Source organism: Pan paniscus, chromosome 1 (genome assembly GCF_029289425.2).
Source record: "Pan paniscus chromosome 1, NHGRI_mPanPan1-v2.0_pri, whole genome shotgun sequence".
In the NCBI taxonomy this organism is placed as follows: Eukaryota; Metazoa; Chordata; class Mammalia; order Primates; family Hominidae; genus Pan; species Pan paniscus.
In genome coordinates, this window is record NC_073249.2 from 13526271 (window position 1) to 13642005 (window position 115735).

At 47.9% G+C, this 115735-nt stretch overlaps 1 protein-coding gene and 1 pseudogene across 2 annotated transcripts; both read left to right on the forward strand.

Annotated features, from left to right (window-relative positions):
- The first annotated feature begins 740 nt into the window (after positions 1 to 740).
- Positions 741 to 104226, forward strand: GNG4 (G protein subunit gamma 4). Of its 2 annotated transcripts, none has more exons than XM_055099608.2 (4): positions 741 to 943; positions 56747 to 56858; positions 68157 to 68265; positions 99673 to 104226. In XM_055099608.2, the coding sequence occupies exons 3-4, from the start codon at positions 68167 to 68169 to the stop codon at positions 99799 to 99801; spliced, it is 228 nt and encodes a 75-aa protein (XP_054955583.1). In that variant the 5' UTR covers positions 741 to 943; positions 56747 to 56858; positions 68157 to 68166; the 3' UTR covers positions 99802 to 104226. The 2 variants fall into 2 exon arrangements, with proteins under 2 accessions (XP_054955583.1, XP_034805277.1); XM_034949386.3 differs by lacking the exon at positions 741 to 943 and adding an exon at positions 1521 to 1899.
- Positions 104227 to 104510: 284 nt separating this feature from the next.
- Positions 104511 to 113869, forward strand: LOC112437904 (NADH-ubiquinone oxidoreductase chain 5-like; annotated as a pseudogene).
- Positions 113870 to 115735: the final 1866 nt, after the last annotated feature.

A 115735-nucleotide genomic window follows, 5' to 3' on the forward strand; every position in this document is an offset into this window, starting at 1 on the left:
TCCCTTGTGATTGATTAATTGAGATTGGGATTTGGGATCAAAGGAAACCTAGGATTCTGCCTTAGCCAACCAGTCGGGGGCGGGAGGTGGGCAGGAAATGCAGGAGAAATAAGATTTTGGGGTGAAAACAATGAGCTCGGGTTTGGATTTGCTTGAATTTTCAATGCAGTACTCATATATCTTTCTCACTTTTAAAAGTCTGTGAGGTGGACATGGACTGGCTTAGTCGTTTTGCCAAGGTTTAATTTTGTGCCTTAAATGGGCACTTGAGAGCTTTGTAAAAATCGATGTGTTTGCTGGCCCCGTGTTTACGGGCCTTTGTGATCTCCGCGTTCGCATCCAATCTGGCCCTTGGGCTCCGAGAAGGTACACGTGTGTGTAGGGCAAGGTCCAACCAGTGGGGCCAGGGATCTGAGCAACAAGCGCGCCCTGTGTCCTTTGTGGCAGGGACCGCTTGTGGACGGCGGATGAGGATGAGGCGCCCCGATCTTCCCGAAATATTTCCTAATCGTTCATCATGATGTTATGTTGTTGTTTTCAAAAAGGGAATTAATATTGGCCTCCTTTTCTACAAATCTTGCCAACACTACGTGAAATGTTTTCGTTGCTTCTCTATTCCCAAGGTTTCGTATTATTTTACCAAGTCGGAAAATGGACGGCGCTTAAACTGTTTTTTCCCTGAAAGGAAGAGGGCTGTAATCACTAAAGTGTTTTAAAATCTCCAGCGCAAAAGCCTGCGGTGCCACAGGGACGAGGCCTGGAGAGCAGTCGCTCCTAGAACCGGGGCGCGAAGGGCACCCCCGCCTCCAGCACGCGCCCTCCGCCCTCCCGGCCTCGCTCCCCCCGGAGTGGGGGCCTCGCCGGCCCCTGGGCCCCGTCACTCAGCAACGTCGGGTCAGCCTTCGCCGGGTTAGTGGCGACGCGGCCGCGCGAATTCGCACAGGTATTCCGCGTTTCTCCGCCGTTCCCCGCCTTGGCCGGAGGCTTCCGAGGCGTCCCTTGGTGCAGGGTGGGAAGCGGCCCGCGCCCCAACGGCCCAGGCGCTGGAGCTCACCCCGAGCGAGGGCGGTACCTGAGGCTTCGGGGAGCCCGCGCTGACCGCGGCCCCGTCCCCAGACCCCTCCAGCAACCCCGGCCCCGCCCCAGACCCCTCCAGTGATTCCCCCCCCCGGCCCCGCCCCGCAGATCCCTCCACTAATTTTCCCCCCCGGCCCCGCCCCGCAGATCCCCCCAGTGATCTCCCCCCGGCCGCGCCCCCCAGACCCCTCCAGTGATTCCCCCACGGCTCGGTCCCCCAGACCCCCCCAGTGATTTACCCCCCGGCCCCGCCCCACAGACCCCTCCAGTGGTCCCCCGGCCACGCGGGCTCCGGGGGGGCGGGGCGGGGGCGCGGCCCTTTGCTGGGACAGGGGGCGTGGGCCCGAGTAGCGGGCGGGGGGCGCGGGCCGGGGCTGGGGCGGGGGCGGGGAGCGCGGGAGCCCCGGTGACGCAGCAGTGACGTCGGTGGCAGCGGGCGGGATTTCCCGGGCGAGACCCCGCGGCGGAGTGGGCGCGGCCAGCGTGGAACGGGGGCGAGGGTCGCAGAGTCGCCGGCTCCCCCTTCCCCAGTCTGGGCCCCCACAGCACAGGGGGCCGAGCAGAAGCCCCCAGCGTCCAGGGCCGGGGGAGGGTCCGCCTGCGCCCCCAGGCCCGCGTGGTCGGGCCCTGCAGGGCGGGAGGCGCGGCGCGGGGCGGGGCCGGTGACGGGACGCGGAGACCCCGCGGGCGGCGGGAGGGGCACGAGGCGCGCGTTTGCACCCGAGCCCGGCCCGCGCCCCGATGCGGAGCGATGCCGCTCGGCCTGGCCGCCCCCCGCGAGCACCGCGCTGCAGACGAAGCCCGCGCGTGATCCCGCTCCGGGTAAGTGGGCGCCCGGCCGGAGCCCCGGGTGTCCGCGGGGAGAGCCCAGCCCGGTGCAGCCAGACGCGGAAGAGAAACTCGGGGTGAAAGTCTCCGGACCTAGGGAGACGGCTCTGGCGCCGGTGTGGTCCTCACGCCGCCAGCTGCTGCTGCACGCGACACAAAGACCTGTGGTTCCCTCGGCCTCCTCTCCCGGGACCTCCCGCCGGGCCCCGGGGAAGCCCGCGCGCGGGTGTGGACAGCCCCCTCGGAGCGCGTCCAGGGGCTTCCGGGGCTGGGGGCGCCCGGTCCCTCCGGCATGAGGCAGGCGGGGGCTCGGGGGTCCCCTCTTCCATTTGTAGGTCACAGAGCGTTTGCCGTTCTCCCGGCGGGGACGTCCCCCGTGGAAAAGGACCTCAGTGGCAGGAGATGGCGTGGCTGGTTGGGCGTTTTCTTTGGGGAAATGTTTCTGGCGAGTGCCTGAGGAAGCCCTCCTGGCTCCCCAGCAGCCCGGACGCCGCCTCGGGAGCACTCGGGGTGACGCTGGAGCCACCGCAGCTGAGGGTGGTTTTCCTCACCTCCTTGATGGCGTCTGTCCCCGAGGCTGGTGCTGAACTGAAATGTGCTTCGTTCGCCGCGCGCGCCCGGCAGCAACCGGGGAGCTTTGTTTGGCTTGATTTTTTAAATTGCCTTGGAAATAACGCGAAACGGCGGGAGGGTGAAGTGGGGAGGAGGACAGAGCGTGGTGGGGAAAGACTCCTTAATTTAAGATTTGCTTCATTTCGAGTGTTTGGGGCTAAGGTGTTAGGAAACCCGAAAATGTTAAAGTTTGATCAAGTAATAAAGTGGATGATGGACGCCGGGCCTCCCACCGTCTCCCCGGCCCCGCGGCTGCCGCGTCTCTCCTCTACCCGTCGCCTCCCAGGACTGTCAAATGCTGGCACCGGGCCCGTGCCTCTCAGCCGGAGCAAAAGGCCGCCTAGGCTGCGCCCGTGTGCTCCATTAAAACGTGCCAGTCCTGTCGTCTGCTCATGAGTGAGGTGTGCCGCTTCCCACAGTGGACAGGAAATTTGCAGCGGCGAATGCCTCACAGTAGCCATGGGGGGCCTGGGCTCTGCGGCCGGCTTCTCGATTCCTCCCGCAACTCCTTTTCCTGATTTTTGTATGAGGCGGGGGAGGGGAACCAGCCGCCATCTGATCTGGCCCTGTTCCCTGCAAGAGGCGACTGGGGGGACAACTAAGTTGATAAATGGAAAGCCTTTTCCAGCCCGGAGAAACAGACAGAGTACCTATAAACTGGATTGTTTTTGAAATGTAGGGTTTGCTCAGTGACCGGTCATGATAAGAGATGGCTGTGGCACTTAATAAATAGTAGGTGTAAGTGCAAATGCAAGGTTTACAGGGATGCCTTGCCTGTTAATGAGCAGCCTCACCATGGGGTTAGTTAGGCTGAAATGACTATTTAGGACAATGGACTTCCTGTTGGCCCCCACCTCCATGCACAACTCCAGTGCTCATAGGCCTTAAAATTCGCCCAAGGAAGCCAGTGGAGGATGTAGGGCTGGCTCAGAAACAGCACAGCTAAGGGGTCATTCCCAGCAGTCCTATGATTGGCATTTCTCATGCAAACTGATGGTGGAGAAACCAGAAAAAAAAAAAAAAAAAGCTTTTCCTAGATTCACTTTACAGTTTTTAAAGCAAAAGTGACAGCCCCTGAAGTCCCCCAATATTCAGTGCATTCTTTGAAATGGTAGAACATCAGGTGGGAACATCGCCTGTAATCCCAGCACTTTCAGAGGCCGAGGCAGGCAGATCACTTGAGGTCAGGAGTCCGATACCGGCCTGGCCAACATGATGAAACCCCATATCTACTAAAAATGCAAAAAATTAGGCGGGTGTGGTGGTGCACGCCTGTAATCCCAGCTACTTGGGAGGCTGAGGCACGAGAATCACTTGAACCTGGGAGGCAGAGGTTGCAGTGAGCTGAGATGGTGCCACTGCACTCTGGCCTCAAAATAAATAAACAACATGAGGTGGGAACATGGACCCTGACCCCTGGGGAAGCAAGAGCCACAGCTGTCTCAGGAGGGCAGGAACACTGTAAAATGTGTACAATGCTCCTTCCCCCCGGACCTACACGCCCAAACCCACGCCTACCACAAAACTACTGCTTATGCAGAAAGCAAAGACTAAGGTCTGTACCCAACAATTTCTTCTTTTATTTATAGCTGCATCTCACTATTTCACTATCACATTTTTCCTAGTTTGTCTCAGTTTCTGCTTGGAGAGGGGAGAATGCCTAATAATGTATGTCAGAAGATTGCCCCTTTCTTCATGGAATTTTGAAGTAGTAACTTTAAAATATTACCTGATTTTTGTTCTTGAAACACCTTTTAAGGATATACTGCTATCTAATCTTGCTGGTTTTCCTTTTTTAAAATTTGGTATTTTTATTCATTCTAGATATACTTAGGCATAGAGACTTGTATTATTCAGGTAGAGAGATTGTTTCTTTTTTAAAACCAGAAACCAAAATTTAACTCCTTTAATAGAGGTATAAGTACTACATAAATAGCCTATCAACAGTGGATAGCAAGGATATTTTAATTGAAAGTCAGAAAAGCTAAATGGTATCAGGAAAGAAAAGGAGATTGCAGGGTAATACTACCGAAAGACTGAAAGAAGCTGGTTAAAAACCTCTAAAGAATAAGCCAAAGACTGTTAATAAATGATCAAAAGTAAAAACACAAATGAAATTTTCATTTTAGGAAATGTTAAGAAATAGGGGCTAGAAAAGCTGCTGAAAGAAAAAAATTACTGCAGAGAAAACAATGGGTGCTTAAAAAGAGATCAGTTCAGTGAGCTTGCTGGAGCGCTCCAAATTCCTCTAATTGCCAAGGAGTTGTTGTTAGACTGAATGGTGGCTGGTGGGCAATCAGGTTCCCTGCTGGAAACTGGTAGACAGAGTGACAGGTGCCATGCAGATAAGGGAAAGCCGGCTGTGTGCAAGACGCTGTGCTCATTGGGGAAGGAGCCCTGGGTGCCCAGGAGTGAGGAAGTATAGGGAGCTATGGAGGAACTGTTCGTCTCCATGGCCGTGAGGTTTGTGGGTCACCAAAGGCCCAGTCTCCGAGGATCGGATAGGGCTAGGAGCCCAGGTTAGTGGGCAACAAGGGGAAAGAAGGGCAATGCTTGGGCTAGACGTGTCACGTGGATGATCTCCTTTGATACTCACAGGATACCTGCCAAGTTTCTAATTTGCAAAAAACAGCAGTGACTGCCTGTGTCCTCTCTGTCCAGGAGTGTTCTGGCAGCGGGTTTGGTGGGTGGTGGGAACCTTTTTTAACTGATGTAGGAAAAGTATACACAAATGTCAAGTGAAAGTGACAGAGACGTGTGGAAGAGAAAAAAGTGGAGAACTGTAGAGAGACCCACACTCAGGCACTGCACATGAGCTCCTTTCCCAGGAGGATTTGTTTCTCTTGCTTCTTAGATTTCTAAAACCATTTCTCTCTGAGTTGCTGGGTTGGCTTTCTGTGGTGTGACACATGTGCTCTGAGGCCATGGAAGGCCCTAGAGATAGAAGAAGCACTCTAAGTATCCCTCTGGGCCAGAGAGATTGTTTCTTCCCCAACAACCCCTGTGCATGAGGCGGGACAACAGCCACGATGGATCATATGAGCTGGCATTAACTGTGCCTTTATGCCTTTCTCATCAGTGCCTGGACCTCCTCCTGGTGCCCCTGCCTAATGTACAGCTGTAAGGCCTTGTCTTCTGTCCCCTCCATATGGGCTCCAACAAAGAAAGAGAGGCAGGGCGATAAAATAGGAAGAAGGAAAACATTTTTAACTCTTTTAAACATTCTTTTTTTTTTTTTTTTTTTTTTTTTTGAGACTGAGTTTCCCTCTTGTCTCCCAGGCTGGAGAGCAATGGCACGATCTTGGCTCACTGCAACCTCCGCCTCCTGGGCTCAAGCAATTCTCCTGCCTTGGCCTCCCAAGTAGCTGGGATTACAGGCATGTGCCACCGCGCCCAGCTAATTTTGTATTTTTAGTAGAGACGGGGTTTCTCCACGTTGGTCAGGCTGGTCTCGAACTCCTGACCTCAGGTGATCCACCCGACTCGGCCTCCCAGAGTGCTGGGATTACAGGTGTGAGCCACCATGCCCAGCCTGAACATTCTTATTCAAGCACCTCTACAACTACAGCAGAAAAAGTGTTTACATGTTCCTCCAAATTCCAGCACCCAAACTCAACCTTGTTTCTTCTGGTGTCCCACCACACAGAGAGGTAAAATTGAGAGATTTCTAGCAAAGCAGTACCCATGTATGAAGGCCCAAAGAGGAGAAATGAGCTTAGATGGCGGGAAGAAAACAGCAAGAGGCTGTTGAGATTGGGGTGGGAGGCAGGGCAGGGCAGGGAGGCTGCTGAGGGCTGAGAGCTGGTTCTTCTCCACAATGGCCCAGCAGGACTCTGTGGCTCAGGTCCAGACACTGATGAACAGGAAGAGCAGATGGGGTGGTCATGCCCCATGCTGGGACTCTGTCTTCCCAGAGGGTCAGGCTCTTGGAGGCCAGAGGCCAGAGGTCAGGCAGCAGTACAGGCAGCCTGGCTTTGCAGGCTGAGCCAAGTCATCAACACACCTTGGAAAGGGCTACGTGTTACCCTTCAACACCCACACGTCCACATGGGCCCTGGGGTCTCTGGCGGCCCGGGGCCCATGTGGACGGAGTGTCTGCTGCTGCATCTCCCCTTCCTCATCAGTGGTCTCTGTCTTCCCATGGCTCCCTGTCTATAGGAAGGTCCAGCTACACCCAACAACTGGCATCCTCCTCCTGGATGTCTCTCCAGCCCGATCTGAGGAGCCATCTGCCCTGCCCTGCGGCTCTGGGGTACCCGCCCTGCACAGACCCTGGATGGAAATTTCCAGCAGGGCCTTTCCGCTGCCCCTAGCCTGTGGCCGACTAAACAAGCATGAGTCAGTCCTTATTCGGTTTTAGTTTTCCTTCAGCAATCTTGGGAAAATTCTGTTTTCTCTGTGCCCCAGTTAACTTTGCGTATCACTCAGAAGCTGCTCTAGTCTGAAGGTGCTTGTTTATCCCCCCGGCAGCTGTGGGGCCGCATGGCAGGGTACTAGGGGACTGCAGCCTGGTTAAGGAGACCTGATGACTTCAGTCTACACCGTGCATGTGTTTGACGGTGTGTGCAGGGAAGAAGGTGTTACCAGGATGAGAGACAGCGTCAGGCTTGCTCATGCCCAAGGGCAGTGGTGGGCCTGGAGTGTGGGTGTGGAGGTGGCCGAGGAGGGTCGCTCGGTGGGTGTGAGTAGAAAATTCCAAAATGTTGATCTCAAGGGAAATAAAGGGGAACTGGCAGTGTTGCTGGCCACTGAATTCTCTCTGGAACAGGGTGAGGTGTAGGTCCAGGGCAAGGCCTTCGTGGGTCTCACATGCTCCCTCCCGCTGTGGCTGAATTTTATCTGATGGAGACAGAGTCACTGGCCTCTTTTGCTGATCTGGACCTCTGGGTGCCCGCGTTCCCGCCACCCACCCCTGTCTCTGGAAGGCTGTACCCATCAACCTTTCAGTAGGAGTTTGGCGTTTCACTGCCATTCCCCTCCACTTGGTTGACCTGGTAGAATTGTGCCTTTTGGGGACTCTCTCGGGCAGATCTTTCTGTGTGTGCTCCGTGAACACTGCAGCAAGTGTGCCCGCAGCCCAGGCTCTGCCGTGTCCCCGCCTTTTTGGGTTTGCTGTGCTCACTGATGGATGGGTCAGCATCCTCTGAACAAGTTTCTCGTTAGACCCTCTCCTTGTGCTAGGGTTTGTTGCAGTCAATAGTGTCTGAAAGAAGCCAATTGCTGGCCTGGACCCAGGCACGTTTTTATTCATCAGAAATTTTCTTTGTCATGGATTTGCCATTCTAGGGCTCTGCTGATCTCACTGTGATCTTCCTGGTGTTTTTAGTTTTACTGTCCATTACTGCTCCCCGCCACATTCCTTTTCATTACTGGGTGCTATGGAAGGACTTTTCCAATACAGATATATTGCTGGATGCGATCGATGTGTTCATCGAAGACTGCATGTGAACCTTGCATGTGTGATAAGCACCTGCAATAAATATATGCATCAGATAGTTTAGGCACTGGTGACAGGGAAACAAATAAGATATGGTCACGCACTCCAGAGGAGTCAGAACCTAGAGGGGGTGCATGTGTGAAAACAGCCCACCTACCCTGGGTTAGTGCACAGACAGGGAGAGTGTTAGTTCTTTCTGATAGCAGTGCAGAAAGCGTGTGACAACAGAGGGTGTCTTGAGCTGGCCCTGGTGAGCTGAGGCAGGTTTTTCAAGCCAGACAAATGAGAAAGGGCTTTCCAGGCAGGGCGGCCAGCAGGGGCCCAGGGTCATGAAAGAGGAGTGGAGAGAGCAGAAAGGTTGCTCAGAGCCAGGGTGTGAAGGTGAGACTGACCATGAAGAATGGGGAATCCAGGGCCATTGTCAGGCAGAAGCTGGAAGCAGCAGGCCCCACCTTGGCCCTCTGGCTGTGACTGCCATGTGGGGAAGGTCGGAGGCGTGGGGCAGGAGAGGGAGGACAGGGAGACTGGATAACGCCCAAGGGTGCCCTGGCCCCAGCGTCAGTCGGGGCGGCCGTCTGATTGGAAACAGAGGGCCAGGGAGAGGCTGGTGTCTGGGATCCCAGGGTTTCCAGACTGAGCATGGATGGACGACGGGTAATGTGACCTGGTTTTGTGAATGAAGCTGGGCAAGTAGAGAGAGGGTGTATGACTTGCCAAGTCAGGAGGTGACATCCAGGGGGCATGTACGTGCAGAGCTGAGCAGAGGTCTGGCTGGACCCAGGTGAAGCCACAGGGGCGAGATTGCCTGGGGTGATCCAAGGTGTGATGACAAAGCAGGGAGGCCCGTGCCTCAAAGAACACACAGCAAGTTTAGGACAAAACAAATATCCTTCTGTAAGAGGCACACCCTTTCTTACACAGACTTTCATGCATAGGATTCCCTTAAAAGAGACCCCTCCCCAACCCTGCCCTCTCCCTGGCCCCCTGCCCCTCCTGCCCGCCTCTGCAAAACCACAGCCAACCCGCCACCACCTTGCCTTCCTGGATGACTCATTCTTTCTGCGTTGAAGCAGTTGCATTCTGCCTTTTGTTTATGATTTCTTTGTCCCTCTGATGCTTACGGATTGGCTCGGACGCTGTTAGCACCCGTCTCTTGCTGCAGGCCCACGTCGGGGAATCACAGTGTATCATCCTTCCGTGCGTGGGTCTCTATTCGAGAGGGAGTTTCTGTTCTATGTTTTGCTCAGTTGCCCCCGGTCACTCTTTTCCCACCCCCAAGCACCAGTGGCCTCGAGGCGGAGGGCTGGCCTTGGCCCTGCTTCACAGTAACCGTGGCAGCTTACCCGCGACACCTGCACGGGAGCGGGGACAAGGCTCACCCCGCCCCTGCCGGGCCTCGCTCGGGTTCTTCCACCCTGCGTTCTCCTCGGACCGCTGTGGTTAGCTGTGAAATGCCCCTGCGGTCTGGTTTTCTCTCCTTTTCCGCACAGTTCTTAGTGTGTTTTGTTGCTTTTCCGCACTGTACTTTCGAAGCTCTAGGGCTACGAAAACGCAGGCAGTTGCGGGGGAAGCGAAAAATCCCCGCCCTCATAGAAGTTCTGTTACGGTGGAGGAATCAGACCAATGATAAGAAGTCAGAAAATCAAAAGTAGTTTAAACAAGTACATGAATAAATAAGCATTTAAGATCTAGTAAGTGCATGAGAGAAAAATAAAACAAGGCTGGGAGGTAGGGAATTCCGGGGAAGGGGGTGGCTCACATTTTAAATAGGCTGCTTGTGGGAGGACCTGCTGTGTTGATCCGAGGTTAAGGTGACCTCCCAAATGAGCTCATCTGATGCACGTGGAGCCAACAGGTGAAAGTGTTGATGGAGTCACAGATTATTTATTTATTTATATTTTTAGGTGGAGTCTTGCTCTGTCACCCAAGTTGGAGTGCAGTGGCACGATCTCGGCTCACTGCAACCTGCGCCTCCCAGGTTCAAGCCATTCTCCTGCCTCAGCCTCCCTAGCGGCTGGGATTACAGGCGCCCGCCACCACGCCAGCTAATTTTTTGTATTTTTAGTAGAGACAGGGTTTCACCTTGTTGGCCAGGCTGCTCTAGAACTCCTGACCTCAGGTGATCCGCCTGCCTCGGCCTCCTAAGTGCTGGGATTACGGGCGTGAGCCACTGTGCCCCGCCGATTATTTATTTAGTTTTAGAGGCAGGGTCTCGCTCTGCTGCCCAGGCTGGAGTGCAGTGATGTGATGTATTTCATTGCAATCTTGAGCTCCCCAGTTCAAGCGAGCCTTCCACTTCAGTCTCCTAAGTAGCTGGGGCTACAGTTGCCCACCACCATGCCCGGCTAAATTCTTTTAAAACTTTTTGTAGAGATGGGTTCTCACTATGTTGCCCAGGCTGGTCTGGAACTCCTGGCCTCAAGTGATCCTCCCACTTCGGCCTCCCAAAGTGCATAATTACAGGCATCAGCCACTGCACTTGGCCTACAGATTAATTTATGCCCAAGTGCCTTCCTGACAGAATAAGGTGGCTTTCCCCTCCTCTCACCCCTAGCATATAAGAAAGCTACATTAACCAAAAGGAGTATTTGGTAGTGTAACTCAAGGTAGAGGAAGAGACAGAGATTCTTTTTGCAAAATGACACGCAAGAAGCAGCCCCTTCTCACTCCAAAGTGGGCCTCTTCACAGCCTGGCTGTTTTGTGGGTGCTCCACCCATCCAGGGACTGGGGCTGCTGGGCCCAGTGACCTCTGACCTGCCAGGCGCCAAGCAGCAACAAAAGGGAGGGAGAGCTCTGGCCCACCGGGCAATTTGACTCTTCCTGGAGCCCTGCAGGGGGTGGTGGCCCCGACAGGCTGGATCAGAGACCCTCAGGTCCGAAGGTCTGGTGGGCTAAATGAAGTAGAGAGGCCGCCCTCAACTCCACCCTGCTGGGATTCAGGCGGGCTCAAGGACGCAGCTTGGCAAGGACTGTCTTATGTATTCGCCTTGATGTGTGGTCTGGCAGGTTCACTGTAGTCTGTTGAATGATGTGTGTATACTTCCTTCTGCTTTACACACCTGTTTTGAGAACCATTTACTTGTAGCACAGTCTGTGTATAAAGCCTAAGGTAGATGCAGCAGTGGTCCTCAAACCTGGCTGCATACATTTTGGGCAGTTTTAAAAATATCCCTTCTTGGGCCTCGTCCCCTGGACATTCTGACATAGTGGGTCTGGGCTAGGGTCCAGGAATTAGTCTTTGAGTTTTGCAGCCACCAGATTTGAGATGCATTGAACCAAATGATTTCTGTGGGTCCTTATTCCTGATATCTGATTCCCCCCAACCTGCCTAAGCATCCCCAGGCTCTTGTGTCCTATGCCAGCCTCTCCCGCTCCTCGTGGGGCTGTGAGGGTTTGACCACCGTAAGCATGATGTGCCTGCAACACCAGGTCTCCTCCCCAGGCTGAATGCATGGATCTGTCCTCTTCTGCCTGGGGTGAGAGACAGCCTTCTCTGTGGGGAAACCAGCTACCACCCTGAAGAGCTGCCTCTGTCAGAGCACAAGACCCCCACCTAGAGACCCCCTCACTGCTCCCCTCCCACAGCAGCAACGGCAGCTCTGAGGTTCTGGACACCCCAAAGGACACAGACCTACCTTCACCCATGAGCCGTCCAGGAGACATTTGACAGCTGCTGTGTGCCATATCCTAGGGGTAGGAATGCAAAATAAGTCAGAGGCCATCCCTGCTCCTGAGGCATTTACAATCCAGTGAGGGAGACAGACGATTATAACACAACACAGGGCGGGGCACGGTGGCTCACGCCTGATATCCCAGCACTTTGGGAGACCAAGGTGGGCAGATCACCTGAGATTGGGAGTTCAAGACCAGCCTGGCCAACATGGGTGAAACCCCGTCTCTACTGAAAATACAAAAATTAGCTGGTTGTGAGGCAGGAGAATCGCTTGAACCCAGGAGGCAGAGGTTGCAGTGAGCTAAGATAGTGCCACTGCACTCCAGCCTGGGCGACAGAGTAAGACGCTGTCTCAAAAAAAAAAGCATACAACACGGAATTAAGAAAAGCTCCCACCTCAACACAGAAGGACACCAAGCCCGGCCCAGAAGGACAGGGAAGGCATCTGGAAGGAGGTCTCATGATTTGGCCAGATGGAACTATTGGGGCACAGCCAGTGCAAGGCGAAAGCCTTCCAGGCTGGGGGCTCTGTTTCAGCAAGGGAGAATGATTATGGCTCACATTAATTAAGTGCTTCCTGCAGCCCAGGCTCTTAGTGGCTTATGTTGTATGAACTACTTATTCCTGATGACTACTGTGGTAGGTAGAATCATGGTCCCCAAAGATGGCCACTCTCTAATCCTTGGAACTTGTGAATCTGTGAATCTTACACAGCAAAAAAGATTTTGCAGATGTGATTAACGGAAAGATCCTGAGATGGGGAGGTGATCCTGGAATACCTGGCAGGCCCAGTGTCGTCACAAAGGTTCTCATAAGAGGAAGATAGGAGCATCTGAGAGAGAAGGTGGGGGATGCTGCTGGGCTGGCTTTAAAAATGCAGGAGGGCCCGTTACTGGGTATATACCCAAAGGATTATAAATAATTCTACTATAAAGACACATGCATATGTATGTTTATTGCAGCACTATTTACAATAGCAAAGACTTGGAACCAACCCAAATGCCCATCAATGATAGACTGGATAAAGAAAATGTGGCACATATACACCATGGATTACTATGCAGCCATAAAAAAGAATGAGTTCATGTCTTTGCAGGGACATGGATGAAGCTGGAAACCATCATTCTCAGCAAACTAACACAGGAACAGAAAACCAAACATCGCATGTTCTCACTCATAAATGGGAGTTGAACAATGAGAACACATGGACACAGGGAGGGGAACATCACACACCGAGCCCTGTTGGGGGGTGAGGGGCAAGGGCAGGGAGAGCATTAGGACAAATACCTAATGCAGGCAAGGCTTAAAACCTAGATGACGGGTTGATAGGTGCAGCAAACCACCATGGCACATGTATACCTATGTAACACACCTGCACGTTCTGCACATGTATCCCAGAACTTAAAGTAAAATGTTAAAAAAAAAAAAAAAAGATGCAGGAGGAGCCACAAGCTAAGGATTGCAGATGGCTGTAGACACTGGAAAAGGCAGAAATACGAACTCTCCCCAGAGCTTCCACCCACAGCCCTCCTGGCACCTTGATTTTAGTCCATCGAGACCCATTTCAGACTTTTGAACTCCAGAACTGTAAAATAATAAAACTGCATTGTTTTAAGCCATAAATATATGGTACTGTGTTGTAGCCACAATAGAAACCAATACAACCATTCCTCTATTTTGAAGGGAAGAAAGCAGGAGGTGAAGAGAATTGCCCAAATTTCCGGAGCTAGAAAGGAGCAGATTCAGGCTCCAGGGCCTGCACCTGCCCACTCACTTCTCTTCTGTTCCTCCTGCCTGGAAGGGATTTAAAAACAGCAGTCCGGCAGCTGGGGCTTATCGGAGACCAGGAGCATTGGAAGATGAAGCTGGCCAGATGCGCAGGCAGGAGCCAGGGTCCGGGAAGCTCTTCTTGGTCAAGTAGAGGGAAGTGGCTTTGCAGGCCATTGGCCTGGGCTCCTTTTCGGTGGTCTCCTCAAGTCTGTGCTGGACTGGGAGTGCCACAAGAGCAGAGGTCAGCTCCTTGGGCCCAGTGCACCCACATGTGGCTTCAGCCACAGAGTGAGCTGTGTGCCCATACAGACTGTGCCGCCTCTCTGCATTATCAGATGGTTTAAAAGTGCCACCCTGGCCAGGTAGTGAAGGGCAGACATCTGGTTAAGTGCCCGCAGCATCCTTATGCATCGAAAATTCTCCTATGTTCAAACATCTGTTTCCACCTCCTCATTGTTTTCCTCATTCTAATTTTTTTTTTTTTTTTTTTTTTTTTTTTTGAGACAAGGTCTTGCTCTGTCTCCCAGGCTGGAGTGCAGTTGGCGCAATCTCGGCTCACTGCAACCTCCACTTCCCAGGTTCAAGCGATTCTCATGCTTTAGCCTCCCCTAGTAGCTGGTATTGCAGGCACGCACCACCACGCCCAGCTAATTTTTGTATTTTTCGTAGAGAAGGGATTTCGCCATGTTGCCCAGGCTGGTCTTGAACTCCTGGCCTCAAGTGATCCCCCCACCTTGGCCTCCGAAAGTGCTGGGATTACAGGTGTGAGCCACCGCGCCCAGCCTCATTCTAATTCTTTAATATAAAGCATCCCCCATCTTCCAGCGTTTGACTGAAATAGGTGGTCAGAGGAATTTTTAGGTGGTGTTTTAAGCACTGTTTTTTTAAATAAAGAACACGTAAGCATAACCTGAAACTACTCCCGATATGTCTGCTCAATTTATATTCCAAGTATTTTGCAGGCTGTGCTTGGATTTTCAAAGGAGCAATCACTAGCATTTGATTAGCATTTTTCAGTTTGCTAAAAGCATTCATGTACCCTGTCCACTTGATCTTTACAGAAATGCCAGGAGGCAGGGATTTTTTTTTTTTTTTTGAGACGGAGTCTGGCTCTGTCGCCCAGGCTGGAGTGCAGTGGGGAGGCAGGGATCTTTATCCCCATTCTTGAAGGAGGAGACTGTGGTTCAAAGGAGAATCACCATCAGGACAAGGTGCCTAGAGGGGCAAGGACGGCACCCAGGGCTTCCGCTCGAACTCCACACTGTTCCTAGGGTATCCTCTTGCCCTAGGGGTAAGAGGTAGCAGCTGGGGTAGCAGGGAAAGACCTAGAATGCACTTACAAGGAAATAGGGTCCCAGAATCCAGTTCCGATGTGTCCCCCCCAGGTACAGAAGTACAACGCTGGGGCATCCGCATGCCATCGCCTGTCAGTATCGGGGATCCCACCCTGCTTTGGGGGTTCATCGGATCTCTGGTCTTAACATGAGATTGTTGTATGGAGGAATGTGATTGAGGCTCACCAACATCTCAGGGCACAGGCAATTGCCCTGCTGGAGGACCCATGGAGATACGCAGGTCTCTGATGGGAGGTCTCAGCGTGGGCGCCGTGCCCCTGCGTGGCCATGGCTTGCTGCAGGCACTGCTCCCCATGTGGCAAAGATGAGGGAATGCAGGCCTGCTGCTCAGTGCCAGCTGCTCTCCTCTGCACGGGGCTCCCCTAGACCTTGCCCCAGGCCTCACCGCAGGACCTGGTGCCTTTGGGGTTCCCCTTTTCTGAGACCCTCAAAGAGCCTTCCTCAAATAAATCAAAGGCTTTAGCGTCTAAAACTTGTTCCTGAGGAAGGCTTTCTGAACCCGCTTTGGAAGTAAAAAGCAAAATTCCTCTTTGCGCTTCTATGTAATCGTCCTCATTCTCCTTGAGGCAGTGCGGATAACTCTGGCTGGTCAGAGGAGGGGCAGGTATGAGGAAGCACGGTGAAAACAGCCCAGCCCTGTCTCTCAGGATATTCTCCCTCTACAACAGAGAGAGAGCCAGTTCCTCCCTACACTAGTCTGGGCTTACCTGTCTAGCAAGAGGAGGGTTCCTGGCCATTACCTGGGTGTCCCCTGGCAGTGCAGCAATACCAGGTTCTCAAACACTAACTGGTTGGTTAAGGAGGTTAAGTTACCTTCTGTCTTCTGCCCTTCAGCTTCCTCAAGGTGGAAGCTGGGGCTTCAGAGCCACTGCAAGGGGTCTCTGAATACAGGTGCACAACCCAGGAAACCTGTGTAGAGCAATTGCGACTGCCATGTGTTTGTATCCTGCTGATTAATTTGCAAGTATGCATAGATGCCTTTGGGATTAATAAAGATGAATTTAAGTATGTTACTGAATTAATCACAGCTTTGTCGTGTTGTATCTTCTGTGGCGACAGATACTGAAAATACCGCCATGTATTAGTCGGTTTTGTGTTGCTATAAAGAAATACTTGAGGCTCAGTGATTGACAAAGAAAAGAGGTTTATTTAGCTGACAGTTCTGCAAGTTGTACAAGCATGGCACCAGCATCTGCTTCTGGGGAGGCCTCAGGAAGGTTTTACTCATGGCAGAAGGTGAAGGGGGAGCAGTCATGTCACATGGCGAGAGGGAGCAAGAGAGATGGGAAGAGGCGCTGGGCTGATTTTAAACACCCAGCTCTCCTGTGAACGAATAAAGGGAAAACTCATTTGTTACTATGGGAGGGCACCAAGCCATTCATGGGGGCTCCACCCCCGTGACTCAAACGCCTCCCACCAGGCCCCACCTCCATACATCAGGAATCACATGTTTCCCCGCCGAGACAGAGTTTTGCTCTTGTTGCCCAGGCTGGAGTCCAGTGGTGCGATCTTGGCTCACTGCAACCTCCACTTCCTGGGCTTAAGCGATTCTCCTGCCTCAGCCTCCCAAGTAGCTGGGATTACAGGCGCATACCACCACACCTGAATAATTTTGTATTTTTAGTAGAGACAGGGTTTCTCCATGTTGGTCAGGCTGGTCTCGAACTCCTGACCTCAGGTGATCCACCCGCCTCAGCCTCCCAAAGGAATCACATTTTAATATGAGATTTGGATATCCAAATATCCAAACCATATGGGGCTGTAAGAGACTGCATTTGTCTGATTGACTTTAGAAGGGACCTAATTTATAAATGTTTGAACTTTGCGCTTTAAAACCATTGCAACCATGGTTTGCAAAATCCTTCCATTTCTGGTGCTCCATGGTTCATTAACAATGCCATGTTCTGGTACATTTTCTAAATTTATTCACTGTCTATACTCGGCTTTGTATTGCCTTCCTCTATCAGCTGCTGACTTCAGCAAAGGAAGTATTTCTTTTGTTTGTTTTGTTTTTTGTTTTTTGAGACAGAGTTTTGCTCTTGTCACCCAGGCTGGAGTGCAATGGCACCATCTTGGCTCACTGCAACCTCCGCCTCCTGGGATCAAGCTATTCTTCTGCCTCAGCCTCCCGAGTAGGAGGCATGCACCACCACGCCTGGCTAATTTTGTATTTTTTAGTAGAAACAGGGTTTCTCCATGTTGGTCAGGCTGATCTCAAACTCCCAACCTCAGGTGATCCACCCGCCTCAGCCTCCCAAAGTGCTGGGATTACAGGCGTAAGCCACTGCATCCAGCCAGCAAAGGAAGGCAGCCTTACTGTGGGGTCCTAATTAGGAACAAGGAGCCAGGCTGGTGGGAGCAAGGGAAAGCAGAAAGAAAATACAGATAAGCTATAAATCTGCGTTTCTTCATAGTCTAGGACACATAGCCCATCTGCGCAAATGACTCACGATCTTCCTGCACCCAGATATCACCAGACCCTCGGTTGATAGAAAAATGCAAGTTAGTTCACAGCCACCTTGACATTATCAATACTGCACTTAGCCTTCTCCAGCACGCAGAACAAGCTCCATCCTATAAAATCCCCAGCAAGCCTTTGTCTCCTCCAGTCAGCTCCTCTCTTGCTAACTGGCCTATTGCTTTCTTGCAACATATTTCCATGCTTTTGCTAATAAATCTGCATTTCTTTACCTATGACTGTCTTGGTAAATTCTTTTTACTGCCCGTGCCACTGGCCCCAGACAGTAACCACTCGTGACACAAGGGCATTGACTGGGAAGCTTTACAGAGAGTGAGTCTTCCTGGTGCAGGGGTGGAGGGTAATTTTGAGACTAGCTGATCCCTCACCCTCCCTGGAGGAGTGGGGACTAGTTAGTGACCAGTGGAACTAACTGTGCCATCCTGTAGGACCCCAATCTCAGCTCTCTCTGATTTCGAATCCTCCCATCTCCCACCATGAACCTTTCCTAGGACCAGAGCTTTATTTTTCTGCTTCTCACATTTGGATTCTCGTCTTTTTATCCTTCCCTATTTGCTTATAAAGACTGTCCATGAGCTGGGCCATGTGTACATTTTTCTTGCTTTTTATGGCCTTATCCTGGTTGGACTTCTCCCATCCAGGTGCTTCTTCACCCACCACCAGGTGACTTCTGGTTGAGAGGAGAAATAGGCTGAGCACAGTGGCTTATGCCTATAATCCCAGCACTTTGGGAGGCTGAGGTGGGAGGATTGCAAGAGGCCAAGGGTTTGAGGCCAGCCTGGGCAACAAAGTGAACTTCTGTCCCTACAAAAAATTTTAAAAATTAGCTGGGCACAGTGGCATGCACCTGTAGTCCCAGCAGCTTGAGAGGCTGAGGCAAGAGGATCACTTGAGCCCAGGAGTTCAAGGCTGCAGTGAGCTATGATTGCACCACTGCACTCCAGCGTGGGCAACGGAATGAGACCCTGTCTCAAAAATAAAATTTTTTTTAATTTTAAAATAATGTGGAAAGAGAAATAACCAGAGCCAGCCTCCCTGGCAGACTGTCTTGCTCGGAGGCTTCCCAGCACTGTCCCGCCATATGGTACATGAGAAGTTCTGTCATTTCAGGTGAAGGGGTGCTGGCACAGAGGGCAGATCTTGTCATCTGTGGCTTTTTTGGCTGCTGGGAAGAAGTGGAACTTATCCCTGCTTGTCTCCATCCCCAGCCTGCCATTCATTCCACCAGCTCTGCTGCTCAGGGACAAGTCTCCATGAACAACCATATCGCAGGGACCAGCAGCAGGCTGTCACTCATTAAAACAACAACAACTGCGTCAGACTCTACATCGTTTTTCCTGGAAAGTATCCAGATTATTTCCAGGCTTTTTAAATGAGTCCTATTTTGTTTTTCACTGCTGCCAATATACTCTCTTCCATGCATGGCGTACTTGAGCAACAGACATCAGCCTGTCTGCAAGGTCTGAATAACCACCGTAGAGAGATCCTTTGAATGTATGGAACAGATGATCAGCAGTGTCCGTGGGTGACAGCCTTCAAGATTAGTTCTTCCTTCTTCTTTTAAAAGCAATTTTCTTTGAATAGTCTTTCGGTTTCATCCATGCTTCTAATCTAGAATGAAAACTACGTGACTACGTTTTTTCTTTTTCTTTTTGCTTTTGTTTTTTCAGAATCGAGCCATTAAGTTGTTACTTAATCTCAACAAAGGCCGATGACAATGTCTAATATTCTAGGAATGTGCCAAGTCGTCATCTTGGTTTTGTTCCCAGCTGAGGCATTTTACTTAATTCTAATCGTTTTGGGGCAGGAAGACAACAGACAGTTACAAAAGGGAAGACTAAAAGAGAAAAAACCTTGTTCAAAGTCATACAAATAATTTTTAAAAATAGAAATAGGATTAAAAGCAAGTCTCCTGGCTCCTCATCCACTCCTCCTGTCTGAAAAATACTTTTTCCAGTTGGTTAAACCACATCTCCAGAACCACTTCTCTGTTTGTACTTGTAAGGCAGAATTTTCTAATTCATTTCTGGGAGCTCATTTTGCAGCCTAGGTATTCAGTCTTTGCACACAGATGAGAAACATGTTGGCCAGGTGCAGTGGCTCATGCCTGTAATCCCAGCACTTTGGGAGGCCAGGGTGGGAAGATCGCTTGAGCCCAGGAGTTGGAGACCAGCCTAAGCAATCTAGTGAGACCCTGTCTCTACAAAAAATAAAATAACTAGCTGGGCATGGTGGTGTGTGCCTGTAATCCCAGCTCCTCGGGAAGGAGGCAGGAGGATGACTTGAGCCCAGGAGGAGTTTAAGGCTGCAGGGAGCCATGATGGTGCCGCTGCACCCCAGCCTGGTTGACAGAGCAAGAACCTGTCTCTTAAAAAAAGAAAGAAAGAAAAACATGTCAACTAAGCCTTGCCCTGCATGAGGGGCTGTTCAGCTGGGAAGCAGCAAGCCTCCGCACACAGCCCTCTGCGGGTGACCTCCCAGGCCCTCCCAGGCTTCACTTAAACTCTGCTGTTTGAGGCGTGCACAGAAGGAAGTATTCTTGCTATCTTTTGGTTAACTGAGAACTCATCCACGTATTGCCACTCATAGGAATTAGAAAAAACTGGCCAGGCGCGGTGGCTCATGCCTGTAATCCCGGCACTTTGGGAGGCCAAGGCAGGTGGATCACCTGAGGTCAGGAGTTCAAGACCAGCCTGGCCAACATGGTGAAACCCCGTCTCTACTAAAAATACAAAAATTGGCTGGGCGTGGTGGCGCACACCTGTAATCCCAGCTACTTGGGAGGCCGAGGCAGGAGAATCGCTTGAACCCGGGAGGAGGTTGCAGTGAGCCAAGATAGCACCACTGCACTCTAGCCTGAGCAACAGAGCAAGACTCCATCTGAAAAAGAAAGAAAGAAAGAAAGAAAGAAAGAAAGAAAGAAAGAAAGAAAGAAAGAAAAGAAAACAGTAAGCTACGCTGGGCATGCAAACAGTGTTAATGCAGAAGCCACTTTAGGGTCCAGGCACCGAGCCTCCGCTCAGAGCATCAATGCCCACCAGCCCTCAGCGCTGCATGCTCCAGGACGGTGCTTCCCAGAGGTTCTCAGCTGATAGAGCAGCGTGTAACCAGTGTGGAAAGATCAACCTAGGCACATTACAATTTTAGAGAGTTTATCCGAGCAGAGGGTGATTCATTAATTGGACAGCACCAAACTGCAAGAGGTTCAGGGCTCCACTGAGGGGGCGTGAGGGGTAAACATTTATAAGGTGTTCTTGGAAGCAAGACAAAGAAAAAATACTTGATCAGTTAAAGTGGAGAGTCTCAGCTGGGCACAGTGGCTCACACCTGTAATCCCAGCACTTTGGGAGGCCGAGGAGGGCGGATCACCTGAGGTCAGGAGCTGGAGACCAGCCTGGCCAACCTGGTGAAACCCCATCTCTATTAAAAATACAAAAATTAGCTGGGTATGGCGGTGCGTGCCTGTAATTCCAGCTACTTAGGAGGCTGAGGCAGGAGAATCGCTTGAACCTGGGAGGCAGAGCTTGCAGTGAGCCGAGATCGTGCCACGGCACTCCAGCCGGGGTGACAGAGCAAGACTCTGTCTCAAAAAAAAAAAAGGAGAGTCTCTCATTAGAAATTAGCTGGTGATTGGTTAGGCTCATGTTTCATTTTACTGTTGACATTGAGTTGGGTTTAGTTTGCTTAGGTCAGAATCCTAGGCAAAACAGCCATCTCAGCCTCTGGCCACCCAATTAATTATTTTCTAACACCAGCTACAGTAGTATTTCAGAGTTCCTCTTCCAGAGCCCGTGTCCCTCGAGTCTACAGGCCATGCGTCTAGGTCATTCTGAGCTGCGTCCACACTCCCACGGTGACTTTCTGGTCATTCCTGGGGCAGCTTGAGCCATCAGACAGGACTTGCGTATGACAGGCGACCCTGCTCCAGAGGCCTTGAATTGCTGTCTCAGGCAGTGCTGGCTGGCACTTTGCAAACTGTGTGCTTTCATCAGAATTCCCGGGACAAACAAAACACCCGGCTGTTGCTGCTCAGCCTTGATGACGGCATCTGATAAGTGATGAGAGCGTGGCATCATCAGGCTGTTGGTCTTGATTATTCAAGTAGTTGAGTCACAGGCTGCTGTTTTCAGCAGCAAACATTCAAGTACTTACGGCATTTGAAGATGTGTATCCGGCAGCTTTAAGGTGCTGACAATGTGGGGACCTTTCTGAAATAGTCCCACAAGAGAATTCTTGAATGTCTTGAAGAAAGATGACCAGCCTCTTTTGTGAGTGTGTGTTTAGTGTATGTGAAGTTATGGGGAATGGAGGTTACTCATTCTATTTTAACAGACAGGGAAGTGTAAAAGTGAAGATGTGTGGCATCTCTACTCACCAACTCTAATCCTATTGTAGTATCTACCCTGGAAAAATTATCGTGCAAGAGACATGCTCATAACATCATTGTACAAAAGAAAATATTGGAAATAATTCATTGTCCACCAACATGAGAAAGGATAAGTAGAGGGGAACAATGTGATGAAGACAGTAAAAACCCAGAAGTGTCATAGAAATGAAGGGGAGTGCTCAGGTCCAGGGGCCAAGGTGGCTGCCCGGCTCAAGAAAGCTTTGAGCCAGGCACGGTGGCTCATGCCTGTAATCCCAGCACTTTGGGAGGCTGAGGCGGGCAGATTATCTGAGGTCAGGAGTTCGAGACCAGCCTAGCCAACATGGTAAAACCTCGTCTTTACTAAAAATACAAAACTTAGCTGGGCATGGTGGCATGCTAGTCCCAGCTACTCGGGAGGCTGAAGCAGAAGAATAGCTTGAACCCAGGAGGTGGAGCTTGCAGTGAGCCGAGATCGTGCCACTGCACTTCAGCCTGGGCAACAGAGCAAGACTCAATCTTAAAAAAAAAAAAGAAAGAAAGAAAGATAAAAGAAAGAAAGAAAAATTTGAGAGGCTGGTAGCCTCACAATGAACCCTTGAAGGAGGGCAGAGATGGCTTTTCACAAGAAGTGTTGGGTGCTGAGTCAAGGAGGGGTAAAGTAGATAAAATAGTGGAAGCAAAAGCATGTGAGTGGAAGAGGCCTAGGTCCCCGAGAGTAAAGGCAACTGCATTGAAATTCTTTAATTTTTCATACCATATGGGAGAAGTTGGGACCAATTTTTTTGCTTCTTGTAATTGCACTTGACATTTCAGAAGAGTTATCCCAACTTGGTATGGTGACTCACACCTGTAATCCCAGCACTTTGGGAGGCCAAGGTGGGAGGATGGCTTGAAGCCAGTTATTTAAGACCAGCCTGGGCAACAAAGCAAGCCCCTGTCTTAATTTTTTTTTTTTAATTGGCGGGGCATGGTGGCACGCGCCTAGGGTCTCAGCTACCCAGGAGGCTGAAGTGGGAGGATCTCTTGAGCCCAAGAGTTTGAGGCTGTAATGAGCTGTGATTGCACCATCGCACTCCAACCTAGGCAACAGAGTGAGACCCCATCTCTAAAAACAAACAAACAAAAAAGCAAAAAAAAAAAAAAAAAAAAAATTCAAGCAAATGTTTGACTTTATCGCTTCCAAGGAGAACAAGTGCCAGTTTTGTCAGAGAGGAAATGCATGTCCATCTCCTGGGTCCTGCTCAGAACCAAAGGAAGCTGAAGACTCTACAAATGCAAAAGTGAAGGGAATGGCAAACCCTGAGAGAAGCCATACAGAGAAAGGAGGCTGGGCTTCCTGCAGGGAAGCTGTCTTTAAAAAGGGCCACCGCCTAGCACCTGCGGATCAAAGTGAATAGGGCTGATGCGAGTCTCAATCCACATATTCAGATATGCGGGGAAAAGTGACTTTTCTAAATGTTTTAAAACTCAAATCGAAGCATGCATTCTGCCTGTTTGGCCTGCTTGGGGTTGCCTCAGTGTTTCCCCAGAACTTACACAGGACCAGGTATCTGTCCACTGGGTGACCCGTAGGACACCATCATCTGGGTGGGGACCCTTTAGGCTGGTTGCTGTTGGTGGTCTTGGGTCCTGCCTGGGGACACAAAACTCTCCACAAGACTGCCCATGACCTCCTCCGCTTCAGGGCACCCAATGGCCATTTTGTTCTAGGGTCTTGTAACCCCCCCGTCTCCTAACATGGCTTTGTGGCCCCCAACCACCCCAGCTTGCAGAGAGGGTCACTCTCCGGTCCTGCAGGCAACGCTCTTCTTCCTCCTGCTTCTGGCCAAGACATTTTCCTCCGATACTCTGAATTCTTTCTCACCTCTGGGGTTTAGGCTTTTGGAAACAAAAGCCAGAAAGACTCTTGGGCCATGTCTGGTTTTTTGTTGTTGTTGTTTTTGTTGTTGTTGTTGAGACAGAGTTTCGCTCTTGTTGCCCAGGCTGGAGTGCGATGGCACAATCTCAGCTCACTGCAACCTCCACCTCCCGGGTTCAAGCCATTCTCCTGCCTCAGCCTCCTGAGTAGCTGGGATTACAGGTGTGTGCCACCACGCCCAGCTAATTTTGTATTTGTAGTAGAGACGGGGTTTCTTCATGTTCGTCAGGCTGGTATTGAACTCCTGACCTCAGGTGATCCTCCCACCTCGGCCTCCCAAAGTGCTGAGATTACAGGCATGAGCCACCACGCCCGGCCCCATGTCTGTATTTTAACCCATCACACCCATCCCTTCCTTGAATGGGGAAGTATTGGTTGATATCACAAAATACTATCCAGTCTCATGGTTGAAACTAAGGATCCTGGTTTTCCTTTCAAAGAGTTCAGTATACTCCAGTCTTCCTCTCTGATGAAGTTAACATACCCGGAAGCCTTCCAGTTTCCAACAGTGTCCTGGGGAGAGGCCATTGTAAATGGTCTGCAGCACAAGTCTGAAGCACAGATTCACTGCCGCAGCTGGTTCCTGCGTGCATCCGTGGTGATCAGAGCTGCCACTTCCTCACAGCCCCCTGTGCCGTACCAGACAGTTTTCCAAACCCTTCACTCACATGATCTCATTTCATCTAAAACTATGTCGGCCGGGTGCGGTGGCTCATGCCTGTAATCCCAGCACTTTGGGAGGCCGAGGCGGGCAGATTACAAGGTCAGGAGTTTGAGGACCAGCCTGGCCAATATGGTGAAACCCCATCTCTACTAAAAATACAAAAATTAGCTGGGCATGGTGGCGGACACCTGTAGTCCCAGCTACTCGGGAGGCTGAGGCAGGAGAATTGCTTGAACCCGGGAGGCGGAGGTTGTCGTGAGCTGAGATTGGGCCACTGCACTCCAGCCTGGGAGACAGAGCGAGACTCTGTCTCAAAAAAACAAAGACAAACAAACAAACAAAAAACTATGTCATGGGGTAAGTACATTTTACCTATTCCACAGGTGTGAAAACCCCAGGCTAGGAGAGATAAGGCAGCTTTCAGAAAGTCATGCTGCCAAGTGACAGAGCCTCCCTCAGGTCTGTGAGTAGCGATGGTGCATTTCTCTTCCTCTTGTTTGTCATGAGAAAGTCTCCCAGTCCCAAAGACAGTGTCTAATTTGGGTTCTAAGTTCTTTTTTTTTTTTTTTTTTTTTGAGATAGTGTCTCACTCTGTCACCCAGGCTGGAGTGCAGTGATACAATCTCAGTTCACTGCAAACTCCACCTCCTGGGTTCAAGCCATTCTCCTGCCTCAGCCTCCCAAGTAGCTGGGATTACAGGCATGTGCCACCACGCCCAGCTAAGTTTTGTATTTTTAGTAGAGACAGGGTTTCACCATGTTGGCCAGGCTGGTCCCTAACTCCTGACCTCAGGTGATCCGACTGCCTTGGCCTCCCAAAGTGCTGGGATCACAAGCATCAGCCACCGTGCCCGGCCTGGTGTTCTTTATGAAGCTGCTGTCTTGGCAGCAATGGTCACGGAAAAGGTCCTATCAGAGAGTGATGAGTTTGCTCAGTAGACGGTGGGGCTGGACATTAGTGCAGCTGAGGTCTGACCACATCAGCAGGACCAGAATTAGGTGAGAATTTAAAGAGGCACTCGGCCGTGTCGCATCGCACTTGCAAGGCCCTGAGATAGATCACCTCTTTAAATTCTGTGTTCTAGGTCCCTCACTAGCCTCCCTCTAGTCCAGGCCCTCCCTATGAGCTTTGAAAAGCTTGGGAAAGTCAAGAGAATGAGCAGACAAGTCACAGATAGGGAGAAGACATTTGCAAGACATCTGATAAATGCTGTTACTCAGAATACAAAAGAACTCTTAAAACTCAATAGAAAACAAAACTAAACAAAATCCTATTAAAGATGAGCAAAAGTTTTGAAAAGGCATCTCACCAAAGATACAAAGATGGCATTTGAAGAGAAGCTCAACATCATATGTCATTAGGGAAATGCAAATGAAAAGGAGGAGAAACCACTACACACCATTTAGAATGGCCAAAATCCACAACCCTGAGAATACACAAAGCGGGCCAGGATCTGCAGAAGCAGACACTCTTGTTCATTGCTGTTGGGAATGCAAAATCCAACAGCCACTTTGGAAGACAGTTTGGCAGTTCCTTACAAAACGACACCTCCTCTTCCCATATGCTATAGCAATTGCACTCCTTGGAATTTTCCTGGGTTGAAAACTTATGTTCACACGAAAACCTGCACACAGATGTTTATAGCAGCTTTATTCATAATTGCCCAAACTCGGAAGCAACCAAGATGTTCTTCAGTAGGTGAATGGATAAATAAGCTGTGAAACATCCAGAAAATGGAATAGTCTTCAGTACTAAAAAAGAAATGAGCTATCAAGTCATGACACAACATAGAGGAGACTTACATACGTATTGCTGAGTGAAAGAAATCAGTCTGAAAAGGCTACATACTATGATTCCCACTATATGACATCCTGGAAAAGGCAGAATTATGGAATCAGTATAAAGATCAGTGGTTGCTGTGGTGGAGGCACCTCCTGCTCTGAATTTGGCGTTGGGGAGGGTTGAATAGGTGGAGCAGGAAACTCCTCTGTGTGACACCATAATAGTGAGCAGCTGTCATTAGACATCTGTCAAAGCCCATAGCATGTGCAGTGCCAAGAGTGAGCCCTATTGTAAACTGTGGACTTTAGGTGATATTGATGTGTCAGTGTTGGGTCATTGATGGTCACAAATGGACCACTCTGGTGCAGGATGTTCCTGGGGGAGGCTGCGCCTATTTGGGGACAGGAGTTATGTGGGAACTCTGTACTTTGTGCTCACCTTTGCTATGAACCTAAAACTGCTCTAAAAAATAAAGTTAATTTTTTTTAAATGCCGGGAAGTTTGCAGAAGAAGGCTAGGAAAATGGGGAAGAAAAGTACTGTCCCAGGGCAAGAGGAGAAAGCAAGGGAAAGGGATATCATTCTTGTGGCTTTGTGTGGGTCACAGGGTCGGCCTGCAAAAGACATCAATCTTCGTTCCCTCCCCCAGAGCCCCAGAGCCCTTTTGCCAGGCTGGGGCCCTGACCTGCTTCTTGTAAACCCTTCCTCATCAGCTTGGCAGCTGCCCGCATCCACCAGCACCTCAGTGTGGGTCCTCAGCAGGCTCTGGTTCCTCCTTGAACCTACGTTTGAGGTCAGCGGTTCCCCACGTTCCAGAAAGTCAGCTGTGTGTTGCAGACATTCCCACAAGCTGCAATTTACCAGCAACCATCTTCTCCCAGTGTTCAGGAGCCTGTTTGCAAATAGCACTACTGGCCAAGCAAATAACCAGTTAGCTGAGGAGCTGGGAGAGGAAATGGTAGTGGAGCCAAAGGCAACAAGGAAACCTTCTTTGATCTGTCTTAGCGCTAAAAAAATCTCATAGGAAGCAAATGAAATGAGAAGCAAAATTGCACACAATGTAAAGCAAAACCTTGATACTCTGGAACAAAGACATCCTGTTTTTTAACAAAGTTAATTCTTCAGGAATGTAAAAATGAATGGTTTGCCCAAGGAATGGTTATAGAAAATTCATTCTTCTTGAATAATGCTAGGAGCTGGAATATGACAGCTTTTGTCTTTTCTTCAGTTAAAAAATGAAATGGAAAACTCAAAATTATCATTTTCCTCTAACTGTCACTTTCTACTTTGTAAAAATAGCCTTTCTATTGAAACAATATCATGTCAAAATGGAATTGGCAGCCGGGCACGGGGGCTCACACTTGCAATCTCAACACTTTGGGAGGTTGAGGCGGGTGGGTCACTTGAGGTCAGGAGTTTGAGACCAGCCTGGGCACCATGGTGAAACCCCCATCTCTACTAAAAAAAAAATACAAAAATTAGCCGGGCGTGGTGGTGCATGGCTGTAATCCCAGCTACTCGGGAGGCTGAGGCAGGAGAATTGCTTGCACCCAGGAGGCAGAGGTTGCAGTGAGCCAAGATCACGCCACTGCACTCCAGCCTGGGTGATACAGCGAGACTCCGTCTCAAAAAAAAAAAAAAGGAATTGGCCACACAGACTGAAGATGATCTTTGAAGGGACTGTTAGAGCCACGCTCTTCAGGCATGTGCTTTTCACCTGTACTCTGGCCAGGCAAAGGCTCGGAGGACCCTCCGTCTTCGGCTCACAGCATTTAAACATTGTGGAGTTTTTGTGTTATTGTGATTTTTAGATGTCCATTTTGTCTCTTTAGTAGAGAATCAGATAGATAATAGAAATAACCATTCTTCCCTCAGCTTTTTGCAAGCTGGGAATACAGAGATGTGCATGAAAGAGAAGGTCTTTCTCCTACCCCAGCTGCTGGTTGCTGGGGAGACAGCATGATGAGGGGGGCTGCTGTGGCGGAGGCACCCCCCGCTCTGAATTTAAAAGGTGAAAGTGGTCAGGAAAGATCCTCTGGAGGTCAGGAAAGATTCCCTGGAGGTCAGGACAGCTGATGCAAGGTATGGGAGTGGAATAGGTGCTCACCAGACAAGAAAGGAAGAGCGTTCTCAGCAGAGGGAGTGGCATATGGAGAGCCCAGGATGGAGCAAGCCCGCTACAGCCCGTCTCTCCTGCAGACTGCAGCAAAAACGCTGGAAAAATATAAAAAGCAACTCCCTGAGGACTCACAAATCACACAAGAGCATGTGGATTGGGGAGGACAGGCAGAAGCCACGAAGTCACCTGTGTGAATGGGAGTGTCCTTTACATTTGTTTTCTCCTTATTCTTGTGGCTTTGACCTGAGTGGGCCCAAGAGCAGGGCTGCAGCGGTGGCCGTGCAGGTAGCAAATGTTCTGATGGAAACCCCACATGGCTGGCCAGAGGAACTGGGGAAAGGGAACCCTGTGATCCTTTTTTTTCTTTTTCTCCTTTCTCTCACAGCTTTGCCCCAAGAACGGGCCCCAGTTCAGAATTGCACAGTGGTGGCTGCATGCAGGCTAAATCTCCAAGATAAACCCTGTCTTTCTGGTCAGGGAAACAGGAAAAGGTGCCCTTTTGAACTGGAGGGTGTGGCAGAAACCCTGGAGAGGAGAGAGTGTGAGAAGTGGATCATCTCATTTTTTTTTTTTTCTTGAAACAGAGGCTCGCTCTGTTGCCCAGGGTGGAGTGCAGTGGCGCGATCTCAGCTCACTGCAACCTCTGCTTCCCGGGTTCAAGCGATTCTCCTGCCTCAGCCTCCCGAGTAGCTGGGATTACAAGCATGCACCATCATGCCTGGCTATTTTTTTTTTTTTTTTTTTTTGAGATGGAGTCTCACTCTGTCACCAGGCTAGAGTGCAATGGTGCAATCTCGGCTCACTGCAACCTCCACCTCTCAGCAGGTTCAAGCGATTCTTCTGCCTCAGCCTCCTGAGTAGCTGGGGTCCACCACCACACCTGACTAATTTTTGTATTTTTAGTAGAGACGGGGTTTCACCATGTTGGCCAGGCTGGTCTCGAACTCCTGACCTCAGGTGATCGAACTGCTGACCTCAGGTGATCCACCCGCCTCGGCCTCCCAAAGTGCTGGGTGAGCCACCTGACCTCAGGTGAGCCACCGTGCCTGGCCGAATTTTTGTATTTTTAGTAGAGATGGGGTTTCACCATGTTGGCCCAGCTGGTCTCAAACTCCTGGCCTCAAGTGATCTGCCCAACTCAGACTCCCAAAATGCTGGGATTACAGGCGTGAGCTACCGCGCCCAGCCTCATCTAACTCTTTTTATGAGCCACAAAAGTTCCAGCCTCACCCCTTAGCTACACATGCTTAGGACAGAACCAAAGTAACATAGCAAAAGCTTTGAGAACAGAATTAGGATTCATACCACTACTCACGTCTCTCGGAGTTGCAAAGACTAAAAATTAAGCTGAGATCAGAATCTAACCTCACCTAATCTAACAACACACTTCTAAATAGCCCATGGTTCAAAAAGGAAATCAAAAGAGAAATTAGAAAATATTTTGAATTGATATAAAATGTGTGGGACTCAGTGATTAAAGGGAAATTCATACCATTAAATGCTGATTTTATTTCGTTTCATTTTTATAGAATATAGCTTTATTTATAGAATCTTACAAATCATTTACAGTCCACATAAGTTAATTTTATTTTCTAATTTCTTTTCATAAGAGCTGAGTTATTTTTTAAAACAATGTGCCGGAGGCCAGGTGTGGTGGCTCATGCCTGTAATCCCAGCACTCTGGGAGGCCAAGGTGGGAGGATGGCTTGAACCTTGGAGTTCAAGACCAGCCTGAGCAACATGGCAAAACCCCATCTCTACTAAAAATACAAAAATTAGCCAGACGTGGTGGTGCACTCCTGTAGTCCCAGCTATTCAGGAGGCTGAGGCAGGAGGCTCACTTAAGCCCAGGAGGTCAAAGCTGCAGTGAGCCGTGATCATGCCACTGCACTCCAGCCTGGGTGACTGAGCAAGACACTGTCTCCAAAAAAAAAAAAAGGGTAAAATACTGCAGTGGAATTGCAGAACTGTAAAGGGAAATATGAACAATAAAATCCTCTCACACAAATATCGGACAACTTTTTTTTGCCAGGTGCAGTGGCTCACACCTGTAATCCCAGTATGCTGGGAGACTGAGGCGGGCAGATCACTTGAGGTCAGGAGTTTGAGACCAGCCTGGCCAAAATGGTGAAACCCCATCTCTACTAGAAATACAAAAATAATTAGCCAGGCATGGTGGCGCACACCTGTAGTCCCAGCTACTGAGGAGGCTGAGGTGGGAGGATCGCTTAAACCCAGGAGGCAGAGGCTGCAGTGAACCAAGATTGAGCCACTGCACTCCAGCCTGGGTGACAGAGCAAGACTCTGTCTCAAAAAAAAAAAAAAAAAAAGAAAAGAAAAGAAAAAGAAAAAAGAAAAATACAAAAAATTAGACTTTTTTTTTTTTTTTTTTTTTTTTTAAGCTAATCTCCAGCATATTACCATCTTGTCAGAAGAGGGCTAAGACCAGATTTTAGGCAACCCAAACAGAGCCTCCTTTTTTTTAAACCCAAGGTGACGGACCAATGAGGAATAGCCCCCAAAATTGACATTAGACACAAAATACCTGTAGGAGCAAGGACAGGGGCAGCCTGCCTGCCAGTGACTAGGTGAGAAGGAGCAGACACCTGGTGCTGGCTTACTGTTCCTGCATGTGACATGTACTTTCCTGGGTAACATTAATAGGGGCTGGTCCATCCAGAAAGAGGTTGAAGCTACTAATGCCAGGGGTGAAAAGTCTAGAACAACTGGCAACTCCTTAGACTTCTACATGTACAAATGCTTAAAACAGCACATTCGGCCGGGCGCGGTGGCTCACGCCTGTAATCCCAGCACTTTGGGAGGCCGAGTCAGGTGGATCACGAGGTCAGGAGATCTAGACCATCCTGGCTAACACGGTGAAACCCCGTCTCTACTAAAAATATAAAAACTTAGCTGGGCGTGGTGGTGGGCGCCTGTAGTCCCAGCTACATGGGAGGCTGAGGCAGGAGAATGGCATGAACCCGGGAGGCGGAGCTTGCAGTGAGCCGAGATCACGCCACTGCACTCCAGTCTGGGCAATAGAGCGAGACTCCGTCTCAAAAAAAAAAAAACTGCACATTCAACACCCAGAAGTCCAACTCACCAGGCAAAGCTGTTGCCAACGGCAACTTACAATCAGGAGATAATATGACTGTCTCCAGCCCCACTAAGTTCCGACTAGGACTGACCTCTGCACCCAAAGAGTTTTGTGTTCTTTTGTTTTGTTTTTTGAAATAGAGTTTCACTCTTGTCGCCCAGGCTGGAGTGCAATGGCGTGATCTCGGCTCACCGCAACCTCCACCTCCCCGGTTCAAGCAATTCTTCTGCCTCAGCCACCCACGTAGCTGGGATTACAGACGTGCACCACCATGCCCGCCTAATTTTTTATATTTTTAATAGAGACAGGGTTTCTCCATGTTGGTCAGGCTGGTCTCGAACTCCCGACCTCAGGTGATCCACCCACCTCAGCCTCCCAAAGTGTTGGGATTACAGGCGTGAGCCACCACGCCCAACCTCCAACGAAAGTTTTAAAAGGATTTCCCTTTGAGGTAGCTGTCTATGAAAGGAAATTTCTTAATATAGCTGTGCACAAAAGAGAAAGCACCCTATTATTTCATATTTTATTTTTCAATTTGTTAAAGGTTATATTTTTGAGCTCCTCTCCTAAACAAGAAACCTGCTAACTCTAACTTAGTACTCTCTTCTCCAAAACAAAGGCTATTATTTTTAAGGTCTAAGAAGATCTATAGGGAATGCTAAAATTATACATTTAAAACATCAATATGAGTTAGGGAAAGCAAAATCTTCCAGAGTCATAAACTTTGAGTGTTATTTTCTGGTAGCTCCTGAAAGCAGTTTTAGAAAAATAAAACAGAAAAGATGAAGAACTGTTTTTATAACAATAATAAAGATAATATAAAAAGTTAGATTTCAACATTCAAGGAATTGGTTTTTGGTTAACCTGGACCATAATCCTATCAGGAGTCAGTCCTGATATTTCATCTAGAATCTCAATCACTGAAGTTTTCCTCCCTCTTCAGCCTATTCTCAAATCTATTGAAGTCAACAGGCAAGATAAGGAGAGAAACTTGTAATATCACCAGCAGTTTCCTTGCTCATGCTCTTTTCAAGAATATCCCTGGTTTGAGGGATGTCTCCCAGGAAGGGAAAACAAAATTGATGCTTTTTAATTTTTTTTCCCTGAGTCAGTCTTGCTCTGTCACCCAGGCCGGAGTGCAGTGGCGCAATCTTGGCTCACTGCAGCCTCCACCTCCCAGGATCAAGTGATCCTCCCACCTCAGGCCTGCAAGTAGCTGGGACTACAGGCCCACACCACCACACCCAGCTAATTAATTTTTGTGTATATATATATATATATATATATATATATATATATATATATAATTTTTTTTTTTTTTTAGAGACAGCATTTGCAGTGTTGCCGAGGGTGGTCTTGAACTCCTCAGCCCAAGTGATCCTCCCACCTCAGCCTCCCAAAGTGCTGGGATTACAGGCGTGAACTCACCACACCCAGCTGATGCTGCCTTTAATGACTAAGAGTGGACAGTTTTCTGTCTAAGAAGATTAAAAACTCACTGGCGGTGTGCAGTGGCTCACGCCTATAATCCCAACACTTCGGGAAGCCAAGGTGGGAGGATCACTTAGACTCAGGAGTTCGAGACCAGCCCGGCCAACATGGTGAAACCCCGTCTCTACTAAAAATACAAAAATTAGCCAGGTGGGGTGGCACATGCCTGTAATCCCAGCTACTCAGGAGGCTGAGGCAGGAGAATTGCTTGAACCCAGGAGACAGAGGTTGCAGTGAGCCGAGATCACGCCACTGCACTCCAGCCTCAGTGACAGAGTGAGACTCTGTCTCAAAAAAAAAACAAAAAGATTAAAAATTTAGGCAATGGCAATGAAGCAGTACTCTTGTGAATCATGCACACGAATCAGTTTGTGAACACAGCCCCTGGGCTGCAACTGCAGGCACCACTGAGAAAGGCTTCTGGAGAGTCTGGCTTCCCAAATTGGCTAAAGAATCTCACGTTATCCATGTGATAGTAATAAATCGATTCACACAGTGAGCCCTGCAGATTAGCTTTCCTTGAAGCCTGAGTTCTGAGGCAAGGGATCCAGCGTGCCTGAGGCTGGCCCACGGTTTTACAGACAAGTATATCCGTCCATTTTCTGGGCAGAATCAGAGCAATTCATATTCATATTCAGTTCAACGAAGGATTCCACTTTTTTTGTGTGTGTGAGGGAGGAAGCGGTAACCTAGACAGGTGATTGAAAGCCCATCTGTAGCATAATCATTGGGCTGCCATTCTGCAAACATCTGCAGTGCCCCAAACTAAGTTTGTGACCTTACATTTCAGAGACCCCTGTTATTCATGCTTTTACTTATGGAAGTAGCAAATCCTAAATTTTGCTTGCACTGATTCCATTTCTGATTACCCTTGTTTAAGCAGAGCATAAACTGCATTCCAATTCTACCAGTCAGCTTGCCACTGTGCAGATATCTCCACTAGGGGAGGATAGTTTGTGCAGTCTGCCTTCTAACAGAGACGTCTGAAATATGCTCAGAATGTGCTTTTAGGGAGGCAGCTCCCAAGTCTTGTCTTTTCTTTTCTTTTCTTTCTTTTTTTTTTTTTTTTTTTTAGATAGAGGCAGAGTCTCACTCTGTCGCCCAGGGTGGAGTGCGGTGGCACAATCTCAGCTCACTGCAACCTCCGCCTCACAGATTCAAGCAATTCTCATGCCTCAGCCTCCCAAATAGCTGGAACTACAGGTGCACACCAACACACCTGGCTAGTTTTTGTATTTTTAGTAGAGATGGGGTTTCACTATGTTGGTCAGGCTGGTCTTGAACTCCTGGCCTCAGGTGATCCACCCACCTCAGCCTCCCAAAGTGCTGGGATTACAGGCGTGAGCCACCGCATCCAGCCTGCAAGTCTCTTAGAAGATAGGAGTGGGGAAGGGAAGTGGGAATCACAGCAAAACATTGTTTCCTTGTAGACTCTCTGACCTTCCATTCTGTCAGTGTTGACCTGAAAGAGGAGGTCCAGGAAGCTACATTACCTCCACATTAGCTCACCTGGACAGCCAGGAAATACCAGGTGCTGCCCCCAAATCAATACCCAGCATTCTGCTAGGAGCAGATGAGCAAAATGACAAGACACAGAGCATCCGTCCCACTTTTTCTCCCACTCCGGATGATCCCTGCCTCCCCTCTCACCCTGTCATCTGTTCTCACTTAGAATTCTCTCTGAGAGAAGTAATAGGCAACTAAGCAGACTTTGAAAAAATAGGAGGGATTCCTGCATCTTCTCTGTAAGAAGAGGTGAACCTGTTTCAAAACTGGCCAGCCGGAGGTCCAGGATGCCCAGCCAATGTCATGGGCCCCAAACTATGGATTCACCTCTTGATATTTCTAACCAAGTTAAAACCACTGGCTGTATTTTTGCATTGTCAGGTAAAGGATTCAAAATCTTTCGGCACTGGGCAGGGCACAGTGGCTCACGCCTGTAATGGCAGCACTTTGGGAGGCTGAGACAGATGGATCACCTGAGGTCAGGAGTTCGAGACCAGCCTGGCCAGCATGGCGAAAACCCGTCTCTACTAAAAAAAAAAAAAAAATTAGCCAGGTGTGTTTGTGGGTGCCTGTAATCCCAGCTACTGGGGAGGCTGAGGCAGGAGAATCGCTTGAACCTGGAAGGTGGAGGTTTCAGTGAGCTGACATCGTGCCACTGCACTCCGGCCTGGGTGACAGAGCAAATCTCCATCTCAAAGCACGCGCGCGCGCACACACACACACACACACACACACACACACACACACATACACATCTTTCAGCACTGGTTCCAAGGGAAAGAAGTGAGGGTAATCAGAGTAAAAGGCTTGTCTTGCAAGCTGCATTCAGGTTCCAGAGTCACAGAGAGAAAAGGAGGTGAGGAGAGGGTGAGAGGTACTACCCGGAGACTGGTTACTAGGGACGTTTCTTCCTAGGACAGAGCATTGTAAATACCGCTGACATCTGAAGGCAGGAATACAATCTGTGTAAGTTTTTAATGGAACAACCTCTTCCACGGTGCTTTGTGGATGGCGAGTCCTCAGGCCAGGGATCGGGCAGCCCAGGGCCTGACTTCCCATCCCACAGGCTCCTGGCAGGGCCCTACCCAATCTGCATCTGTCCTGAATATATCACGAGGACCAGCATGACGGTGAATCTGGCCAACAGACCCAGGTTCTGAATGACAAAGGGGATGGAGATGCTGCGCTTCCTCCCATCCTCTTGGCAGACCTCATTCGTCTCAGGGAACATATCAACCACAGCAATATTCAAGAACATTCCTCCAACCAGCACAAAAATCCAGTTGGCAGAGAAGTGGCTGCTGGCCAGGATGCCAAAGGCCAGACCCACATAGCAGCAGGCGGAAGGGGGTTGAAGAAGACAGTGCTGAATGGTCCTCCTAGCGCTAAGCAGGATGACAAAGTCATGTGGGCACTCCTCATGGAAGACGGCCACCAGGTGCCGAGGCCTTGGACCACACACACGGTGAAAGAGGCGCCAATGGCCAGGCTGCTGAGGACATTGTGGAGGCTGTTGCTTAGGGTGATCACCCAGGCCAGAGTGCTGATAAAGTAGTGGACACCTTTCAGCTCCAGCAGGCACTCTGGGGAGCCTGCAGAACCAGCACAGAGAGTGAGCCTACCATGACCTTCCCATCCATCATGGACCGCTTGCCATCCAGTTCACTGTGGCAGTGCTGAGGGCTCATGTGGTCCAGGTCCCCATTCTGCAGCTTCTCCATCACCCCCCTCCTCCTGGTGCTTCTTGGAAGGAAGCCTCTCAGAGGCATAACGGCTATGTCTACGTGATGTTCATTTTCCTGTTTGAGAAACATCTTCAAGATCTCTGAAAAATAAAAATAAAAGCCCCCAGACACCACTGCAGACTTGGACACATAATCATCTTCCAGAGGGTTGAAATCAAAAGCCCCAGGAATGAGCTAGGAGAGCACATTGGACTAGAGGATTCCAATCGCCAGAGCTATGACGTGGAGTAGCAGCCTCCTTCTGTAAAAGGCCTTCTTGAAGGCACCACGATGGTGCCCATGAGGGAGCAGAGGGAGATGACAGTCACATAGAGGAGATCGTATCCCCACACTTCAGTTGCACTAGATGGTCATCCCAGCATTGAACAGCATGACAGAGAATCCTTTTTCTTGCCTTTTCCAGCTTCTAGAGGCTGCACACTCCCCTTCGCTTGTGGCCGCCTTCCACCTTCAAAGCCAGCAGTGTAGCATCCTCAGATCTCTCTCTGACTCTGACACTGACTCTTCTGCTCGCCCTTTCACTTACAAGGTCCCTTGTGATAATCCATGGTAATTGGTTCCACCAGGATAATCCATGATAATGGTCACACAGAGGAGACTATATCCCCACACTTCAATTGTGCTCAACCTCCCCTCTTCGCTCTATGCATTCTCTCGTTCTCCTGGTCCACAGAGGTGCAGGCCAGGAATCTAGCTCCTGGAGAATGGCAGCAGAACTCCTGGAGCTCACTCCTTCCAATCCATGACTGCCACTGAAATTGTGGGCAGCAAAGCAGTCTCCAGAACTAAAGCATGTCGAGAGGTTCCTCTGTCCCTGCATGGGCTCAGTGACCTTATCCCACCTCACTCCCAATTCCAGGTAGTTGAGCAGGGTGAGGCTGCTCCCAGCCCACTGCCACATCCAGATTCAGCTGCTGAGTTTATCCCACAGGAAAGAGGTAGCACTGATAGCGTGCACGCCTGTGGGTGACGCATGATCCTCAGGAGCAGTTCACCATACGCTGAGCAGGGCCAGCAGGAGGCAGCTGTGGAAGGCCAGGTCACAATCTTATATGTGACATATAAGATTGCCAGCCTTATATGTCAGGACTGCTTGAAAGGTTCACACACCCTCTTCCTCTGCTGCATGAGAACCCAACCTTGGCAACCACCTAGCTCTGTTACCCTGTATTGCTGCCGTAGCAAGTTACCACATGCTTAGTGACTTAACACCAGTTTATTATATTACAGTTCTAGAGGTCAGAAGTCCAAAATGAATCTCAGTAGGCTAAAACCAAGCTGTTGGCAGAGCTGTGTTTCTTCAGGAAACACCAGGAGAAAATCCTTCTTGCCTTTTCCAGCTTCTAGAGGCTGGACACTTCCCTTCACTTGTGGCCCCCTTCCACCTTCAAAGCCAGCAGTGTAGCATCTTCATCTCTCTCTCTGACTGACACCGACTCTCCTGCCTCCCTCTTTCACTTACAAGGCCCCTTGTGATTGCATAGGGTCCACTAGGATAATCCATGATAACCTGCCTGTCTTAAGGTCAGCTAGTTAGCAACCTTAGTTAATTGCATCTGCAACCTAAAACCCCCATTATCATGTTCACAGGTTCTGGGGAGTAGGACACAGATAACTTTGGGAAGCCATTATTCTGCCTGCCTCACCCTGTAAACCAGTTAAGATGCTATATGTCAACTACATTGCCAGGCAACATTGCTTATGGTAAAAATGGCCCCTGACTGGTGAATTACATATGGACTGGGAGTAGCTAGGAATGGAATTTAAATATCTGATGTAGACGCCATGCTTTGAACTTCTCAGCATTTTGGTGACTGCTATGGTCTGAATGTTTGTGACCCCCCCCCCCACCCCTCCAAAAAAAATTCTGTGTTGAAATCTAATCCCCAGTGCAGTAGTACTGGGGCTTTAGGAGGTGATTAGATCACGGGGGCAGAGCCCTCATGAATTGGACTTGTGCCCTTATAAAAGAAGCCTGAGGAGCTTGTTTGCCCCTTCCCTCATGTGAGGACACAGTGAGAGGTGAACAGTCTGCCGCCCAGAAAAGGGCCCTTGTCACAACCTGACCATGCTGGCACCCTGAGCCTGAATTTCTAAGCTCAGGGAACTGTGAGAATAAATTTTTGTAGTTTAAAAGCTACCCAGGACGGGCATGATGGCTCATGCCTGTGATCCCAGTACTTTGGGAGGCCAAGGCGGGTGGATCACTTGAGCCCAGGGGTTCAAGACCAGCCTGGGTAACATAGCGAAACCCCATCTTTACTAAAAATACAAAACTTAGCCAGGCGTAGTGGTGTGCACCTGTAGTTCCAGATACTTGGGAGGCTGGGGCAGGAGGATCACTTGAGCCTGGGAGGTCAAGGCTGCAATGAGTCATGATCGTACCACTGCACTCCAGCCTGGGTGACAGTGAGACCCCGTCTCCAAAAAACCTACCCAATTTATGGTATTTTGTTATAGCAGCCCAGGTGAACCAAGACAGTGACGCTTGTGAAAGGCACATCCCCGAGATACTGCCCTGTGGTGCGCATCTTCCCACGCAGACCCTGCACCTCCCGGTGAAGGCCCCGTCTGCTTGCACCATGACCATCACATGGGGCTAAGATAACTCCTGGATGTTACATACTCTGCTGTGAGAAATTCTCCAGGATTCCTCACACAAGGCAGCCTGGCATTGTTCTGCTGGAAAGCCAGGGCCTCTGTCCCCGTCCTTCTGAATAGATCGGAGCACATTCTGTCATCGTCTTGTGAGTCTGAATATCTAGTCAATCTTCGACGTTGTCCTGGGCTAAAGAGGGGCTGTCTTCCATCTGATAACCAATGAGGAGCCAACCCTTATTTATTTTTTTTTTGGGGGGGGGCTTTTCCTGTTAAATTCCTCTAGCTTCTAGGATACATTTTTTTTTTTTTTACTTTTTATTTTTATTTTTTTATTTTTTTAAATTTTTTTATTGATCATTCTTGGGTGTTTCTCGCAGAGGGGGATTTGGCAGGGTCATAGGACAATAGTGGAGGGAAGGTCAGCAGATAAACAAGTGAACAAAGGTCTCTGGTTTTCCTAGGCAGAGGACCCTGCGGCCTTCCGCAGTGTTTGTGTCCCTGGGTACTTGAGATTAGGGAGTGGTGATGACTCTTAACGAGCATGCTGCCTTCAAGCATCTGTTTAACAAAGCACATCTTGCACCGCCCTTAATCCATTTAACCCTGAGTGGACACAGCACATGTTTCAGAGAGCACAGGGTTCGGGGTAAGGTCACCGATCAGCAGGATCCCAAGGCAGAAGAATTTTTCTTAGTACAGAACAAAATGAAAAGTCTCCCATGTCTACTTCTTTCTACACAGACACGGCAACCATCTGATTTCTCAACCTTTTCCCCACCTTTCCCCCCTTTCTATTCCACAAAACCGCCATTGTCATCGTGGCCCGTTCTCAATGAGCTGTTGGGTACACCTCCCAGACGGGGTGGTGGCCGGACAGAGGGGCTCCTCACTTCCCAGTAGGGGCGGCCAGGCAGAGGTGCCCCTCACCTCCCGGAAGGGGCGGCTGGCAGGGCAGGGGGCTGACCCCCCCACCTCCCTCCCGGACGGGGCGGCTGGCCGGGCGGGGGGCTGACCCCCCCACCTCCCTCCCGGATGGGGCGGCTGGCCGGGCAGAGGGGCTCCTCACTTCCCAGTAGGGGCGGCCGGGCAGAGGCGCCCCTCACCTCCCGGACGGGGCGGCTGGCCGGGCGGGGGCCGACCCCCCCACCTCCCCCCCGGACAGGGCGGCCGGCTGGGTGGGGGGCCGACCCCCCCACCTCCCTCCTGGACGGGGCGGCTGGCCTGGCGGGGGCTGACCCCCACCTCCCTCCCGGACGGGGTGGCTGCCGGGCAGAGACGCTCCTCACTTCCCAGACGGGGTGGCTGCCGGACGGAGGGGCTCCTCACTTCTCAGACGGGGCGGTTGCCAGGCAGAGGGTCTCCTCACTTCTCAGACGGGGCGGCTGGGCAGAGACGCTCCTCACCTCCCAGACGGGGCGGCAGGGCAGAGGCGCTCCTCACATCCCAGACGATGGGCGGCCGGGCAGAGGCTGCAATCTCGGCTCTTTGGGAGGCCAAGGCAGGCGGCTGGGAGGTGGAGGTTGTAGCGAGCCGAGATCACGCTACTGCACTCCAGCCTGGGCAACATTGAGCACTGAGTGAACGAGACTCCGTCCGCAATCCCGGCACCTCGGGAGGCCAAGGCTGGCGGATCACTCGCGGTTAGGAGCTGGAGACCAGCCCGGCCAACACAGCGAAACCCCGTTTCCACCAAAAAAATACGAAAACCAGTCAGGCGTGGCGGCGCGCGCCTGCAATCGCAGGCACTCGGCAGGCTGCGCCAACCCTTATATTTGTAAATAGTTCGTTTTCTTTTTCTTTCTCCTTTTTTTTTTTTTTTTTTTTTTTTTTGAGACAAAGTCTCACTCTGTCGCCCAGGCTGGAGTGCAGTGGCACAATCTCAGCTCATTGTAACCTCAACCTCCCAGGCTCAAGCAATTCTCATGCCTCAGCCTCCTGAGTATCTGGGACTACAAGCATGTGCCACCATACCTGGCCAATTTTATTTATTTTTTGTAGAGATGAGGTCGTACTATGTTGCCTAGGCTGCTCTTGAACTCCTGGACTCAAGCGATCCTCCCGCCTCGACCTCCCAAAGACTGGGATTACAGGCAAGAGCCACCACACCTGGCTAATACTTCATCATATATACTGGCAATGCTCAGGCAACCCTGTTAACAGTCGAAACTGAGACCCAGAATGGTTGGTAATTTGCCCAAATTTGCCCAGAAAGTTAGTGGGCTCTTTCCCCCTTCTCAAATATGCTAAAAAACAACCCACCTGCTTGGCAACATTGTCTAATGCGAAGTTGGGATTAGTGCCCAGTTCTTCAAAAGATCTTTATGGACCCTAAGTCACAGATATATATCCAACCAATGATCAAATCTACTCACTGACTTCCTGCTGGTGCTGGGCACTACATATTCAAGAATCTCTGTCCAGGGAGGACGCAATGGCCCACACATATAATCCCAGCACATTGGTAGGCAAAGTGGGAGGACTGCTTGAGCCCAGGAGTTCCAGACCATCCAGGGCAACAGGGAAAGACTCTGTCCTACAAAAAGTAAAAAATAATAAAAATTAGTCCAGCATGGTGGCACACACCTCTAGTCTCAGCTACTCAGGTGGCTGAGGTGGGAGGATCACTTAAGCCCAGGAAGTTGAGGCTGCAGTGAGTCATGATGGTGCCACTTCACTCCAGCCTGGGTGACAGAGTGAAACCCTGTTTCAAAAAAAAAAAAAAGAGAGAGAGAGAGAATCTCTGCCCTGTGGGTAACTGCATTTTATCTCTCTTGCAGTGCTTCTTTTTATTTTTTATTTTTTCTTTGAGATGAAGTCTCGCTCTGCCGCCCAGGCTGGAGTGCAGTGGCACTATTTCAGCTCACTGCAAACTCCACCTCCTGGGTTGAAGTGATTCTCCTGCCTCAGCCTCCTGCGTAGCTGGGACTACAGGCATGGGCCACCATGCCTGGCAAATTTTTGTATTTTTTTCAGTAGAGATGGGGTTTCACCATGTTAGCCAGGCTGGTCTTGAACTCCTGACCTCAGGTGATCCGCCCTCCTCAGCCTCCCAAAGTGTTGGGATTACAGGAGTGAGCCACCACACCCAGCCTCTTGCAGTGCTTTTTTTTATCTTGACAGAGACACATGGCCAGGGTGAGAGAAAGAGGAAATCAGCAGTTTGGTAGGAATTTGAAACAGGAGCCTTTTCCTAGCACCTTGAATAGGCAACAGTAGGAAAGTCAGAAATTAATCAAAAATGATAAAGACATTCGAGAAAGACACAGGAACCAGCTTGAAGGGGCTCCCACTGGCCAAATCCAGGACAATTTATACATCAAAATAAATACTGATAGTAATGAATTGTAGCCTACTGAATAAAACAGAAAACCCTGAGTGCCTCCTAATAGCAGCCAATAATTGAATATATTGAAAGTTTGATAAGGAACAAGTTTAGACAGTTTCAAGGTATCTTTCCACAAATTCTTATTCATTACAAAAATAAAAAGTAACTACAGTGAAGAAACTTGGCAGACACCACCTTAATCACGTGATGACAACGAACATCATTAATGGGACAGGGTGACATCTTGGGCTACTGGATAGGATGCAATGAGAAGAATGCAGTTTGTCTTCTGTGATGTTCCTGGCAAAGGATAACACCTGCATCTTATGAGGAGACAGAAAGGAAGCCCGAATTGAGGGGTGTTCTACAAAATAACGGCCGCCATCTTGGAAAGTGCTGTGGGTCGTCAAAGTCAAGGAAGGGCTGAGGGGGCTAAAGAGGCATGAGAACTCCATGTGGCGTGTGATTCTCAGCTGAATTCTACTACCGTGCAGGGCACTACTGGTGCATTTGATGAAATCTGAATAGCGTTAGAGGATTAGATGATGGTAACGTATCAATAATAGTTTCCTGTCTTTGATGGCTCTATCATGTCTTTCTGTGTAGGAAATAAGAAATATTCAGGGCTGACAGGCAGTTAGGTTGACATCTCCCATTCAAGTGGTTCAAGAAACTTTTTTTTTCTTTTTTTTTTTTGAGACAGGGTCTCGCTCTGTCATTCAGGCTGGTGTGCAATGACGTGATCTCAGCTCACTGTAGCCTCCGCCTCCTGGGTTCAAGCAATTCTCATGCCTCAGCCTCCCGAGTAGCTGGGACTACAAGTGTGTGCCACCACACCCGGCTAATTTTTTTTGTAGAGTTGGGGTTTCACTATGTTGTCCAGGCTAGTCTCGAACTCCTGAGCTCAAGTGATCTGCCTGCCTTGGCCTCTCAAAGTGCTAGGATTACAGGTGTGAGCCACTGCGCCCGGCCAGGAAAGTTTTCTTTATGCTATACTTGCAACCTTTCTGAAAACTTGAATTGTTACAAAATTCAAAATATTTAATGTTAAGACTTTTTTTTAAAGTAAATCATGCCAACAAGCATATTGAAAGATGCTCCCCATCATTAGTCATTAGGCAAATGCGAATCACAACCAAGTGAGGGTACCACTTCACACCCACGAGGATGGCTATAACCCAAAAAGTGGAAAATAACATATGTTGGCAAGGATGTGAAGAAATTGGAGCTATTGCTGATGAGAATGTAAAATGGTTCAAAATAGGTACTCAAATACATGTTCGTGGCAGCATTATTCACAATAGCCAAAAGATGGAAACAGCCCAAATGTCTATCAGCAGATGGGCCGATAAACTAAATGTGGTGCACCTGCATCATGGAATACTCTTCAGCCATAAAAGGGAATGAAATACTGATACATGCTACAACATGCATGAATCCTGAAAACATTACGCTAAGTGAAAAAAGCTGGCCAGGCACGGTGGCTCATGCCTACAATCCCAGCACTTTGGGAGGCCAAGGTAAGAAGATCGTTTGGAGCCAGGTGTTTGAGACAAGCCTAGACAGCAATGTGAGACCCCTGTCTCTATTTAACAACAACAACAACAAAATTGAGGAGCCAGACACAGTGGCTCATACCTGTAATCCCAGCACTTTAGGAGGTCAAGGCGGGTGGATCACCTCAGCTCAGGAGTTTGAGATCAGCCTGGCCAACATGGCAAAACCCCGTCTCTACTAAAAACACAAAAATTAGCTGGGTGTGGTGGCGGGCACCTGTAATCCCAGCTACTCAGGAGGCTGAGGCAGGAGAATTACTTGAACCCGGGAGGCGGAGGTTGCAGTGAGCCGAGATTGCACCACTGCACTTCAGCCTGGGTGACAGAGTGAGACTCTGTCTCAAAAAAATAAAAATAAAAATAAAAAACTAAGTAAAAAAGAAAACAAAGGAAGAATCCAGTCACAAAAGACTGCATATTTTGTGATTTTATTTATGTGAAATGTCCAGAGTGGGTAAATCTGTAGAGACAGAAAGCAGACTGTTGGTTGCTAGGATCTGGGAGGAGCGGGAAGGGAAGAGAACTGCTTGATGGAATGAGGTTTTCTTCTGAAGGTGTGGACGTGCTTTGGAACTAGTGTTGGTGGTTGCACAACACTGTGGATGTACTAAACGTCACTGAGTTGCTCATTTTAAAATGATTAATTTTATTGTAAGTGAATTGAACCTCAATACTTTTTTAATTCAAGCATTTCAATGTGAATTTGGTATTTTTTTTAAAAAGGAAATGGTAAGCGATAAAACATAGTTGGCAGCAGCTGGCAGCAGCCTTTAGAAACAGCATTTCCTGGCCAGGTGCAGTGGCTCACACCTGTAATCCCAGCACTTTGGGAGGCCGAGGTGGGTGGATCATGAGGTCAGGAGTTCGAGACCATCCTGGCCAACAAGGTCAAACCGTGTCTTTACTAAAAATACAAAAATTAGCTGGGCATGGTGGCGTGCGCCTGTAGTCCCAGCAACTCAGGAGGCTCAGGAAGGAGAGTGGCTTGAGCCTGGGAGGCAGAGGTTGCAGTGAGCCAAGATCATGCCACCGCACTCCAGCCTGGGTGACAGAGCGAGATTCCATCTCAAAAAAAAAAAAAAAAAATAGAACATTTCCTGTAGCTGGTCCCAGAGGATGGAGTCACCTCATCTTTCTTGGACAGCCTCAAAGTCCCACATCAGAATGGACTAAAGTGAGGGGAGGGGGCTGGGCCCTGTGCTGGGCAGGAGACACCCTCCCGGAGAGAGGCAGGGAGGCTGGCCTCATGACTTCTGCTCTTGTGGCTTTGCTCTGAAGTAGGGGGCTGCACCCTAACCCTAGCAAGAATACTGAAAAGCCGTGCCGATGGGATGGCATGAAAGAGAGTCAGGCTGGACGGCGTGGATGGATGAACTGCTGTGAACTCATTCTCCCTGATCAAAGCGCGTGACCCACTAAATTCACACTGGTGGTTTTCTACTACAGAGTCTGTGAAGTACAATGCATTTGCTTCAGATAATTCACAGAACCACTTGTCTGCATGGTTTCCACTGTAGGCGGCTGCCTCCCGAGAGTAGCCCCCACGGTGCACCCAGTGGCGATGGCCAGCAACCTCATTGAACAACACACTGTCCATCCGTGCTGTGTAATCTGATGTTGGTGGTGACACCATAGCTCATCTGTCACTTCTCCATTTAGCACCATTTCAATATTTGGTCTAGAAAGAATAATTAGTTTTATTGGCACTAAGTAATCTTTTACCTCCACAAATCTGAAAAGTACAGATTGAAGAACATAGAAAGAAACCTTCAGGGCTGGGCGCGGTGGTTCATGCCTGTCATCCCAGCACTGTGGGAGGCCGAGGCGGGGGGATCATTTGAGGTCAGGAGTTCAAGACCAGCCTGGCCAACAGTGAAACCCCATTTCTACTAAAAATAAAAATAAAAAAAAATTAGCTGGGTGTGGTGGTGCGCACCTGTAATCCCAGCTACTCATGAGGCTGAGGCAGGAGAATTGCTTCAACCCAGAAGGCGGAGGTTGCAGTGAGCTGAGATCACACGACTGCACTCCAGCCTGGGTGAGACTCTGTCTCAAAAAAAAAAAAAAAAAAAAAAAAAGAAGGAAAGAAAGGAAGGAGGGAGGGAGGGAGGGAGGGAGGGAAGGAAGGAAGGAAGCTAGCTACTGGAGAAGTGAGCATGCGGCTTCCTTCCTCTGCTCGCCCCCCCATGCTGCTTTGGGCCAAAGGCTCTGCACGCAGCCCAGCCTTCTGACCCATGCTCCCCCTGGCCCATGAGCCTCCCACAGCCAGGACTTCCCCTGCCCCTACAAGTCATGAGTTGCTCAGCTCCGTCTTCAGCCCAAACTCCCTGTGAATTCCATCTCTATCAGTCCTCCTGTCTGCTGGCCATGTGCTTCTCAGTTTCCCAAAGGCCTCCTAAGTTCAGCCTGGCCCTATGTGAACTCTGCACCCCATTCCACTTGCTCTTTTCCTAAGCATGCCGAACAGCACAGCACCATCTCCCTGGTGGTCAGCCCAGATATGCCTTCCTTTCCCACCTCCCCAGCATCCAGATCCTAACCACATCCCCTGGCTCTTCCACCCTCACCACCTGGCTCTCCACCCCGTCTCCCTACCAGAGCCAGTATCTAGACTCCCATGGTTTCCTCATTGGTCTGCTTGATTTTTCTTTTTTTTTTTTAAGACGGAGTCTTGCTCTGTCGCCCAGGCTGAAGTTCAGTGGCACGATCTCAGCTCACTGCAACCTCTGCCTCCCGGGTTCAAGCGATTCTCCTTCCTCAGCCTCCCAAGTAGCTGGGGTTACAGGTGCATGCCACCATGCCTGGCTAATTTTTTGTATTTTTAAATAGAGATGGGGTTTCACTATGTTCAGGCCAGGCTGGTCTCGAACTCCTGACTTCATGATCCGCCCACCTCGGTCTGCTTGTTTATCTTGTTCACCTCTGATCCATTCTCCACACTAGGTTGAAGTGACCTTTCTAGAATGTAACAGCAAAGCATGGTGGTACGCCTATAATCCCAGCTACTTGGGAGGCTGAGGCCAGAGGATCACTTAAGCCCAAGAGTGCAAGACCAGCCTGGGCAACACAGTGAGACCCCCCCCCAACTCTCAATCAAAAAAATAAAATGTAACAGCAATCTTTTTACTTCTCTGTTAAATAACCCTTCATTTGATGACACCTGCCTACATGATACCAGTCCCACACTCTTAGTGTGGCACTCAAGGCCCTTCCTGGTCTGCTCCCTGACCTCCTGGGCTTCAGGAATAAGGGACCACCCAGGGTTTCCTGAAAGTGCCAGGCTGCTTCTCAGTTGCTCCGTCTTTACCCATGCTGCAACACCACACTTGCATGGGACTTCTGCCTGGAACTCCCCCTCTCTGATCACAGTGCCTAGTGGGTCCCATTCATCTTCCTAGGCTCAAATTGAGTATAAAGCCCTTCCTAACCTTCTCCTTACCTGAATCGATCATCTCCTTCTTGGCCCCTCTACCCTTTACTGACCTCTGTGGTAGCACCTTGATTTGATTGTGGAGTTTGCTGCTGTTAGTTTTGTCTCCACATAAATAGAAGGCAGGAATCACGGGCCAGGCACGGTGGCTCACACCTGTAATCTCAGCACTTTGGGAGGCCAAGGCGGGCGGACCACCTGAGGTCCAGAGTTCGAGACCAGCCTAGCCATCTCGACTAAAAATACAAATATTAGCTGGGCGTGGTGGCGCATGCCTGTAATCCTAGCTACTTGGGAGGCTAAGGCAAGAGAATCGCTTGAACCTGGGAGGCGGAGGTTGTAGTGAGCCGGGATCGTGCCGCTGCACTCCAGCCTGGGCAACACAGTGAGACTCCATTTAAAAAAAAAAAAAAAGGCAGGAATCATATTCCACCTCTACCCACTTCCTCATTTCTTCAGTGAGATGCCTGACATAGTATGTGTTTAATGAATGAATGAATGATATGGGGTTCTCACCTTATTTTTGCTGCTTATTAGCTATTTAATGGCTTTGGACAAATGACTTAGCTGGCCGGATCTCAATTTTCTCATTTTACAAATGAAAAAAATTGAGGTGAGTATAGGTTATAAATTCTGCTTCTCAGTTCATGCTCCCATCACCCTGAGATACATTCCTCTCCCACAGCCACAAAACACCAGACAATTCTCAGAGAGGTGTTTCTTGTAGGTATTACAAAGAACAACAACAACAAAATCTGATTCTTTGTAGCAGTGAGCACAGACTTGTGGCCACATTTCTGGGTTCCTGACTATACTGAGTTCAGAGTTTACCCCCAGAATTCATATATACCCAGAACTTCAGAATCTGACTTTATTTGGAAAGTGGGTCTTTGCAAATATGATTAAGTTGAGGTCATACTGGATTAAAGTGGGACCTAAGACCAATGGCTGGTATCTTCATAAGGAGCGAAGATGACACGGTGAGACACAGAGAAGTAGGTTATGTGAAGATGGGGGCAGAGATTGCAGTGATGTCTACAAATCAAGGATTGAATGTCGAGTGTTATCAGAGGTCACCAGATGATAGGAAAAGATGAGGAAGAAGGATTTTCCCCTAGAGCCTTCAGAGGGAGTGTGACCCTGCCGACACCTTGATTTTGGACTTCCAGCCTCCGGAGCTGTGAGAGAATAAATTTTTGTTGCTTAGAACCACACGGTTTGTAGTAATTTGTTCCCGGAGCTCTAGGAAGCTGAGATGTGGCCCAGCCACGCCATCGCTCAACTACCTTTTCGTCCCCCGTGTGGTGATCTGCCCACTTCAGTAGAGCTGCGATAGACTCGAATGACAATGAATTCATTCTAGACTGTAAGGTTTATAGACTGTACAAACACGCCAGACACAGGTTTGTGTTCCTCCATACGTGCCGGTCAACACCGTGGTCCAGTTTGAGTAACTTGAATAACCCAGCAGTCAGAAAGAATTAACATCGCAGTCAGTGAGGGCTGATGTAAAAGCCTCAGGCCACGAGTAGACTTCTAACATCTTCTCCTGTTGATTAAGAGTTTTGATTTCTACCTGCAAGGCCGAAGCAATGGTCAGGGAGTGTCTGGGTGGCCAGTTAGGTGAGGGAGTGGATAGCGTGAAGGGTCCCACGGAAGGTGGATCTAGTTTCTCTTTCTGTTGTTTATTCTGCACTAATTTGTCAATTACATTACAACCCATGCCCTGCCCAAAGCTTCGAATCCCTGGACTTGTTTAGCATCTGTGTGATTAGGTGTTATTAGATCAGCTGGATGCTATCAGGCACTCAAGATGTAAGTTGAGTAATTGAGACCCATACTGTAAAATGTATCAAGCTTGCCTATCACAGTACTTAATTTGCAAAGTGGTTGAAGTCGGAGTGGGGAAGAGTCATCACCTTGCGAGGGGGACGGTGTTCCTACTGCAAACGTAGAGCCCTGGGTGTCTGGGTGGGAGGGCACCTCATTCCCTGCACTCCCTTCAGGGGTCAGGACATTCAGCTCCAGCCTAGGATGACTGAGAAACAGCAGAATTGGTCATGTGGTGCTAAAATGCCACCTTACACATCCATGTGTACAGATAGAAAGGCTGCGCCCTTTGCTGCCACAGCAATTATGACGTCCAGGTGAATTAGGACTTCCCCTGCCTTTTATTATTATTATTATTATTGCGATACAGTCTTGCTCTGTTGTCCAGGCTGGAGTGCAAGTGGCACGATCTCTGCTCACTGCAACCTCCACCTCCCAGACTCATGCGATTCTCCTGCCTTAGCCTCCCGAGTAGCTGGGACTTCAGGCACCTGCCACCACACCTGGCTAATTTTTGTATTTTTAGTAAAGACAGGGTTTCACTATGTTGGCCAGGCTGATCTGGAACTCCTGACTTCAATTGATTTGCCCACCTCCCAAAGTGCTGGGATTACAGGTGTGAGCAACCGCACCTGGCCCTCCCCTCCCTTTTAGATCCCTGTGTGGAAGCAAACGTGACCTCTATTCTTGAGGGAATGCCAAGATGTCAACTCAGTTAGTGAAATTCTTGTGACAATTCAAAGCCAATTTTTCTTACAGCTGAAAGGGGGGAATCTTAATGCTCACAATGAACGCTAGGAGAACCCAGCCTGAATGTTGGTGCAAAAGCAGTGCTATCTGGTGGGCCTAGCATCTAACAGAATTTTAGGGTAAAATGTTAGACCCTAGAAATAAACACAGTTTCACTAGGTGGAATCCTTGTTAGACCTGAGTGCCTCATTGTATTGAGTTTCCCAAATACAAGCTCTTAAATGAGTACTTTTGTCTCAGGTTTAAAAGCATTTTCAAGGCAGCCATCCAGTATACTAACCTCTGTTGAAATACTGTATCGGTTAGTGAGATGCAAAGCTGCTGTGACAAAGAGACACAGAAACACGGTGACTTAAAGAGTGTGGAAATGTATTTCACTTTCTCATATGAGCCCAGAAGTAAGAAGCCAGGCTAACGGGGCCTCTCAGCTCCAGGGGGAATTTGGGGACATGGGCTCTTTCCGTTTTGTTTCTCTCTCGTCCCCCAGGACTGTGCTTGTCAGATTCTCTTGAGCATCAGAACCACCTGGAGGCCTTGTTAAGCCCTTTCCCACGCCCAGAGCTGCTTTTTTGTTGTTGTTATTGAGATCGGGTCTCGCTCTGTGGACCAGGCTGGAGTGCAATGGCGCGATCTCAGCTCACTGCAACCTCCGCCTCCTGGGTTCAAGTGATTCTCCTGCCTCAGCCTCTTCAGTAGCTGGAATTATAGGCACCTGCCACCATGCCTGGCTAATTTTTGTATTTTTAGTAGAGACAGGGTTTCACTATGTTGGCCAGGCTGGTCTCAAACTTCTGACCTCAGGTGACCCACCCGCCTCGGCCTCCCAAAGTGCTGGGATTACAGGCGTGAGCCACCGTGCCTGGCCCCAGAGCTTCTATTTGGTAGGTCTGAGTGGGCCCAAGAATTTGCATTTCTGACACGTTCCCAGGGGACATTGATGCCTCCGGTCCAGGGACCACACCTGGAGGCACCACTCAGGCCACTGTCCTCGCCTGCCCTTGTTGAACTTAAGCTGTGGACACATCCACGTGTGATGGGAAAGAGCTCAGAGGTCCCCAAATGATATCTGAAAGCCCAGGCCTGGAAGCGGCACCCGTCATTTCCACTCATTCATCGTCGGCATCTCCATTGGCAAGACGTGAGTCATAAAGCCACATGTAGCTGCAAGCGACCCTGGGGAATATCTATCCAGGGGCCACCTGCCCTGTCACCATGACATTCCTGTGAGAGGAAGGGGAGCATGGATTCTGTGGACAGCCAGCCCACATACACTCATGACAATATGATCATTGCTTATTTATACATCTCTCCCTCAGCACCTGAGCTCTTTGAGGGCGGGCAAGTCTCATTCCATCTTACGGCTTCAGAATCTATCATAGAAAGCAATGTAGACGCTAAAGTCCAGGTCAAGTTCTTTGGTTATACACTGAGAGCCGGGCGCCTCCCTCATAAGAATATTCATCAATCAGCATGGTGATTCCAGCAGTCCATGGCGCCCCTCACCAGACAGTAAGCTCTGTGAGAGCAGAGACCTCACACCTGTGCCTCAAAGCCGAGCACCACTAGGGGGCTCCTCTTTTAGATGATTTAATTAATTCTAGTAGCCACATCTTTCATCCATTGCTTGGAATGTATTTCAGATGTCAGCCCACCAGCCTATCCCGTACCCTAACAAGGGGTTTTAGACACCTTCCCTGTATCATCACTATTTCTCAAAGTAAGGAAGTTGTTGGAGCCATCAGTACATCTGCATGACTCTGGGTCATTACCCTTCACAACCCAGAGTTAATTTAGCTCCATTTAAGAACTGAAACAGCATGGGGAATTAAAGTCTCTGTTGAAGCCTCAGTTTATTCTTTCATGCATACCAGAGTCACGTTCATAGGGACTGGCTACGGCGTGCCCGCCCTATCTTGGCAATGGGGGCACAGAAGCTAAAAAAAACAAGGCCTCTGCCCTTGAGGGGCTCCCAGTTAGCTCATGGCCAGCCAGTGGGCCTTCCCACTACCTCACAATGAAACACAGCAATTTGTTCAAAGATGAATATATTTTCTTCTTTTGAGAGGGAAGAAAAGCTTTTGAAAACATCATGGTAAAATTTAGTGCTATTAAAAAGCAGCTTTCAGCCAGGAGTGGTGGCTCATGCCTGTAATCCCAGTGCTTTGGGATGCCAAGGTGGGAGGATCCTTTGAGCCAGGAGTTCAAAACCAGCCTGGGCAATACAGTGAGATCCTGTCTGTACAAAAAGTTTAAAAATTAGCTGGGTGTAGTCCTAACTACTCCAGACGCTGAGGTTGGAGGATCACTTGAGACCAGGAGATTAAGGCTGCAGTGAGCTATGATTGCACCACTGCACTCCGGCCTGGGTGACAGAGCAAGACCCTCTCTCTTACACACACACACACACACAAAAGCCAGGCGCCATGGCTCACACCTGTAATCCCAACGCTTTGGGAGGCCAAGGTGGGCAGATCACTTGAGGTCAGGGGTTCAAGACCAGCCTGGCCAATATGTTGAAACTCCATATCTACTAAAAATATAAAAATTAGCTGGGCATGGTGGCACATGCCTGTAATCCCAGCTACTCGAGTGACTGAGGCAGGACAATTTCTTGAACCCAGGAGGTGGAGGTTGTGGTGTGCCAAGATCGTGCCACTGTACTCCAGCCTGGGCGACAGAGTGAGACTCTGCCTGTCTAAAAAAAAAAAAAAAAAAAAAAAAAAAAAAAGCTTTCTTCCGCAACCAGATAAAGGAATCCAGTCAAGATCTAAATTCCCATCAGCTGCAACAATCTGTGTTATTTTGAGAAATAGCAATGATACAGGGAAGGTGTCTAAAATCACTTCCTGGGGTAGGCTGGTGGGTTGACATCTGAAATACATTTCAAGCGTTGGATGGAAGATGCTATGCAAATGCCAGGAGGACAAGGAGAAATTGATAGTGTCTTTTCTGATGTGTGGCCTCTCAAAGAGCTTCTAGAGTTAGTAAGTTATCTAAAAGAGGAATCTAAAAAGCTGATGGGGCTGTGAATAACATTAAGGGTCAGGAGAACAGCAACTCTGCTGTCCACCACGGTTATGACTGACCCACGTGTCTTCAGCCAGGCTCTTCATCTTGGACCCTGCATAAGGCAGGACTGGGCCCTGCTGGTCTAGCTCAGAACTTTTCAAACTCTAACGTAAACCTGAATCACCTGGGTTAAAACGCAGATTCGGCTGGCTGCAATGCTTCACACATGTAACCCCAGCACTTTGGGAGGCCAAGGTGGGCGGATCACTTGAGGTCAGAGTTTGTTATCAGCCTGGCCAACATGGTGAAACCCCGTCTCTACTACAAACGCAAAAATTAGCCAGGCGTGTTGGCTCGCGCCTGTAATCCCAGCTACTCGGGAGGCTGAGGCAGGAGACTCACTTGAACGCGGGAGGCGGCGGTTGCAGTGAACCAAGATCGCGTCACTGCACTCCAGCCTAGGCAACAAAGCGAGACTCTGTCTCAAAAAAAAAAAAAAACAAAAACCAAAAAACAAACAACAACAACAAAAAAACCCGCAGATTTGACTTCGTAGGTTTGGGTAGGACCTGAGATTCTGCATTGCTAACGAGCTCCAGGGGATACTGAAGCTGATGTCTCCCACCAGGCTGTGAGTAGCAGCATGCAGCCTCCTCAAGGTCCCAGCCAGTCCTGTTGAGTGAGAGCCTGAGATACGGGTTTCATGACATACACACCAAAGTGTGGGACGCTCCAGCTAGATGCAGACTTGAGCAGTGTGTCTCAAACGCGGCTGCACATTAAAAGCACCTGGGAAGGCCGGGTGTGGTGGCTCACGCCTGTAATCCCAGCACTTTGGGAGGCCAAGGCAGGCGGATCACTTGAGGTCAGGGGTTCAAGACCCGCCTGACCAACATGGTGAAACCCCATCTCTACTAAAAATACAAAAATTAAGCTAGGCATGGTGGCATGCACCTGTAATCCCAGGTACTTGGGAGGCTGAGGCAGGAGAGTCACTTGAACCTGGGAGTCGAAGGTTGCAGTGAGCCGAGATCACACCACTGCACTCCAGCCTGGGCAACAGAGTGAGCCTGTCTCAAAAAAAAAAAAAAAAAATCACCTGGGAAGCTTCAACCTCCACTGATGCCTCAGTCCTCCCCCAGAGATTGTGGCTTAAAGGGCCTGGAGTTTGACTTGGGCATCAAGATCTTTATTTTTTTAATTTTATATTTTTGGGGTTTTTTGAGAAAGGGTCTCTGTTGCCCAGGCTGGAGTGCAGTAGCATGATTACAGCTCACTGCAGCCTCAAAATTCCAGGCTCAGGCGATCCTCCTGCCTCAGCCTCCTGAATAGCTGGGATCACAGGCGTGTGCCACCACACCCAGATAATTTTTAAATTTTTTGTAGAGATGGGGTCTTACTGTGCTGCCCAGGCTGGTCTTGAACTCCTGGCCTCAAACAATCCTCCGCTGCAGATTCCCAAAGCACTGGGATTACAGACATGAGTCACTGCACCCAGCTGGAATCGGGATCCTTAAAAGTCCCCCTAGTGGTTCAGATGTACAGCAAAGTCTGAGAAGCTCTGGTTGCCTATAGAGCAGTGGTTTTATCATAATCTCCAAGAGGGCTAAGACAGAACTCTAAGGTCATGGAGGTGGGTAGAGCAGGGCCTTAGTCTCCGTACATTCCCAGAGGATTCTGATCCCAACCAAATTTGGGGAACCGATGGTAGAGAACAGCTTCCCCACAGTGGGCTGGGGAGTGTAGTGTGCAACCTACAGGTACAGCCTTGATCCAGCACCTCAGCCCTCTGGGTGGGGTCTTGGGTAGCCAGAGTCAGGGAAGCCAGTTGCCTCAGTGGTTCTGTTTTCCCCAGAATGTGGTGGAAAAGTAGAAGAAGCACTGTTATATTAAAATACAAAACCAACTCCGGGTGCAGTGGTTCACGCCTGTAATCCCAGCACTTTGGGAGGTGAGTGGATCACCTGAGGTCAGGAGTTCAAGATTAGCCTGGCCAACATGGTGAAACCCTGTCTCTACAAAAATAGAAAAAAAATTAGCCAGGTGTGGTGGTGGGCACCTGTAATCCCACCTACTTGGGAGGCTGAGGCAGGAGAATCACTTGAATCTGGGAGGTAGAGTTTGCAGTGAGCTGAGATCGCACCAGTGCACTCCAGCCTGGGCTACAGAGTGAGACTCCATCTGAAAAAAAAAAATATACACACACACACACACACACACACACACACACACACACAGAGCAAACAAATTAAAACAAAAAAAACCTAAAACATAAAGCATTCCTGGATCTCTGTCAGAGCTCTTTACAAGATCATGAGTCCCATTCATAAGAGCTCCATCCTCATGACTTAACCACCTCTCAGAGGTCCCACCTCCTAACAGCATCACCTTGGGGCTTTGGATTTCAATATAGGAATTTGGGGGGGTAGGGGGGACATAAGCATTCTGACCATAGCACAGGCTGAGAAAAATGCACCAAGCACAACTTCAAACCATCTCCCCTGAAGTTGAGGCCAAAATGAATTTGGATTCCATTTTAGCCAGGGGAGCAAACAGGTCTGTCAGCTTATTCTTGTCGTGCTTTTAGCTTTGCTCCAAGTTCATTAGGATGCCTCGGAGATGGATGCCGTAGGGCAGAGCATTCGGAAAACCCTTGGGGAATGAACTCATTACCCCAGAGTCAGCCATCCTGGAGAGACTGTCCTGGAGAAGTCACAGTTACGGAGGATGGCTGCAAAGGGGAGGCGAACAGGGCTATGAGTCTTGAATGGGCTGTAAGAAACCTTTCAAAGGCCAGGCACAGTGGCTCATGGCTGTAATCCCAGCACTTTGGGAGGCCATAGGTGGGAGGATCCCTTGAGCCTAGGAATTCAAGACCAGCCTGGGCAACATAGTGAAACTCCGTCTCTACAAAATAATAAAAAAAAAAAAGTAAAAATTAGCCAGGCATGGTAGTGGACGCCTGTAGTCCCAGCTACATAGGAGGCTCAGGTGGCAGGCTCGTTTGAGCCCAGTTCAAGGCTACAGTGAGCCGTGATTTTTCCACTGCACTCCAGCCTGGGCAACGAAGCGAGACCCTATCTCAAAAAATAAATATTAAAAAAAAAGAGCTTTCGAGTCGTCTGATCTCTTCTATGCTAAATGTCCTTTGGTTGAAATCAAATTTCTAATGCATGTAAGTATATTATACATCAATAGGCTAACCATAGTTATCTCTGGGAAAAGGCATTATCACTGGTCTTTATTTTCTTTGTTGTAATTTTCTTTATCTGCACATTTTGTGATAATAGGTGGTTTTTTGTTTTGTTTTGTTTTTTGCTCTTGTTGCCCAGGCATGATCTTGGCTCACCGCAACCTCTGCCTCTCGGGTTCAAATGATTCTCCCACCTCAGCTTCCCAACTAGCTAGGATTACAGGCATGTGCCACCACGCCTGGCTAATTTTGTATTTTTTGTAGAGACAGGGTTTCTCCATATTTGTCAGGCTGGTCTCGAGCTTCCCACCTCAGTTGATCTGCCCACCTCGGCCTCCCAAAATGCTGGGATTACAGGCATAAGCCCCTGCGCCCGGCCAGGTGTGTGTGTGTGTGTGTGTGTGTGTGTGTGTGTGTGTATGTGTGTATATATTTTGTTTGTTTGTTTTTGTTTTGTTTTTGTTTTTGAGACAGAGTCTCGCTCTGTCACCCAGGCTGGAGTGCAGTGGAGCGATCTTGGCTCACCGTAAGCTCCGCCTCCCGGGTTCACACTATTCTCCTGCCTCAGCTTCCCAAGTAGCTGGGACTACAGGCGCCCACCATCATGCCTGGCTAATTTTTTGTATTTTCAGTGGAGACGGGGTTTCACCCAGTTAGCCAAGATGGTCTCGATCTCCTGACCTCGTGATCCGCCCGCCTCAGCCTCCCAAAGTGCTGGGATTACAGGCATGAGCCACCGCGCCCGGCCCCAAGTGTATATTTTTATAAGAAGAAAACACGTGACCTGTTTCCATTTGGCATAGGTTTGGCTGGAGCTGGGGCTCCTTGTGTTGGGGGGCAGAGCGACTGGGCATGAAGGTTTGCGGGGTCCAGGGGAGCAGTCTGGTGAGGCCCGGGGTGGCCTGTGGCCCTGAAGTTGTGTTTCCAGTCTGCTCTGGGTCAGATCTGAGGGTTCTCTGTCTGCCTCGAGCTCCCCATCTCCCCAAGGTCTGATATGGAGTCCCCATGCTTTTGGGGAAGGCTGCTGAGCTTGAGGAGAGGGGAACCATGGGACAGGGTGGATGGGGACTCTGGGAGCAATGCCAGGGAGTCCCCACACCTCTAGACATGTCTCTGGTTGTGCTTTCAGGTGACCTCAAAGCAGAAGCTCTGAATTCACCTCTCATCTGACGACTGACAGCTGCTGCCACCACCAGCCTCTGTTCCTTGCCCAGGCCTGTCACACGGCTGCCTCTCAGCAGGTAAGGAGAGTGACTTACCCTGTGTAGGGGCAGGAGGACAGCAGGTGTCTTCGCCAGGAGCATGTGTGTGGGCCGGGGTGAGACTCAGTTCTCAGGATCCTTGATGGTGGCCAGGTCCTCACAGCATCATTTTCTTCTAGCAATCATCACTGTCCTGTCCCCTTCTCCCACCCTCCACGGCAGACACGGGGCCCTTAGAAACCTTTTGCCACCTCCTGTTATCCCCTATGTGAATGGATGTGCACCTGTTGGGGGAGCAGGGGAGGAGAACTGAGCCATCCCCAAGGGCTGCTGGGCCTTGGCTGGGGAACCGTGCTGTGTGCTTCCCTGTGGGAAAAGAGATGCTATTGCAGTGAGCTTCCTTGTTCAGCAAGGATGAAAGGAGGTCCACCACTCACTTCCTCCCCACGCTCAGTTTAAGCTGCTGGGTCCCTTCAGGCTCAGGGATAGCTGTGAGAGGTGACAGCGTGCTGGCAACCCTCACAGCCCTTGCTCGCTCTCGGCACCTCCTCTGCCTGGGCTCCCACTTTGGCAGCACTTGAGGAGCCCTTCAGCCCTCTGCTGCACTGTGGGAGCCCCTTCCTGGGCTGGCCAAGGCCGGAGCTGGCTCCCTCAGCTTGCAGGGAGGTGTGGAGGGAGAGGCATGGGCGGGAACTGGGGCTGCACACGGTGCTTGCGGACCAGTGTGAGTTCTGGGTGGGCGTGGGTTTAGCGGCCCCGCACTGGGAGCGGCCAGCCCACAAGCCCTGGGCAGTGAGGGGCTTAGCACCTGGGCCAGCAGCTGCTGTGCTCAACTTCTCACCAGGCCTTAGCTGCCTCCCTGCGGGGCAGGGCTCGGGACCTGCAGCCCACCATGCCTGAGCCTCCCCACCACCATGGGCTCCTGCACGGCCTGAGCCTCCCAGACAATCACCGCCCCCTGCTCCACGGCGCCCAGTCCCATGGACCACCCAAGGGCTGAGGAGTGTGGGCGCATGGCACGGGACTGGCAGGCAGCTCCACCTGCGGCCCTAGATGGGATCCACTAGGTGAAGCCAGCTGGGCTCCTGAGTCTGGTGGGGACTTGGAGAAACTTTATGTCTAGCTAAGGGATTGTAAATACACCAATCGGCACTCTGTATCTAGCTCAAGGTTTGTAAGCACACCAGTCAGCACCCTGTGTCTAGCTCAGGGTTTGTGAATGCATCAATCGACTTTCTGTATCTAGCTACGCTGGTGGGGACTTGGAGAACCTTTGCGTGGACACTCTGTATCTAGCTAATCTAGTGGGGACGTGGAGAACTTTTGTGTCTAGCTCAGGGATTGTAAACACACCAATCAGCACCCTGTCAAAACGGACCAATCAGCTCTCTGTAAAACAGACCAATCAGCTCTCTGTAAAATGGATCATTCAGCAGGATGTAGGTGGGGCCAGATTAGAGAATAAAAGCAGGCTGCCCGTACCAGCTGGGGTAATCTGCTTGGGTCCCCATCCACGCTGTGGAGGCTTTGTTCTTTTGCTCTTTGCAGCAAATTCTGCTGCTGCTCACCCTGGGCCCCCACTGCCTTTATGAGCTGTGACACTCACCGCGAAGGTCTGCGGCTTCACTCCTGAAGCCAGCGAGACCACAAACCCACCGGGAGGAAGGAACAACTCCAGATGCGCCACCTTAAGAGCTGTAACACTCACCGTGAAGCTCTGCAGCTTCACTCCTGAGCCAGCGAGACCATGAACCCACCAGAAGTAAGAAACTCCGAACATATCCGAACATCAGCAGTAGCAAACTCCGGACACGCCGCCTTTAAGAATTGAGAACTGTAACACTCACGGCGCGGGTCCGCAGCTTCATTCTTGAAGTTGGTGAGACCAAGAACCCACCAATTCCGGACACAGCTGTCTTTTGGGCATTGTCCGGAAGGCCGGCTGTAGTCTGCCTCCAGATACTTATCAACTGCTCATGGACAGAAGTCGTAGTTGGGGAGGATGGCTGCAAAGGCACAATGACATTTGGCTTCCGGAAATTCGAAGTACTGTGCCCTGAGTCAGGTCAGGTCAGAAGCACTGGGGATGGAACCGCCTTGCATTGGTCTCCCAGCCCCAACTTTGTATTTACTGAGTTGTGTGCTGCAAGATGCAGCCCATCCGAATTTTACAGAGCATGGTCGGATGCAGGCACTCATGCCTGAAATTCCAGCACTTTGGGAGGTCATGACGGGTGGATGACCTGAGGTCAGGAGTTCAAGATCAGCCTGGCCAACATGGTGAAACCCCATCTCTACTAAAAATACAAAAATTAGCCGGGCATAGTGGTATGCACCTGTAATCCCAACTACTCAGGAGGCTGAGGCAGGAGAATCGCTTGAACCTGGGAGGTGGATGTTGCAGTGAGCAGAGATTGCACCACTGCACTCCCAGCCTGGGTAAAAGAGCAAGACTCCATCTCAAAAAAAAAAAAAAAAAAATGTTACAGAGCAAACCGGGGTCTGCTTGCCCAGCGTGGTAAGACCAGATATCCACACCGAGGTTTTGTAGTGGAAGAAAGGAGGGTGTTTAATTGCTGGACACCAAGCAAGGAGGACCCGGCGGCTCATGCTCAAATCCTGACCAGTAGCTTGCAGGTAAGGGTTTTTAAAGTCGGGGGTACATTTCAGGAAAGAAGTTACAGGTAAGATTGTAAAATCGACACATGGTGGTTGCACAGTGGTTTTGACCGAAAAGGGCGGCTATCTTCAAGCCAGGGCTTACAGGTCGTGGATGGATTTAAAGATCTTCTGATTTGCAATCACTTAAGGAAAAGAAGCTTTGTTTAAAATGTTGGGGTCAGCAAAAAAATGTTAGCTCTGGCTTGTGGGCAGGACTCCCTCCAGGACCCTCAGGAAGAAATTTATTTATTTATTTAGAGATAAGAGTCTCATTCTGTCACCCAGGCTGGAGTGCAGTGGTGTGATCTTGGCTCACTGCAACCTGTGCCTCACAGGCTCAAGCAATTCTCCTGCCTCAGCTTCCTGAGTAGCTGGGATTACAGGCACGTGCCACCATGCCTGGCTAATTTTTTTTGTATTTTTAGTAAAGATGGGGTTTCACCATGTTGGCCAGGCTGGCCTCGAACTCCTGATCTCAAGTGATCCACCTGCCTCGGCCTCCCAAAGTGCTGGGATTACAAGTGTGAGTCACTGTACCCGGCCCAGGAAGAAACTTAGAACCAAAAGCGGCGGTCAGAGTTGAGTCCTCAGTTCCCCCTCATCTGAGGTCTTTGTGCCAGCTGATTCATTCCGTAGGGGGGCCGGGTTTCTGAAAAACAACTCAGAGACATATGTTAAGATGTTATCTTTAGTTTCTATAGGGAAACCAAACATCTCGTAATTCTAGCTTCCTTGGCTATTGTTTTAAGCTACTATTACCTTCTTGCTTATCAAGTCACTTATTTACTTCTCAGGGCTAACTTGTTGCTAGCTTGGAATTTCCCTTGAAGGAACTCAAGATTTTCCTTTATTTCCCTGCTGGGGGTCCCACAGACCCCTACAACGGGTTCTCTGCTGCATCTCAAGAAACCCCCGGTGCGACCTATGTGCATAAGCACATTCCTGTATACCTGGGAAGAAAGAGCTGTGTGAGCACGTGGCCCCAGGTGCCACCCCTAAGCAAATGGTCCCTTTTCCCCCTTGCCTCATCTTCTGGAAAGCCGAGAGCCCAGTCAGTGTTGCCGGTAGCCAGTGTGCGTGTGGAGATTTGTTGCAGCTCCTCTCTGTCCCTACTTCCGTTTTTCTTCTTGGGTCCAGGTGGGATGTGCAGATGCATGAATGTCTGTGCAGGGAGACATACCTGAGTCCCCATGGAAGTACATACAGCATCCAGACAGTCTCAGAAAGGCAGGGGCGTTATTCAGGTGGAGCCTAAAGGGTACCTGGCCAGGTAGGGGAAGCAGGACCTCCAAAACCTTCTTATAGGGCTCTATCTTCAAAGCATGTGGTTGTCTTGAGCGCCATTGGCAAAAGCCATTACCTTTTCCCCCACCAGGGATTTCCTGCGTTTTTTGCCCACCTTAGGGAAGGGGCTCCCTCCTGACATCTCACTCCCAGGTTAAGCAAGGTTAGGATCACCCAGGGGATGAGTCTGTTCCAGGAGAGCAGGACAGACCAAGTGTGGGGGATGAAATCCTAAGCGCCACTAGACCAAGGTGGGTAATGAGCCGGGAGCAGTGGCAGAGCAGTGCTTCCTTCCACTCCTGCTGAGGAGCTCTGGGAAATTATGTTATCTAACCTCCTTGAATATATTTCCTTATCTGAAAAATAAGAGGATTGGAACCGGACCTCCATGTTCCCCTGCAATACCAACAGTCAGTGATTCAGAGCCTTGCTACTCAAAGTGTGGTCCGTGGACCAGCAGCCTCACGAAGCTCGTTAGAAGCGCAGGATCTCAGCCCCTACCCCAGAGCCACTCGATCAAAATCTGCATTTTAAAATCCTCAGGTGATTCATATGCACGTTAAAATTCAAAAAGGACTAGTTGAGACAGCCCCTAAGGTACATGAGACACCCTATGTGTCCCATGCAAGGTAATTTGGTGGACACTAAGGAATCACGAAGTAGAAGCGGCTCACAGCCAGCAGTGGTGCTCTGCCTTTGGTACGGGCCAGAATCAGCCTGGGAGATTGTAAAATACGGACGTCCAGGTGTGCAGGGCCACAGTGCTGGGAGAAGCCAGAGCGGCCCCTTGGAGAGAGAAAACACAAACACGCACACATGAAATCGCTTAAGGATCACTCCAGGCAACAAGAGTGACTGTCCTGGACACAATCAGGGTGAGCCGAGGGCAGCAGAGCAGAGACCGTGGAGCAGGCCTGTTTACCCAGTGCTCCCGAAAGACGGCTTTTCATCCTTACATTAGAATCTCTTCCTTTAGTTACTGAGGGGCCTCTCATGGGAATCTGTGGTTACCTCTCCACCTTCTTTTTTTTTTCAGACAGTCTCACTCTGTCACCCAGGCTGGAGTGCAGTGGCGCAATCTTGGCTCACTGCAACCTCTGCCTTCCAGGTTCAAGCAATTCTCCTGTCTCAGCCTCCCAAGTAGCTGGGACTACAGGCACCCACCACCATGCCTGGCTAATTTTTGTATTTTTAGTAAAGAGGGGATTTCACCATATTGGTCAGGCTGGTCTCAAACTCCTAACCTCAGGTGATCCACCCACCTCGGCCTCCCAAAGTGCTGGAATTACAGGCATGAGCCACCACACCCAGCCTCTCCACCTCCTTAAGCAAGAATGCAGAAGATTGCAGGGAGGGAAGACTGTTGATGTTGTTGCTTGTTTTAAGATGGTCAGGTGCAAATTGCATAAATATATTTGCATATTCTGAGGAGGAAAAGCGCCAGAGACGTGGACATTACAGGATGGAGGGGTGAGTGTAGGGCAGTTCCCTTGGGGAGGGGAGCGGTCTACTGACCTGTGAAGTGTTAGCCTTGGCTGAGAAGATGCCTTCAGCTGCAAGTGACAGATGACCCAACAAATATGGCCTGAACCATGAGGAGTACATTATCTCATTTCAAGGATCGGAATAGACTTCCAAGGACCCACCCAGCTCAAGGATCCAGGTCATTTTCTCCACTAGCCTAGTGACCGTGTCCTTGGTTGATTCCCCAGTGGTTTTATGGCTCTGGCAGCCGCAAACACAACTCAAGGTGGCCAAAGACAGTTTTCTCCCCTTGTTCCTCCGTCGGGGAGGAAAACCCTCCCTATGAGTCCCTGCAGATTTCCCCTGGTGTCCCAACGTGACAAGGTCACGTTGTCAGGTTCACAACTATACCAAATGCCCTGCTTGGGGTCAGGTTCCAGCCCATGCTGAGGTTCGAGGGGGAGTGGGTGGATGGGCAGGTAGCCAAAGGAACACTCGTGGGGCCATAAGCAGGTGAAATGTAGTTTTACTCAGCAGGTCTCTCATCAGCAGCTGACTCACACCAGCTCTCTCACACTGTCCACCTTGACTCGGCTGTCTGCTCTGGCTTTGTGGCTCCTCTCAGCAGCCAGCTCCCACACATAGCTGCATGGCCGACTCTCCCCTGCCTTCAGGGTCAGCAGCTTAACTCTTTCTCTCTCTGGGCACGAGCTGAACCGTGCTGTGCCCTGGCTCCCCCTGTCTGCCTGCAAAATGGACAGCTTTGGCTCTTTCTCTGGGCGCCAGCGTGCCTGTACAGTGTCAGCAGGGCAATAATAGCTTTTACAAACAATAGTGGCTTAGAGCCAAATGATGAGCCTTCCGATGTTATGGCTATATGGCTGTGATGACAAGTGGAGTTATACGCCTGCGCTCTAAACTTGCTGAGTCACTCTGGATGTTTACCTCAGCCTATCCTTGACCAAAGCACAGCCATGTTCCTGACACACGTGCTCTGGCCTTACAGCAAGGGAGGCAAGAAAGTGAGTCTGCCATTGTCAGCCCCTGGGGAGGAAGGAGGGCCCTGCCGGCAGGGCAGCAAGTCGGGAGCAGCTGTGGGTGGCGTCCTACAGGCTCTGCTGTGGAGGAAGAGCTGCTGCCCTGAGTGGAGGCAAGGATCGATGTGGGTGTGGAGTGGAGTAGGTGGGGTGGGGAACATTAAGGAAAGTTCTCTCCTAATGGCCATTCTGTGTAGACAGAGGGGCTGAGGTCCTCTGCTGAGGAGGAAAGGTCAGAGGTGATGAGGAAGTGATGGAGACTGGAAGAAGAGGATGAAGGGAGGGGGAGATGATTTGGGGCAAGGAGTCCTATTGCCAGGTAGCTCTAAGGGCCTCGCAAAGGCTGGATTGTGGATGTCTGATGGGCAGAGTTTAGTGGGGGGGGTCTCTCCAGCAGCGCTGAGCAGCCCCTTCGTGAGTGTGGAGAGGGGAGGAGTTGGGTCCATACCGAAGCAGGTTGTAGGGACAGAGGAAAGGGCCAGAGAAGCAGACGGCTCTTGGGAGACAGTGGTGGTAGTTGGGTCATGCTGTTGAGGCTAAGTATGGAGCCAGGGGAGGAGGAAGCAGCAGAGAAGGGGCTGAGGGAGAGGCTGGGGTCCGAGAGCACAGCCCCCGCTGGGGGCCAGGTCCAGGGGCCTCGGCTGTGGGTGGCAGACATGGGCTGGAGGGTGGACACACATGGAGGGCCTGAAAGGGAGGCCATGGAGGGATGGAACCCCCAGAGGGTCACCCACCCGCTTATTTTATCTCCTGGACATAAGGAAAGCACAGTGCGCTGGTGGGACCTTCCCACAGGAAGCCTCCAGCCAGAACTCTCCTCTGTGGAAAGGGTAGGGTGTGTGGAAAACGAGCCCTTGTTGAACAGCAGAAGAATGAGGAAGGGCTGAGGGATCAGGGCCGTCTAAACAGCGCCTGGGAGGGAGAGAGGCGGGTGCAGCTGCAGGGGCCTGACGGGACTGAGAGTCGGCTCTGCTGCTTCCCCCGGTAACGTTAGCTGTTCCCTCCCCGCCACATGACCCACCTGTGCACATGTGCACACATCCTCAAGGACTCACACGCACACTCACACTTATACCCACACACTCACACTCCAGACACACACACACCCCACACACACTCACACTCCATACACTTACACATTCACCCCACATGCTCAGACATGTCTGTATTCACACACACCCTTACCCTCACACACACCCCCACCCCACACACTCCCACACTCACCCCCACCCTAAACCGTGACCCACACCCACACACACCCTCACACACAGACACCCAACACTCTCACGCACATCCCCACAGTCACACACACCCAACACCCTCCCACATTCACACCCACACCACACCCTGACACACACCCGCACACCCACGCTCACACATCCACCCCACACACTCACACACCCCACCCCACACCCTCCCACACTCACACCCCACCCTACACCCTCCCACACACACGCTCACACCCTCCCACACTCATGCTCACCCCCACCCCACACCCTCCCACACTCACACACCCCACACCCACACTCACCCACAGCCTCACACATACTTTCTGTCACACACACCCCCACACTCTCACACGCTCACCCCCACCCCACACTTTCACACACTCCTGCTCACCACAGACTCCCTCACACACAGTGCAGAGCCCTCCCCTCCTCCCTTTGCCCTGCTCCATGTCCTCTTGGCTTCACCCCTGCTGATCCCAAACTCTACCTCCTCCTCCCCTGAACCTCCCCCAACTCCTAAATGCCCAAGTCAAAGATAAGGGGCGAGAGGGATGGAGTCTAGAATGGGGAGAGCAGGATCAAGATTTGAAGGCAGTCACTGTAGGGTCTGTAGTAGGCTGTTTTGTGTGGCTGTAAAGGAATACTTGACACTGGGTAATTTCTAAAGGAAAGAGGTTTAATTGGCTTATGGTCCTGCAGGTGGTACAGGAAGCATGGCAGCCAGCATCTGTTCCTGGTGAGGCCTCAGGAAGCTTCCACTCATGCAGAAGGTGAAGGGGGAGCCATACTATCACATACCAAGAGTGGGAGCAAGAGAGACAGCAGGAAGGCAACACACACTTAAACAACCAGGTCTTGTATGAACTCAGAGTGACTTTCACTCATCACCAAAGGGTGGCGCTGAGCCCTTCCTGAGGGATCTGGCCCCGTGATCCAGTACCTCCCACCAGGACCCACCTCCCACATTGGGAATCACATTTCATCATGAGATTTGGAGGGAACAAACATCCAAATCACATCAGGGTCCTTTTTTCATTGCATCATCTGGGAAGGGTTGGGAACTAGACTGTGTCTCCTCCCTCATTTTGTGTAGACACACAGCAACGCAGACACACATCAGCACACACACACACGGAGAGATGGCCACACACACACAGACTGGCACAAGGCCTTCACGAGCAGGCACGTGGGCACACACAGACACACCCAAGGACACACCAACACGTGCAGGAACGCGTGCACAGTTCTGCAGAGTGGGGGATGAAGGGGATGTTCCTTGGATTTCAAAGCTCCCAACTTGTCGTGATTCTCCTTCCCTTGTTGTTGAGTTAAAGTTCCAAACTAAGATAAGGACACACATCTATTAAACTCTGATTTGGGTGGCTGATCTGTCTTCTAACAAGAATATTTTACTTTTCAAAAATTGCCTTTGGACAAATGTAGTTGCCATTATGCCTTTCTGGGCCAGAGAATTAGTTCATATGTGATAAAACCCACAGAGAGAGTGGGTCCCATACACTAACCTACTGGCCAAATAGAAAATTTCTTAAAAATTCTAAATGTTTTGTATGAAGCAAGTATAACATTGATATTTAAACCAGGTGAAGGTAGCATTAAATGACTTAATTTATTAAGAATAGTACTGAATTCCAAAATTACTTAAGAATCTTGATGCAAAAATTATCAAAATGTTACCTTATAGAATTTGGTAATATATCACAAAAGTAAATATGCATTTACCTTTGACCCAGTAATTCCAGAAATGTACCTTGAAGACACACCCCCACAATAATATGGGAATATGTAAATGCCCGTAAATATATGGATTGAAAAATATACAGTATATCCACACAGTGGAGTATTGTAGTATGTAGTTCTAAGAAAGAATGAGTATGATCTTTTTTGCATATCAATGAACTAATACGTGGTGCTTTCTAAAATGTATTGTTAAATATAAAAACAAAGTTCAAAAGCACACACACGTTATCTTTTTGTGTAAGAAAGAAGGAGAAATAAGAAAACATATATGTAACTGCTTACTTTCTAAGAAAATAAACACAGGACCAGCCTGGGAAACGTAGGCCCGCCCAGTCTCTACAAAAAAAATTTTTTTAATTAGCCAGGCATGGCGGCACACACCTGTAGTCTCAGCTACTCAGGAGGCTGAGGCAGGAGGATTGCTTGAGCCCAGGAGTTTGAGGCTGCAGTGAGCTGTGATTGCGCCACTGCATTACAGCTTGGATGACAGAGACCCTATCTCAAAAAGAAGGAAGGAAGAAGGGAAGGGGAAGGAAAGGAAAGGAAAAGGAAAAAGAAGCATAGGAAAGAATAGTCTGGAGTCCAACGTGATGGGAAGGAAGGAAGACCGGAGGGAGGGAGGAAGGGAAGGAGGGAGGGAAGGAAGGAAGGAGAAAAAAGAAGCATAGGAAAGAATAGACTGGAGTCCAGTGTGATTGGTTGCCCATAGGAGGTAGGTGGGAGGGGAGAAAAGGATTGGAATGGGCAGTGAAAGTGACACTTGTGTGAATATCAATTTGCATCATTTTAACTTTGAAAGTATGGTTGCTGCTTTACATACTCAATTAAATTAATACAATAAAGTCCAACAGTTGTGAGGTGGGAAAAAAACCTAAAACTGAAATAAAATATAAACAGAAGCAGACGAATAAAAGATGGTGGCCAGGGCCTCCTCCCACCTCATCTGTACCTTTGGGAGCCAGTGTCACTTGTGTTTCTGCTCTCAGTGACCTGTCCCCAGCTCTCAGGCTTTAGTTTTAGGCTTCCTTTGAAGCAGATTCTCATTAGACGGGGCAATTGTGATGTGTGTAGCACATGCTTTCTGTGAAACAGGTAGCACTGCACTGGTCTTAGTCACGGGGCATCAATGTGTGTAGGGTTAGGGAGAATTTCTTCTGCCTCCCTCTAGAAAATAAATCTATGCTTGGGATAGGGAAGAAAGAGAGAGAGAGAGTGTGTGTTTGTGTGTGTGTTTATTGTTGAAAACAAACTCTCAACACAAAGTCTGTAAGCTTTTTGGAAGGACAACAAATTAAAATTAATAAAGCAATTTTATTCATTAGAAATGTGTGTTATGAGCCATAGATTGTTAGGAGAGGCCATTTGAGACACTCAGCTAGGCTTCAAAGCTTTGAGTTTGAGTTCTGGATCCACAAATGTTGGCTGTAGGATCTTTGGCTATTGGTTTAATTTCTCTGATTTTTGCACTTTCTTCCTTTGCAAAATAGAAATTAATATTGTCCCACCAACTGTATGGGCTGCTAGAGCAATGAATGAGCAAACGTGTGTGAAGGTGAATGATGACTCACAAAGCACTATACGAATGTCCAAGCATTACTTATGGTCGTGGTGGTGATGGTGGTGGCAGTGGTGGGGGTGATGGAGAAGTCATTCTGGAACCTTCTGTTCTCTTCTCACTGTCCCCAGGACTGAGAAAGTTTTTCCAAACAAAAGCATCATGTCTTGCTCCTCTTATTCGAATGAGGCATTCCTTTCTCTTATCCCAGGAGGGTTTTCTACCAAATGCTGTCCATGCTCCCAGATGCTCCCTGGCTTGGACAGAGAAGCTGTAGGTGGTGGGAGGTGGGGTTCCCCTGCCCTTGGAAGAGCAGCTCTTCTAACCCTTTTACTTTGGTTACTTCTAGGGGCAGTAGAATGAAAGAGGGCATGTCTAATAACAGCACCACTAGCATCTCCCAAGCCAGGAAAGCTGTGGAGCAGCTAAAGATGGAAGCCTGTATGGACAGGGTCAAGGTAAGCATGCATGCGTCAGCCCCACCCTCCGCCCGAAGCTCAGCTCAAAACATTCCTCCTGCTTCCAAAGCAGACTTGTGAGAGTTAACACGTCACCCAGCAGAGCATGCAGCCAACCTTGGCAGCTGTAACATTTACAAATGAGTGTTTGCTTCACAGTTCTAAGTGTGCCCAAGGATTCAAAGGATGCAAAATACACAGTGTGCATGAATTCCGTAAGGAGTCTCCAAAAATAGACTCATAATTCATCTCGGCTCTATTTAGCTCCGTTGTCATGCCAATAAGCAAGAAAGAGAGTTTAGCAATGAGATCAATCACTTTTCTGCTGTGATACAGTGCCTTTGAGGTTCAACAACATCGGATATTTTGACAGGATTATTGTTGAGGGTGGAGCTCTGAACCATGCCTGGATGTGTCACATATTCCTTTGGGGAAAATGAAGAAAGGTTCCAGACACCTCCCGTTGTATTCATTTCACTGATGAGTGCAGGTCTCTCCACGCTGGGAGGACTGCAGCAAGATGAAGCCACCTCTTCTCCAGATGCCACTCAGAGGTGAGCAGGAGGCCAGGCAAAGCATGTGGCTCTGAACGAGTCCGTGAGCATGGCGCTCGTTGACTGTAATAGAGTTGAAAGGAACCCCAACTCTGGTGTCAGGAACCTGATGCCAGGAAGCTCCATGTGTCTGTGGTCTTGGGGAACACAAATCAGAGGTCTCACCTGGGCATCTGGGATTCAAAAAACACAGAATCCATGGCAACGGGCGACTCCTGAAGCCTTCTATGGACAGAGCCTCCCTGACCCCTCCCCTCATGCTAGTGTATGGCTGGATAGCACCAATACTCGCCTCTGTGTGGACAGTTATTCTTTTCCCCTGGAGCTCTGGGGGTACAACCTCTCCAAGGAGGCAGAAAATATGCACGGAAAGTTACGTGAGGGTATATGAAGCAAGGAAGGAATCCGGCGTGATGTAAGTCAGTATCACCGGACCCGTGTTACTAGAGCATCTACGTCTCATACATACCGATACCAACTGCAAATTACATGTCAGTCCTTGGTCTCTAGACTAGAGGAGGGAGCAAGTTTAGAACCCAGAAAACAATTCTAAGACACAGCGGGTCCCAATAGCATAGAAAGGGGTTTCAAATGAAAGCTGCAGGCATCCCGTGCTCCAGAAGTGCAGACAGGAAAAAGGATAAGGACTGCAGTGAAAGGCATTGCTGAGCACCACACTTGAAGGGTCCTGGGAGAGAAATGTGAAGGCGACGGTCTCCTCCGTATGGCTCAGGGAAGCCTTCTCGGAGTTGTGAGCTATGGCTGGCTCTGAGCTGATAATGGAGGAGGAAAGGCCGGTGTGAGCTAATCACAGCTCGTGTGGAGCAGCTGGGCAGCAGGAGGAGCTGCAGGTTGTGCTGGGAAGAGAGCTATGGGAGGAGGGCGCCATGCACACAGGTGCGGAAGCCACAGCCATGAGGTGACAGGTGTGTGAGGTGAACCAACCTGTAAGCAATAGACGGAGTTGTCAGAGGTGAGGAGGTAGTTGAAGCTCTGAGTAATCAAGAGAGGCAAGGAGGGGCAGAAATCGGGTACAGTGTGGAGCAGACAGCAAAGATGCGATCGGGGAGGCAAACACACCAAGAAAATCAACAGAACATGGAGAGTAAACGTGGGAGGCACTAGGGAGAGAGACGTTAGAATCCAACTGTCAAGCCCCATGGCCAGAGACCTGAAAAGACAGTGGGCCCCAGTTTGGGCTATAAGGCAGTTCTCCTTTGCCCAGGCATTCTCTTCTGGCAAGGAAGATAAATTCTGCAATAGCATCTTCACCTGCCACAGACACCGCCCCAGGAGCCCCTGTGAGGACCGGGTGTCTTCAAGAATGAAGGCGTCTTCAAGAGTCACTTAGGCACACACACTGTCACTAAAAGAAAGAGGAAAGTCAAAGACAAATGAGTTACTGTAGGAGTTCATTCTCACATTGCTGTAAAGAAATCCCTGGGACTGGGTCATTTATAAAGAGATTTAATTGGCCTGTGGTTCCACAGGTGGTCCAGCAAGCATGATGCCGGTATCTGCTTGGCTTCTCAGGGCGGAGGGTGTGGAGGCCTCAGGAAATTGAAAATCATGGCAGAAGGTGAAGGGTAAGCAGGCACATCTTACATAGCAGGAGAAAGAGAGAGAAGGGGGAGGCGATACACACCTTTTTTTTTTTTTCTTTTTTGAGACGGAGTCTCGCTCTGTCGCCCAGGTGTGATCTCGGCTCACTGCAAGCTCCGCCTCCCGGGTTCACGCCATTCTTCTGCCTCAGCCTCCCGAGTAGCTGGGACTACAGGCGCCCGCCACCGCGCCCGACTAATTTTTTGTATTTTTAGTAGAGACAGGGTTTCACCGTGTTGGCGAGGATGGTCTCAATCTCTTGACCTCGTGATCCGCCCGCCTCGGCCTCCCTAGGTGCTACACACTTTTAAACAACCAGATCTCTTGAGAACTCACTCACTATTACAACAACAGTACCAAGGGAGATGGTTTTAAACCCTTCATGAGAAACCACCCCCGTGTCCAATCACTTCCCACCAGGCCCCACCTTCAACACTGGGGATTACAATTTGACGTGAGATTTGGGCAGAGACACAGATCCAAACCATATCAGTTACTCAGGTGATACTCAATCAAAGGGATAGGCAGGCCAGATGTGGTGGCTGACACCTGTAATCCCAGCACTTTGGAAGGCCGAGGCAGGTGAATCACCTGAGGTCAGGAGTTCGAGACTAGCCTAGCCAACATGGTGAAAACCCATCTCTACTAAAAAATACAAAAATTAGCTGGGTCTGGTGACGTGTGCCTGTAATCCCAGCTACTTGGGAGGCTAAGGCAGAAGAATCACTTAAACCCAGGAGGTGGAGTTTGCAGTGAGCCAAGATTGTGCCACTGCACTTCAGCCTGGGCAACAGAGCAAGACCCCATCTCAGGAAAAAAAAAAAACGGGATAGGCCGCCATGTTGCTGTGCTGGCCGTAATGGAAACGTGAATGCAAGATTCCTCGGGGGCCTGCCAGAGGCTAATTCAGATCCTGTGGTAATTCCAGGGAGTAGGCCAGTGACAGCTGTGTCAGATTTGGTTCAGAAACAGAGTTGGTGGAAACAGAATGTTGTCATTGAAGAGACAATGCCTGAGGAGAGAGCTGAACCTAGGAACCACATCTGTGCCAAAGATGCGTGAGCACACGTGGGTGGTTTTTGTTTTTGTTTTTTTCTTGCTTGGACAACCTTGAACATTAATTTTTTTAGTTGTGGTAAAATATATATAACATACAATTTATCATTTTAACCATTTTTAAATGTACAATTCAATTCATCAGTATTAGGTACATTCACAATATTGTGCAACCATCACCAGCATCCACCTCCAGAACTTTCTCATCTTCCCACACAGAAACTCTGTACCCATTCAGTGCCAACTCCCCATTCACCCTGCCCATCCCTGGTGACCACCGTTCTACCTTTTTCCTCTGTGAATCTGTCTACGCTAGGTATCTCATATAAGTGGGATCATACAGTATTTATCTTTTTGTTCCTGTCTTATTTCACTTAACTTATCATCCTCAAGATCCATCTATGTTGTAGCCTGTATCAGAACATCATTCCTTTTCAGGGCTGAGTTGTATTCCATTGCATGGATAGACCACATTTTGTTATCCATTCATCCATTGATGGACACTTGGGTTATCTCCACCTTTGGACTATTGTAAATAATGCTGTTAGGAACATGGGTGTGCAGGTATCTGTTGGAGTCTTTACTTTGGTTCCTTTGGTACCCACAAGTGGAATTGCTGGATCATATGGTAACTCTATGTTCAACCTTTTTACCTTTTTTTTTTTTTTTTTTTTTTTGAGAGATGGAGTCTCACTCTGTTGCCCGGGCTGGAGTGCAGTGGCATGATCTCAGCTCACTGCAACCTCTGCCTCCTGAGTTCAAGTGGTTTTCCTGCCTCAGCTTCCCAAGTAGCTGGGATTACAGGCATGAGCCACTACACCCAGCTAATTTTTGTTTTTAGTAGAGACAGGGTTTTACTATATGTTGGCCAGGCTGGTCTCGAACTCCTGACCTCAGGTAATCTGCCTGTCTCGGCCTCCCTAAGTGCTGGGATTACAGGCCTGAGCCACCGTGCCCGGCCTTATGTTCAGCCTTTGGAGGAACTGTCACGCTGCTTACACAGGGGCTTCATCACGTCACGTCATCACCAGCAGTGCACAGGAATTCCCGTTTCTCCACATCCTGACCAGCACTTGTTTTCTGGGTTTTTTTTAATTAATGTATTTACTTTGACAAGTAAAAATTAAAGTCACTCACTATCACGACGACAGTACCGAGGGGGATGGTGTATATTTATGGTGTACAACATGAAGTTTTGACATAGGCATACATTGTGGAATGGCTAAGTCAAGCCATTTAATGTATGTATTCTCTCACATACTTAGTTTTTTGTGGTGAGAACACTTAAAACCTATTCTCTTAGCAATTTTCAAGTATACAATACATTGTTATTAATTGTAGTCACCATGATGTGCAATAAACCTCTCGAATTTATTTCTTCTAACTGAATTTTTTTTTTTTTTTTGAGATGGAGTCTTGCTCTGTCACCCAGGCTGGAGTGCAACGGCATGATCTCGGCTCACTGCAACCCCTGCCTCGCGGGTTCAAGCAATTCTCCTGCCTCAGCCTCCCGAGTAGCTGAGATTACAAGTGTGCACCACCACGTCCAGCTAATTTTTGTATTATTAGTAGAGACGGGGTTCGCCATGTTGGCCAGGCTGGTCTCAAACTCCTGGTCTCAGGTGATCCGCCTGCCTTGGCCTCCCAAAGTGCTGGGATTACAGGCCTAAGCCACCGCAGCCAGCCCTGAAACTTTGTGTCCTTTGACCAACATCTCTCTAATCTCACCACTCCACAGCCTCAGGTAGCCACCATTTTACTCTCTATTTCTATAAGTTTGACTTTTTTACACTCCACATATAAGTGAGATCATGCAGTATTTGTCCAGTGCATGGCTTATTTCATTTAATATAATATCCTTCAGGGTTACCCATATTTTCTCAAGTAATAAGATTTCCTTCTTTTTTAGGGCTCAGTAGTATTCTATTGTGTAAATATACCACATTTGCTTTATCCATTCATTCGCTGATAGACACTTAGGTTGATTCCATAACTTGGCCAAGTTTGGCTAATTTTGGCTAATTTTGACTAATGCTGCAATGAACACAGAAACACAGACCTTTCTTTGACATACTGATTTCATCTCCTCGGGTTATATACCTAGTAGTGGGATTGCTGGATCATATGGTAGTTCTATTTTTAATTTTTGAAAAACATCCACACCGTTTTCCAAAATGGCTGTACTAATTTAATTCCCACCAATGGCATACCACGGTTCCCTTTTCTCCAAACTCAGCAACACTTGTCATCTTGTGTATTTTTGATAATTGCCATCCTAACAGGTTTGATGTAATATCTTGCTGTAGCTTTCATTTGTATTTCCCTGATGATCTAGTGATGTCTGTTTTTTTAATAATAGTCACCCTAATGAGTATGAAGCTCACACATGGTTTTCAACCCTAGGCATCCCTGGTTTCAGGGCACAGTGTGGCTTTGCAGAAAAATCTATGTGATGCAAGACTTGACAGAAAAAAAAAGAAAAGGTGCATCTTGGTATCAGCCAGACTATACGAATGTGGAAAGAAAGGGGAGCTGTCAATGACACTCCCGATGACCTCGTCAAGGACGTTGAGGAGGGAAGAGAGAGGAAGTCACCAGGGAAAGGCAATGGCCTTTCTGGGATGGGTACGAGGTTACTGCCAGAGAGGAGGAAGGAAAGAGGGAGGCTGGATAGGAAATGATAGAGGGCAGCCCTGGGGAAGGAGGAGAGGAGCAGTTTTTAGAATCCACTGAACTCGCACACACCATGTCAGAAACACCAGGGCCAGATGACAACACTGAGATGGGCCGGGCGCGGTGGCTCAAGCCTGTAATCCCAGCACTTTGGGAGGCTGGGCAGGTGGATCACGAGTTCAGGAGTTTGAGACCAGCCTGACCAACATAGTGAAACCCCATCTGTACTAAAAATACAAAACTTAGCCAGGCGTGGTGGCACGTGCCTGTAGCCCCAGCTACTTGGGAGGCTGAGGCAGGAGAATCACTCAAACCCAGGAGGCGGAGGTTGCAGTGAGCTGAGATTGCACCATTGCACTCCAGCCTGGGTGACAGAGCAAGACTCCACCTAAAAAGAAAAAAAAAAGAAAACACTGAGATGGATTTTCCAAGGAAGAGGAAAAGGCCAGGCCCATACTGACTGCATGGTGAGAATGCCTAGCAGGTGAATGTGCACACGACGGTAGGGCAGGCTGCATGGGAACCAGCTGGAGGGTCCATGGGAGGAATCATGGTAACTCCCAGGCTCACAGAGCTGGCTTCCAGGTGAGAGCACAGCAGATGGGAACCCAAAGAGGACATCCCAGGCGAGGGCAGGTACCAGGAGGAAACCAAAAGGGAGCCCCCGGGATGGCATGGTATGTAGCCAACCATAGGGCCCACCACCGGGCTCTGTAGCTTATTGTGCTCAGGAGAGTGTCTAAGGAGGAAGGAAGGAAAAGAAGGCATTTGCCGCCCAGGAAAATAAGGGGACATCTGTCACTGGGAAGAGAAAGGAAAATATAACTGCATTAAGCAGTTCTGGGGTTGCAGAAGTAAGAAAGAGTAATAGTGCCAATTCAGAGAGCTTTGCACGATTCGTGGAGGAAAAACGTAGCTGAAATATTCATTATTATCTTGAAGTTCTGCTTGTCCCCATTTGCACAAAAGCAGAAGTGCAAATATAGACGTCAGTAGGGGATATAGATTGAGGCATTACACCACAAAGCCCACAGCAAGATCTTAAACCCACACACAGTGTGCTTCAGAGACCTCCTTCCTACCTCCATTCATTTAATGTTTATCGAGAATCCCCTGCTACTTGGCCCTTCTCCCAAATTACCACCCCCACTCCATGTGACTCTTCATCTTGCCTAGAAGCACATCAAAGCATTTCCCAACAAAGATGTGCGTTCTTTGCAAACTCTTATCAGCAGCTAAAAACAAGTAATGTCCTCCAGGTTGTCGCAGGCATGAGGAGGATTCACCATAGAACCTGTATAGCCTCACAAAAAGCACAAAGCTTGGAAAATAATACCCAGCTTTCTAAAAAAGAAATAAAGAGCACATGAAAGATGAATTTTGGAAACTATATGGGTTCTAAGGGAAAGAATACCATCATAGCCTTATTCTTTTTCTCACCCATCAGAAGTTCAAACAATCTAAAACTCTATTAGAAAAGTACATATATGGTTGGGCGCGGTGGCTCACGCCTGTAATCCCAGCACTTTAGGAGGCAGAGGCAGGCAGATCTCGAGGTCAGGAGATCGAGACCAGCCTGGCCAACATGGTGAAACCCCTCTCTACTAAAACACACAAAAAAAATTAGCCCGGCATGGTGGCACACACCTGTAGTCCCAGCTACTTGGGAGGCTGAGGCAGGGGAATCGCTTGAATCCGGGACGCGGAGTTTTCAGTGAGCCCAGATCACGCCACTGCACTCCAGCCTGGCAACAGAGTGAGACTCCGTCTCAAAAAAAAAAAAAAGTACATATATGACATTGATCATTAAATAGAGAAAATCCGACAAGCAGTTATGGCAGGTCTGAGCTGAGCAGAGTGTAAGAGGCCTCACTGGAGAAAAGAGTGTCTGAAGCCAGCCTGCGCAGCCACAATGCAGAGTTCAGCCACTGAGAAGGCGTTCTTCCAAGGGTGAAGTGCAGCGCTCCCAGACAGAGCCAGGACACAGGCTCTCGGGCGGGTTCCACGCTGCCTTCCACATGCCATCCCTCAGGGTGCCCTGATTCTCCTGCCCCACAGGAAAGGGAAATTGCTGACATTGGGTCAATCCTATGTCTGTGACTCATGAGGCTCTGGGGTGGACAGACACCCTTGAGCAAGCCCAACTCTCAGCCAGGGACTAGAAGCAACTGATGGAATGGCCAAGGAAAACTGGCCAAGGAACATTCTGCCCAGTCTCATTTGTCCTGGGAGATAATTTCAACATCCGTGGGGTGGGTGTGCTCACAATTCCTACAAGGGCTGCCCTTAGGCTGAGATTAATTTTGTGAGCACAGGCTTTATTTGCTGAGTGTTGACAGATCAATATATTGTTGGGCCTGTGTTCTATAGACTACTGAAAACATGAGTGCAGGAAGAGAGGAATTTCAGGTGATCGATGCACTAAAAGTTGAAGCCCAAGAGACGCAGGAGAACTGGCTACACATGGCCCTTGACTTACAATGGGGCTACCTCTCAATAAACCTATTATAAATTGAAAGTTCAACTTACGACATTTTCAACTTACGATGGGTTTATGCGGATGTGACCCCATGGGAAGTGGAGGAGCATACTGAATGCGTATTGCTTTCTGCCACTGTAAATTCGAAAAAATCATTCAGCCAGACCATCGTTACGTCAGGGACCCTCTGTATTTAGAGTGCGATAGTGCAGAAAGATACTGACATCAAAGAAAAGAGGTTGTGGCGAGGCGCAGTGGCTCATGCCTGTAACTCCACCGCTTTGGGAGTCCGAGGTGGGTGGACCATTCAAGGTCAGGAGTTCGAGACTAGCCTGGCCAACGTGGTGAAATCCCATCTCTACTAAAAATACAAAAATTAGCTGGGTGTGGTGGTGTGTGCCTGTAATCCCAGCTACTCGGGAGGCTGAGGCAGGAGAATCACTTGAACCCAGGAGGTGGAGGTTGCAGTGAGCTGAGATTGCGCCACTGCATTCCAACCTGGGCAACAGCGGGAGACTCCATCTCAAAAAAGAAAAGAAAGAAAGGATTGTGTCGTGACAGATACTGGCAGTTATTAACAATCTTCCTTCATAAAAACTAAGAAAAATGTGGAGAAAACAGAAAAAGAGAAAGAGCTACTTTTTAAAAGGGTATAATTTGGTGCTTAAAAGAAAGGAGAACAAATAAAAAAATAGGAAATGCAAGGACACAAAAGTTGAATTTAAAGTCTTTGAGATATTTCTCATATATACTCTCTTTATTCCGTTGATAATTTATTTAAAACCATAAATAAATGAGAGTGGCTCAAACACATACCTAAGCATGGAGCTTACTTAAAGCGCTTCCAACAAAGAAGCAGAACATCTGGTGGGTTGAAGTGAGAATGTGAAAAAGTCATATCCTTTTCAGGGGCCTTTAATGCTTGTTTAGAAAATACTACTACTTCTCTGTTCATTAAAATGGTACTTGCTTTTTTGTTGTTGTTGCTGTTTTTTGAGATGGAGTCTCTCTCTGTTGCCCAGGCCGGAGTGCAGTGGCGTGACCTCGGCTCACTGCAATCTCTGCCTCCTGGGTTCAAGCGATTCTCCTGCCTCAGCCTCCCGAGTAGCTGGAATTACAAGCCTGTGCCACCATGCCTGGACAATTTTTGTATTTCTAGTAGAGACGGGGTTTCACCATGTTGTCCAGGCTAGGCTTGAACTCCTGACCTCAAGTTATCCTCCCATCTTGGCCTCTCAAAGTGCTGAGATTAGGTACTTGTTTATTTTTAAAATTTTTGAAAAATGCTGACAAGTATAAAGAGGATAATTGGAATGATCTATAACCACTACCTTTTGATGTTTTTCCATCTATATTTGTTTTACATTTATTATAAAACTGGGGCCATAATGTACACTTATTGCTTTTTTATAACCTGATATGTCACTGAACAGTATATTGTGATCGTATAACAAGGCCAGGAAATATTCTCCTAAAATGTCATTTTTAATATCTATTTTCCCCCGATGTACAATAATTTATTTAACCAGTCTCCTATCCTTAGACATTTCAGTTATTTCCAATTGTGAGTCTTTTTTTATTTTTCCTTTTTTTTGAGATGGAGTCTCACTCTGTCACCCAGGCTGGAGTGCAGTGGCACGATCTCGGCTCACTGCAACCTCTACCTCTCGGGTTCAAGTGATTCTCCTGCCTCGGCCTCCTGAGTAGGTGGGACTACAGGCGCCCGCCACCACGCCCGGCTAATTTTTTGTATTTTTAGTAGAGACGGGGTTTCACTGTGTTAGCCAGGATGGTCTCGATCTCCTGACTTCGTGATCCGCCCGCCTCGGCCTCCCAAAGTGTTGGGATTACAGGTGTGAGCCACCGCACCCGGCCGTGAGTCCTATTTTTTTTGTTATCGTACTTTAAGTTTCTAGGGTACACGTACACAACATGCAGGTTTGTTACATATGTATACATGTGCCATATTTGGTGTGCTGCACCCATTAACTCGTCATTTACATTAGGCATTTCTCCTAATGCTATCCCTCCCCCCTCCCCCCCACCCCTTGACAGGCCCCGGTGTGTGATGTTCCCCATCCTGTGCCCAAGCGTTATTGTTCAGTTCCCACCTATGAGTGAGAACATGTGGTGTTTGGTTTTCTGTCCTTGCGATAGTTTGCTCAGAATGATGGTTTCCAGCTTCATCCATGTCCCTACAAAGGACATGAACTCATCCTTTTTTATGGCTGCATAGTATTCCATGGTGTATATGTGCCACATTTTCTTAATCCAGTCTATCATTGATGGACATTTGGGTTGGTTCCAAGTCTTTGCTATTGTGAATAGTGCCACAATAAACATACGTGTGCATGTGTTGTGAGTCCTACTTTTAAGGAAGCACTGCAGCAAGCATACTGGTAGATAAAATTTTCATGTCTGATTATTTCTTTAAGATAAATTCCTAAGGACTGAAAATCTCTTGGCCGAAAGAGAAATATATACTGTCAGGCACTACATAAAAACTGTTTTAGTCAGCGACAGACTGCATATATGACAGTGGTCCCATAAGATGCTAGTACTGTATATTTTTTGACCCGGCATGGTGGCTCACGCCTGTAATCCCAGCACTTTGGGAGACCGAGGTGGGTAGATCACTTGAGGTCAGGAGTTCAAGACCAGCCTGGGAAACATGGCGAAACCCTGTCTCTGCTAAACGTACAAAAATTAGCTGGGCATGGTGGCGCACCTGTAGTCCCAGCTTCTCAGGGGGCTGAGGCATGAGAATTGCTTGAACCCAGGAGGCAGAGGTTGCAGTGAGCTGAGAACACACCACTGCACTCCAGCCTGGGCGACAGAGCTAGACTCTGTCTCAAAAAAAAAAAGAAAAAAAAAATGAGCACGGTGGCTCATGCCTGTAATCCCAGCACTTTGCGAGGCCAAGGTGGGTGGATCACCTGAGGTCAGGAGTTTGAGACCAGCCTGGCCAAGATGGTGAAACCCCATCTCTACTAAGAATATGAAAATTAGCCAGGCGCGGTAGCGAGCGCCTGTAATTCCAGCTACTTGGGAGGCTGAGGCAAGAGAATCGCTTGAACCCGGGAGGCAGAGGTTACAGTGAGCCGAGATGGTGCCACTGCACTCCAGCCTGGGCAACAGAGCGAGACTCCATCTCAAAAAAAAGATATCTAGTACTGTATTTTTACCTTACCTTTTCTATGTTTAGCTGTTTAGATACACAGATACTTACCATTGTGTGACAGTTGCCTACAGTATTCGGTACAGTCACATTTCTGTAATCCTAGCACTTTGGGAGGCCAAGGCAGGAGGATCACTTGAGCTCAGGAGTTTGAAACCAGGCTGGGCAACATAGTGAGACCCTGTCTCTACTAAAAATTCAAAAAAGTAAGCTGGATGTGGTGTACACCTGTAGTCCCAGCTACTTGGGAGGCTGAGGCAGGAGGATTGCTTGAGCCCAGGAGTTGAGGCTGCAGTGAGCCCTGATCCTGCCACTGCACTCCAGCCTGGATGAGAGAGTGAGACCCTGTATCAAAATAATTAATTAGTTAATTAATTAACATTTAAAAAGTTTGTAGCCTAGGAGCAATAGGCTATACCCTGTAATCTATAGGCTGTACCCTATTGTGTAATAGGCATTTCCCTTGTTAGATATCCCCGTCATTAAGCGACACATGACTGTATACACAAGAAAGTGTTTGAGTCAATATCAAATTTCCCTATAGAAAGGGATACCAATTTATATTTTTATCAGTAATGTGTGTGTTTTCCCACATTCTCCCCCCAAACACCATTCATTATGCCATGCAAATTTAACAGATGATAATAATAGCAGCCAACATTTACTGATTGCTTAATACGCGTTGTTCTGAACAAGTCACATTAAATTCATTCAATTCTCACAGCAGTCCAATGAAGTGGGTACTCCGTTATATGAAGGAGGAAACTGAGGTCTATGAAGATTCATTAACTTGACTAAAATTCAGCAGCTGAAAAGTGATGAGAGCCCAGGGATAGGAAACCAGGGAGTGTGTCTCCAGAGCCTTCGCTCTCAACCTTTATGTCATACCATCTCTTTATTGCTGACGCCTCGTTATTTTAACATATATTTCATTGACTGTTACTGGGGTTAAACTAATTTTGTATGTTAGATTCTTCTTTTGCTAATTGGCTATTCCTACCCTTTACCCAATTTTCTATTGTAGTACTGTAGAATATTTTAAGGCCAGCACAGTGACTCACACCTGTAATTCCAGCACTTTGGGAGGCCAAGGCAGGAGGTTTGCCTGAGCACAGGAGCTTGAAACCAGCCTAGGCAACATGGCAAAACCCTATCTCTTTAAAAAAAAAAAAAAAGTATGTGTATATATATATATATATGTGTGTGTGTGTGTGTGTGTGTATATATATATGTATATACACACACACATATATACATACATACACACACACACACACATATATATATATAATTAGCTGGGTATGGTAGCATGTACCTAGCTAGAGGCTGATGTGGGAGGATCACCTAAACCTGGGAGGTCGAGGTTGCAGAGAGCCGAGATTGCGGCGCTGCACTCGAGCCTGGGTGACAGAGTGAGACCCTGTCTTTTAAAAACTTATTTAGACTGGGTGCGGTGCTCATGCCTGTAATCCCAGCACTTTGGGAGGCTGAGGGGGGGAGTGGATCACCTGAGGTCAGGAGTTCGAGACCAGCCTGACCAACATAGTGAAACCCTGTCTCTACTAAAGATACAAAAATTAGCTGGGCATGATGGCGGGCACCTGTAATCCCAGCTACTCGGGAGGCTGAGGCAGGGGAATCGCTTGAACCCGGGAGGTGGAGGTTGCAGTGAGCCAAGATCATGCCATTGCACTCTAGCCTGAGTGACGGAGTGAAACTCCGTCTCAAAAAAAAAAAAAAAAAAAAAAGAAGAGATGAAACTAACGAGTTGGAAAGGGAGGTGGAAAAGCTAAGGAAAGAATTGGAGGGAGGTGGGAGCACCGCTGGAAAGGGTGCAGAGTGGCACACATGCTGTGGAAAGCCGCAGTGATGACCTGGAGACAGGCTTCAGGAAAGTGCACAGGAAACAAAAGAAACAGATGAGTGTCAGACCGAAGCAATTAGAAGCTGATAGAAATCCAGACTGACAAGAGCATTCTCACATTTGTATGCGAATATTCCTGGCAGAGAGAATAAATGGAATAGAAAATACTCTTAAGGATATAACATAAAACAGCTTCATTAAATAAAGGAAGACCTGAATCTGTACGTCCGAACTGCTTGCCGTATTCCAGAAAAGAGTGTGAGAGAAATGATCGACACAGACACAAATACTGCTGAGGGTCTTAATCTCAAAAGGAAAGAGTGATCTCTCCATCAACAAATAAGTCAATAGCAAAAAGCAAAACAAAAGCAATACTAATAATAAAGAGCCCATTAAGAATATAGGCAGAAGAGGCCAGGCACGGTGGCTCACACCTGTTATCCCAGCACTTTGGGAGGCCGAGGCGGACGGATCACCTGAGGTCAGGAGTTCGAGACCAGCCTGGCCAACGTGGTAAAACCCTGTCTACTGAAAATACAAAAATGAGCTGGGCGTAGTGATGGGCGCCTGTAATCCCAGCTACTCGGGAGGCTGAGGTGGGAGAATTGCTTGAACCTGGGAGGTCTTCAAACACTGCTTCAGTGAACAAGGAAAGAGGTCATGAGGAATCTAGTGAGCCAAGATCGTGCCATTGCACTCCAGCCTGGGCAACAAGAGCAAAACTCCATCTTAAAAAAAAAAAAAAAAAGAATATAGGCAGAAGAAGCAGTCAGTTAGGACAAACACCCCTGACTTTGATTACATTTTTTTTTTTTTTTTTTTTTGAGACAGGGTCTCCCTCTGTCACCCAGGCTGGAGTGCAGTGTCGTGATCTTGGCTCACTGTAGCTTCCGCCTGCCCGGCTCGAGCTATCCTCCCACTTTAGCCTCCCAAGTAGCTAAGACTAGGTTTTGCCATGTTGCCCAGGCTAACTCCTGAACTCAAACAATCCACTCGCCTTGGCCTCCCAGAGTGCTAGGATTACAGGCGTGAGCCCCCACACCCAGCCTTGGTACATTCTTAATATGTGTTAGGTGCTTGAATTTTCACACCATCCCTGAGATGTTGGTGCTATCAGTACCCCATTTCACAGACAAGAAAACAGGCCCAGGCCAGGTGCAGTGGCTCACACCTGTTGTCCCAGCACTTTGGGAAGCCAAGGCGGGAGGATCAGAAGAGGTCAGAAGTTTAAGACCAGCCTGGCCAGCATGGTGAAACTCCATCTCTACTAAAAATACAAAAATTAGCCGGGCTTGGTGGTGAGCACCTGTAGTCCCAGCTACTTGGGTGGCTGAGGCAGGAGAATTGCTTGAACCTAGGAGGAGAAGGTTTCAGTGAGCCGGGATCACGCCACTGCACTCCAGCCTGGACAACAGAGCAAGACTCCATCTCAAAAAAGAGAAAAGAAAAGAAGAAAAGAGAAGAAAAAAAGAAGAAAAAAGGAAAGAAAAAGAAAAGAAAAGAGGTCCAGAGTTGTCATTTGATGAAGGAAGGATACAAACCCAGAACCTTGGGTACTTTCATTACACTACAGTGCCTCACCCACAAAGGAGGAAAATATCAGTCTGGACAACACTTCCCCACAGTTCTGAAGATGTCAGCCCAAGGAGAAACAGCATCTACAATGAATTCTCTACCCAACCAAGTGGCCATTTATGTCCATGGCAACATAGATATATTCTCAATTATGCAGAAGTTTAAATGTAATGCAAATACGTGCTGCTTTTCTTTAGCAAACTTATTTTATTTTATTCCATTGAATTTCACTAAAGGAGATACAGATGTGCATAATTATGTTAATTTACACATGATAATATACATTAAGACCATAAGAAAGCTGAGAAAATGCCTGCTCAGTCAAAAGGTCTTCCCAAGCAGGGGCCGAGGGTCTTGCACATGGCTGGATCCACACACAATCTGAGTCATAGGAGGCATTCAAGGCACTGAAGGATGGGCTTGATGTACTTGGAACAGCTCAGTCACCTGTTTTGATGCAGGGCCTGTTGCAGGTGTGATGACTAGAGCGTGGATCATGAGTGCTAAAGGAATTTGCCAAGGCAGTCATAGGTTTAAAAAAAAAAAGCAGATTTATTAGAAGGAAAGTATGTTGCAAGGAAGCAACGGGCAGCACAGCAGAAAGGGACTGTCTTCAAAAAGGCAGGGGCTGGAAGGAAGCTTTATAGGGTCATGCTGGAGGGGGTTCGTGCAGTTACAGTCCTGCTGCTGGGGCTACGTGCAGAGTGAGGGAACAGGATGTTGTGCAAGGGCCTGTTTGTGGTTAGCCGTCTCTCAGAACAATTGTTCTCCCCAACCTGGGACCCCTTCCTCATTGTTGCTTACTTATCAGGATTCCACAGGGCCCAAATCAATATTATAGAAATGGGATCAGGTGAGACAATCCATGTATCACCTATGAATAGACTCAAAAGAATTGGAAGTAGGGTCTTGAAGAGAGATCTGTACATCCATATTAATAGCAGTTTATTCACAATAGCCAAGGCATAGAAGCTACCTAAATGTCTATCAACAGATAAATGGATAAACAAAATGTAGTGTATACTTAAAACAGAATATTATTCAGCCTTAAACAGGAAGGAAACTCAGACATGTGGGACAACATGAATGAACCTTGAGGACACTATGCTAAGAGAAATAAGCCAGGCACAAAAAGACAAAATATTGTATTCCACCTATATGAGGTACCTAGAGGAGTCAAATTCATAGAAACAGACAGGAGAATGGTGTTCTCCAGGGCCTGGGGGAAGGAGAGAATGGAGGGTTGTTTAATGGAAACAGAGTTTCAGTTTTGCAAGTTGTGGAGACGGATGGTACTGACAGTTGCACAAGAATGTGAAAATACTTAATACTACTGAACTATATACTTAAAAATAGTTAAGACGATGCATTTGATGTCATGTATGTTTTATAGAAATACACAGATATGTGTATATATGTACACATATATTTGTATAAACATATAGTCCTATAATTAAACATTTTTTTATGCTGGGTGCAGTGGCTCAAGTCTGTAATCCCGGCACTTTGGGAGGCCAAGGTGGGAGAATTGCTTGAGCTCAGGAGTTTGAGACCAGTCTGGGAAACATAGCGAGACCACATCTCTACTAAATTTTTTTTTTTTAATTAGCTGGACATGGTGGTATGTGCCTACTTAGGAGGCTGAGGTGGGAGGATCACTTGAGCCCAGAAGACAGAGGCTGCTTTGAGTTATGATCTCACCACTGCACTCCAGCCAGGGCAACAGAGCAAGACTTTATTTCAATAATAATAACAATACTTTAAAAAAACTGCTTTCAAGACGAAGTTATCTCCAAATCCAGCTTCCATCGCTATAGAGCATTCAGAACCAACAAGTCTTCGTGCTGTTGGACCTGCTGTGCTAGAGGGCTTCATGTCCATCAGATGAATATTAGCATTCCCTCTGAGTCTGTATGAGACTGGGCTTGATGCATCCTTCATAGCACTTGTCAAGGCACCACTCACACCCAGATCTTCAGCACTGGTAGCATCCCCGTTCTCATTAGATAGCACCGCCATTTTCCTCAGTCTCTCCTATCTTTTAGAGCAGCGGTCTCCACCCTTTTTGGCACTAGGAACTGGTTTCATGGGAGACAGTTTTTCCACAGGTGGTGGGGGACGGTTTGGGGATGATTCAAGCGTTACATTTATTATGCACTTTATTGCTATTATTATTACATACTCACCATAATGTAGAATCAGTGGAAGCCCTAAGTTTGTTTTCCTGCAACTAGACAGGACAGGTGTTGGGAGACAGTGACAGATCATCAGACATTAGGTTCTCATAAGGAGCATGCAAGCTAGATTCCTTGCATGCGCAGTTGACAATAGGGTTCACGCTCCTATGGGAATCTAAGGCCTCTGCTGATCTGACAGGAGACGGAGCTCAGGCGGTAATGCTCACTGGCTCGCCGCTCACCTCCTGCTGTGCAGCCCTCTTCCTAACAGGCCATGGACTAGTACTGGTCCCTGGCAGGGGGTTGGGGACCCCTGTTTAGAGCACTGTTGAAAGACAGAACACTCACGATTTCACTCACCATGGAGACATCAGTGTGAGTCACCACTCTCCAAAGGTGATCTGCCTCCAAAGTCTATCACTGGGATCCAAATGCTCTCTGCCAAGTTATAGTTTCTGGGTCAATATTCAGTCCTAGAATTCTGCTCAATTCTTTATCAGTGTGATAGAGTCAGATTCTCAATTCTCACTCTTAATAGCCTTCAGATTGGGGTATCAGACAACTTTCTTACTCCATTGACTGAAGATACCAAATGGTAAAAGGGACCTCTGTCCCTCTGTGTCAGCTCATGGAATGCACAAACATCAGCAGCTGCCCCAAAAAGAACACTAGGTCACCTGTGAGGCTGATGATGAACTCCATAGGAATGACTGGGCAGTCTACTGCCTCGTATTTCGAAAGTTCCACCCTGAGAAGCTGTCAAACCTAAGCAAACCTAAGTAGGCACATACCACCATGTCCAGCTAATTAAAAAAAAAAATTTAATAGAGACGGGGGTCTCACTATGTTTGCCAGACTGGTCTCAACTCCTGAGCTCAAGCAATTCTCTCACCTTGGGAGCCTGACGAAGAGCTTGCACCAGCCCATTGTGGTTGTTCTTTATTCCCAGGACCTTTGGGGTTCTTCTAGTCACTGCCATATTGTGTTTTTTGTTGTTGTTGCTTGTTTGTTTGTTTTTTGAAACAGAGTCTCACTCTGTCACAAGCCCAGGCTAGAGTGCAGTGGCACGATCTCGGCTCACTGCAGCCCCCTCCTCCTGGGTTCAAGTGATTCTCCTGCATCAGCCTCCTGAGTAGTTGGGATTACAGGCGCCCATCATCACCATGCCTGGCTAATTTTTGTATTTTTAGTAGAGATGGGGTTTCACCATGTTGGCCAGGCTGGTTTCAAACTCCTGACCTCAGGTGATCCGCCCACCTCGGCCTCCCAAATTGCTGGGATTACAGGCATGCCACTGCGCCGGACCAACTGCCACCCTCTTTCTTTAGCCTCTGACTTGCTCAGAGACGACCTTCCTGTTCAGGATTCTTGCCAGCACCATGGCCCGAGTGGTCTCCTGCCTCCTCTGGACTCTGCACATACATGTGTGTTACATGGGATCCAGCCAGCTGACTGAATCGAAATAACTTCCACACGGGGATGGCATGGTAGGAAAGAAGTTGCAGGGTTATTCAATCAATGTAAACTTAGAATTAAGAATAACTGGCTGGGCGCTGTGGCTCACGCCTGTAATCCCAGCATTTTGGGAGGCCAAGGTGGGCAGATCACAGGTCAAGAGATCAAGACCATCCTGGCCAACATGGTGAAACCCCATCTCTACTAAAAATACCAAAATAAGCCGGGCATGGAGGCACACGCCTGTGGTCCCAGCTACTCGGGGGGCTGAGGCAGGAGAATCGCTTGAACCCGGGAGGCAGAGGTTGCAGTGAGCTGAGACTGTGCCACTGCACTCCAGCCTGGGCGACAGAGCTAGACTCTGTCTAAAAAAAATAATAATAACTATGATGACCACTCTTAAAAAAATGTAATTTTTATCATTCTTCTCAGAAATCTATATGATGTAAAAATAAATATTTGTCAGTAGTAGACTATGACAATCCTAGAAAATACTTACATTAAAATAGGGGAGGGAGAAGAGAGGAGAGTATAAATATGGCAACCTGTCAGTCCAAGAGTCTTTATTACAAATAACAGAAGCTTACCCTGGCTGAGTAAATATAAAAGGAATTTAGTTAGTTGGTTAGTTTCAACTTTAATTTTAGTTTCAAGGGGTACATGTGCAAGTTTGTTATGTGGGTAAATTGGATGTCAGTAGGGTTTGGTGTACCAGTGATTTCATCCCCCAGGTAGTCAGCATAGTACCCAATAGGTAGTTTTTCAGCCCTTACCTTCCTCCCCCCATCACCCCTCAAGTAGTGTGTCTCTAGTTCCTGGTGTCTCCTGTTCCCATCTTTGTGACCATGTGTACTCAATATTTAGCTCCCAGTTATAAATGAGAACGTGTGGCATTTGGTTTTCTGTTCCTGCATTAATTCAATTAGGATAATGGCCGCCAGCTGTATTCATACTGCTGCAAAGGACACAATTTCATTCATTTTTATAGCTGCATCGTATTTCATGGTGTATATATACTACATTTTCTTATCCAGTCCACTGTTGATAAGCATCTAGGTTGATTATAAAAGGAATTTATTAAAGGGATTTTGAATAGCTTATAAAATTGCTGGAAAGTCTAGAGAAGTGGGCTTAAGATTCATCTTCTGGGAACAGCACTCAAAACCACACTGCAGAACAGTCTGAGGAAGGAACTGCTGCAATCACCACCCAGCACTACATGCTACAGTTTATACCACTATCACTCTGAGCCAGGAACTCAACCTTCTAGTCAGGGCCACTGCCACCAGAACAAAAGCTCCTAATGTCTTTTCCCTCAGATCATTCACCAAAGTCTGGCACATGTGTGTCAGATAGACAGAAACAAAGTCACATGTGCCAAGTTGCAAGATTCTGGGAAGGTGAGTATTTAACATTTTCAGATCTATTAAGAGAAATAATTGTTTCCCCACACAAGGACTCATAAAGTAGATCATTCCTCCAACCAGAGAAGGGGTTCAGTTGCTGGGGGAAAACATGCATGATAATTGTCCAGTATAGCCAATTTCCTTATATTTCATAGATGTGAATCAATCAATATAACTTCATTTCTGAAATTGATTAACATTATAAACATATTAAGGCTATAAAGATAAAACGCTTTTTTTTTTTTTTTTTGAGACAGTTTCACTCTGTTGTCCAGGCTGGAATGCCGTGGGGCGATCTCTGCTCACTGCAACCTCTGCCTCTGGATTCAAGCAATCCCAAGTAGCTGGGACTACAGGTGCGCACCGCTATGCCCGGCTAATTTTTGTAATTTTAGTAGAGATGGGGTTTCACTATGTTGGCCAGGCTGGTCTCAAACTCCTGACCTTAAGTGACCCGCCCACCTCAGCCTCCCGAAGTGCTGGGATTACAGGCATGAGCCATCACGCCTGGCCTATACTTCTTAATTACTGGAGTACAAGAAATAAAGACCATGGAACATCAACAGAAAACAAAAGAGAATGTAAAAGTTTCAAAAGACAAAATAAGACAGCAGAAACAATACCAAATACATCTATCTTAATAATAAGTGTTAAGTGGGAAAACTAATTTAGATTATCAGATTTAACCTTTAAAAAGAATATATTTTGCATTAGACATAGACCTAAAATAAAGTGACTCAGGTTGAATGTAAAAAGATGGGCAAAAATATATCAGATATATTCAATATGCACAAGATCTATATGAGGAAAACTACAAAACTCTGAGGAAAAAATCAAACATCTAAATAAATGGAGAGATAGTCCATGTTCATGGATAAGAAGACTCAATATAGTTAAAATAGCAGTTTTTCCCAACTTGATCTGTAGATTCAATGTGATCCCAATCGGAATCCCAGCAAATTTTCTTCTTCTTTTTTTTTTTTTTTTTCTTGAGACAGAGCCTTGCTCTGTTGCCCAAGCTGGAGTGCAGTGGTGCCATCTTGGCTCTCTGCAACCTCTACCTCCCAGGTTCAAGCAACTCTCCTGCCTCAGCCTCCTGAGTAGTTGGGATTACAGGCCCACCCTGCCCAGCAGCTAATTTTTGTATTTTTAGTAGAGATGGGGTTTCGCCATATTGGCCAGGCTGGTCTTGAACTCCTGACCTCAAGTGATCCACCTGCCTCGACCTCGGAAAGTGCTGGGATTACAGGCATGAGCTGCTGTGCCCCACCCCAAAATCCCAGCAAATTTTATCTTGTGGATATTGACAAAATGATTTTAAAGTTTATATGGAAAGCCAAAAGACCCAGAATAGCCAATAAAATACTGAAGTAGAAGAACAAAGTTGGAGAACCGACACTACCTGACTGACTTACTATAAAACTACAGTAATTAAGACAATGTGGTATTGGTGAAAGAGTAGACGTGTAGGTCAGTGGAACAGAATAGAGAGCCCCAAAATAGACCCATGTAAATATAGCCAGCTGATCGTTGACAAAGGTGCAAAGCCAATACCATGAAGCAAAGATAGTCTTTTCAACAAATACTGTAAGAACAACTGAACATCCACATGCAGAAAATGAATCTAGACACAGACCTTTTACATTTTATAAAAATTAACTCAAAATAAATTATAGACATAAATATAAGAGAACACTACAGAACTTCTAGAAGATGACATAGGAAATCTAAGTGACCTTGGGTTTGGCAAAGAGTTTTTAGATACAACAGCAAAAGCACAATCCATCAAAGAAAAAAGTAGACAAGCTAGATTACAGTAAAATTTAAGACTTCAGTGAAAAGCACTGTTAAGGGAATGAACACAAGCCACACGCTGGGAGAAAATATTTGTCAAACACATGCCTGATAAAAGACTTGTACCCAAAATATATAAAGGGCCAAGTGTGGTGGCTCTCGCCTGTAATCCCAGCACGTTGGGAGGCTGAGACAGGCAGATCACCTGAGGTCAGGAGTTTGAAACCAGCCTGGCCAATATGGTGAAACCCCATCTCTACTAAAAATACAAAAATTAGCCAGGCATGGTGGCAGGTGCCTGCAATCCCAGCCACTCAGGAAGCTGAGGTGGGAGATCACTTGAACCCCGGAGGTGGAAGTTGCACCACCGCAGTCCAGCCGGGTGGCAGAGCAAGACTCGTCTAGAAAAAAAAAATGTATATATATAGAGAGAGAGAGCGCAAGTGCGTGCAAGAGAGCAAGAGAGAGAGAACCCTTAAAACACAACAATGAGAAAACAACCAGCCACATTAAAAAATGGGCAAAATGGCCAGGCGCGGTGGCTCACACCTGTAATCCCAGCACTTTGGGAGGCCGAGGTGGGCGGATCACGAGGTCAGGAGATCGAGACCATGCTGGCTAACACGGTGAAACCCCGTCTCTACTAAAAATACAAAAAATTAGCCGGGCGTGGTGGCAGGCGCCTGTAGTCCCAGCTACTCAGGAGGCTGAGGCAGGAGAATGTCGTGAACCCGTGAGGTGGAGCTTGCAGTGAGCCGAGATGGCGCCACTGCACTGCAGCCTGGCGACAGAGTGAGACTCCGTCTCAAAAGAAAAAAGAAAAGGGCAAAATTTCTGATCAGACACATCACAAAAGATGACATACAAATGGAAAATAAGCATATGAAAACATGTTCAACATCGTATGTCACTAGAGAATTACAAATTAAAACAATAAGATACCACTACACACCTATTAGAATGGCTAAAATCCAAAAATCTGGCCATATTGAGGAAAGGTTATTAGGATGAGCAGTTCTAGAACTGGGATCAGATAAAAGGGGAAAATGCTTCAGATTAAGTGAAAGAGTAGAACATGAGTAGTAGAAGAAGAAAATGAAAGTTGCACTTAGAAAGGGATCTCTTCTATTCATGGGGATGATCTGGTCAGGGCCATTGTGGGCATCCAATGCCCTAATAATTTCTGAGAAACTTCCTCGTGTCTGTTTCTCAAATATCTTCTCTGTCCTACTAGAAAGTAGCCAAATGAATAATGGATTAATAACCCCATGTGCTTATGTTTCAGTTGGCTTGTGCTGTTGTAACAGAATACCACAGACTGGGTAATTTATGATGCACAGAAATTTATTAACTCATAGTTCTGGGGGCTGGGAAAGGGCTACCTCTGGTGAGGGGCTACTTGCAGTGTCACCCCACAGCAGATGGCGGAAGGGCAAGGAGAGAGGCAGAGAGAGAAAAAAGGGGCCAAACCCATCCTTTTATAAGGAGCCCATTCCCATGATAACAGCATTAATCCATTCATGAGAACAGAGCCCTCATCACCTAATAACTTCTCATTAGGCCTCACCTCCTAACATGCTCGCATTGTTTCCAGAACATGCTTTTGGGAGACAGCACTTTCAAACCACGGCAATATATGATGGCATCCATTTAGCCACAAACCAGCAGGTGTTGCCGTTCTCGTTTACAGGAGTCAAAGCTGAGTGCCTGGAGTGTCCATCTTATCCAGCATGGCAAACTTGCAAAGTGATGGAATTATGGATTTCTTTTTGGAAATTTGGGAAATATCAAAACTGAGAGATAGTCAGTCAGATGGGACAAACACTGACCTGTTGAACGGGCTTGGTTAAGTCAAGGTCCAGGGTGGATCTAGGTCAATCATATTCTAAACCAGTGAGGGCTTTGATATTCCTGTGCTGAAGGCCATGTCAGAACAACTCTTACTTAAGTTAATTTGGTGATATTACAACTCTCTTTCAAGCATCTTAGATTTAGCTCCCAGTGTGCAATCAACTTTTGATGTGGAAAAAAAGCCTATGCTGAAAGTAGTTAACAGTGGCTAGTCTGCTGCTATGGACATTTGACTTAAGGGTTCAGAGACGGACTCTGTTGAATTATTCTTTTATTCACACATATCACCCACCCTCCTCTCTCTGGTTTCCACCTTCAGGTATAACCTAACCCACTCTAAGCTTGATGTTGCCTTTGGCCTAGGACCCACCCACCGGGCGGAAGCCTCTCCCCACACAGGCCATCCGCCAACAAGTAAGAATTGCCCACACTGACCAGGAATAGTACGAAGTAGTTACTGGGATCCTCTGAAAGCCATAATATGAAAGTATCTAGAGACTGCCCTTAGGAACTGGTGTGTGGGTCTCAAATACTTCCCAATGTTAGGAGAAAAAAAAAAAGCACAAGAGTTCACCCTGCAGTGCTTTCTGAGAATTTAAAGGTGAGGTATATACCTGTAATGTCCCCAGGATCCCACTGAGGATAAGCAGTATATGATATCTTCTAGTGGAGTGTGCACCAAATTTCACCGTGTAAAAATATACCATTATAGACCTTGTAAAATATACCGGTACACCATGCTGGCTGCAACCTGGCTGTACCATTAACTGTAATCCTGCTTTGTTTTCTTGGAGTAGGAGAAACAGGCAAAGCCAACCAAGATGCTTTTGATTCCCAGTAGTACTGTTAAATAGACCAGCGTTGCTTAGAAATAGGTGTGGGTCTGTCTACTTCAGATGCAAAGGATAAATGCAGCGGGTGTCACAGCCACAATAATAATTATGTCATCTGTCTTGTCATGGAATGTGACTATAGTAATTGCGGCATTTTCTCCCATCATTGAAGCTTGTAATTATAGTGCAACTAACAGGATTACGTGCTAACTTGGGCTGCTTTAATCACCTCTTTTACTCTGAAATGTGATGGTAAAATTCCACAGTTGTTCCCAAGCTACCAGTTCTTTTCAACATCTGTTGTCTTGTAACTCTAACAGTTCAATACTAAGACGGGGAGGCACAGAGATGCTCCAGGCATTTCATCACAGTGAACTTGAGGGAAAGCCGAATTCAGGCTTGATGAGAAAGGATACACAGTAAAGGAATTTGCAATTTTCTACCAGAATAAGATTTTCTCTTTGAAAGCAAATTGTCTACTTTATGTTCCAAAGATGGCAGATGTTTAATGGGATCTGGCGTTGTCTGCAACCCCTATTTGGTACGTGTTGAAGGAAACCTCCAACCATAAACATCAATCTAGGGCTGATTAAGAAAACTCTCCCTCTCAGCAGAAGGAGCAGGCTTAGGTTAATTAATACCTGGATACTGAGCTATTTGTTGGGACGCCACCTTTCATGTGTCAGGCTCATTAAGACGGTCATTACCTATATTTATCTTTTCAGATCACATTAACAATAAACTTCAGGGGTTACCCAAGATACTTTGGTTATAAAGGTTATATAGGACTCTGGACGCTATGTGAAAAGACGGGGTGATGAAGGTGGAAAACTCCCGTGACTATTTTGCTGTAAGATGACTTATGCTGTATTAGACGCAGCTGTGCGTAAGTGGGCCATTCTTCACAGTGTTACGCTTCAGTAATTCTGAGTGCACCTAGGAAATTAATGTTGCATGGAACCAACCCAGATCCACACATTCAGGCTTAAACTGAGCACTTCTTGATCGGCAGTAATACTGGCTTCATTGTATGTGCATTCCTGTTGTATGGGTGCACAGACAGGACTCAGCAAGCCAGAGGAGTGGTTATAACTCAGCAAACGCAACTGTGATCTTAAAGCAACAAAAGAAGGCAATCTAAGAACAACTCGTTTTCTTGCAAGAAAAATTGTGGCATCAAGTACAGTATCACCTTTGGGAGGTGAGAGAAAAATTCCTAGATGAGACCTGCTTAGACCTGGCAAGGCCAGACCATTAATAGCATAATTGTTAGGGTGTTGCAGACACTGGGCTATAAGGGAAGAAGTTACTCTGCTATGGAGTGGAACATGGGCCCAACCTGACCTCTCCTCGACTGAGCTGTCCCCCAAAGCCCCAACATTTTTTGAGCCCACTCCTTTAATGCTTGGTCATGATGTACAGGATGTACTGGTTGATAGTGCAGCTTCCCCAGTGAGGCGCCCCCTTGAGGTTGCTCCTAGAGAATTAAAAGAGTGGCCCATGATGGATGTTGATAACCACCGGGACAGGTAAACTGATCAATGGGAAGAAAGCTATCGTGACAGTTTAGCCAGCCAACTTCTGACCAGCTGGATTGTATGTGTAGACAGAAGGGGATTGGTGGGTCACAGCCTAGAGGAAGGGGTGTCTTGGAGACCACAGTGGCTGTGTCCATCCTGTACTTCTCAGGGCCGGGGGGAAAGGGGGTGAGCCCCAGCTGAGGACCCCTCCTGTCTCTAGGTTAAACGAAATGAACTAAGACACTCTAGGTGGGAAACTCTCCTTCTTCTGGTCCTGTGAGCTCCCAGGTAGTTGAACCACAAGGATCTCTCCTCATGTGCACTGGATGGGCAGGTGAGAATGTTCCAGGCCACTTGAGAATTATGGGTCTCATTGTCAATTAACAAAGCAGCTGCTGTAGTATAGCGGCTGAGTATAGATTCTGTATACAGTGTAGATTATAGATTCTGTATCGAGTGTAGATTCTGTGTAGTATAAAAGGGGTCCCCAACCCCCGGCCATGGACCAGTACCAGTCTGTGGCCTATTAGGAACCGGGCCGCACAACAGGAAGTGAGCAGCGGGTGAGCAAGCAAAGCTTCATCTGTATTTACAGGTGCTCCCCATTGGTTGCATTACCGCTTGAGCTCTGCCTCCTGTAAGATCAGCAGCGGCATTAGATTCTTACAGGAGCACAAACCCAATTGTGAACTGCGCATGTGAGGGATCTAGGTTGCAAGCTCCTTATGAGAATCCTGTGTCTGATTATCTGTCACTGTCTCCCATCACCTCCAAATGGGACCATCTAGTTGCAGAAAAACAAGCTCAGGCCTCCCATTGATTCTGCATTATGGTGAATTGTATATAATTATTTCATTATGTATTACAATGTAATAATAACAGAAATAAAGTGTACGATAAATCTAATGCACTTGAATCATCCTGAAACCATCCCCCCACCCCCAGTTCATGGAAAAACTGTCTTCCACGAAACCACTCCCTCGTGCCGAAAACGTTGGGGACGGCTGTAGTACAGTACAGCTTAGCTTCAAATTCTGGCTGTCTCTTTTTTTTTTTTTTTTTTTTTTTGAGACAGAGTCTCACTCTGTCGCCAGGCTGGAGTGCAGTGGCGCGATCTCAGCTCACTGCAACGTCTGACTCCCTGGTTCAAGCAATTCTCCTGCCTCAGCCTCCCGAGTAGCTGGGATTACAGGCATGGGCCACCACGCCCAGCTAAATTTTGTATTTTTAGTAGAGATGGGGTTTCACCATGTTGGCCAGGATGATCTTGAGCTCCTGATTTTGTGATCTGCCTGCCTCGGCCTCCCAAAGTGCTGGGATTACAGTCGTGAGCCACCATGCCCGGCCCTGGTTTTCTCTCTTAATAGATGGGTGACCTTCTTAACCTTTGTGCCTCAGTTTCCTCATCTGTAAAGTGGCTTTAAGAATAGTACTTATCATGTATACTTGAAAATTGCTTGCCAGACTCAGAGGCTCATGCCTGTAATCCCAGCACATTGAGAGGCCGAGGTGGACAGATCACCTGAGGTCAGGAGTTTGAGACCAGCCTGGCCAATGTGGAGAAACCCCATCTCTACCAAAAATTAGAAAATTAGCCAGGCATGGTGGCAGGAGCCTGTAATCCCAGCTACTAGAAGGCTGAGGTAGGAAAACTGTTTGAAACCAGGAGGCAGAGGTTACAGTGAGCTGAGATCGCCCTACTGCACTCCAGTCTGGATGGCAGAGTGAGACTCCATCTCAAAAGAAAAAAGAAAATTGCTAAAAGAGTAAATTTTATGTTTTTAACCACAAAAAAAACTATGTGAGGTAATAGATGTGTCAGTTAGCTTGATTTAGCCGTTCTATAATGTATACACGTATCAAAACATCATGTTGTACACCATAAATATATTCCATTTTTATTTGTCAATTATAAATAAGGAATTCTACATTTTTTTTTTTTTTTTTTTTTTAGAGACAGGGTTTTGCTCTGCCACTCAGGCTGGTGTGCAGTGGTGTGATCACAGCTCACTGCAGCCTTGAACTCCCAGACTCAAGCGATGTCCCTGCCTCAGCCTCCCAAGTAGCTGGGACTGCAGGTGTGCACCATCATGCCTGGCTAATTTTTTCATTTTGTGGTAGAGTCTTGTTATGTTGCCCAGGCTAGAGTCTTACGTATCAGAAGAATTAAATGACATAGTACATCTGATGCATGTAGCATAGTGCTGGCACCTGAGAAGCACTCAGTAAATGTAAATGTTAGCTTCTATTTGTATTATGGTTTTATCCAGCTGCCTCCTGAGCTTGTTTAATATGGGTCAGCCACAAGAGATGATCTATTCTGAGTGTGCCAGGAAATTGTGTTTCTGGGCCCAGAAGTCCAGTGATTGCCCTCTGAAGAAAGGGGGCAGATTCACCAAGGTGTCCGCTACTGTCTGGGACTGGACAGGTTGTCAGATGCCCCGTCTCCTGGCCTCTCATCATGGATCCACCGTGGCATGCAAGTGTTCTTTTGTGACATTTCAGCACACATGGATTATTATAGTGACTTCATCATGTTTGAGATCACAGTGAGATCTTCTAGAGGGCAAAACTGTTGCCTTGTTCTTTCTCTTGCATCTTCTGAATTAGCTAAAGGGTAGATAGTGAATACTTCCTTTCTGAATGACATAACGAGGATTATAGAGAATTCAGATGAAACTGGAGCATGTCCAAAAAAAATGAAGTAGATGGGAAAAGTGAAAACTAGAAAACTGGAGAGGGCATGATAGTCAGACGAGACATTCTTTTTTTTTTTTTTTTTTTGAGATGGAGTTTCACTCTTGTTGCCCAGACTGGAGTGCAGTGGCACAGTCTCAGCTCATTGCAACTTCCAACTCCCGGGTTCAAGCGATTCTCCTGCCTCAGCCTCCTGAGTAGCTGGGATTACAGGCACCCACCACCACGCCTGGCTAATTTTTTGTATTTTTTGTAGAGACGGGGTTTCACCATGCTGGCCAGGCTGGTCTTGAACTCCTGACCTCAGGCGATCCACCTGCCTTGGCCTCCCAAAGTGCTGGGATTACAGGTGTGAGCCACTGCACCCAGCTGAGCCATTCTTAAACGGAACTCCCAGAAGAGCTCACTGGAGTCAGGGGCCTAGACTCAGCAAACCCAAGAGGACAGTGGCTCCTAGAGGAGGAATGTGGTTGTTCCAACACTGCAGCCCTTGTGTGTGCTGCCCAGGCAGCAGTGAAGACCACTGCCCAGGGGTTGCCAGAGGTGCCAATGGATGAATTTAGTGGCTGTCCTAACATGGTGGCCATGAGGGAGACCCCAGACCTCAGCAGCTTCTGCATCTCTGGACATGGTGAGAGGCCAGGAGTGGAAACTAAGGAGGTCATCACTCCAGCAGTTGGGGACGGCACTCGGCTTTCCTTAGAAGGTGGCAGCAAGGGAGGGCCCAATCTCCCAAGCCCAACGGCTTTGAGTTGCAGCACTCACCATGTGAATCCATTCTCTTGTGTGTCCGTCGCAGCCCTGTGGGCCTCAGAGTCCATTTCCTTAAGCCTGTGCTCTAGCTCCTTGTGATGGCTTCACAGGCCCCCCACAGGCTCAGTTTTCCCCTGAGCCTCACCCATCTGGGAAATTCCTATATGGGAGTCCTGTAACCCACTGCAAACTTCAAACACTCCTATTCAACTCAACAAACACGTTTTTAGGATCTTAAATACTGACCATGCTATTAAAGGTAGAATCATAGACATCTCAGAGTAAATTGGGACCTTAGAGCTCTCCAACACTCCTGAATTTTACAAATGAGGGAAGTGAAGCTCAGAAAGGTTGAGCTACTTACCCAAGGTCACACAGCTAGCTTACGGGCAGGGGTAGAACTAGAAGCCTGATGTTCACCGGAACTCATTTCTCCATGCCACATTCTTAACAAATGTAGGCTTTGTCAGGATTTAGACTAACTCATCTGCTAAACTTCAAGTTGATTTATTTGAGTGATGTGTTTAGTTGATTCATTGTATATCTCTGCTGGAATTATTTCTAGCCATTGCTAAAGCGGTTAGGTCTGAAAATCAGAAGAATCTCTGTAAAATGCTGAAAGATGAGCCAATTTTTAAAACCCAGAGGGGAATGTGTATGGCCTGTGTAGCTGGAGGCTTCTAAACATTTTTTTTCTTCATCTGTGGAACATTTTTATCATTCTGGGGAAGATTTAGACATTGAATGTACTAAAAGGATTTCATTTGACTGCTATGTATTTACCCCTGCCTGTAATCCACTAATAAATACTCGCAGGCAGAACAGCCTAATTGGCAGGATGAGTTAATGCACAGGCCATTTATCTGCCAAGCGCATGACAGAGACCATGAACAAAATAAGCTGGTAACTGCCTCTCCCTCTTAGCAAATGCTTGTCCGCACCCCACCCTCTCCCAACCTGCTCTTCCTCTGGCCTTGAGTTTGGGGACAGTTTGATGCACAACTGCCATGCGCCAGCAGGCTTCAGATAAGCCTGGAAAGAAATGGAATGGAAAGAACTTTCTGGTCAGGAGCACCTCTCTCCGCAGGGAAGTGGCCACCCCAAGTTAAAACATGTGTGCTGGCCGGGCACGGTGGCTCATGCCTGTAATCCCAGCACTTTGGGAGGCTGAGGTGGGCGGGTCACTTAAGGTCAGGAGTTTGAGACCAGCCTGGCCAACACAGTGAAACCCCATCTCTACTAAAAATACAAAAATTAGCTGGGCATGGTGGGTGCCTGTAATCTCAGCTACTTGGGAGACTGAAGCAGGAGCATCACTTGAACCCAGGAGATGGAGGTTGCAGTGAGCGGAGATCACGCCACCACACTCTAGCCTGGGCAACAGAGCGAGACTGCCTCAAAAAAAGAAATAAAAATGAAAAATGAATAAAAATAAAACGTGTGCTTATAAAATATAGCTAAATACAAGTTCTGTTGAGGAGGATGAAGTGTCTCTCTGTGTTGGTCACAAGAGTGGATTGCAATAAAACAACTAATAATGATAATAAATATGATCACACTGGCTTGGCCAGGGGCTGCCTTCTGCTTTATTCTTCCAGAAACGGTTTAGCAAAGTCATTGTGAGACTACTGTCCTGGAACCTCCACTCCTCACCTACTCGAGAATATATCAAGGCTGTCTGGGCCTCCTGCCAGCCCTCAGTCCTGTCTCCATGCTGATCTGCCATGCGAGGGCAGCCTACCCTTCTTGGAGGCACGCTTCGAACCAGTCTCCTAGATCTGCACAAACCCTCCCTCCAGCCTGGACATGACCATGTCGTAGGCCGTGCACACAATACAGCCTACCCTAGGGCTTGTCCCCGCTGTACGTGGACACCTCTTCCCTGGACTCACTCTGCAAAGGGGCCTCTAACTGAGCGCCTGTGCTCTGTGCCCTCACAGGTCTCCCAGGCAGCTGCGGACCTCCTGGCCTACTGTGAAGCTCACGTGCGGGAAGACCCTCTCATCATTCCAGTGCCTGCATCAGAAAACCCCTTTCGCGAGAAGAAGTTCTTTTGTACCATTCTCTAACTCCGTGTGTGATGAAAATGCCTCCTTTTCTGACCTTCAAAGTCCCCTGTAGAGACCATGCATGCTCTAAGCCTTAGGGAGTGAGACCAGCACCCATCCCTGCCCAGCCAACGGTGGCCGGGGCTTGTCTTATGTTTCCATCTGTTTTCTTCGTGGCATTCAATTTCATTTTTTTCCTTTTCATTTTCACGTTATTTTCATTATTGGCAAAGAAAATCAAAATTTTTATAGCCAAATAACAAATGTGCCATGTAAAAGTAAGTCTGGACTTAAGAGTTTAAAATTTTTAAACATCAATTTCCAAGTTTATATCATATTAATACATTTCAGTGGATAATTTATTTAAAAAAAAACTATGCGTAAATATCCCTTATTTGCAATATTCAGTATCAAATTAGAGCATTTTGACCAACTGAAACATATAATGTTTTCATCTCCTTTCCTGGAGAAAGCAGCTGCAGAGGTTCTGTATTTCCTGCATTTCCATCATCCTAATAAAAAGACAACAACCCACAGGATTGGAATGGTTTTCTTTTTTGTTGTTGTTGTTGTTGTTTTGAGACGGAGTCTCGCTCTGTCACCCAGGCTGGAGTGCAATGGCGTGACCTCAGCTCACTGCGACCTCCACCTCCTGGGTTCAAGCGATTCTCCTGCCTCAGCCTCCTGAGTAGCTGGGATCATAGGCACGCGCCACCGCACCCAGCTAATTTTTTGTATTTTTAGTAAAGACGGGGTTTCACCGTGTTGGTCAGGCTGGTCTCAAACTCCTGACCTCGTGATCCACCCGCCTCGGCCTCCCAAAGCGCTGGGATTACAGGCGTGAGCCACCGCGCCCGGCCGTGGAATGGTTTTCTTAGCATATCCTCCTGGGGCCGTGGTGGATGTCCCTTGTTTCAGTGGTCCTACAAAGGTAGATGGTGGGCGGACACCGAAGTCAACTTGACTGTAAAAGTACCCCATACCGTTGATGCGCTGTGGCAGACCTGTGGGTGCGGTCTCCCCTCTCCAAATGCCACCTCTTCCTGCTCCCTCCTCTTTTGGCTCCTACTCAGTAGTTCCATTGTGGGCTGCAGTAATATAAGGACCTGTTCTGGACACAGCACTGGGCCCGCTGGGGTTTTAGTAGGGCAGCCCCTTCCCTGCAGGAGTGAGGCATGGTGACAGCAGTCCCCTATGTGCCCCCAAGTCATCTGAGCATTGGTGTACGTTAAGGTACTTAATCTTCCAACAATAAATACCATAAGTGCATGTCTGTTTTATTTTATTTATTTATCTTTTTGAGACAGAGTCTTGCTCTGTCGCCCAGGCTGGAATGCAATGGCACAATCTCAGCTCACTGCAACCTCCACTCACAGGTTCAAGTGATCCTCATGTCTCAGCCTCCCTAGTAGCTGGGATAACAAGCACACGCCAACACGCCTGGCTCATTTTTGTATTTTTAGTAGAGACGGGGTTTCACCATGTCGGCCAGGCTGGTCTCCAACTCCTGGCCTCAAGTGATCTGCCCACCTTGGCCTCCCAAAGTGCTGGGATTGCAGGTGTGAGCCAGTGCACCCGGCCGTATGTCTGTTTTAGAGTGAGGGGAAACTGAGGCACAAAGCGTTTATGTAGTTTGCCCAAGGTTACACATGGTAAGCAGAAAAACTGGGATTTGAGGGCAGGCAGCCCGGCCCCAGAGTTCCCTTAGCCCCCTGAACTGTGCTACCTTCCAAGTCTACCTGTTTGCAGGTAGGGAGACCCACAAACTATCTTAACTGCACACCGTGAAGCAAACACCTTTGTTGCACCAACCCATGGTCCACACCTTTGTTGCAGCAACCCGTGGCAGACTTCACTTCCCACATTCTCCAGGAGGAAGCCGTATTCTGGTAGTTTAAGGAAGGTGATTCATGGATGCCCCAAGGAAAGGCTAGACATCGATGAATTAGCTCTTGGATTGTCTAAGATCAACCTGAAGGCCCTACCTAAACCAAACTCTTATGATCCCAATGAAAGAGGAGAATACACAGTGGGAGCAGAGCTCTTTGTGTAAGTTTGTTCTATTCTGTTTATTTGGAAACTGCCTCTCTCCCTAGTTCTGACAGAGACTTGCTGTGTGATAGAGAACAGGCCATTTGTGCCCGAAATGTTCTAACCTGCAAATTGGGTTTAATGGTAATTATCCTGGCTTTCTCTCTGGGAGGAAAACAGAGATGCTACATAGATGAAAGCTCTGATTATCATTTAAAACAAATAAATGTACTAAATGCCATGGTATAATATAGGGAAGAATGGATGACTTCAAAGAGACCATGGTTCCGTTGGAGGCATAAAATTGCCTGCAAAGAGGCAAATATAATTTCCAGACCAATTAATGACTTGCTGCCCTCATAAATGGATTTAGGACATTTTTGTTCCTTGCTTCTTTTGTTAAAACTCATTCTTAGTTTCATTATCAGCTCACTAATAATACCAGTGTTGTTAAGATGCTCAAACTAGAGCAGAATTGTATGCTGGATGTGACGCTAGGACCTCAGATCCTTTGATAGTGCAGTTATGACCAGGATCTCTTTATTCTGTGGTTCACGTCAACATCATTAACCCGATGAAGCGAAGCACAAGTCATAAAGGCACATCAGAGAAGCCGAGAAAGTGGGGCCGTACAGAGAGCATCAAAATCAGGTCAGAAAAATGCTGCTTTCCTCTTCCACCAAACCTTCTCCCTGTTGTTTTTACATGCCCCATCCCTCCAGATTCAGCCTCCCTTTTGTTCTCTCTCCTTTTCCTCCTCTCTTCCTTACCTTCCCCTGTGAGATGCTTTTCTGTCCTTTTACTGCACCTCTTCCAGACCTATGGCATTTGGGGACGGGTCACCCTTCCTAGAGTGATCCTGAATCCAGCTGCCTCTTCTTTTTTTGTTTTTGTTTTTGGTTTTGAGACAGAGTCTCTTTCTGTCTTCCAGGCTGGAGTGCAGTAGCACAATCTTGGCTCACTGCAACCTCCGCCTCCCGGGTTCAAGCAATTCTTGTGCCTCAGCCTCACGAGGAGCTGGGATTGCAGGCGCCTGCCACCACACCTGGCTAATTTTTGTATTTTTAGTAGTAGAGACGGAGTTTCACCATGTTGGCTATGCTGGTCTTGAAGCCCAGACCTCAAGTGATCCGCCCGCCTTGGCCTCCCAAAGTGCTGGGATTACAGGCGTGAGCCACCACACCCGGCCTAGTTCCCTCTTCTTAGATGGAGATTTCTGCACATGAGCTGTGAGATCCACAGACATGTCACTGAGCTCCCCGACTCTGTCAGTGGAAGATGAATAGAATAAAGCCTGCTTGCATTGTGGAGTGCAGCTGTGGGGACAGTTGTCATTTTTGTGTTTTCAGCTTAACTGTCCAGCATCTCCCCTCCCTTCCTACAGCAGGGACATCATGCCTTAGATATAAACTTAGTGGTGTGCAGTACCCACCGTGGAAGCTGAAGAAGGGAGGTATTCCCTGTCTCTCAGGCACACTCTGCTTCCAGCCCCATACCAGTAGGGAAGTGGTCATTGACCTGGGGTGGACTACCTGGACCCTTGCTTGGGGCTATGAGCCTGGAGAAAGTGACACAAATGAAGGGATGCTGAGACTCATTTCAAGGAAGCCACCGTGGTCCGGGGTTGGTAGTCATACAGCAAGGCAGGTGGGTAGGGCTGGCAGGCTGCAGGGATGGTGTGTCCACTGGTAGCAATGTCCAGGGATGGCAGGGTCCTGGGAATGTCATTTCTGCTCCACTCCTTGGACTCGCTGAGCTGTCTCCGCCTCCACCTATCTTCCTACAGACCTCCCTTCTAGTTTTCTGTCAATTCTTTGAGCCAGCAAACTCCATCCAGTACATTCTTTCTTCTTTCATGAAATAGCTTGAGTTGGATGTAAATATATATGACCTAACAATTCCACCCCTAGGTGTATACCCTACAGAAATGTGTACATGTGTTCATTCAGAGACACGCTCTAAATCTTCACAAAAACACTCTCCATAATAACCCTGAACAGGAAAGCACCCCAATGCCCATGTTGGCTGGATAAGCACATTAGGGTATATTCACACGACGGAATCCCAGACTGCAATGGGAATGAGCTGCAACTCCACCCCCAACTTGGAGTGTATTCACCAACCCTAGTGTTGAACGAGATAAGGCAAAAACGCACCATAGGATTCCATTTATATAAAGTTTAAAACCCAGCAAAATTCATCCATGCGGTTGCAAGTAGAGATCAGTCCTAAGAAGACAGTAACCAGAAGGGGGCATGAGGTGGTGCTTCTGGGGTGTTCTGTTTCTTGATCTGGTTGCCGGTTACCTGGGTGCTTTCCGTTTGTGAACATTCTTGGAGCTGTACACTTTTGATTTGGGCACTTTTCTGTGTGTATGTTATACTTCAATAAAAAGTTGGGCTTTGTGACTAGCAATCAAGAATCCTACTTTTTTTGGCACTTTGCTCAAATTTTTACTCCTCTTTAGATATCATTAACATTACATTAATGATAACTAACATCGCTAGTGGGGCATTTTAAGAGCATGCTTGACATGATTTTAAAATACAAACTACGATCCTCAGCTATCTGGATGGAGAATAGGCCATCAGCACCACACAGGTAGGGACCTGTGAACAAGATGCGCAAATGCTGTGGAAATTGTGTCTTTTGGGAAGACAGTGAGGAATCCCACTGCGAGTTCCCACTTGATGGCAGAGATGTTGTCCTCTCAGGCTCTCCTGCCTTCTGACCATCAGGAATGGATGGAGGAGATGGCCTGCTGCAAAACCCTATCATCAGACACCACCGCTGGGGAGGGAGCCGCAGCACAGGCCCCAGGGGGCTCTTCTATGACACCTCTGAATGCAAGCTCAGATGCCCAGGTCGCCCAGCCCATAGGTATTAATACACTGGGGCCAGAATACTGATGGCCACGCCTTGCTCCTTCCACTCTGCTCACATCTCTGGGGGCTCTGGCCCTGCTTCTGAACCTCGGATTGTTTCTGAGCATCTCCCAGGGCGTCTCCCTTGTTCTCAGCTACCAAGCAGCCTCTGCCCTCTCCCTGTGGCAGCTCTGACATGTTGAGTTCCAGGGCAATCACAGAGCAGCTTCACGCTGGGACCCCACGACCATGAGTCAAAAGGGCTTGCCTCTGATCCTGAGCTCCAGCCCCCCATGGAACTCAACTACAAATCTGTGAATTGTCAGCAGCCCCCCTGCTGCTGGGAGCCAAGGGAGGGAGGAAACCAAAGGGCAGAAGGAAGTTTGTTCTGGTGACTCTTCAGATTTGAGATGACAATAATAAGAGTAATAACAAGCAACATTGATCTGATGTCAGAGGCACGTGAACCAAAAACTCCATCTTGAATAGGGGCTGGGTAAAATGAGGCTGAAACCTACTGGGCTGCATTCCCAGGCGGTTAAGGCATTCTAAGTCACAGGATGAGATAGGAGGTCGGCACAAAATACAGGTTGTAAAGACCTTGCTGATAAAACAGTTTGCAGTAAAGAAGCTGGCTAAATCCTAGCAAAGCCAAGACAGCCACAAGAGTGACCTCTCTGGTTGTCCTCAGTGCTACACTGCCGTCAGCACCGTGACAGTTTACAAATGCCATGGCAACATCAGGAAGTTACCCTATATGGTCTAAAAAGGGGAAGCATGAATAATCCACCCCTTGTTTAGCATATACTCAAGAAATAACCATAAAAATGGGCAACCAGCAGCCCTCGGGGCTGCTCTGTCTATGGAGTAGCTATTCTCTTATTCCTTTACTTTCTTAATAAAGCAAGTTTATTTCACTTTGCACTGCGGACTGGCCCTGAATTCTCTCTTGCATGAGATCCAAGAACCCTCTCTTGGGGTCTGGATTGGGACCCCTGTTCTTAACACTGAGAAGAACATGGATGATAGCAATCCATTAGACAGAATTATTCACACTTACATCTCCTCAGCTCTTCAGGGGGTAAGACGCCAGATCATGGGCGGGTTTTTTTTGTTTTTTTTGTTTTTTTTTTTCTTGAGATGGGATCTCGCTCTGTTGTGCAGGCCAGAGTGCAGTGACGCCGTCACAGCTCACTGCAGCCTCGAGCTCCTGGGCTCGAGCGATCCTCCAGCCTCAGCCTCCTGAGTAGCTGGGACTACAGGTGCACGCCACCATGCCAGGCTAACTTTTTTTAATTTTTTTGTAGAGACAGGGTCTCACTATATTGCCTGGGTTAGTTTCGAACTCCTGGGCTCAAGCAATCCTCCCACCTCTGCCTCCCAAGCACTGGGATTACAGGTGGGAGCCACCGTGCACTGCCATGGGCTGTTTTCATGAAAGATCAGAGGATGCCCTCTACTCCCCAGCTTCCAGCCACATCTCCTGGGTGGCACACCGCTCCACCGTCCCCAGGATGTAGGCCCAGAGCAGCAGAGGTGGAGGATGAGCTGGGCGTCTGCCCAGTTTTAATGCTTTTGTTGATGTGTGGACAAAACAGGGACACACTAGTACCATCCTGCATTCCATCTGGTTTCTAGGAAAACCCTCACAACTTGCTTCAGTTTCAGCTATACATAATTTACTAACTTGTAAATGTTCAAACCCACATACAATCATTAACCGCATGCTGGTATTGTAGCCACTTACTTCAAAGATTCCCTAGTGACCCAGGGTGGCCTCCAAGGCCCTGCCTGCCCTGACTCCTACTTAACTCTCCAGCGTCACTTTCACACCTCACTCCCCCTGAAAACCCTGTACTCCATCCACGCTGGTCATGATTCAAACGCACCTACTAGCCATGCTCCCTGCTGCCAAAAGGCCTTTGCACCTGCAGCTTCCTCTGCCTGGCACACTCTTCCCTCTTCTCTTTGCCAGATGGACTTATTTGGTAGATCTTGACTCAAGCATCACTGAAGACTCAAGCCTTCTCTGACCTCTCTGACGAGGTCAAATCTATCTCTAGGTTCTTATTCACTGCGAGGCTCTCCTTTGAGGCCCTTGTCATGGTTGCAGTTGTACATTTGTGTAAGTGATGACTCAAGGAAGATCTGTCTCCCCCACGATGCCATAAACTCTCTGAGGGCCGGGGTTCTAGGTGTGAAAGGAAAAGAAATCTCCCCGAAATCACTAAGCCAGAGGGAAGGGTCAAGGTGGGAACTGCCTTGGGCAAACCTGCCTCCCACTCTATTCCTAAGTAAGATAGCTACATACCCACCCCACCCTCCACCACCACCACCCCCGCAAGCCCCGCACTCCCTCACAATTTGCCCATGAGGAAATTCCTTGCAGACAAAGGACAGGCAGAAGTCAAAGTCATCCCTCTGCTCATGTGAGACAAATGCACAGCTGATTTGCTTGCTCTGCCCTATTGTTTCACTAAGCCAGACTAAGGCATAAGTGACTATTCCTGTAAATCAGCAGTCCCAAACCTTTTTGGCACCAGGGGCTGGTTTTGTGGAAGACATTTTTTCCACGGATGTGGGGTGGGTGGGATGGTTTCAGATGAAACTGTTCCACCTTGGATCATCAGGCATTAGTTAGATTCTCATAAGGAGCAATCTAGATCTCTCCCATGCACCGTTCACAATAGGGTTCACCCTCCTATGAGAATCTCATGCCACCACAGGTCTAGCAGGAGGTGGAGCTCAGGCGGTAATGCTCACTGGCTGCTCACCTCCTGCTTCCTAATAGGCCACAGACCCATACTGGTCCGCGGCCTAGGGGTAAGGGACCACTGCTGTAAACTGTTTATTCAGTGAAAGGCTAATCAGAAACTCAAAAGCATGCAACAGTTTGTCTCTTATCTACCTAGGACCTGGAAGGCCCCTCCCCACTTTGAGTTGTCTTGCCTTTCTGGACTGAACCAATATACATCTGACATATATTGATTGAGGTCTCATGTGTCCCTAAAATATATCAAATCAAGCTGTGCCCTGACCACCTTGGGCATATGTTGTCAGGAGCTCCTGAGGCTGTGTCATGGGTGTGTTCTTAACCCTAGCACAAAAAACTTTCTAAACTGATTGACACCTATCTTGGATACCATTTGGTTTATATGGTTTTACTCATTCCCAGTACCTAACATATCATCTGGCACATGATGGCAATCAGAAGGTATTATCTGAATAAATGCATGCAAGTTACTACTAGTCCTTTCTTGACATTAAGTGCTTCTCCTTAGGGGTGTGAATGAACCCTTAGAAGACTGAAATAGTAACCAAGGAAAGGGGGCGGGGGAACCAATATTTGTTGAGTGCAAACATGTGCCAGGTCTTGAGCAAAAGAGTTAACTTTTTTTTTTTTTTTTTGAGACAGAGTCTTGCTCTGTCACCCAGGCTGGAGTGCAGTGGCACAACCTCGGCTCATTGCAACCTCCACCCCCCCGGGTTCAAGCGATTCTCCTGCCTCAGCCTCCCAAGTAGCTGGGATTACAGGCACGCACCACCATGTCCAGCTAATTTTTGTATTTTTAATAGAGATGGGGTTTCGCCATGTTGGCCAGGCCGGTCTCGAACTCCTAACCTCAGGTGATCTGCCTGTCTCGGCCTCCCAAAGTGCTAGGATTACAGACGTGAGCCACTGTGCCCAGCCAGAAGTTAACTTTTTAAATCCTTACAAATTGCATTGTGATATTCTTTATCCTCATTTGGTAGATGTAGGTTCCTCATATAAATATGAGGAAGCTGAGTTTAGGCTGGGTGCAGTGTCTCACATCTGTAATCTCAGCGCTTTAGGAGGCCGAGGTTGGCAGATTGCTGGAACTCAGAAGTTCAAGACCAGCCTGGTCAACAGAGCAAGACCCCATCTCTACAAGAAATTTAAAAATTAGCCAGGCATGGTAATGCGTGTCTGTAGTTACAGCTACTCAAGAGGCTGAGGCAGGAGGATCACATGGGATCAGGAGGTCAAGGCTGCAGTGAGCTGAGATCGTGCCACTGCACTCCAGCCTGGGCAGCAGGAGAGATGCTGTCTCAAAGAGAGAGAAACAGAGACAAGAAAAGAAACTAAATTCAAAATAAGTAAGTTGCCAGATGTTAGATAACTACTAAGTGACTGAATTTGAATTTGAATCAGTCCACCTGACACCACCACCACCCCGCCTGTTGTCAGACTGAGGCATTTAAGAACCAAAAGCCTCGGCCAGACACGGTGGCTCACGCCTGTAATCCCAACACTTTGGGAGGCAGAGGCAGGCGGATCACCTGAGGTCGGGAATTCAAGATAAGCCTGGCCAATATGGAGAAACCCTGTCTCTACTAAAAATACAAAATTACCTGGGTGTGGTAGCACATGCCTGTAATCCCAGCTACTCAGGAGGCTGAGGCACAAGAATCGCTTGAACCTGGAAGGTGGAGGCTGCGGTGAGCCGAGATCGCGCCATTGCACTCCAGCCTGGGCAACAAGAGTGAAACTCCAGAAAGTCTCAAAAAAAAAAAAAAAAGAACCAAAAGGCTCTCATCTCCTCCATACCTCATTTAAAGAAAAAATGCAGGGCCAGGCCCAGTGGCTCACACCTGTAATCCCAGCACTTTGGGAGGCCAAGGCAGGCAGATCACTTGAGGTAAGGAGTTCGAGACCAGCCTGGCCAATATGGTGAAACCCCATCTCTAAGAAAAATACAAAAATTAGCCAGCATGGTGGCACGTGCTTGTAATCCCAGCTACTTGGGAGGCTGAGGCAGGAGAATGGCTTGAACCCGGAAGGCGGAGGTTGCAGTGAGCTGAGATTGTGCTCACTGCACAATCTCTTTACTCTCTCCGATGGAAACTACGGCTCAACGTTCTTTACAGCCACAGGCTTTCACGGACTTCACGCTATCATTGGATCAACATTTCTCACTATCTGCCTCCTCCGCCAATTAAAATTCCACTTTACATCCAGCCACCACTTTGGCTTTGAAGCTGCCGTCTGATTTGACACTTCGTAGATGTAGTATGACTATTCTTACACGTCTCTGTCTACTGATGAGGATCCTACTCTTTTAGTATAAACAATACCATTGATTTCCAATCAATTAGTTTCAATAATATCCAAAAGAGAGTAATCAACCTGACACTAGCCCTAGTAACCAACACCTAACTGGCCCTATTACTAATAACAATCGCATTGCTCCCACAGCGTAATACTTATATAGAAAAATCCAGCCCCTGTGAATGCAGATTTGACCCAATAGCCTCCGCCTGCCTCCTCTTTTCCATAAAATTCTTCCTAGTAGCCATCACATTCCTCCTTTTCGACTCAGAGATCACTCTACTACTACCCCTGCCATGAGCCCTTCAAACAACCAACCTGACACTAATAATCAGCACAGCCCTTATACAATTACCACTTTAATCCTAGGCTTGACATGAATGAGCCCAAAAAGGATTAGACCGGGATGAATTGGTAAATAGTTTAAGCCAAAATAAATGATTTTTACTCATTAGATTATGATAGACCATGTTTACCAAATGCCCTTATTAGCACACACCATATCACTGCTAGGGATATTAGCCTATCGATCCCACCTAGTATCATCCCTGTTATGCCTAGAAGGCATAATACTATCAATAGTTATCATAAATACTCTTACAGCTTTAAGCATACATTTCACTCTAGCACCCATAATCCCCATCATCCTCCTAGTATTTGCTCCCTGCGAAGCCGCAGTGGGCTTTGCCTTACTAGTTTCAGTCTCCAACACATATGGCCTGGATTACGTACAAAATCTAAATTTACTTCAATGCTAAAAATTATTATTCCAACAATTATACTGTTACCAATGACATGATTCTCTAAAAATTCTATAGTCTGAATCAACATGATTATTCACAGCCTACTCATCAGCCTCGCCAGCCTACTATTTTTTAACCAATTCAGCGATAACCCATCCAACCTCTCATTAATTTTCTCTTCTGACCCGCTGACGTCACCGCTTCTAATCTTAATAGCCTGTCTACTGCCTCTTACAGTTTTTGCTAGAAGCCAATATCACCTGTCCAATGAATCACCCCCATGAAAACAGCTCTATATTTCTATATTGATTTCCCTACTGACTTTTTTAATCAGAGCATTCACAGCCACAGAACTAATTATATTTTATATCCCCTTTGAAGCCACACTAGTTCCTACCCTAATTATCATCACCCACTGAGGCAACCAACCAGAACGCCTCAATGCAAGCTCATACTTCTATTTTGCACACTAGTAGGATCCCTTCCTCTACTTGTAACACTCGTTTATACTCAAAATACCTCAGGTTCACTAAACATGCTAGTAATAATACTTACTACCCAAGAGCCATTAGCCTCCTGATCCAACAATCCTACATGACTAGCATGTATCATAGCTTTTATAGTAAAAATACCTCTATACAGATTTCACCTATGACTCCGCAAAGCCCACGTAGAAGCCCCTATTGTGGCTCGATAGTACCTGGAGCAGGACTCCTAAAGCTAGGTGGCTACAGTATAATACAACTTACTCTTCTCCTCAATCCCCTAACAGAACATATAGCATACCCTTTCCTCATACTGTCCCTATGAGGGAGAGTTATGACAAGCTCTATTTGTCTATGACAAACTGATCTAAAATCATGTATTGCCTACTCCTCTGTAAGCCACATAGCACTTGTTATCATGGTTATCCTCATTCAGACCCCTTGAAGCTTAACAGGTGCAGTCACCCTTATAATTGCTCATGGACTCACTTCAGCCTTACTATTCTGCCTAGCAAATTCAAACTACGAGCAGGCCCATAGGTGAACCCTATTACTTACCGAACGCCTTCAAACACTGCTTCTGCTAATAGCCTCTTGATGACTTCTGGCAAATCTTACTAACCTTGCCTTACCCCACACCATTAATCTAGTAGAACTCTTTGTGACTATGGCCTCATTCTTCTGATCTAATATCACTATTATGCTTATAGGACTTAATATACTAATTACAGCCCTTTACTCCCTAAATATGCTAATCACAACACAACGAGGGACACTTGCATATTATATTAACAGTACTAAACCTTCCTTTACACGAGAGAACACATTAATACTTATACATCTTGCGTCTATCTTCCTATTATCTTTAAACCCTAAACTTATTATGGGGTTTGCATGCTGTAGCTATAGTTTAACCAAAACATTAGATTGCAGATCTAATCATAGAAGCCTGCAACTTCTTACCTACTGAGAAAGTATGCAAGAACTGCTAACTCGTGCCCCCATGCCTAACAACATGGCTTTCTCAACTTTTAAAGGATTAGAGTCATCCGTTGGTCTTAGGAGCCAAAAACATTGGTGCAACTCCAAATAAAGCAACAAACATGTATTCTTCCACTGCTATAACATCCCTAATCCCCTTAATCTTACCGATTACCATTACCTTAGCCAACCCCCGCAAAAAAGTTTCACACCCAAATTACGTAAAAACATCTATCGCATGTGCCTTCGTTATTAGCCTCATTCCTACAACAATGTTGATATGCACAGACCAAGAAGTCATTATCTCAAACTGACACTGAATGACAATCCAAACTCTCAAACTCTCACTAAGCTTCAAGCTAGACCAATTCTCCACAATATTTATCCCAGTAACACTCACTGTTCATTACCTGATCTATTATAGAATTCTCAATATGATATATAAACTCAGACCCTAACATTAATCAATTGTTCAAATACTTATTTTCCTCATCACAATATTAATTCTGGTTACTGCCAACAACCTCTTTCAGCTCTTTATTGGATGAGAAGGCGTAGGAATCATGTCTTTCTTACTAATCGGCTGATGGTACGGCCGAGCAGATGCTAATACAGCAGCCAAGCAGTTCTGTACAACCGCATCGGCAATATTGGCTTTATTTCAGCTATAGCATGATTCCTCCTGTCCTCCAACACATGAGAATTTCAGCAAACATTTATTCTAGACCCTACCCCCAACTCCCTTCCATTAATTAGCCTTCTCTTAGCAGCAGCAGGAAAGTCAGCTCAATTCAGCCTCCATCCCTGACTCCCATCTGCCATAGAAGGCCCAGCCCCAGTCTCAGCCCTACTCCACTCCAGCACTATAGTTGTAGCAGGAGTATTCCTGCTCATCTGCTTCTACCCTTTAATAGAAAATAACCTATCAATCCAAACCTTTACATTATGTCTGGGGGCTATTACTACCTTATTCACAGCCACCTGTGCTGTAACACAAAATGGTATCAAAAATATCATAGCATTCTCCACCTCAAGCCAGTTAGGCCTTATAATAGTCATAATTGGCATTAATCAGCTGCATCTAGCATTCCTTCACATCTGCACCCATGCCTTTTTCAAACCTATATTATTTATATGTTCAGGGTCCCTCATCCATAACCTCAGTGAAGAACAAGGCATCTGAAAAACAGGAGGGCTATTCACGACTCTACCCCTCACTTCCTCCTCCCGTTTTATCAGCAGCCTCACACTTACAGGTATGCCTTCCTCACAGGCTTTTACTCCAAAGACCTCATTATTGAACCTGCAAACACATCATACACCAATGCCTGAGCCCTTTCTATTACGCTTATTGCCACCTCCTTGACAGCTGTCTACAGTACCCATATTATTTTCTTCGCTCTAATAGGGCAACCTTGCTTCATGACTCTGGTTATTATTAACGAAAATAACCCCTTCCTAATTAAACACCTAACAATCAGTAGCATCTTCGCCGGATTCCTCCTCACCAACAGTATTATTCCTGCGTCATCCCCCCAAACAACCATACCACTCCACCTGAAGCTCAGAGGCCTAGGTGTGACCACCTTAGGCTTCTTACTAGCAATGGAGTTTAATCTCATAACTAATAACCTTAAACTAAAATACCCACTACAGACATTCAACTTCTCCAAAATACTAGGATTTTATTCAGTCACAATTCACCATACAACCCCCAACTCAAACCTATCCACAAGCCAAAATCTGGCTTCACTACTACTAGACCTAATTTGACTAGAAAAGTCTATACCAAAGACCATTTCACAAACCCAAATTTCAGCCTCCATTACTGTATCTACTCAAAAAGGCCTAATTAAACTCTGCTTTCTCTCTTTTTTTATCCCATCCCTTTTAACCCTACTCCTAATTATCTAATCTATTACCCCGAGTAATTTCAATTGCAACATAAATACTAACAAATAACGATCAACCAGCAACTACCACTATTCAACACCCATAACTATACAAGGCAGCCACACCCACAGGATCCTCATGCAACAACCCCTCCCCTCCCCCTCAAAAATCATCCAACTCTCTATGCTGTTAAAATCAATCATGATCCCCACCCCATCATGCTCAACTATTCACCAAACCGACAGCAACCCCTTTAATACTCATAATAGTAAAGCCCCTCAGATGTCAATATTTGACCCTCATGTTTCAGGATATTCCTCAGCAGCCATTGCCATGGTATAGCCAAAAACAACCATCATGCTACCCAAGTAAACCAAAAAGACTGTCAACCCCACAAAAGCCACACCAAAAATCAACACAATACCACAACCTACAGCACCACTAATAATTAGCCCTAGGCCCCCATAAATAGGAGAAGGTTTCAAAGAGAAACCTACAAACCCTATAACCAAAAGGACACTTAATAAAGATATAAAATATGCCATTGTTCCCACATGGACTATAACTATGACTAATGACATGAAAAATCATTGTTGAACTTCAACTAGAAGAACGCTAATGGTCAATATCCGCAAAACACACTCGCTAATAAAAATTATTAATTACTCACGAATTACTCATAGTGTGCACTCCAGCCTGGGCAACAGAGTGAGACTCTGTCTCAAGAAAAGAAAAAAAAAAAAAAAAAGCAGCTACCAATTAACCATGAAAGCACACTTTTTTTTTTTTTTTTTTTTTTTTGAGATAGAGTCTTGCTCTATCTCCCAGGCTGGAGTGTGCACACTATTGACTTCATAGTATTGTTATACTTTCTTGCCATTTAAAAATCAACAAGCACCTGCATTCTATAAATGCACCTTCACACAGTGTAGCTGTGTACTGGTTTCATTGTGGTAATTAAGGCCGGGGAGGGCCACTGCTCCTAAGAAGTGAAAGAACAGCTTGAAGAGGAAAGAAACATTGTCCCATGAAACACGAAGGTAACATGGTCCGTTTAGTTCACACATAAGGCCTGTTATTAGGAGTAGGGAGTATCTGAAGTGTTTCCGTGAGAAAAGAGACCTATTATTACCATGGCCAGGTGTGCGCACAAGTATTCATTCTCTTTCCAAATCATTTGGTAAAATTCTCATTATTTAGTACATTGTATTTCATCTTTTCTTTTTCAGTTAAATTAGACTTCATTCAATTTGATTTTACATATAAACCAATCCCTGGGGCAAAATAAAGGAATTCATTGGTTTGGACAAATCCAGTGCTATGCAGCTGATGCCACTCTTCTTTATTTATTTCTTTTTGCTTTGTTTTGTGTTTTTGAGATGGGGTCTCGCTGTGTCACCCAGGCTGCAATGCAGTGGCACGATCGTGGCTCACTGCAGCCTGTACCTCCTGGTCTCAGGCGATCCTCCCACCTCAGTTTCCCGAATAGCTGGGACTACAGGCACACGCCACCATGCCTAAGTTTTCTATTTTTTGTAGAGACGAGGTCTCGCGATGTTGCCCAGGCTGGTCTCAAACTCCTAGGCTCAAGCGATCCTCCCACCTTGGCCTCCCAAAGTGCTAAGATTACAGACATGAACCACTGTGCCTGGCCTTTGATGCTGCTTTTCTAATACCTTTCTCCTGATCAAATAATTAGTTGTTTCATCTTAGCCCTTACTGGTATGTAACATTTGGAAGTGCAGATCCACATTGGCAGAGCTTCCTTTAGTTAAAAACTACGGCCGGGCGCAGTGGCTCACACCTGTAGTCCCAGCACTTTGGGAGGCCGAGGCGGGCAGATCACCTGAGGTCTGGAGTTCGAGACCAGCCTGGACAACATGGTGA

What these genes read in the sequence shown, in the direction of transcription:
- GNG4 (XM_055099608.2), top strand. Translation starts at nt 68,167, where the DNA reads ATGAAAGAGGGCATGTCTAATAACAGCACCACTAGCATCTCCCAAGCC. An exon ending in CCTGTATGGACAGGGTCAAG is followed by an intron (nt 68,266 to 99,672) that starts GTAAGCATGCAT and finishes GTGCCCTCACAG; the next exon opens with GTCTCCCAGGCAGCTGCGGA.